A 144179-nucleotide genomic window follows, 5' to 3' on the forward strand; every position below is an offset into this window, starting at 1 on the left:
CTCAGAGTTGTTTAGTCCTCAAATGAACTTTCCCCCCAGCCTCAGTTGGTTCTTGGTCCTGCACATCTCTGCAGCATAAATTTCATCTTACCCTCCTTCTCCTCCCCTAACACCACACCTTTGTCTCTAGCCACATGTAACTCCATGTAATTGATAAACACATCATGCTATTTCTCACCTCTAGCTTTTGACTTATGCTAGTTTCTCTGCTTGCATGCCCTTTTTGTCCTTGCCCCTTCTTCTAAATAACTGATATTTGTTCTGCAGAACTCAGCTTTTAATTCTGCCCTTCCAGAAAGGCTTCTGTTCCTATTCTTTCCATCTTACCATCACATATAATGTGGACTAAGTACCTCCCACCATTTGCTACCTGGGCTTACCACCCAGAGCTTATGCAGAGTATGCTGTCACCACACTGATGTTTTATTTCTTCTAGAGTTCTGGGTTGGGAGCAGGAACTACGTATGACCCATTTCTGATTTCCAAGCCCTAGCACAATACCTAGTACTTAGTATTCATTAAATATTTGTTGAATGAATGGATGTCATAAATTATTTAAAAATGCTTTTGGTATTTTTCCACATTTGCAATGCCTCTGTAAAATTGATGTTAAGTAAAATGTGTCCTTAGACCGATTTGCTGACATAAAACCCAAAACGAACCAAGCTTCACTATAATGCTGAATAAACTCTAAGATGATTTTAGGTAGAACACACAGAGAAAAATAACTTAATATAGAACTTTCTTCTACATTTTAATATCCATGGCAAATTAGTCTAGTGGTTTATAAAATCTTCCTGTTTATTTTTCATGTGTTTTGGCTGTAAATATTACAGGCCAAGTGGGCACTATGCATGAAGGAATTTGTGACTGGGGTTCGAGGAAGACGCCAAAGTTAACGTGAAGGGGTGATCATACATATTTTTATCTATGTGAAGTACATTGAGAAGGCTGGGCTTGTCTCCCTGCAGGAAATTGGCCAATCTGGTGTAACACCCTGGAGGGATGAGGAAGGAGTGTCCGACATGGTGGACCTGATGAATCACGGTATCATTTCACACAACCCCTCAATGTTTCTCCAGAATCTTTTCTCACATCCGTCTTCAACCAGGCATTAACAATTAACCAGAGGCTAGATATATGATAGACAGGATTATCTATGTCAGCTGAAGACATCTATTTTCAGAGTTGAATGTGTATCAGAATCACTGGGAGAGCTTGTTAAACCACAGATTGCTGTTAAATTCCCAGAGTTTTTAACTTTGCAGGTCTGGGGTGGAGCCAAAAATGAGCATTTCTGATAAGTTCCCAGGGGATGTTGATTCTGCTCCTACAAACAACAGGCTTTTACAATTACTACCATAGTTAGTCAAGGTGATTACATTCCATAATTAGAAAAATATAAAAAAAATAAAAGGCAGTCCCTTTTCCCTCAAAGGATGAAGAGTGTCCTTGGGCATCTAAGAGACTGGAATTCTGAAGCTAGGACTAAAAGTAGAAAAGAAAGAAAAAAGACAAAAACACTAATTAATTTGCTTGTCAGGAGCATAGGAGCAACTGGTATTGCCATCTGGATAGGAAACTGTAAACTTCTAGACCATACCATCTCCTCCTCCTCTTTAGCTGCCATTCCTGAAAATTCTGTCAAGGTAGGGTAAGGTATGTTTTGTTTCCTTTAGAGCTAGAACCACAGCAAGTATGCCCCTGGACAAATGAATTCACTCTTAAATATAATTACTTAATGCAAACCACCTTGCTTTAGGATTTCTTGCTCCACTCTCCCAGTACTGCTTCTTTTTTGTGAAAAGTATCTGCTCTCTCTCTCTCTGTCTCTCTTTCTCTGGATTATGTCATTAGGATATTGATGAGCCTTTTGTGGTAAATTCTGAGTATCAGCTTTGGATACCTCTTCACAGTTGTGCCTTCTAATTGACATCTACCTGTTTGAGTTATTTCTGCAAACCCATGATTTTCTTTTCTATTAAGCCCTGAATTGTACGGAGTATAGTCTTCTCTGGTAATGGTACCACATCTATGTGGTCACCTAACCAGGAAACTTTACTCCTCCTTCTCTTTAGCCCTTTCATCTAATCAGATCACAAGATTGAGTAATATTTATGACCCCTCTTCTTTCCTCTAGTTCTACTATAATTATTATAACTCTGACTTTCTTAGTCTTTCTTGGCTGCAGTCTTTTTCTCCAAATCAAAAATTGTGCTGATCAAACCCTCCAGCTTGTTTAAAGCTCTTCAGTAGCTCTTCATTACGCACAGCACTGTTCTTCAAATTCTCTTTTTGAAGGGCCTATAGTTACACGGAGGAGATGACATTTATTCTGGTTCATAATGCGTGAGTTCCTTAAGGCATGGAAGATAAAATATTTTATTCCAAGGCAAGCAAAATTGATGGGGTTGGGTGGGGGAAAATAGTCAAACTTCTAATAAAGTGCTGCTACAGGTGCCCATGTCTTCACTTCAGCCAGACTTGCTTCTTTGATATATTTTATATATTCAGCACTGTATAAGTTTTCCCTTGGAAAATAGGTTTTTAAGAAAAAACCTGAACACCTTTGGGATGTAGGATAAAATCTCTAAATATGTTGGATAGTCAAAGCTCTCAATGATCTAGGCTGCACCTATCTTTCCAGCCTCTTATCTTACTACATTATCTCATGTCCCCTTGAAAATAAATACAGATTCTCCCCCAGTCTTTCCCGTGTCTTTGCCTCTGCACATGGTTTCCTCTGTACTTGGGAAACCATTTTTCATCTCTCTGTACCAGTGAACTCACTCATTATGGCCCATTATGACTCAAAGCAAATCTCAGTTTCTTTCCAGAGTCACAATTACTACCACAATTATCTGTGCTCCCACAGTACTCTGAAAGTACTTTGCAAACACCTCCTTAATTCAGTCACTTTAATTTCCTGGGTGAGGTATCATCTTTGATTGTCCCAAGTCCCACTGCCTTGCCAGACCCAAAGTAGCTACCGCTAAGTACTTGTGTTAAAATGAACGACATAAAGGTAAAATTTTCCCAAACATGTAATAAATAACACTAATTTACATTTATATAATTTGATGTTTGATGCATTAAATTTCTGTGCCATGCAGTGGTACACTACAGAGATAGTACCATACTAACTGAATTTAAATACTGGTTGTACACTTTACTGGCTTCGTGGCTTTAGGCATATTACCTAACCTATTTACGTTGCAGTTTCTTCATGAGTAGCAGATAGACATAAATACATCAAAGGACTGAATTAGTTGACATATGTAAATCACTTAGCATAGCACTCAGCTCATCATTACATTTATTCTGGCTCATAATGCGTGAGTTCCTTAAGGCATGGAAGATAAAATATTTTATTCCAAGGCAAGCAAAATCGATAGGGTTGGGTGAGGGATATATTCAAACTTTTAATGAAGTGGTGCTACAGGTGCCCATGTTTTCACTTCAACCAGACTTACTTCTTTGATATATTTTGTATATTTAGCCCTGTTTAAGTTTTCCCTTAGAAAATAGGTCTTTAAGAAAACCTATTTTCTTAAAGAAAAATACCTATTTTCTCATCATAAGCACATAGTATATGTTAACAACTACTATTCTGTTGTTTCATACATTGACTTATTACTCATTAAGTGTATTTTAGTCCACATTTCAATAACTGAGAATATTCAGGATTTATCCAACATTCTCAGCTTTAAAGTTACATAATTCTATGTTGATCAAGAAAATAGACAATGAAATTAATTAATGTGTAGGCAATATGTAGAACTTTTTAAGCAATGAAGATATTTGCCAAAATAAACCAAGTTTTTAAGGCTTCTTTCGTAGTATATTCTATACTTCAACTCGTAGGACAATTTAAAAAAATCTAGTATGAACAAAAAGGCATTATACCTAATTATTAATTTTATTTTTTGAATAGCCTCAACTAATACAATGCATAAATCTTAAGTGTTCAGTACAATGACTTTTGATAATTTTTTGATCCCCTGTAACTACCATCAAAAGGAAGATATAGAGCATTTCCATTACCGCAAGAAGTTTCCTCCTGCCTCCACCAAGCTGATCTTAACAGCCACTTTTTAGAGCTAATCATTGACTGGCTTATTTCAACAAAGATTACTTTTGACTGTTTTGCATTTGATATAAATTGAATCATGCAGTCACAATTGTTTCTAGCTTCTTCCATACAAGATTGGGCTTTTGAGATGCATCTATATTGTTGCATTCATCTCTCTTTCATTTCTTTTGATGGCTGAGGAGTATTTCATTAGAATACTCAATATTATTACTCATGCTTCTGTTGATGAGCCTGTAGGTGGCTTTCAGTCTGGGGCTATCACAGACAGGACTGTTATGAATAAATAGTCTTTTAGTTGTCATTTGTAGACATTAGTTTTTATGTATTTTTTTTTTATTATACTTTAAGTTTTAGGGTACATGTGCACATTGTGCAGGTTAGTTACATATGTATACATGTGCCATGCTGGTGCGCTGCACCCACTAACTCATCATCTAGCATTAGGTATATCTCCCAATGCTATCCCTCCCCCCTCCCCCCTCCCCACCACAGTCCCCAGAGTGTGATATTCCCCTTCCTGTGTCCATGTGATCTCATTGTTCAATTCCCACCTATGAGTGAGAATATGCGGTGTTTGGTTTTTTGTTCTTGTGATAGTTTACTGAGAATGATGGTTTCCAGTTTCATCCATGTCCCTACAAAGTATTTTCAAATAAATACCTAGAAATGCAATTGGAAGATAACATGGTTTGGATGTATGACCCCTCTAAACCTCATGTTGAAATTTGATCCCTAATGTTGGAGAAGGTGCCTAGTGGGAGGTCTTTGGGTCATGAGGACAGATCCCTCATGAATGGCTTGGTGCCATTCTCATGGTAGTGAGTGAGTTCTTGCTTCATTAGGTCCTATGAGAGATGGTCGTAAAAAAGAGCCTGGCACCTCTCCTCTCTCTCTTGCTTCCTCTTTTGCTATGTGATCTCTGCACACACCAGCTCCTCTTCCCCTTCCCCCACGAGTGGAAGCAACCTGATGTGCTCACCAGATGCAGATGCCCAATCTTGAACTTTTCAGCCATCAGAATTCTGAGATAAATAAACATTTTGTCTTTGTCAATTACCCAGCCTCAGCTATTTCTTTATAGCAATACAAAATGGACTAAGACAGTTGGTTATAGATAAATTATGGTTAACTTCATAAGCAACTGCCAAATTGTTTTCCAAAGCAGGTGTATCATTTTGACACTCCTACTGGCAATGCATATCCTTTTCAAAATTTGGTACAGTCAAATGGTTTTTATTATAGCCAACATATTGAATGTGAAATTTTATCACATTAGGGTTTTGTTTTGCATTTCTCTGATGACTGGTGATATTGAACACCTTGTCAAGTGCTTTTTAGCCATATATTTATATATACATAGACATATACATATACAGACATGAAATACATATATATATATATATATTATTGTTTGCAAATGTTTCATGTACCAGGATATGAAACATTTTTTCAGATATATGTACTAAAAATATTTCATCCCAGTCTATGACTTGTGTCAAAGATAAACAAAGCATGGCATTAGAGTGGTCAGTAACTATGACAGTCGGGAAAAAAGCAGAGCTCCACTTTGATTCGTACAAGGGTGACTGGGCATTTTAAAGGGAGAATGAAAAAGCAGAGAGAAAGAAAATGGGAGATGGGGGTGGATGCTTCTTTATATGTCTCATAATTTTGGTTTAATGCTGTACCTTTTTTTAGGACAGTGGTAACTAAGGCATGCTTTTAGTTGGCCTGGTCTTCAGTGTGGGTGCCTGAGACGTTGGGCTGAGTAGGGTTTTATTGTTGCAATTATTACCTTCAGTGTACTATGGTCTTTAAATTCCTCTAGTGTTACTGTGTATTTAGGCTGAAAACTCATTTTCCAGAAGATTATTTTCTTAATGTCTGGTCCACCTTCAGCTGGAGGTCTTCTCTTTTGCCTGTGTCTCAAAGTAGGCTGCAGGCTTCTCTTTTGACCCTCTCCCAGCAGGAGGTTGCTGTTACTTGTTACATGAAGCTGGCTAGGCTGGTGATAGAGGGTGGAGAGTATTCTCTGGTGTTCCGGTTCAGTCTGAGTTTTAGGCAGGCTCGGTGTCTCCCTTGATCTTACAGTAGGGCATTATTGATCCTGTTCCTTCCACAGCAGTAGACTCTATTTTTCTTGGCCATGAATGTGTTTCTGCCCTTTCCCTAGGTATAGAGGGATTTCTCTGTTCCCTTTACCCAGCTGCAATTTGTCTTCATCTGTGCCTGAGGGTGACAGTGCTTGTTGTCATTCCCCTAGTGAATTAAGGCTTTTGTTCCCTAGGGGGAAGAGGGGAAGATAATTCATATGGAGCATCACACCAGCTATCTCCTCCTCCGTGTCCTGCACTGCAAAGGAGGCCTTTTCATCCTCTCTACTGCCTCCAATTTTTCTCACGAGGAATGTGAGAGGAAAACCTGTAAGTAGATGTGAACTTCCCTTGTTTGTAAGGCTCCAGAGGTTTCTATACTCTCATGCTAGGTCTCCTACGGTAGAAATACAAGTCATAGATATTATATTTTTTTCTAATATACTCATTTAAAGTGATTTAAATTTCTCTCTAAATACAGCTTTAGCTGTATCCCAAAATTTGATATACTTTATTTCATTTCCATTCACTTCAGACTAATTTCTTTTGTATATTTTTTTGACCCAGGTTTGTTTAGAAGTATACTTGTAATTTCCAAATATGCTGGATTTTCTAGATATCTTATTACAATTTTTACTTTAACTCTGTTGTTGTCATACAGTACACTGTATATGATATCAAACCTTCTAACTTATTAATTCAATATCATGTTGGTCATAGATTATATTCTACATAATGTTGATGCTTTGAAATTTATTAAAATTTGTTTTGGGTCTCAGAATATGCTCCATCTTGATGAATGTTGCATGTCTCCACAAGAAGAATACGTATTCTGCTTTTCTGTGGTATACTGTCCTATAATGTAAAGTAGGTAAATTTATGGTTTCACTCTATCCCCACCCCAATCTCATCTTGATTTATAGTTCCCATAATTCCCATGTGTTGTGAATCATGGGGGTCGTTTCCCTCATAATGTTCTCATGGTAGTGAATAAGTCTCATGACATAGGATGTTTTTATAAGGGGTTTCCCCTTTCACTTAGCTCTCATTATCTCTTTGCCTGCTGCCACGTAAGATGTGCCTTTCACCTTCCACCATGATTATGAGCCCTCCCCAGCCATGTGGAACTGTGAGTCCATTAAACCTCTTTTCCTTTATAAATTACCCAGTCTTGGGTATGTCTTTATCAGCAGTGTAAAAATGGACTGATACTGTTGATAATGTTGTTATAGTCTTTTATGATTTCATGGCTCTTATACTTGATGATTTTGTTCTCTATTTGTAATAAATTGCTGAGAGGTAGGTGGTTAAATTTCCAACCATGATTGGAAACTTGTCTATGTCTTTCTTTGTTCCTCATTTTTTTTTGTTTCATGTATTTCGAAACTCTGTTTTTAGTTTAATAATGATTTAATATTGTTATATGTTCTTGATGAATTGATCCTTTTTATATCACTTATACTTGTTCTTCTCTATATTTAGTAATAATTTTTATCTTTAATTTTACTTTTTAATTAATATAGCCATAGAATCTTTATTATGCTTAGGATTTCATAGCATAATCTTTACACCCACTTTCTTGCAACTTATAGTATATTTATATTTAAAGAGCATTTTTGTAATACAATGATCTGTTTCTTTTCTATCAAGTCTGATAATCTGTGCATTTTTATTAGCTTGTTCAGCCAATTTATATTTAATCACATTATTAAAGTCCCTTAAATTATGTCATTTATTGCTATTTGTTTTTTATTTATATAATTTCTTTTGATTTTTCTGTTCCTTTTTTCCTATCTACTTTTGGACAAATCAATTATTTTTTAGTATTTCATTTTAGTTGCTCTGATAATGTTTTAGGTGTCACTCTTTGTGTTCTTTTATTGGTCATTCCATAAGTTTCAATGTATATTTTAATATTATGATAATTTATTTTTAAAAATTACTTTAAGGACAATACAGCAAAATTAAAATAGTACAATTCCATTTATCTCTCCTCCTCACCTTTGTGATTTTGCTGCTTTATATTTTTCTACAGTGCTATGAAATTCACAGGACATTGTTTTTGTTCTTATTTAAATAATTAACAATTAAAATGTATGTCATATTTTTAAAAGGTATTTTATATTTACTGACATATATACGGTTTATATTGCTGCTTCTTCTTACCCCAGAACTAGAATTCCATGTAAAATTATTTTCTTTAACTTGAGAATTATAATTTAGCATTTATTAAGGTGCTGGTCTGCTGAAGACAAATTATCTGAGAATTTGAAATTCTGAAAATATCTTCCCTTTACCTTCAGTTATTAAGCATGTTTTTACTGGAGATAGATTCTAGGTTCATTTCCCCCCATACTTCAAATATAGCTTCCCATATTGGAGGCCTCTGTCCTCCATTATTTACATTGAAAAGGCAACTGTTATTTGTAGCCCTGCTTCCATGTTTATATTGTACCTGTACTCTCTTGCTGTTTTTAACAGTTGCTGTTTGCTGCTCATTTTCAGTCCTCTCTCCTTTAAAGAAAGTTTTGCCCATATCAATAAGGATAAGAAAGGAAAGATAAGATTGAATTAACTGTCATTCTCTAAGTGATAATGAACTACCACAGCAATAAACGATCATACTCTAAACTCTCCCAATTATAGTGGGGACTTTGCACCTATGTAATGACAGGGTCTTTTGGGAGTGATTATTCTTTCCCCTTATACAAGGTCCCTTCTTTATGACACTAAGATGCAGTAACTGAGAGTAATTGTTTTGTCCCCACCCTACCTGGTAGATTTTGCTCCCCCTAACCCTTATACACATGCCTGTTTTCATTCTGGCTACAGAAGAGGTTCCTTTTTGCCTTCTTTAATCAGAGTCCTGCATTAAGAAGGTAAATGTTTAAGCACCAATCTGTAGCATATGCCATCATAGGATTATTCCTATTAGAACACCAAGTACAGATCACACTCAGAAACCACTACAGGAAAAGTTGATACAGTAAAATTTTTAAATGATTTTTGCAAATACCAACTTGATGTATTGGTATTGCACTCTTTCCAACTTAACATTTATTTTGAAACAGCATAGACAATAACTTCACTCCTACAGTAAACTCATGCTTATCTTAGCGCTAAGTCCATGACCTGGTATCCTTCTGGAATAGCTCCAATTAACATCAAGCTCATGGCTACTTTTCAACACTGTTTCAACCACCTTCCGGTTGGTCTCAGGGGGAGCACCCACTCCAGGGTATGTAGAGACCCATGATTGAAATTTCAGAACTAAACTTTCGTTTTGCTTTTCATCTTCCTTTGTGAAAGTTGCAGAGTACCACATGTTGACCTCTGATAAAAAGAAAGTTAAAAATAGAATTTTCTCAGTGAAAGGCATCTGAGGACAAAAAATAACTCCCTAATAACTAGGAATAAAAAATATACAACAGCAGATTAATATCTTGATTCCCAGGGCCAGAGGGCTTACCACATTCTAATGGACATATTCTCAAATTAGATGTCTTTGCTGGATTATGTAACTGCATTAATTCGCCACTTCATCTTAAAATGAGTTCATTTTTGGTGAAAGATTCGTGAAGGGATTAAATGGAAGTGACAATAATAAACTGAATAAAGCTCACAGTGCCAATTGCAAAGCTCAAAACTTGGCCAAAGGGAGAAATATGATGTGGTTAATACCACCTAAAGGCTACCTTAATTGACAAGTTTTTTGAAAAAAAAAAGTAACTTTCTGCACTTGGCTAGATGTTTTTATTTCTCTGTGTCCTTCTAGGAGATTTAGGAGGAATTAGACAAGAATTAGGGTCCTTAGCACATTTTAAATATGTCAGCAGCCATCCCCTACCTATGGTTCAGCCTGGGAAAGAAAGAAACCAATAAATTTAAAAAGAGTTTATGAGAAATCTTTTCATCATCCCTCTTGGAGATTGTCTTCAAATGGGTCTTCTTTAAATCTGTGGTAAGACAAGATGCTTTTTTGTATTTAATGTAGGCATGACTGAAATTAAGAGCAGGAGAAGTACATCCAGTTTCAAGTATACAGGAAGGCAACAGGATCAGGCTTTTAGTACATGCTTAAAAACGTTGTCTTTCTATGAGAGTTTTCATGTAAGTAGAACTTGAAATTGAGTGATAACTTTCTGATCTTCCTTTGTTGTGGAGCTAGTAGAGGCTGTTAAATGGTGTTCTCATATAGCTCTGAAAACAAAACAAAACAAAACAAAAAAGCTCTGAAGGACTGGCAACAGTATCATTTGCTGCCATAAACTTCAGTGTGCATTCCAATGAACAGCAACAAGGCAGTAAATAGTCAAGATATTTTGATTCTTGTCACTCTTATTTGAGATACATGTGACTTAAGGTACCTGCAGTTTTCATCAATGTTTGCAGCCTTTATATCACTGACTGCTAACAGAGTACTATCAGAAACCTATTACAGAGATGAGAATGGTTTTATGTTCAGTTGCAGCATTCTAAAAGATGTAACACCACTTGTACGTTTCATCATCTCAATTCAAAATACTCTAGTGACAAAGTGTCAGTAGTCACACTTCCCATTGAAAAAAATGGCTTGAAACTAGATTTTTGGTAAAAACAGCAGAAATAGAAAAGTGTACTGTACATGTGTAAATTTAAAATTGTCCAGGTGCTGGTGATTATCAATTAATTTTTGCTTAGATATGCAATTATAGTCCTTCCAATTAGAGTTAACATTAAAATATTATAATCCTGCCTTCTATGTATATTATAGAAGCTGGTTTTATAAACCTATATAAATGGGAAATTATTACTAAAACAAAAGTAAATAAAACAAAGATAAAAGAATTTTGGGAAATTCTTTTGAGTTTAGAATTTCAAGTATATAGAAAATGGACAGAAAAAGCTGGAAAAATATTTCAGAAAAAGATAAAGGTAATTTTAGCTGACCTTTATCTTAATTAAATATGATTCATTGCTATAAAGAGATAAGTGAACATTTTTAAGTCTCCTTCAAAGTAGAAATTTGTAAATCAATATTTAGTAAGGTTATTTTAAAAGTTTAAAAATTCTGATCTGTATTATGAACCTCAAATACCTGAGACAGGTCCCAGTCAATTTAGAAAGTTTATTTTGCTGAGGTTAAAGATGCACACCCATGATACAGCCTCAGGAGGTCCTGACAACATGTGCCCAAGGTGGTCGGGCACACCTTGGTTTCATACATTTAGGGAGACATGAAACGTCAATCAATACGTGTAAGATGTACATTGGTTCACTCCAGAAAGGTGAGACAATGCGAAACAGGGAGGGGGCTTCCTAGTAAGACAAAGAGTTGCATTCTTTTGATTTTCTTTCTAAAGGAAACAATCAGATATGCATTTATCTCAGTGAGCAGAAGGATGCCTTTGAATAGAATGGGAGGCAGGTTTGCCCTAAGCAGTTCCCAGCTGGACATTTCCCTTTAGCTTAATGATTTGGGGGTCCCAAAATTTATTTTCCTTTCGTATTTCCCTGTTTTTCCTTTTAAAATCATTCAAAGAAAGCATTTTAGAAGAAAATTAGTCTCTGTTCTCAGGCTTCATCTGATCTCTCATGGCTAGGATAGTTTATTCCTAGACAGGTAGGTCCCACATATTTAGAAAAGCTCATTTTTAGCAGGTTGTGAAGTCTCACATCCTACAAAGCTAAAATAGGGGGAGGAAGAAAGAAAAACAACAACAAACAAAAAAAGAACAATCCTGGAAAATCAATATAGGCCATGTTACCCTGAAGTCCATACATCAGTAGACAGAGATGAAAATGTCTCATGTATGTAAATAGGTTGCTGTTATTTTCTTCTATGGTTTAAGTTGTCTAGCTTCAGTTCATAGAGCTTTAAGAAAGCACAGCTTAGTTTTCAGTGATTTCAAATTAGGAAAAATGAGGGGTGGGGAAAAGGAAAAGAAAGAAGGAAAAAAAATAAGAACATTATTTTGGAGACTTGTAGCCAGGAAAAATTTTAGAATTCATTCCAACTGTAGAAAATAATACAAATTGAAAACATTAAACAAGACTAGACTCTGACAACAGCTGTACTATAGTTTTTGAAACATTTTTCTCTCTCCAGTTTCCTGTTTTTACTAAAGACAAACCTGGGTAAGACCAATTTCCTTTATTATACTTGCCCTGATTATTTGTCTAAAGTGCAGCAAGAATAATTATTTTTTAAGATGGCTTTGATGGAACTTTGTTCCATAGAAGGAATCTCAGATAAGACTTTTGTAAAGCTGAGCTCAGCCATGGCTTTGTACCACCGCATACCTATGAGTTAGGCAAATTCCTCTTCTCTTGAGGTCTCAAGATAACTTGGGGTTCTTGGGCTTGTCAGAAAATGACATTCTTTACTTACCAGAGGCCAGTAATCCTGGACAGGGACTGTGCAGACAACACAGAAGGCCAGTTTTCCCAAGGGGCTTTTATTGGCTCTATAAGTCAATTTTGATTCCTTAAAGGAAAGCACACTATTCCAGTCAAAGCCTTGGTAAAATAACCAGTTTCTCCAATGCTGTCCTGTTGCAAAAAGAAATCATTCTTATTGAACTTATGCAAATAACTATATTGCCATAAGTTAAGTATACTCACAAACAGTTTCCAAATTCTGGAGAAATCATGTAGAGAGAAACAAATATGCTCCAAATTTTGTTCACAAAAGTACACTTTACTCAATTGTTAAAAGCTGCCAATAGCTCAAAAAAAAGTGTTCTTGACTCTGAAAAACTAAACAAAGGATCAGCAATGTTTTAAGCAAAAAAGTCAAAAAGATTACTTCAGTCCTTTATTAGTTCAGTCCATGCAGTTAACTCCTGTTCTGTTTGATATTCATAAACATTCCAGCTCTCCATGAGTACTGAAAGCTTTTCCTCTATTGTAATATCACAGTCTCCAAAGTTATCAGAACCCTACATTCAAGAACACCTACTAGAGTTTCATAGCTTATTATAAAACCACCTTGTAAAGAGGACCAAATTAAGACAATTGTCCATGGATGGCAAAAAGTTTTAGGGCAGCCATAGTCAAAGATACAATTGACAAGGAAATTTGTTACTTCTGTTGCACACAATAATTTAACATAACAATTATAATTATTAATAACATATACTAACTCATATCAGAATTATAGGAGTTTCCCATAATTTTGGAACACATACCAATAACATTTATGTAAATACAGCCTAAAGAAAGCCAAACACCATTTCATATTTGACAATACTTCCAGTATGATTTTTACACAAAATAAGCTGAATATGTCTCTTTTGGGCTTCAGGGGACTAATATCAAAAAATTAATGAGAACCCAATTTAGAATTTGACTTTGGAAAGTTTGTCAAATATGAAAAGTTTAAAAGGCTTGATATCATAAAATAGGATCACAGATCACTGTGAAATAAAGTATTCATTTAACCAAAATGATAATTCAAATTTTTTTTAAATAAAAAAACCTTTATTCTTTGAGAGAGGAGACTTAATTTCCAAAACAATAAGCCTTAATAAAAACAGCATGAGACCAATTAAATTTGTTTTAAAAATTTTATAAGCAATCTATACAATTTTAGTCATTTTGACCTAAGATATACTTTTCATAAGCCTTTTTATAACCTTTATAACCTTTATTAAGGAATGGGTTAATGCTCCAAGAAAACCTTGTTAATCTGACACAGGGGCCTATATACTGGACTTTCATCAGTGTGCCTTTGACATTAATGGTTAATTTATAGAGAAACAGAACGTATTTTATCTCTCAAAATTGGCTCTCACACTCTCACATGCCCACTTCTTTCATGATAGTCCTAGGTCTTGAGGAGTTTTAATTTCTGGCCCTGTGTCTCATAAACACAGTTTATTGTGATTGGTATCTTCTACCAGGTCTGAAAATGAGGCTGTAACTGTGGTCAGTGTTTAAGATTTAGCAGGATTTAGTGTCCTTTTGAGACCCAGGGGTCAAAGCCCTGTAACTTAATGACACAAAAACTTTAAAAGCACATATAGGAAGTTATCCAGATATAATAACCTTAATTTATTTATTTTTAATCTACAGGTTTTTTAAGCAAACCAAACTTACTAATAATAACACAGGAATTTTTTCAATAAATAATAAGATTTGTTTATTAGGTCAATTACTCAAAGGAAAACAAAAGACCTACTGCAGTGCAACCGCTCTTCCCTATGGGGAATATTATGTTGGAAAGAAATATGTCCTTTGGACCTCTAAGATAATTTTTTTTTTATCAGTTAGAACCCAAAGGAAGAAAAAAAAGAAAAGAAAAAAATTTTTACAGGAGCTGAAAATGATCTGAAGGATACAGTTATTTTTTCAGGCCTTTGAAAAAGGGAGAGAAAGCTGAAAACAGCAAGATGCAATAAAAGTTAAACTTTGATTAAAAAATTATAATGTCTTGTAATTTATTAAGAGTAAAGCAATGCCTTAAGAAAATTTTATAGTTCAAACCAATTTTTTAGTGTATAAGTGTTTTTTTAAATTAAAACCCAATCTCTAGAAAGACCTTTATAACTTCCCTTTAATTGTAGACTACTTGATAATATAAAAGTTTTGGATTTTCAAAATAAATTCTCTTATTATGACTTACACAGACCATTCATGAAATGCTTGGACTTTCTGGTTTGTCCTAAACATTGCTTTCTTAAACAACCAGTCATTGTATTCTAGGAAAAAATTTACCAAACAAGATTCTTTCTCATATAAAATTATTTCTCTTTAAGCTTTCTTACCAAACAATAACTCTTTATTTCTATAACTTTCTTTACATCTCTCTTATTTTCTGTTTCCTCTTACCTTGTTTTTTACATAATCTTTAAATAAGCTGTGAATTAGACAAAAAAATTCACCTGTTTTAAAAGGACACACATTTTTTAGAAATGTTTTCCTGTGATATTTATTATTTGGAAATACCCAAATAATGAAATATATGTTATTTAATTTACTATAACTTTAGATTCTAAATTATGACAAGTTTGTCTACAAGTATTTATCCCATCACATTTACCTAATTATTTTATTTTATAGTTTATCTATATTCTTTATGAAAACTGTGATAGTTATCATTTAAAGTTATGAAACCACCTTTGCAAAATTGTAACTGAGAAAGTGAAAAAGATATGACCAATTGACGCCATCTTGCTTCTAACCTCCAAGCTGAGCTTGTTCATTCCTGGGCGTAGGTCTAACTAACTTTGTGAGGAAGTTAGTTTAAAGTTTAGCTTTGAAACTGAGATGACAACAGTCTTTCCCTGAAACAAATCCCATTTTGGCTGGGAGACTAGACTTTTTAAAGCCACAAAATTAGAAGTTATGGTTATTTTACTAAATAGTTTAAGGTTTAGCTATTTTCATTAAACCTTTATTAATGTCTTATTTGTCAAAAATTACACAAGCAAAGATCATTCTGTTTTGGGCTGGGTTTATAGTTTTGTAACACTTATGCAAAATTTTGACACCTAATAATATTTGGCAGGGATAAGTATGAAATCACTTGATCAATAAATTCAAACAAAAATGTATGCTGACAATTCTTAAGACATTTCTAATACTACTTTACCAATAATTTTAAAGCTAGCTTATTTATTAAAGATTTTACTTAAGTCACATAAACTTGAAAAAGCATATGACTAGTCTTTTTTTGATTTAAGCTCTTGTATTTTCTTAAGCCAATTAATTAGAGCTCTATTTAGTAGTGAAACATTGTGTACAGAACACATAGATACATAGATGTATTAGATATGCCTATAGAAGTACATCTTATAGATTTATAAGACCTCTTTTTTTATTTTCAAATTTTAAATTCTTGATAACCTGTTTCATTACCCTTGGCAATTGTTACCTACATCACTTTAAATTTGCATATTGAAGGAAATAACTCGAAGGTGAAAAATCAGATAGTAAAATTTACATCACAAAGTAGAGAGAGAAAAACTCTAGTGTGCTAGAGGGTAATTAAAACTGATTTAATTGAAATTTAAATATAAAAGTATAGAAATCTATCATAAAGGCCTTTTAAATATATATATACCCACACATACACACCCTTACATACAAAGGTCCTATAACTTATGCTTCAGAACCCTAGCCATAAGATAATACAAATTTGGAAAACAAAACAAAAACAAAAACAAAAAACATTTGGATCCAAACAGTGTTTTTATCTCAGTAGAAAAGTAACATTAGCTTTAAAGCAGGCAGAAAATAAAATAAAGGAAAAAGGTAACTTAGGAACTCTATAGTTTGCAGGTTGACCTTAGGGCTCTTTTTGCTTGATGTAAATGTACACAAAGACCATAATATTTCCATTTTACACAAACTCTAGGAAGTAGAGGCACCATAAAACTAGCAGAGTGCCCCAAAGGGGGACATTCTCCTTCTTTTCTCCTCATTCTTAGATTGTTTCCCACTTGTGTTTCTTTCTTGAAAGAATAAACTGAACTGTGGTCTATGGTTTTCGTGGAGTGGGTCCAAGTGTGTGCTGGTTGCAAGCAGGACTTCACAGTGTCACCAGTGAGTTATTACCGCCCTCTTGCATGTCCCAGTTTTTCTCTCCAGAGGTCTAAGCACCTCCAGGAGGGCTCAAAGCACTGAGTGAACAGCTCCTATATGTGCTTCCTGGACAAGCCTTTTTTAAACTAAATGTATTGGGAATTTCCTGTAGTGCCACTGCATGTCATGGGGTGTCCAGAATTGGTGGGTTCTTGGTCTCACTGACTTCAAGAATGAAGCCGCAGACCCCCGTGGTGAGTGTTACAACTCTTAAGGTGGCACGTCTGGAATTTGTTCCTTCTGATGTTCGGATGTGTTCGGAGTTTCTTCCTTCTGGTGGGTTCGTGGTCTCGCTGGCTCAGGAGTGAAGCTGCAGACCTTCGCGGTGAGTGTTACAGCTCTTAAGGCGGTGCGTCTGGAGTTGTTTGTTCCTCCCGGTGGGCTGGTGGTCTCGCTGGCTTCAGGAGTGAAGCTGCAGACTTTTGCAGTGAGTGTTACAGCTCATAAAAGCAGTGTGGACCCAAAGAGTGAGCAGTAGCAAGATTTATTGCAAAGAGCTAAAAAACAAAGCTTCCACAGTGTGGAAGGGGACCAGAGCAGGTTGCCACTGCTGGCTCCCGCAGCCTGCTTTTATTCTCTTATCTGGCCCCACCCACATCCTGCTGATTGGTAGAGCCCAGTGGTCTCTTTTGACAGGGCGCTGATTGGTGCCTTTACAATCCCTGAGCTAGACACAAAGGTTCTCCACATCCCCACCAGATTAGCTAGATACAGAGTTTCAACTCACAGGTTCTCCAAGGCCCCACCAGAGTAGCTAGATACAGAGTGTCGATTGGTGCATTCACAAACGCAGAGCTAGACACAGGGTGCTGATTGGTGTGTTTACAAACCTTGAGCTAGATACAGAGTGCTCATTGGTGTGTTTACAATCCCTGAGCTAGACATAAAGGTTCTCCAAGGCCCCACCAGAGTAGCTAGATACAGAGTGTCGTTTGGTGCATTCACAAACCCTGAGCTAGACACAGGGTGCTGATTGGTGTGGTTACAAATCTTGAGCTAGATACAGAGTGCCGATTGGTATAATTACAATCTCTGAGCTAGTCATAAAGGTTCTCCACATCCCCACCAGACTCAGGAGCCCAGCTGGCTTCACCCAGTGGATCCCGCACGGGGGCTGCAGGTGGAGCTGCCTGCCAGTCCTGCGCCGTGCACCCGCACTCCTCAGCCCTTGGGTGGTCGATGGGACTGGGCGCTGTGGAGCAGGGGGCGGCACTCATCGGGGAGGCTCAGGCCACACAGGAGCCCACAGAGCGGGTGGGAGGCTCAGGCATGGCGGGCTGCAGGTCCCGAGCCCTGCCCCGTGGGAAGGCAGCTAAGGCCCAGTGACAAATCGAGTGCAGCCCCGGTGGGCTGGCACTGCTGGGGGACCCAGTACACCCTCTGCAGCCGCTGGCCCGGGTGCTAAGCCCCTCATTGCCCGGGGCCAGCAGGGCCGCCGGCTGCTCCGAGTGCGGGCCCGCCAAGCCCACGCCCACCTGGAACTCCAGCTGGCCCGCAAGCGCGCGCAGCCCCGGTTACCGCTCACGCCTCTCCCTCCACACCTCCCTGCAAGCTGAGGGAGCCGGCTCTGGCCTTGGCCAGCCCAGAAAGGGGCTCCCACAGTGCAGCAGTGGGCTGAAGGGCTCCTCAAGTGCCGCCAAAGTGGGAGCCCAGGCAGAGGAGGCGCTGAGAGTGAGCCAGGGCTGTGAGGACTGCCAGCATGCTGTCACCTCTCAATGGGAAGGTCAAACCCCTGACACTCTCATGAGGCCCCTGTTCACCAAGAAGCACCATTCGGCTGGGAGGAGCAAAATGCCCTTTCTCTTTGGAGCTGAGGGAACTCAGTCTCTTATTTACGTGTGAAAACAACAGTTCAATTCTTCACACAAATGTTCACAGACAAGCCAAATCGAGATTAATTTGGGGAGAAAAAGCAATGGAGAAGTCCCTTTGGAAAGCATCTCTGAACCAGAAGGAGGATTCTTAAACAATAACTTCCTAAGAAAAAAAAGAAAAAAAAAAAAAAAACAGCCAAGACCACTTCCTGTATTTTGTAGCTCTTGTCTGCCATTACATACACCAAGGTCAAATCCTCTCACAGTACAAGGTAATCTCTAGTACCCCCAAAGCCAAATAGGTCAGGTAATGCAATACAGGAAAGCAGAGCTTTAGACCTAAGAAGAATCTGCTCATGACTCTTGAAACTCCACAAAGAAAACAGAACACCCCCAAAGGGGTGAGTGGTACTTTGTTCTGAGTTCTTTAAGGGATTTGAGTCACTAGAAGCCTTCTCTATATTTTTCTTGGTACTGAAGACAGCAAAGGAGATATAGGGTGGAAGAAAAGTAAACAAAGTAACAATTTTTTTAAGACAAGAAGGAAACACAGAAACCAAGCACATGGTTTTATCTCCCTCTTTTGCAGCTGAGAGGAATTTTAGCTAATTCAGAGAGGCCTTGTTACCCATAATTTGGAATTCTCATTTGGATTTCGTCAAGTCAGGTAGAGTTAGTCAAATCTGACTGGAGAAAGACCAGAAGAAACAACAAAAAATCCCCTACAATATGATCACTGAGCACTTTAATGGTTAGGAGAAATTAAAATCAGCTGGTTGTTAATCTTAACTTTAGCCAAGACATAAATAAACCCCAATTCAGTTACTTACCTAGGGATGGGTCTCAGGCTGAAGACTGCTCTCTACCACACTAGAAGCGGGAGAAAACTTAAACCTGCCTTCCCCGTTGGAAGTGAGCTCAAACTCCAGAAAGGAGTTACCTGCCTTCCATTATCATGAAAGCAGGAAAACTTGCCTTCCTGTTGGAAGCAAGTAAAACTCCAAAAAAAAAAAAGGTGTTGTATAGTAAAATAAACTTTAGATCTCAACTAAATTTGAGGAGATCAGGGATTTTCTGGAGGTGGGGGCTTCCAGGCCTCAGCAAATTGTCCTATTGGTTTGAGCCATAAAGATAGCTAAAACTGGTACCAAACACCAATAAAAGGTTTGTCACAGGTCAGGGGCACCTCCATTCAGAATCCCTCCATGGTTAACAAATGTGAACCCCAAATATCTGAGACAGGTCTCAGTTAATTTAGAAAATTAATTTTGCCAAGGTTAAGGACACAGGCCCATGGCACAGCCTCAGGAGGTCCTGATGATGTGTGCCCAAGGTCGCCAGGGCATAGCTCGGTTTCATACATTTTAGGGAGACATGATATTAACAGTGGAAGGTATCTGAGTTACCAGCAGCAAGTCTATATGGGTCTGCAACAACCTCAATTCTTGCCTCCTCAGAAGAAGGAATTTGCCTGAGGGGCATAAAGCAGAAAAAGAGACCAAGCCAAGATTCAGAGCAAGATTGGAAGTTTTTTTAAAAAAGGCTTTAGAACAGAAAAGAAAGAAAGAAAAGTATGCTTGGAAGAGACCCAAGTAAGCACTGAGGTCAAGTGCAGTGTTTAACCTTGATTCTAGGACTTTATAGGCTGGCCCCTTTCCCATGATTGTTCCCTTAGGGTGGTCTCCCTTCATGCCCAGTGCCCTCTTTACCCTTGGAAGGTGAGCACGTGCAATGTGTTTAGGTAGTTGTATGCATGCCCTTCTGAGACTTTCTTCCCTTCTCCAGTGGTGTGCCCCTGGAAGGTCATACTCTGCTATTTTGTCACTTAATGCACATGCCGGGGAAGTTGTGTCTTGCTGGTGCCTGCATTCAGTTAACTCTTTAGTGCAAGATGTGTGGACCATCAGGAAATGACCTCTCCCTGACACCGGCTGCCAATTACTCACTTTTAGAGAGGCAGTGTGATCATTGTCAAACCATCACCTGGCATTCCTAGTGGCTGGGAGAAGAGACCTCTCCTGCCCCGCCCGTGCATGCCTGTCTGACTACCTGTAACAACTAGATAACAATCAATATATGTAAGATGTACATTGGTTTGGTCTGGAAAGATGGGACAACTCGAAGCAGGGAGGGGGCTTCCAAGTAAGCGACAAAGGGTTGCATTCTTTTGAGTTTCTGATTAGCCCTTCCAAAGGAAACAATCAGATATGCGTTTATCTCAGTGAGCAGAGGGATGACTTTGAATGGAATGGGAGGCAGGTTTTCCCTAAGCAGTTCCCAGCTTGACTTTTCCCTTTAGTTTACTGATTTGAGGAGTCCCGAGATTTATTTTCCTTTCATAGTATTATCCCTCCATGTATGTTGCAAATGCATAAAAATTCCCTAAAAGGGTTTATACCTGAATGGGGAAAAATAGCTTTAACTCCAATTTAAATAAAAAAGCAGGATTAAATACAGAATATTCAATAGGAGCATTTTCTAAATTGAAAACTATAAGTCTTTCTGAAATATAAACCCTAAATTGTAATATTTCTTGGTCTAATTCTTATTCTGTACTATAAATCAAAGCTTTATCCAGGGAACACAAATGCAAATAGAAATGAGTTTATGATTCTGAGATGGTTTAAAGATGAGTAAAATCCAGGATGAGGTTAAAAAATCTGAGTATATATTTAGATTCTAAAATGCTGAAGTCAAGTAGCAGTTTTCTGCGTTAAATTCAAATTTCATTCAGGGGCCCTATCAAGTTGCATCCCTTTCTCCTGTTTCTCACATTCCGGTTACAGTCAACTCCTTGCTTTCTGTCCTGTGAAGCAATTCCTCCAGGTACCTTTCCAGGACAGAACATTCTTTCAGTGTAGGAAGATTTTGTCAGGAAGCATTCTTAGTTAACCCCATTTTGCCCATTCATGTTCTTATTGTGAGTTGACTTAATTTGCTGCTATAGGGGAAGAAAAATATTTTTTCAACCCTCATAAATTCTTATTTGGAATTAACCCCTGTAACAAAAGACACATTAACAAGAGAAAAAAAAATAGTTTACTAATATGAACATTTCATATATGCATGGGAGATATCAGAGGAATGAGTAGTTCTCAAAGAAGTGGCTTTGAGTTCCAGCTTATGTAGAATCTTCAACAAAGAACAGCAAATTTTCAGACAAGTGACAAGACACAGGGAAAGGACTTTGCCTCTCCATGGGTGTCAACTTGTGGAAAGGCAAATAACTGGCAGATAAAGGCTAGTTAGTAAAGCTTCTTCTTTTTTTTTTTTTTTTTTTTTTTTTTTTTTTTTTTTTTGAGATGGAGTCTTGCTCTGTAGCCCAGGCTGGAGTACAGTGGCACAATCTCGGCTCACTGCAAGCTCCGCCTCCTGGGTTCATGTCATTCTCCTGCCTCAGCCTCCTGGGTAGCTGGGACTACAGGTGCCCGCTACCACACCCAGCTCATTTTTTGTATTTTTAGTAGAGATGGGGTTTCACCATGTTAGCCAGGATGGTCTCGATCTCCTGACCTTGTGATCCACCCGCCTCGGCCTCCCAAAGTGCTGGGATTACAGGCTTGAGCCACCGCCCCCCGGCCAGTAAAGCTTCTTAATATAAATTCCTCTGGCACCATCTCCAGGCAAATAAAGGTCTTATGTGTCCTTCAGTGGTTTACCATTGTTCTCTCTAGGGTGTGTGGAGTTGGGAGGGTGAACCTTTTGTCTTTGTAATTCTATGTCTTGCTTTTAGGCAAATGGAGGGTAGAAAGCTCTTCTGCATGGGCTTCTTGTTAATTGCTGTCAGCTCAAAAATCCTTCATATTTGGGGGTGACATATTCTGGTCTCCCACACTCCAAAATGGCTTCCTGTAACACCAATTTATTTGGTGCTGATTATGTGCAATTTTTAAAAATAAGTAGCCTACTGGAACATAAGAAATAATCATCTTTATCCACAATATCCAAATGCGACATTCTCCATAGAGCTTTCTCTGTTCACCTACTTGGAATTACATTCCACATTTTTTCATCTTTATAATTACTTTGCAACTTTTGCTAATTTATATTTATTATGCTATGTGTTGTGGTTACTTGTTTGTATGTGTGAGACATATTTCTGGGTTTATATTTAAATAGAATTAAAATAATAAGAGTAATCTATATTTTGCTTGTTTGCTCTTTTCTTCTACCTGGTAATTCAAATCCCAGACTTCTACAAAGATCTCATTCTCACTTATATCTGAGAAAACCAGTGGAGTAGGTCATGGATGCTTATGAATGAAATCTGTGTTACTATATGATAGTGACCATGTGACTTCTTATTCTCTGAATTTTCTCCCATTAATCACCACTGATGCTGACAAATTAGAGGTTGGTCTAAGATTTCTAAGAGTCCTTAATATTCTTGTGTTCTTGTGTTAATAGCTTTTTCAGTTTCTTCTTGCAGCCTTCTCTAACCTAGAGCTCAGAAATCAGTTTACTGAAATAGGACAGAGAATAAAAATTGAGACAAGCACTCTACTGTTCTCCAGGTTCATTCAAGCATTCACAGGCTTAACATAATTGTGTATATATATTTCTGCCTTTCTGCTCCAACCAGGCCAAAATTTAAACCCAGCCATTTCTAAATTTAGGGAGTGAATGTGGCTGATATGGAAGCCATGGCCTCTGGTATACAACTGTACCCTAAAGAGACTTTGAACTCTGTAGACTCTGAGGATACTGTCTTCTGCATCTGCATGTCCAACAGCAACCAGCACAGTGCTTGGCATATACAGTGTGCTCAATATATCTAGGTTGAATAAATGCGTTATCTTCAATGACTTGTAATGTAAATTCTATGAGTAATAGAGTCTTACTACATTTCTTTAATTTACCCACATATATAGTGCCATAATCTATAAAAAGCTGCCTTTGAGTTAAGAGATTTCAATTTTAAAACAGAAAATTGTAATTGTGTAATAAATGCTAGAGATAGAGTCTTCATACTGATTTTAAAACCCACATTACTCTCATGTGATTATATTTACTCTACTTTTCTTCCTAGTTCAAACTCTTGAAATGTGGCCTATGTTTTTCTTCTTTACATCCTCAAATCCTATCCTCTGCAAAACCTACTGCAATTTGGCTTTTGCTTTACCCGCACACTAAAATTGTGCTTACCAAGGTCACCAAAATCATCCTAATTGCTTAATCCAATAAACAGCCTTCATTCCATGCCTTAGTTGAGCACTTTACACAAGTTGATTAAGTGAACAATAACTCTATCTTTAAAATATTCATTTCTTGGTTTACATGAGACTGTATTACATGATATACTTACACGATACAGAAAGGTGGCTCAAATAATGGCAGAGATTAAATTTCCTGATAGCCAAGATAGGTGTTTGAAGCACCTTTAATATGATTTAGAGAAATTTTAAAATGTAATTTATCATTTCTCCAAAAGGTTAGTATAATTTATACTAAATATATTATACTTTATATATATTACAAGGCCCATAAGCAAGAGAGAGTATGGCATATGTTATATACTTAAAGTAATTCAGAACCTTAGCAGTGTAGTGTAGTCTAATCTAAGAGCTGGCAAATAATTAGGTAGCAAATTATGGAAGAAAGGAGGTGGAAGATTTTCTGAGTGCATCTCAGTCCTAAGAGACATCATGTGAAAGAGTAGTTGGAGAAAAAATATGACATGTCTGAGTAACTTCAAGAAATGTGTTGTTCATGAACTATTTCCAGTAGCATTTTGATAACAAAATTTGAAACATAAAAGAGAGAACTGGGTTGGAGATGTGAAAGGAAAATAAATCTTTGGACCCCGAAATCACTAAGTTAAAGGGAAAAGTCAAGCTAGGAACTGCTTAGGGCAAACCTACCTCCTTCACAATTTGCCTAAAGGAAATTACTTGTGGACAAAGGACAGATAGAACTCAAAGTCATCCCTCTGAGGCTCACCTGAGACAAATATATATCTGATTGCTTCCTCTGCCATATTGTTTATGTAAAAATGCAGATTCATGGAGCTAGACTAAATTGTATATTCAGTAGAAAGCTGATCAAGGATTCAAAAGAATGCATCCTTTTGTCTCTTACCTCCTTCTAACCTGGAAGCTCCCACTTCCAGTTGTCCCACCTTACTGGACTGAACTAATGAACACATTACACATATTGAATGATGTCTTATGTCACTCTAAAATGTATAAAAGCAAGTTGTACCCCAACCACCATGAGCACATGTCATCAGGACTTCCAGAGGCTGTGTCACAGGTGTGTCCTTACTTTGGCAAAATAATATTCCCAAATTAACTGAGACTTGTGTCCAATATTTGGGGTTCACAGAGAGTTGGTATTTATCAGCTTATATTAATAGAAAATATGAGAATATTTACAGAGAATAGAAAAGATCTTAGGACAAATTTATCAATACTTAAAGATGGAGAAAAAGCCGAAGGCTGCAAAATGATAAAGAAAGAGACACTAGAGGAATGAAAAAGAATCAGGAGAATATCCTATCATGTAAGCCAATAAATGAATATTTTAAAGACAGAGTTGTTGTTAACCTCATCAACATCTGTAAAGGGCTCAACCAAGGCATGTAATGAAGACTGTTTATTACATTTAGCAATTAGGATGACTTTGGTGACCTTAGCAAGCACAATTACAATGTGTAGTTAAAGCAAAAGCCAAATTGCAGTAGGTTTTGCAGAGGATAAGATTTAAGGATATAGAGAATAAAAACATAGGACACATTTCAAGAGTTCGAACTAGAAAGGAAAGTAAATACAATCACATGAGAGTGATGTGGGTTTCAAGATTGCTGTATGGAGACCATATCTCCATATTCCCTCTGCTTACATGGGTTTAAAGTAATTCCAGGTTTACATTTTGCTACCAAAAAACGGGGAGGGGACCCTGTTCTTAGTTATAATTGTTGTCCTAGAAATACTTATTATCCAAGTTCATGTAGTCCATTTAACATGGAAATTACCGATGTTTTTGTGCCAAGCATGTGAACAGGGATCTTCTCTTTAGCTCCCAAGGATATGGGACTTGGTATTAATTCTTGACCACCTGCTACTTGATATGGTTTGGCTGTGTCCCCACCCAAATCTCATCTTGAATTGTAGCTTCCATAAACCCCACATGTCCTGGGAGGGACCTGATGGGAGGTAACTGAAATATGGGGTCAGGTCTTTCCTATGCTGTTCTCCTGATAGTGAATAAGTCTCACGAGATCTGATGCTTTTATAAAGGGCAGTTCCCTTGCTCACACTCTCTTGCCTGCCACCATGTAAGAAGTGCCTTTGCTTCTCTTTTGCCTTCCACCATGATTGTGAGGCCTCCCCAGCGATGTGAAACTGTGATTCCATTAAACCTCTTCCCTTTATAAATAACCCAGTCTTGGGTATTTGATTATTAGCAGCATGAGAACAGATTAATACAGTAAATTGGTACCAGGTAGTGGGGCACTGCTGTAAAGATATCCAAAAATGTGGAAGCAACTTTGGAACTGGGTAACAGACAGAATTTGGAACAGTCTGGGGGGGATCAGAACAATACAGGCATATGTGGGAAAGTTTGAAATGTCTTAGAGACTTGAAGGGCTCAGAAGACAGAAAGATGTGGGAAAGTTGGGAACTTCCTAGAGACTTGTTGAATGGCTTTGAGCAAAATGCTGATAGTGATATGGACAATAAAGTCCAGGCTGAGGTGGTCTCAGATGGAGATGAGGAACTTCTTGGGAACTGGGACAAAGGTGATTCTTGTTATGCCTTAGCAAAGAGACTGGTGGTATTTTACCCCTCCCTGCCCTAGAGATCTGTGGGACTTTGAACTTGAGAGAGATGATTTAGGGCATCTGGTGGAAGAAATTTCTAAGGAGCAAAGTGTTCAAGAGGAAGCAGAGCATAAAAGTTTGAAAGATTTGCAATCTGAGGATGTGATAGAAAAGAAAAACCCATTTTCTTGGGAGAAATTCATGCTGGCAGCCGAAATTTGCATAAGTAACCAGGCACCAGATGCTAATCACCAAGACAGTGAGAAAAATATCTCCAGGGCATGTCAGATACCTTTGCATCAACCCTTCCCCTCAGAGGCCTGGAGGCCTAGGAGAGAAAAATTGTTTCCTGGGCTGGGTCCAGGGACCCCCTGCTGTGTGCAGACTCTGGACTTGATGCCCTGCATCACCACCACTCCAGGCTCAAGCCATGGCTAAAAGGGGCCAAGGTACAGCTTGGGCTGTGCCTTCTGAGGATGCAAGCCCAAGGTATTGGCAGCTTTCATGTAGTGTTGAGCCTGTGGGTGCACAGAAATCAAGTATTGATGTTTGGGAGCCTCTGCCTAGATATCATAGAATATATGGAAATGCCTGGATGTCCAGGCAGAGGTGTGATGCAGGGGCAGAGCCCTCATGGAGAACCTCTGCTAGGGTAGTGCAGAGTGGAAATGTGGGGTGGGAGCCCTCACACAGAGTTCCCACTAGGGCACTGCCTAGTGGAGCTGTGAGAAAAGGGCCACCATCCTTCAGACCATAGAATGGTAGATCCACCCGCAGCTTGCACCATGTGCCTGGAAAAGCTGCAGACACTCAATGCAAGCCCATGAAAGCAGCTGGGAGTGGGGCTGTACCCTGCAAAGCCACAGGGGTGGAGCTGCCCAAGACCATGGGAACCCAGCTCTTGCATCAGCGTGACCTGGATGTAAGACATGAAGTCAAAGGAGATTATTTTGGAGCTTTAAGATTTGACTGCCCTGCTGGATTTTGGGCTGGCATGAAGCCAGTAGCCCCTTCATTTTGGCCATTTTTTTCCATTTGGAATGGGTGTATTTACCCATTGCCTGTACCCCCATTGTATCTAGGCAGTAACTAACTTGCTTTTGATTTTACAGGCTCATATGCCTGTAAAAGGAACTTGCCTTGTCTCAGATGAGACTTTGGACTGTGGAGTTTTGAGTTAAGACTTTGGTGGACTGTTGGGAAGGCATAATTGGTTTTGAAATGTGAGGCCATGAGATTTGGGAGGGGGCCAGGGCTGGAATTATATGGTTTGGCTCTGTGTTTCCACCCAAATTGTATCTGTAATTGTAGCTCCCAAATCCCCACATGTCATGGGAAGGACCTGGTAGCAGGTAATTGAATCTTGGGGGCAGGTTTTTCCTGTGCTTTTCTCCTGACAGTGAATACGTCCTATGAGATCTAATGGTTTTATAAGGGGGAGTTCCCCTGTACATGCTCTCTTGCCTGCCACCATGTAAGACATGCCTTTGCTTCTGCTTTGCCTTCCACCAGGATTGTGAGGCCTCTTGAGCCAGTGGAACTATGTGTCCATTAAACCTCTTTTTTTTTTAATAAATTACCCAGGCTCAGGTATGTATTTATTAGCAGTGTGAGAACAGACGAATGCACTATCCCTCCCACTCCATATGCATATATGGTTATACCACTTATTCAGAGGTTCCCTCACCACTTAGGATGCTGTGCTGGAGTTAAACCTAAGTTCCCTAGCATTCTTATGAACCCCAATCTCTAGTTCCACCCAATCTTTCTAGGAAAATCACCATCTCCTCACAATATTCAGACCATTTACCTTTGCTTTATTCAAAGAATTAGCATCCATACGTTTTTATCTTGAAAATATTCACCACAATCTTCTTTAAAGGATTTGACACACAAAGAATCGTAACTTTCCTGCAAACGTGTTACTGGAGATATGAGTATAGATGTAGTGAACTCACTCCTGTATAAACGAACATGGGCCCTTCTCTTCCATGGTTGGAGGAAAGAAGTGCCTTAGTTTTTATTTATTAAGAAACCAAATGCTTACATACTATGGGTAGAAATGTAGATTACCTCAGCCACTGTGGAAAGCAGTTTGTAGATTTCTCAAAGAACTTAGAACTATCATTCCAGCCAGCAATCCTGTTACTGGGTATATATCCAAAGGAATGTAAATTGTTCTACCATAAAGACTCATGCACACATATGTTGATTGCAGCACTATTCACAATAGCAAAGACATGGAATTAACTTAGAAGCCCATCAAGGGTGGACTGGATGAAGACAATGTGGTACATATAGCCATGGAATACTACACAGCTATACAAAATGAGATCATGGCCTTTGCTGCTACATGGATGCAGTCAGAGTCCATTACCCTAAGCAAATTAATGCAGGAACAGAAAGCCAAATATTGGGAGTTTTCACTTATCCATGGGAGCTAAACATTGAGTACTCATGGACATAAAGATGGGAATAATAGACGCTAGGGACTACTGAAGTGGGGAGACAGAGAGAAGAGCAAGGGCTGAAAAACTACCTAACAGGTACTATGCTCACAGCCTGTTCAATTGCCATGCAGAGATTTTTCTCACTTGGCATTTTTCTAGGTCCCAGACTCCATAATCTACCAATTACATGACCTTATCTAACTTGTTTCTTCGAGAGATGAACCCTTCAATGTCTTTCACAGTCTTTCAAAGAATCTGAAGAACTGATATGAATCAAATCAAACCACTAAAAGCCTGGTGCTTAACCATTGCCCTGAGATCTAATCTGGGAGTGGACAAATATTTGTTATATTTCTGATAAGGTACACACTAGCTGTGACTTTTAGCAAAGTCAACTTCAATATTTGATACTCATTTTTCTCCTTCATAAGATAAATATAATAGTATACATTTCAAAGCATTGTTATGATGATTAAATGAGATTATAAATAAAATTGAGCATTTAGCATAAACCTGGTACATAGTAAAGGGCCAATAAAATGTAGCTATATAATTATTTACTAAAACTTTATTTTGACGATATAGTCCATAATTTCCTCTGCAAAATTCTCATAGTTAGAACTCCATGACTAGAACTTTTAAAACAATTCTGTACTGTATCCTCAGAGGAGTGACAGCGAATTCTTCAAAATGTTTTTCCAAAAGCTAGGCTCTCAGAAGGAGGAAGCTCATGTTATTTTTTCCGGCCCAATCGCGAGTTGGTTGCATAAATTATCTTCAATGCAATAATGTCTTTTTACTCTGCGTATTTTTACGTTAAATTAATGCAAATGAACAATAACATGAAAATATAATTAAGCACAGTATCTAAGAAATAAGGAGATGTAGCCAGGCACAGTGGCACATGCCTGTAATCCTAAAGCTTTGGGAGGTCTAGGGAGGAGGATTGCTTTAGGCCAGGAGTTTGAGACTAGCCTGGGCAACATAGACAGCCCCTTTCTCTACAGGAAGAAAAAAAAAATAGCTGGGCATTGTAGCTAGTCCCAACTTCTTGGGAGGCTGAGACAGGAGGATTGCTTCAGCCCGGGAGTGCAAGGCTGCAGTAATTTAGGATTTGTCACTGAACTCCAGCCTGGGTAACAAAGCGACATGTTGTCTCTAAAAAAATAATTAATTAAAAGAAAACAATAAACAAATCCAGTGAGTAATTCCAATTGGACTGGTTTTACAACCTCATGATAGTGAGATTTAGGAGAAAATCATAAATTCCTTTATGAAGAACAAATATTTAGGCCCTACAGTCAATTCTCTCAATTCTATGTTCCAATGTTTGCAAGTATACCCTCACTGTAGCTTATTAGAGTGTGACCATCTGTGATACTTTTGCAGATTCTTAAACAATTGCCACATTTCAAAGGTCATACATGGAAAGTGATTAAGAATTCTTAGACAAGAATCAGCATTGATTTTAATAATATTATTTACAAAGGCTATTTTCGTAGGGTGACTTTTATGAGACAAGTATATTACAGTTGGCCCTCCATAGTTGTATGTTCCACATCTGCAGATTCAAACTGTCACACATGGAAAATATTTTGAAATAAACAATAAAAAGTAGCAATACAACAATAAAGATAGAAAATGTAAAATACATTATACCAACTGTTTATATAGACTTTACATTGTATTAGGTATCAGTAATCTAGGCAGCATGTGCATAGGTGATATACAAATACTATGCCATTTTATATCAGGGACTTGAGCATCCACAGATCTTGGTATCTGAGGGGGTCCTGGAACCAATCCCCTGGGGATATCAAGGGACGACTACAAGTGGTCTTTTATAGACATTACTTTTAATTCTTGTGATAGCTCCATGGTGTATACATAATCACCACCATCTTCAGATGAGGAAGTAGAAGCTCAAAAAGGTTCATAAAGTTACCAAAGTCACATAAGACAGAAGTTACTAAGCTATAACTCAGGTCTGTCACACTGCCATGTTTTTTCTAACAAGCCACACTGCTTCTTCCAGAAATCTCCCTGTTTTGGGACCATGTAGGCCTTATATGATGATGGCTGAAACTGATTCTTCCAATGCAATTAAACCCTTGACGTTTAAAAAATAAGTAAAAATCTAAAAATCAGTAGAAACAAAAGGATTCAAAAATTACATATGTTTATACCAGAATTTTCTTTTTTGTTTTCTTGAGCTATGTATTATTCAACAATGCCACTTCTTTCAGGGTTTCTTATGCATTCTCCTCAGTAATGTTTAAGAGATTTTTAAACAAGAGCCCCATTCAAGTTGTCATCATTGAATTTTAATCCCCTCAAGCAAATGGTCACACTAAAAGGGTGCTGCAGATGATGAAGGGTGCCCTGCAGCAAATTGCTTCAGGGGCCTGACCAAAAGGATTCAGTCAAGCTTCTAATCTTTCTACACATCAACAGCAGAAATCGTCAGGCAATCTTGATAATCAAGTGTTATCTCAATACTTGTTTCAAACATTTAAAGGAGACCTTGATGGGAACTTAAAACATAACCATGGCTTGTGCTTTGATTGTATCTACTCTTTCATTTTAACAAGAACACTTAATAGTTGGGGGAACTAGAGTCCTTACCCCAGGTATTCTCAGCTTCAATGTCAGTCGCTCAGAGGATGTCTCTGAAGTGCAAACCTCTACTTCATTAAAATAGTCTTCTAATCTGAAATCTATTTTTGGTTTCCCTGAGTTTATTTTAATTTTACTTTGCTTTTATGTTGCCTGTTCATTCCCTAGAAAAACACGAACTCCATCAGAACAGTATGTTATTAGTATAATTATTCACTGTATTCCTAGTTCCTAAGGAGTTTTCTGGAACATCATAGGAGCTCAGTAAACAAGCCATGAAGGAGCTGATGGCTGTAGAATTTACAGAGTATGTGCTATACATGGAGAGTAGAAACAAGGCAGGATAATAGGGTCTGGAGGCAGGGAACGTAAGGCCGATTCACACTGACTTCTTAGAACTAAATCTAAAGGAAAACCCCAACTCTCCACACCCAAGTAACAAAAGGGCCAGAGGCTACTCCCTTTGCAACCCCTGCCCCCTATTTTCTGCGTGGCGGATGAAAAACTGAAAGTACTTATGGTTGGTCCCCTCCCATAACCAATCAGGCTGGCCATGGGCCAACAAAGTTATTTGCATAGGAGTATAACTTTGTAACTTCACTTCAGCCTCTGGTTGGTCACTTTCTGCAACCAATGAGACTGATCGTGGGCCGCTACCTCATTTACACAGGGTGTACATCAGGTAACCAACGGGGAACTTCTAGAGCGTATTTAAACCCCAAAAAAATTCTGTAACCAGGCTCTTGAGCCCCTATGCTCAGGCCCATTCCCACCCAGTGGAGTGTACTTTCGTTTTCAGTAAATCTCTGCTTCTGTTGCTTCATGCTTTCCATGATTTGTTTGTGTGTTTTCTCCGATTCTTTGTTCAAGATGCCAAGAACCTGGACACCCTCCACCAGTAACAGAAGAGCCGAGTATAGCATTTCCAGGTTGATCAGTTTTCAAGGTCTTCATTTTGAAAGGGCTTGTTGAAGTAAAACCATCCAAAGTGTTTCCTCTGGAGCCACCTGGAATTGATTTTTCACACATCTAAAGTCTGCTTATGGCCACTGTATTAGCCCGTTTTCACGCTGCTGTTATAGACATACCTGAGACTGGGTAATTTATAAAGAAGAAGAGGTTTAATGGACTCTCAGTTCCATGTGGATGGGGAGGCCTCACAATCATGGTGGAAGGTGAAAGTCATGTCTTACATGGCAGCAGACAGGAGAGAGAATAAGGGCCAAGGGGGAAACCCCTTATAAAACCATTAGATCTCGTGGGATTTATTCACTACCATGAGAACAGTATGGGGGAAGACCTGCCTCCATGATTCAATTACCTCCTACTTGGTCCCTCCCATGACACGTGGGAATTGTAGGAGCTACAATTTAAGATGAGAGTTGGATGGGGACACAGCCAAGCCACATCAGCCACCAAGTGAAGAAAGTTCTCTGTGGCCACCACAGCTGTTGAGGAAGAAGCCATGGAATTTGTACTTTCACTTTTAGAATACAAAAGAAGGCTTGTAGAAGGTGTAAAAGAAACTGTTAGCTAAAAAGGATAAAATTCTGCATTTCTCAAGAGGCATAATACATTAATTAAATTAATATTTATTCAAAAATACTGTTTATCATATGTCAGGCATCACGTTATGAGCATAAGTTTCTAGGTTTGTGTCCGTGGTGAGAAAAACCAGACAATTTTCAAAGTTCTGTTGACCAAAACAATCACTCTGTAAAACATTTGAAGAGATTTATTCTGAGCCCAATATGAGTGACCTTGACCCATGACACAGCCCTCAGGAGGTCCAGAGAACATGTGTCCAAGGTGGTCAGGGTGCAGCTTGGTTTTATACATTTTAGGGAGGCATAAGACATCAATCAAACACAGTTAAGAAATACATTGGTTTCTTTGGGAGGCCAAGGCAGGTGGATCAAAAGGTCAAGAGATGGAGACCATCCTGGCCAACATGGTGAAACCCCATCTCTACTAAAAATACAAAAAATAAGCTGGGTGTGGTGGCGTGCCCCTATAGTCTCAGCTACTTGGGAGATCAAGGCAGGAAGATCACTTGAACCCAGGAGGCAGAGGTTGCAGTGAGCTGAGATGGCACCACTGCACTCCAGCCTGGCGACAGAGCAAGACTCAGTCTCAAAAGAAAAAAGAAAAAGAAAAAGAAAAAAAAATACATTGGTTTGGTCCAGAAAGGCAGAAAAACTTAAAGCCACAGGTGAATCAGGAGATGGGCTTCAATTGGTTGAGTTTGTCTGAAGACCTAGGATCAACAGAAAGGAATGTCTGGGTTAAGATAAGAAGTTGTGGAGATCAAAAGTGTTATCATGCAGATGAAGCTTTTAGCTAGCAGGCTTCAGAGAGAATAGATTATAAAATATTTCCTACCAGACTTAAAGTCTGTGTTGATGTTAGTGTCTGCCAGAGAGGTATAATGAGGCATGTTTGACCCCCACTCCCTATCATGGCCTGAAACTGTCTCTCAGGTTAAATTTTAAAACAGCCCTGGCTAAGGAGGAAGTCCATCCAGATGGTTGGAGGCCCTTAGAATTTTATTTTTGGTTTACAACGGAAAGCTCTCCAATGACTCTCCAAATATACCTCTTATCCTGCCCTTCAAAGCCCTACTATGATCTGTCTTATTTTCTCTCTGACCCGATCTCCTAGGATACATTCTCACTTACACTATTCCGTACACACTGATTTCCTTGTTAATCATTGAGAACACCAGGGTCTATTCTAATCTAAGAAAGTTGTGTTTTTCCCTATGCCTGGAATGTACTTCCCTCACCTTCACTCTCCTCTATGCACATCATTCCATAGCTGACTTCTCAATAATTGAGATCTGGAAAGTGGCATAGTTTAATAACTCAATGTTAAATAGCCAGATGACTATACTCTATCATATTACCTGTTCTATTTATCTGAAAAACACATTGCTATTTAAATTTTTATAGGTTTTTTTTTTATATATTTGCCTGTTTATTTTCATGCCTCCCTACTAGAACATGAGCTTTGTGAGACATGGGATCTTTTCTGTCTGCCAGGGATTCCTTTTGATTTGGTTCCTGCTGCATATACTCTATCTAGAATAGGGTTTGATACATAATAGATTCTCTCTATGTATTTGTTAAATGAAAAATGAATAGACATTTATCAAATAAAACCAATAAATGTATAATTGCAAGAGTGCTGAGTACTGTAAAGAAGTTCATCAAAATCCCTGTAAAGGGATTTTGATGAAGAAAAGTACTGGTAGGATGTAGGGAAGCTACTTTAGGTAAACACATTTACCAACTGCTTTCTATGGGGGTGGTAATTTGAGACCTGATAGAAGAGAAGGAGCTGGCAATGGCAAATGTGATAGAAAGAGTTCTCACTATTTTTTCTTCCACTTATTTTTTACACATTTATTTTAACTTTTTATTTTAAAATAGTTATGGATTCACAGAAAGTTCCTAAGATAGTACAGAGATGTTCTGTGGACCAGTCATCCAACTTTCCTCATGAAAACTATAGTATAATAGCAATTCCAGGAAGTTGACAGTGGTACAATGTTTGTGTATAGTCCTATGCCATTTTATCACATGTGTAGGTTTGTGTAAACACTATCACACTCATACTGCAGAACTACTTCATCATCACAAAACATCACCCTCAGGCTGCTGCTTTATATTTTTCTCAGTCCCTTTGATTTTCTGCAGTTATGGGCTGTGGTGATCTGGGTGAGGTCAGTACAAAATTGTTTCTATTCCATAAAGAAATGTATGCATCCATTCCTTGTTTAACTACTTCCGATAAGACAGGGTTTGTCGGGAGATTTTGAAAGCAAGTTATACATTTGCGTCAAATAGTGCCCTGAGTCATTTACAAGATGTTCAAAATAGCATGTGTTAGAGTAATAATTTTATGGTTCACATTCAATTATTGCTGTCCTAAAATCAGCAGGGTCTTTCTCTACTACAAGGTCAGATGCAAACTGTTTCCCCACTGTGGGAAAAAAAAAAAAAAGATTTTCATAAAACCTAACCTGAAGTGTGCAAAGGGAATTAATTCCATTAGAGTACTAGCTTGTGCCTTCAAACTACCTGGGTATTCTGAAGATCTGTTTTGTAGTATTTTCTCTTTTCTACTCTACTCTCATTTGGAGATTAAAATTTTAAAAATACTTTGGTCAAATCTTACTCTTCTTTCTTGATCTTTTCTCATTACCTCATTATACAGTCGTGTCTCACTAACAATGCTTGAAGTTCTCCTAAGCATTGGGACTGAGACTAGCAAAGAAACATTGTTTTCATGAGATGGTTATTAACCTGACAGTGCTCATAGATTGTCACCCCACACAGCCTTCTTGTCCCTAAAGAAAATTTGAGCAAAGTTCCCCATGCACAATGCTTCTGAAGCTCTGGGCAGCTGCTCTCTTTCAGAGACTCTAAAAACATGATGAAATTATGTCACCAGAAGCAGTTCATTTGCCAGTGGACCAGCTGCCGTTTTGTGTAGACAGATTTATCAGAGGGTTGAATGCTGAGAATAACCTCAAGTATGGGGACATTGTAATTATGAATTCCAAATGGAAGAATTCACAACCAAAGATATCATCACAACATAATGCATCTGAATCTGTGTCCTCTGCTCCCCTAGGATTAAATATCACTATAGCACAAATAGGCAATTTATCTGCAGTGTCAGCCTTTAAAAAATTGTATTGAGCATCCTTGATTTTTCCTAAGTTTAAGTTAAGGGGAACATACACACACACACACACACACACACACATACACACTCACTTTTAGGACTTGAGGACAGATGCAAAATGCATATAGGCAAAAAATTTCTCACCATAAATATTCCAAAATCACTGTATTGATCATTTTATTTAATCTATTACACATTATTAGGAAGTGTCCTAAAATTCTATGTGTTAGTGAGATTACTAGTTGCCATTTGAAAGGCTATATTAAATGGGGATTAGAACACAAATCAGATGAGAGGGAGAAGCAAGGTGGCAAAATAAAAAGCTCCACAAATTATTTTCCCCACAAGGACACCAAGGTACCAACCGTCTACAAGGAAAAAAAAACATCTTCATAAGAATCAAAAATTACATGAGCACTCATAGTACCTGGTTTTAACTTCATATTGCTGAAAGAGGCACGTAAGTGACAGAAAAAACAGTCCTGAACCAATGAGGCCACCCCTCCCCGACCCCCAGCAGCAGCAGTGTGGTGCTGAGACCATTCCTGGACATTGGGGGAGGGAGAACACAGCAATTGTCAAGCATTTAACTCAGTGCTGTCCTGTTAAAGCACAAAGAAAAACTGGACCAAATTCAGCTGACACTCACCAGCGGAGGGAGCATTTAAGCCAGCCCCAGCCAGAGGGGAATCACCAATCCCACTGGTTGGAAACGCCAGTCGGAAATTGAGCACCTGCAAACCTCACCACCAAGGGCTACAACACTCTGTGTCTCCAAGTAAACTTGAAAGGCAGTCTAGGCCATAAGGACTGCAACTCTTAGGTGAGGTCTAGTGTTGAACTAGGCCAAGAGACAGTGGACTGGATGGGCACACGACATACTGAGACACCAGCTGGGGCAGCAAAAGGAGTGCTGGCATCAGCCATCCCCAAATCCCACACGGCACAGCTCACACTTCTGAAAGCGACCCCATCCTTCTACTTGAGGACAGGAGAGGAAAGAGTGGGGAGGATTTGGTCTTGTATCTTAGATACCAGCTCAGTCACAGCAAGATAGGGCACCGGTCAGAGTCATGAGGCCTGAAAGACAAAAAAAAAAAAAAAAAAAAAAAAGTTCCAGCCCTTAGTGTCCAGAGGACATTTCTACACACATTCTGGGCAAGAAAAGAACCTTCTCTCTTGAAGGAAAGGACCCAGTCCTTCCAGCATAAATCACCTGCTAACTAAAGAGCCCTTGGGCACTGAATAACCAGCAACAATACCCAGGTACTGCGTCGAGGGGTTTGGGAGAGCCTCTGAGACTTGCTGGCTTCAAGTGAGACTCAACACATTACCAGCTGGGGTGACTATGGGGTGAAACTCTTTGTGCTTGAGAAAAGCAGAGAGAAAAGTAAAGGGGACTTTATCTTGAGCCTTAGGTACCAGCAAGGCCACAAATGGGCTGTTGAGGTCCCTGTATTTACAAGTTGACACTTAAACAGTGTTTCTGGACCTACCCTGGGCCAGCAGGGAGCCCACTGCGCTGAAGGGTGAGTCTCAGCCCAGGCGGCATTCACCACAAGCTGACTTAAGAGACCTTGGGCTTTAAGGAAACATTGGTGGTTCTCTGGCAATACAGCTCCTGGGCTGCAGTGGTGGTGGCTATGGTGTGAGGCTCCTCTACCTTGGGAGAAGGGAGAGAAGAGTGGGAAGGACTGCATCTTGTGGTTTGAGTGCCAGCTCAGCTGCAACACAATAGAACACTACATAGACTTCTAAGGTTTTTGATTGCAGTCCCTGACTCTTAGACAACACTTTTAGACCAACTAGAGGACTGGGAAACCTTGCCACCCTGAGGCAAAGGACACAGGAATAGCTGGCACTGCCACCTGCTGATTGCAGAGCCCGAGGGCATTGAACAAACATAAGCAGTAGCCAGGGAGTGGTTACAGCAGGCCTTGGGCAAGAGCCAGCACTGTGATGGATTCCGGTATGACCCAGAGCAGTCATAGTGGTGGTGGCCACAGGGGTGTTTCTGTCACTGCATACCCAGTTTTAAGAGGCCTAGAGGAGTGAGAGAAACTCTGTAAGTTTTGGAGAAAATAAGAAAAGAGAACAAGAGTCTATGCCTGGTAATCCAGAGGAATCTCGCGGATCTTGTCTAAGACCATCAAAGTGGTACTTCTATGAGACTGCAAGATCCACAGCATTACTGGGCTTGGGGTGCCCCCAAAGCAGATACAGCTTAGATCACAAGACCCAAGTCCTTTTAAATATCTGGAAAGGCTTCCCAAGTAGAATGGCTGCAGATAAGGCCAGAAAGTAAAGACTACAATAAGTACCTAACTCTTCAATACCTGGACACCAAAGAACATCTACTAGCATTAACACCATCCAGGAAAACTTGACCTCACCAAACGAACTAAATAAGGCATCAGGGACCAATCTTGGAGAAAGAGAGATATGTGACCTTTCAGAAAGACAATTCAAAATAGCTATGTTGAGGAAACTCAAAGAAGTTCAAGATAACACAGAGAAAGGAAATTAGAATTCTATCAGATAAATTTAACAAAGAGATTGAAATAATTAAAATAAATCAAGCAGAAATTCTGAAGCTGAAAAATACAATTGGCATATTGAAGAAGGCATGAGAGTCTCTTAATAGAAGAACGGACCCAGCAGAAGAAAGAATTAGTGAGCATGAAGACAGTCTATTTGAAAATACACAGTCAGAGGAGACAAAAGAAAGAAAAATAAAAAACAAGCAAACACTCCTATAGGATCTAGAAAATAGCCTCAGAGAGAAAAAGTAAAGAGTTATTGGCCTTAAAGAGGAGGTAGAGATATAGTGGTAGAAAGCTTATTCAAATGGATAATAACAGAGAACTTCCCAAACCTAGGAAAAGATATCAATATCCAAATACAAGGCAGTTATAGAACACCAAGCAGATTTAAACCAAAGAAGACTACCTTTAGGTATTTAATAATCAAACTTCAAAAGATGAAAGATAAAGAAAGGATTTTAACAGTAACAAGATAAAAGAATCAAATAACATACAATGGAGTTCCAATATGTTTGGCAACAGACTTTCAGCAGAAACCTCACGGGCCAGGAAAGTATATATAAGGTGCTAAAGGAAAGATACTTGTACCGTAGAATAGTATATCCCTCAAAAATATCCTTCAAACATGAAGGAGAAATAAAGACTTTCCCAGAAAAACAAAAGCTGAGGACTTCATCAACCAGACCTGTTGCACAGGTATTTATATATATAGATGTGTGTGTGTGTATGTGTGTGTGTGTGTGTGTGTATACATATATATATACACACATATATATACACACATATGTATATACATATATACACATATGTATATACGTATATACACATGTATATACGTATATACACATATGTATATACGTATATACACATATGTATATACGTATATACACACATATATACATATATACACATATATACATATATACACACATATATATACATATATATACACATATATATTTATGATCCAAATGGATCTAATGAATATTTACAGAACATTTTATCCAAGAGCTGCAGAATACACATTCTTCTCCTCAGCACACGGATTATTCTCAAGGACAGACTAAATGTTAGGTCACAAAACAAGTCTTAATGCATTCCACAAAATTTTAATAATATCAAGCATCTCCTCTGACCACAATGGAAGAAAACTGAAAATTAATAACAAGAAAATTTTGGAAACTGTACAAATAAATACATGGTAATTCAACAATATGATTTTGAATGAACAGTGGGTCATTAAGAATCTAAGAAGAAAATTGAAAAATTTCTTGAAACAAATGATAATGGAAACACCACGTGCCAAAACCTATGAGATACAGTAAAAGCAGTACTAAGGGTGAAGTTTATAGCTATAAGTGCCTATATCAAAAAAGAGGAAAACCTCAAATGAGCACTCTGATGATGTATCTTAAAGAACTAAAAAAGCAAAAGCAAAGCAAACTCAAAATTAGTAGAAGGAAAGAAACAATAATAATCACAAAAGAAATAAATGAAACCAAAATAAAAAAATACAAAAGATCAATGAAACAAAATGTTGTTTTTTGAAAAGTTAAAGAAAATTGACCAAACTTTAGTAATATTAACTAAGAAAAAAAGAGACAAGATACAAATAAATAAAATCAGATATGAAAAAGGAGACATTACAACTGATGCTGCAGAAATTCAAAGGATCATTAGTAGCAATTATGAACAACTATATGACAATAAATTGGAACATCTAGAAGAAGTGTACCAATTCCTAAATATATGCAACCTACCAAGATTGAACCAGGAAGAAATCCAAAACCTGAACAGACCAACAACAAGTAATGAGTTTGAAGCCATCATAAAAAATCTTCCAGTAATGAAAAACCCAGGACTCGATGGCTTTGGTGATAAATTCTACCAAACATTTAAAGAAGATCTAATTACCAATTCTAGTCAAACTATTCTGAAAAATAGAGGAGGAAGGAATACTTCCAAACTTATTCTGTGAGTCCCGTATCACCCTGATACCAGCATTAGGCAAAGACACATTAAAAAAAACCTACAGGCCAATAACTTTGATGAATATTGATGCAAAACCCTCAACAAAAGACTAGCAAATGGAATTCAACAATTAGGAAGATCATTCATCATGATGAAGTGGAATTTGTCCCTGGGATGCCGGGATGGTTCAACATAAGCAAATCAATCAATATAATACATCATATCAACAGAATGAAGGATAAAAACCATAAGATTATTTCAATTGATGCTGAAGAAGGATTTGATGAAATTCAACATCCCTTCATGATTAAAAAAGAACCCTACAAATACTGGAGATAGAAGGAACATCTCTAAACATAACAAAAGCCATATATGACAAACTCACAGCTAGTATCATAGTGAATGGGGAAAAACTGAAAGCCTTTCCTCTAAGACCTGAAACACAACTAGGATGCTCACTGTCATCATCGTTATTCAACATACTACTGGATGTCCTACTGAGAGCAATCAGACAAGAGAAAGACTTCAAGGGCATCCAAATTGGAAAGGAAGAAGTCAAATTATCCTTCTTTGCAAATGATAGAGTTTAATATTTGGAAAAACCTAAAGACTCCCAGGAAAACTGTTAGAACTAATAAAATTCAGTAAAGTTGCCGGATACAATATTAACACACAAAAACAGTATCATTTCTATATGCCAACAGTGAAAAATGTGAGAAAGATATTTATAAACAATCCCATTTACAATAGCCACACATAAAATTAAATACCTAGAAATTAAACAAAGAAGTGAAATATGTCTACAATGAAAACTATAAAACATTGATGAAAGAAATTAAAGAGGACACCAAAAAAAATTCCGCATTCAATAACTGGAAAAATAAATATTGTTAAATCTCCATACTACCCAAAGTAATCTATAGATTCAATGCAATCCCTATCAAAATACCAATGACATTCTTCACAGAAATAAAAAAATATTCTAAAATTTATACAAAACCACCAAAGACCCAGAATAATCAAAGCTGTCCTAAGCAAAAGAACAAAAATGAAGGAATTACATTACCTGACTTCACATTATACAACAGAGCTATAGTAACCATAACGAAATAGACATGTAGACCAAGGAAACAGAATACGGCACCCAGGAACACATCCACACAAGTACAGTAAACTCATTTTTGATGAAGGTGCCAAGAACATACACTGGGAAATAGACAGTCTCTTTGATAAATGTTGCTGGGAAAACTGGATATTCATATGCAGATAAATGAAAGACCCCTATCTCTAGCTGTTTGCAAAAACCAAATCAAAATGGATTAAATACTTAAATCTAAGAGCTCAAACTATAAAACTACTACAAGAAAACATTGGGTAAAATATCCAAGACATTGATCTGAGCAAAGATTTCTCGAGCAATTTCCCGCAAGCACAGACAACTAAAACAAAAATGGATAAATGGGATCACATCAAGCTAAAAAGCTTCTCAACAGCAAAGGATACAGTCAACAAAGGGAAGAGAAAATCCATAGAATGGGAGAAAATATTTGCCATCTACCCATCTGACAAGGGATTAAAAACCAGAATATAGAAGGAGCGCAAAACAACTCTAGGAAAAAAATCTAATAATCTGATCAAAATTGGGCAAAATATTTGAATAGACGTTTCTCAAAAGAAGACATACAAATGGCAAACAGGCATATGAAAAGGTGATCACATCATTGATCATCAGAGAAATGCAAATCAAAACTACAACGAGACGTCATATCGCCCCAGTTAAAATGGCTTATATCCAAAAGACAGGCAATAACAAATAGTGAGGATGTGGAGAAAAGGAATCTTTGTACACTGTTGGTAGGAATGTACATTAGTACAACCACTATGGAGCACAGTTTGGAAGTTCCTTAAAAACTAATAATAGAGCTACTCTATGATCCAGCAATCCCACTGCTAGTTATATACCCAAAAGAAACAAAATGCATATATTGAAGAGATACCTGCTTTCCCATGTTTGTTGCAGTACTGTCACAATAGCTAAGATTTGGAAGCAACATTAAGTTTCCATCAACGGATGGATAAAGAAAATGTAGTATATATATATGATGAAATACGATTCAGCCATAAAAAAGAATGAAATCCAACCATTTGCAACGACATGGTTGGAACTAGAGATCATTATGTTAAGTGAAATAAGCCAGGCACAGAAAAACAAAGGTCGCATGTTCTCACTTATTGGTGGAATCTAAAAATCAAGACAATTGAACTCCAGGATGATTACCAGAGGCTGAGAAGGGTAGTGGAGAGACTTGAGGAGAAGTGGGGATGGTTAATGGGTACAAAAAAGCAGAAGAATGAATAAGACCTACTATTCGATAGCATAATAGGGTGAGTATAGTCAATAATAATTGTACATTTTTAAATAACTTAAAGTGTGTAATTTGATTGTTTGTAACTCAATATAAATGCTTGAGGGAATGGATACTCCATTCTTCATGATGTGCTTATTTCACATTGCATGCTTGTATCAAAACCTCTCTCATGTACCCTATAAATATATACACCTACTATGTACCCACAAAAATTATAAAAATAAAAAGGCTAGGCATGGTGGCTCACGCCTGTAATCCCAGCACTTTGGAAGGCCGAGGCAGGTGGATCATCTGAGGCCAGGAGTTCGAGACCAACCTGGCCAACGTGGCAAAACCCCGTCTCTACTAAAAATACAAAAATAGGCTGGGCGTGGTGGCGCATGCCTGTAATTCCAATTACTCGAGAGGTTGAGGCATGAGAATTGCTTGAACCCAGGAGGTGGAGGATGCAGTGAGCTGAGATCATGCCACTGCACTCCAGGCTGGGTGACAAAGTGAGACTCTGTCCCCTCTTACCCCCCGAAAATATAATAATGATAAAAAGAAAAAAAAATGTAAAAACAATAAAAAAATCAACAGTGATATGTTATTGAAAGTCCCCTGGAAATGTTCAGTATTCTATGGTATTTTGGGCAGAATTAACAAACTTTATATCTAACATTAAAAATTCAAAATTTTTCACATTTCAATAGGGATAATTTCATCACTTAAGGCTGTCTGCACCATATGACACTGCCTTTTATAGTCATCTTTCTAAGAATAGTAAGAGTTTTTTTATTGAAACACATGATATATATTTCAGCTAAATTTTGCTTTTTTCTCTTTCATAGTTGATAGATTATCTCACAGAGCTCTTTCTTTTCTAGTTTATTTAACACAGATTTCCACCAACATTCCATTAGTAGCTATATTCTCTCTTAGCATCACTGGGCAATTCCATCCATTGCCATGTTTTAAGTACCATATATGTACTGATGATTCTCAAATATTAATCTCTAGCCCAGCATATTCCTCTTAATTCTAGACTGAAACACTCAACTACCAGCTGTACCTTTTACTCATATATCCAGTGATCATAAAATCTATTCTCCAAACCTGAATACACTTCTCCAACACCCTAATTTCTTTTTTTTTTTTTTTTTTTGCCTACTCAGTTTCATAGTACCATGAATAATGTCACTATTGAAGCAGAATGTAAACTTTTCATCCTCCCCTCAATATGTACATGCAGTTAGCAAACAAATCTTTCTGGTTTCTTTTGATCTCCCCCTCTTGTCTTTCTTTAAGGCCATTTCTCAAATTCAGACTCTATTCCTCTTGTGACATATTGCTATAGTCTCCTAACTGGCTTTTCTACTTCCAGTCTCTTTTTTATGCCATCATGTTCACACTGTTCTTTGATTTACCTTACAAAAGCATAGATCTGATGATGCTGCTGATCTGTTCCTTTTGAAAAATGCTTTCTAGTGCACATATTCTAATGTAAAACCTCATATAATATAATCTCAATGTATGTTTTCAGCTTTATTTTTCTGCTAGCCATACTGACCTATTTGCCATGCATGATGGAAGAAGACTCAATTCCTCCGCTTTTGGCTTTAGCTTGAGCTTTTCCCACAGCTGAAAATTCTACACTTGCATATCCATGTTCTGAATTTGTGGTCCTATTTATCTTAGAAGATAAAATTCAAATGCTTCCTCCTCCATAAAATATTTCTGTGTCTCCTAGTAGCACGTAATCTCTCATTCTCTTTCATGGAATGTTTTTATAACTGGGTTAAATAACCTTTTATTATTTTTACAAAATTCACTTATTGAGTTTCTTGAGTTATTATTTGTGAGGTACAAAGGTTGTACTGGTGACCAATATAGACCAGCTCCCTATTATTAGGAGGCTTATATTCTACTGGTGAGATAAACAATAAACCCAGTTCAGAAGGCACAATAGTGTTGCAATGTGCTATGACTGTGGTAAGAGTAGGGAGCATCTTTAGATCAGATCATTATGAAGGGCCTTGTTGAGGAAATGACGTTTGAAATGTAGCCTGAATGATGAGCAGAAGCTGTCCATGTGAAGTTAGAAATAAAAAACATTCCATATAGAATCAACGATAAGTAAAAATTTCTGAAGGGGAGAAAAGGTATTTGAGGACCAGAAAAGAACTGCATACCTGAAATGCAATGAGCTGATATTTGGATATTTACTAAGCATTTACTATGTGCAAGATGGTGAACAAAACAGAGACATTCCTTGATCTCAAGTGGTGTCAGTATAATGAACAAGATGAATATTGACCTGCAATAACACAAACACATACTGATATTGTGATTAGGGCAATGAAGGAAATGTAAGGGCAGGCACTCTTATATGCTTTCCAGGTAGCAAAATGGAGATTTTCAGAAAATTGTCACATCTGCGGAGGTCAGAGAAGAGGTTCGGACTGAAGATGTTAATTAGTTAGTCCTCAACATATAGATGAGTAATTGAAGTCTTGGTTTTAAAACAAGGCTCCAGGCTACAACATTAAGAAACTATTTGAGGATAAGCCTATGAAAGTGCCTAGAAGGAGAAGCCAGAGAACTAAGAGGAAAACCAGAATACCAGAAGCTAAGAGAAATAATAGCCTCAAAAGAGAGGGAGTTAAAACTTTGGCCAATGCTGTTGAGAAATTAATGGGCATGAAATCTGAAAAGCATGTTCTGGATTGTCCAACAAGAAAATCATTGGTAAAGCTGAGAGAAATTAATATTGGTGAAGTGGTGGGGACAGAGAAGGAACTAGAATGAGTTGGGGAGAAATGGGAAGTAATGCAATGGAGACATGATTTATAGACACTTCTTTCCAGGAACTTGGCTATAAGCAGTAGTAGAGAATTTGGCAATTAGAATAACCTCAATTAAAGTGATCCCAACATCATTTGGGTACTACCAAATGATTTAAATCTCTTCATTGATTTAAACTTCTTTTTCCTTCTCTTAATTATGTGTTGTTAGATCACCACCATTATTTTCATTTTCTATTACTGAAGAACAAGTGGGTTAGACTCAATGAATTTTTAAAGGCCATAAGTATCTATTCAAAGGTTACACAGCTTAGAAGTAGCAGAGCTGAAGCCGAAAGCTATGTCTTCTAATTTCAACTTGATCATGCTACGTGCTACCTCCAGTCAAAACCTATATTCTAAGTCATTCTGTCTTTAAACATAAAGAGGTTGAGTTATTCTGAAGGAAATTGTTCACCAACCTCTTAAGGTTAATTTTGGCTTTAGGGGAAATTTCCTTATTCTGTAATGATTTAGAATGTGATCTTCTAAGCAGACATCTAAAGGCAATCGCCTGAAGATGACTGCTCCTAAGCATAGATCCTCACTGATAACCCTACACCTTGGGCTTTTATTATCATTAATTATATAAAAAACATAATTTGTTGGGGATGGGATGTAAATAATTATATTTTTCTCAGGAATTGATGTTGGGACACACATATTTACCTAACAAATATTCACTTTTTAAAAATTATAACAATGATAAGTTGTCCATAATCACATTTGTAATTGTTTCTGGTGCTCCAAATTCATTACAGAGAAACATCTGTGTATCATTTTCAACTCAAAGAATAGAAGAGCTGGAATGGACAACAGAGGTCTTGCTACCCAATACTGTCCTGGTTCCATGATTGAAGGCATATTACTGTAAAATACTTTTAAACATCCTATTTGTTGGAAGAGAAGGCTACTGTGCCTCTTTGCTTTTTATAAATAATATCCAAAAGTTTTCTCTCCATTTCTCAGTTCTTGGACATTATATCACAGAATGCATACCATTGTTTTTACCCTTACTATATTTGCTATTTATGGGAATTCACCCAAGTTATTAATTTTATAATATTTTTCTGGAAGCATTTCCATTTCTAAGTATTTTTAGGGAATCGTAGGAAAAAAACTCTTTAATCACAAAGTTATACTAAAAACCTAAACAGAAACTATGACATAATACAGGTTAACCTTTAAACTTTAGATAGCTTGTATATAGACACCAAGAAATAAAATGGTAATCTTAGTCCAAGGTACCCATTTAATTTGTCACTATCTTTACCATTTTATTCCTTATTTAAGTGTGGGGATGAAGCCACTTCCTGAGACTTTCAAGCCATATTGATCACCTCTTTGTTATGCTCACATTCTGAATATTGCCTGGACTCTCATACATGTGCCAAGCCTTGGCCTTGGCCAAACATGTTCTCTCTCAGCTCAACTTCAGTGAGTCCATCATCCAGCATATTGACCACCACCCGTAAAACTAGCACGGTACTTTTTGTGGCTAGTCAATCAGAAGGGTATACATCAGCTCTCCTGAGTTCTGAAAAAGTAGATTCTGACAAATAAAGAGACAATTCACTGTAAAACAAAATAAAACAAAACAGCAGTGCTAATCGTGAGCATTTTCATTGTGTTGGAAAAGGCATAAGGCAAAGAGCACAGCAGCTCCTTCCCCACTGTCATTTATAGATTTATAGTTTAAGATATACAGTACAAGTATATATACTTGGGAGAATATACTGGAGAGTAACAGAGTAAAACCTGATACCAGTCAAGGGAAAAAGCAAAAGGGCCATATAGTTTCAAATTGAAACAAACAGTGAGCAGAGAGTTATTTTATAAATGAGAAAGAATGCTGCTTTATAAATATAATGCACATTTTACTCCTCTTTTAATCAATAGAGTTTATGTTTTTAAAACAGTTTTAGATTTACAGAAATCTACAATTTCCCCTATTGTTAACATGTTGCATTGGTATGGTACATTTGTTACAATTAATGAATCATAACAACTGATACATTATTACTAACAGAAGTTCACACTTTAGATTAGGATTCATTCTTTGTGTTATATACTTTTATGGGTTTTGATAAAAACATAATGTCATGTATCCACCATCACAATGGGAGGCAATTATTTTGTCATCATAGAAATTTCTTATACTTCACCTATTTATTTTACTCTTTTTAAAATGTATCATGAGTATATTTATTATGGTATCAAGTTCAAATTAGATCAAATATTTAAATCTATTGAATTTGTCAATACAAAGCAAAATTGTAACATATATGCATTTTCTTCTGTATTTTTAAATTTTTATTTAAAAGACTATCAAAATAAGTGTTTTTTTTTTTGTTTTTTTTTTTTTTAGATGTAGTTTTGCTCTTGTTGCCCAGGCTGGAGTGCAATGGTGTGATCTCAGCTCACTGCAACCTCCGTCTCCTGGGTTCTAGTGATTCTCCTGCCTCCACCTCCCAAGTAGCTGGGATTTCAGGCGCCTGCCACCACACCTGGATAATTTTTGCATTTTTGGTACAGATGGGGTTTTACCATGTTGGCCAGGCTGGTCTCGAACTCCTGACCTCAGGTGATCAGCCTGCGTCGGCCTCCTAAAGTGCTGGGATTACAGGCATCAGCCACCATGCCCGGCCCCAAAATGAGTTTTGTTTTGTTTTGGTTTTGGTTTTGGTTTTTTTTGAGACAGAGTATCACTCTGTTGCCCGTCCTGGAGTGCAGTGGTGTGGTCTTGGTTCACTGCAACCTCCGCCTCCCGGGTTCAAGTGATTCTCCTGCCTCAGCCTCCCGAGTAGCTGGGATTACAAGCGTGCACTACCACACCCTGCTAAATTTTTGTATTTTTAGTAGAGACAGGGTTTCACCGTGTTGGCCAGGCTGGTTTTGAACTTCTGACCTCAAGTGATCCACCCGCTTCGGCCCCCCAAAGTGCTAGGATTACAGGCATGAGCCACTGTGCCTGGCCTCCAGATAAGTTTATAGTATCAAAATAATCTCTTACGAATATGTGAGGTCATGGATATGTTAATTAGCTTGATTGTGGTAATGATTTCACAAAGTAAATCAAAACATTACAATGTACACTTTCAATATATACCAGCCTACCCCGAGGTGTAATCTGTTTCACTTTATTGCTCTTTTCAGGTATTGTGTTTTTTACAAATTGAAGGTTTGTGGCAACCCTGCGCACAGCAAGTCTATTGCCACCATTTTTCCAGTATCATGTGCTCACTTTGCGTCTCTGTCGAATTTTGGTAATTCTCACAGTATTCTAAATATTATTATTATTATATCTGTTATGGTAATCTGTGATCAGCTATCTCGGATGTTTTACTATTGTCATTACTTGGGGCCCCCACAAACCACGCCTATGTAAGATGGCAAAGTTAATCTATAAACACTGTGTTCTGACTACTCCACTGACCAGCCATTCCCCTGTCTCTCTCCCTCTTGTTGGGCCTTCCTATTTTCTCGGACACAACAATCTTAAAATTAGGACAACTGATAACCCTACAATGGCCTCTAAGTATTCAAGTGAAATAAAGATCTGCATATCTATCACTTTAAATCAAAAGCTAGAAATGATAAAGCTTAGTGAAGGAGGCATGTTGAAAACTGAGATAGATAGCAAGCTAGACCTCCTGTGCCAAACAGCCAGGCTGTGAATGCAAAGGAAAAGCTTTGGAGAAATTCAAAAAGTACTACTCCAGTGAACACATGAATGATAAGAAAGCAAAACAGCCATATTGCTGATATGGAGAAAGTTTTAGTGCTCTTTATAGAAGATAAAACTATCCACAACATTCCCTTAAGCCAAAGCTTAATCCAGAGCAAAGTTCTAACATTTTTCAATTCTGTGAAGGTCAAGAGAGGTGAGGAAGCTGTAGAAGAAGAGTTGGAAGCTCATAGAGGTTGGTTCGTGAAGTTAAAGGAAGGAAGCCATCTCTTTGGTGAAGAAACAAGTGCTGATGTGAAAGCTGCAGCAAGTTCTCCAGAAGATCTAGCTAAGATAATTGATGAAGGTGGCTATTCTCAAAAATAGATTTTTAATGTAGACAAAACAGCTTTATATTGGAAGAATATGCCATCTAGGACTTTCATAGCTAGAAAGAAGTTAATTCCTGGCTTCAAAGCTTCAAAGCACAGGCTGACTCTCTTGTTAGGGGCTAACGCAGCTGGTGACTTTACATTGAAGCCAATGCTTATTGACTATTCCAAAAATCCTAGTGTTATTAAAAATTATGCTAAATTACTCTTTTTCTTTTCCCTATAAATGGAACAACAAAACTTGGAAGTCAGCACATCTGTTTGCTGCATGGTTTACTGAATATTTTAAGCCCACTGATGGCACCTACTGCTCAGAAAAAACAGATTCCTTTCAAAATAGTACATGTTTACTGAAAATGCACCTGGTCACCTAAGAGCTCAGATGAAGACGTGTAAGGAGATTAATGTTGTTTTCACACCTGCTAACACAATATCCATTCTGCAGCCCATGGATCAAGAAGTAACTTTGAATTTCAAGCTTTATTATTTAAGAAAGACATTCTGGAAGGTGATAGCTGCCATAGATAGTGATTCCTCTGACAGATCTGGGCAAAATCGATTGAAAGCCTCCTTGAAAGTATTTGCCATTCTAGATGCCATTAAGAACATTCATGATTCATGGGAAGAGGTCAAAATATCAACATTAAGAGAGTTTGGAAGAAGTTGATTCCAACCCACATGGATGACTCTGAGGGGTTTAAGACTTCGGTAGAGGAAGTAACAGCAAATGTGGTAAAAAAAAAAAAAAAAAATAGCAAAAGAACCAGAATTAGAAGTGGAGCCTGAAGATGTGAGTGATATGCTGAGTTGTCGTGATGAAACTTCAATGGATGAGAACTTGCTTCTTATAGATGAGCAAAGAAAGTGGTTTGTTGAGATGGGATATATTTCTGGTTAAGATACTGTGAACATTGTTGAAACGACAACAAAGGATTTAGAGTGTTACATAAACTTAGTTAATAAAGAGGTGGTAGGGTTTGAGAGGATTAATTTTAATTCTAACAGAATTTCCACTCTGTGTAAGATGCTATCAAACAGCATAGCATGCTACAGAAAAATCTTTTGTGAAAAGAAGAACCAATGGATGCAACAAACTTCACTCTTATCTTATTGTAAGAAATTGCCACAGCCACCCCAAACTTCAGCAGCCACCACCATAATCAGCCAGCAGCCACCAACATGGAGGCAAGATTCGCCACCAGCAAAAAGATTATGACTCGCTGAAGGCTCAGATGAGTGGTAGCACTTTTTGGTGATAACGTATTTTTAATTAGATATGTACATTTTTTAGACATAATGTTATTGCACACTTAATAGACTACTATGGTATAAACATAGCTTTCATATTCACTGGGGAAAAAAGCATTTTACTCACTTTATTGTGATATTTGTGTTATTATTGTGGTCTGGAACTGAACCCACAATATGTCTCAAAGGTATGCCTTTACAATTTCAATCATACCCCAATAAAGCTAGAAAGAAGAATACATAGAAGACACATAAAAATGAGATAAAATTTGAAATAATAACTAGAAATGTGTAAAACAAATTTATTTTTCTTAGTGGCTCTGTCCAACAACCTTCAGAAACATTTCTTTTTTAAATATTTTCTTCAGATTATCTCTAAGGTCTCTTGACAATATATCTGCTTTATTTTCAAAAGGTAGTAGCATTATCACTGTAGTATCACTCTAGTAAATGATTAATGCATACCACAAATGTGCAATATATTTTAAATTACAGTGTTTACCAACTGTCATTTTTTTTTAGTAGACAGTTTAGGCTCAATTTATTTGTGGATTTTTTCAGCAAGTTCTCTAGCTACATACTCTCTCTTTTCCAGGCTAAAAGATCATAGCAATAGGTTTAACTAAAAGTCCACAAAAAAACAACTTTAGTATTAAATTCATATCAAAAAACTTTGTGTTGTATTAAGCATAATTCAAATCAGAGTAGCATATTTTGCATCTTTGACATGACTGTGGATCTTTGATTTATATGAAATGTGAAGCAGAAATAGCCATTTATTAGCAGCTGTTGATGAAAACTTAGAGGATACATTTCCTTTTCTTCCAATGAGAATATTATTTTGTAGTCATTATTAGAATTTCTCCAGTGGATGAGTCATGGTTAATTCAATAACTGTACTCATCCCCATGCTGTGCATGAAAAAATTGGAGTCAAGAAGAATAAAATGACTCAGAGAATCGTCTTTGTAACCTACCTGTAGGTATTGCCAAATGTATCCTGAGAACAGCTTGATAATATTTTCAATTTGACCAGATACATAGGCAGATCAATTTAAAATATTCAATTTGACCAGTTCAATTGATCATTATGTACTCAATGTAATTCTTATGCCTAGAGAGACAATGGTTAAAAAATGACAATATACAGTTTAAGACTTAAGATTTTCTTATGCTTTTTTTAATGACACTAAGAGATAAATATCAAATTGTAATGTCTTACGAGGGGTAAATTACACATACATTTTGTAGTTTCAAGTTGTTTACTTCTTATGTTCATAAAGTATGAGAACAGGAATTATCATTCATACAAGTAAGAAGATAGATTGTTTTATCCATGGGCAACATCATGCTAAGTTTTCTTAGATATGCAAAATTCTCTCAGAGTTCTGAGGGGGGCAGAGTTTTTGGGTCAATTTTGATTTCAAATTGCTCCTTTTTTTCTAGACTATTAATATTTAAGGAAGGCCTAACTACTACATTGGCAAAGCTAGGAAACACCTCTCTTCATTATTGGAACTCCTGCTGGTGCCACAAAGGAAGCAACAGTTTATTAATCAATTCAACAAATCTTTATCAAATACCTACAATGAACAAAACAAAGAGAGAGGTAGTTATGTCAACATAGATCATAGAGGACTTGAAAGCAGAGGGACAAACAGAAAATAAAAAATAATAATGTATATCCAACACAACACAACAATAAGCATATTACGTTCTAATGGAATACTCCCATAAATTTAAAGACAGAGATTTTCAGAATTATTCAAATAGTAGAAAGCACCTGTAATCTGTCTACAAGGGACATACTTTAAATAGAAAGTTATGGGAAAGTTGAAAAATTGGATGTAAAAATATATGCCATACAAATAGCAACCCAATTAAGGTCGTAATGGCTATGTTAGTATCAGACAGATTTCAAGGAAAAAAGTATTTCCGGGACAAAAAGAAGCAACAAGCCATAATGACACCAACTTAACCATCATATGTTCCTGTCTAGACAGAACTAGCATTTCCCAAGGTATATTCTGAGGAACACTAGCCCAATGAAACAATCAGCAGAAAAAGGTTTGTTGTCCAACAAATATTTGAGACGCAGTTCTTTTTTTAACTCTACTTCAATACTTCTTGGACATTCATGATAAGACTTGAAGGGATAGTGGTTTAAAGACCTTAGGGTATTCTGTACACAAGAAAATTAATTGCCTCTGTTTAACCTGCCTTTTTCCAAGTCCATGTAACCATGAAGCCTCTTTTTATTTTATTTGTTTTCACATAACACTTTTAATGTCCTATAGAATACAATGTTTGGTCAAAATTAAGTTTATTGAGAGAGCTCCATCCCAAGCATTAGGAAAGTGCCTGAAATATTATGGACTATTAGTCAATGTTTGGTGAACAAATGTACTGATATAAACAGAGACAGAGGCAGTATATTAGAATTGTGGTGACAATTGCATCCAAAAGTTAAAAGGCCTTGTGAGTGTCCTTATAGTTTTATAATGTATACAACTCATTAACAAGATTGATGGAAAAGAGCACTGCTATATTAAATTCCCCTCCTGGCTAGGGGCAGTGGCTCACTCTTATAATCCTAGCACTTTGGGAGGCCAAGGTGGGTGGATTGCTTGAGTTCAGGAGTTCAAGACCAGTCTGAGCAATGTGGTGAAACCCCATCTCTAAAAAAAATACGAAAATTAGCTAGGCATGGTGGTGTGCTCATGTAGTCCCAGTTACTCAGGAGGCTGAGGTGGGAGGATTGCTTGAGCCTGGGAGGCCGAGGTTGCAATGAGCCAAGATTGCCCCACTGCATTCCAGCCTGGGTGACAGAGTGAGACCCTGCCTCAAAAAAAAAAAAAAAAAAAAAATTCCCCTCCATGCTAAGAAGTACTGGTCATTCTAGCTTGCAAGGCCAAGATAAAACTTGTGATTAGAGCATTTTCTCTCATCGACATATCCTAGAAAGTCAAGCTAGATTATAAACCAAAGAAATTGAAAAAGTAGAAGCCTATTTTACCAATTGCTATGATAATTTGGGCCAGAAGGAGACTACTAAATATGGGTCCGGGTGAAAGTGTCAAATGATAAGCAAGAGAAATTTGACCAAATGATTCATAAGAGCAAATGTTGCAAAAAAAAAAAAAAAAAAAAGAGCAATAGAGTCCAGTTGTTACGGGATTCTTGCGGTATCACTTCTCTGGCCTGAAACCTCTGACTGGTGGCACCTTTGCCCGAGTTTTGCTTGGGCCCCTGGGTTTGTTCTGTCCACTTGGCCTGGCAGGTCGCACTCAGCTCACACTACTGGCCTGGATCTCACTCCTGCCAAGGGCAAGTCAGGCCTGGAGTGGAGAGGGGTTGGTGAGCGAGTGTGGGGTCTGGCCACTGCTCAGACATGTCAGCTTCTGCAGTGGGTGGGCAGCTCCAGGTTTCAACATGGGTGCCAGGTCTCTGCAAGGCTGTGGCTGTACCGGGTGCACCACAAGCAGCTTCCCCGGCTGGCACCAGGGAACACAGTAGTGCCCTCAAGCTTGGAGACACCAGTCACTGCAGGACCCCAAAGAGGAAGTCACAGATCTGGCTTGGGGAGCTCTCAGGTCTGTACTCCCTGAGGGGCTGCAGCTATCCTCTCCTTCTCTTTGCCCACAGGGTGGTAAGCAAGGGACATGTTTCAGCCCATGTGTTACAGCTCTTTTAGCTCCACCATTCAGCAGGTCCCAAGTTCTTGTCCTGTGACCACGAATAATGAGGTACACAGAAAAGTGGAGGGTTAGCAAGATGAAGAGGAGCTTTACTGAGCAATAGAACAGCTCACACAACCTGCAGTGTGTAGCTCCTTTCCACATTCAGGTTGTCTCAACAAGTGTTCAGCTCCTAGCAGAGAGGAGACCCTGGAGTAGGAAGCTCCTCTCCTCAAGCAGATCCTCGCATTATCTTCCCAGCTCTCAGCAGAGAGGAGGCCCTGGAGTGATTTGATCCTCTCTGCAGCTGGTAGTCCTGACATCTCTGCAGGCCTCTGAAGCTCTCAGCAGAGAGGAGGCCCTAGAGTGTGTAGCTCCTCTCTGCTGCTGGTCATCCTGACATCTGCTGCTCTCAGCAGAGAAGACAGGTTCCCTTTGCAGCTGGCAGGTCCTGTCATCTGCTCAGATGTGGCTGAGCCTAGGAGTTTTATGGGCCTCAGAGGGGAGGAAGTACGTGCAGGATGGTCCATGGGTGGCCATGGGAAGCCCAGAAAAGCCACCACAAGTTCCCACTCCAGTCTGTGGGACTGGCAGCCTGGCCCCCAGCCATCAGGACCTCCCTGGCCTGAAGATGGTACCTCACTGGGGACTTGCCCCCTTCTGCCCAGAAATCTCTCTGCCACCCACTGCCATTCGTGGCACTGGGGCTCAGCCCTGACTTTGCTTCAAGGTTGAAGTGGGTGCCAACAGCAGGCAGATGCCAGGCAGTGGGAGCAGGCATTTCTGAGCCTGCAAGGGCAGGGGGACATTCCCAGGTCCCCAAGAGTGCAGAGATGCTTGAGTCTTCTGCAGCAGTGGTTCGGGCTGCTGCCCCTGAGCCACAGGGTAGGGCTCCTGCCTGCTCCATGGAGTGAGGGGCCCCGGGTCTGAAGCCATGGTTTGGGCAGCTGCAGCTGTGACCGGGAGGTCAGGGCTCCTGCCTATTCCCAGCCCCCAAAGAGCACAGGGAGGCTCGGATCTGCAGCCACAACTTGGGCAGCTGCCAGCCTGCCAAGGAGGGTGGGGCTCCTGCCTTCTCTGTGGAGCAGGAGGCCTGGGTCTGCAGCTGTGGCTTCAATGACTGCAGCGCTCCCAGGGAGCTCCTTCCCCAACTCATAAGGGATGGGGCTCCCACTTGTCCCATTTCCACTGGCTCCATGGAGGATGCAGCCTCAGCCATACCTCCCTGCTGCTGTCAGCGTGATGGCAGTGGCAGGCCATCTGGAGCGCCCACTGCCATCACTGTGAGATTGATTAGTCAGAAAAGAGAGCAAGAGAAGTAGAACGAGGATTGAAAGTGGAACTGAGCAAATTCCAGCAGCTCAGGATCAAAGCCTGTTTATGTCTGAATTCCATTGCCTGCATGTGGGCACACATAAGATGAGTCATTTAAATGCACCAGCGTGGAATGTGGGATAATCACAAGGCATCTTACACAATAACAAATTAGGTTATAATCATATATTTTGAAGAAAGTTTTCAACAACAAAGAATGCATGGAACCTCAGTTCCAAAGCTTACATATATACTGGAGAAAATTGGCAGCATGAAATCAAAGGACATCTAAAAAAATACTACTAGATTATGCCTAACGGAGGAACTTCTATCAGAGAGGGTTGTGTGCTTTAATTGTCTTTTTAAGATGGCATCTCAACTACAAAGAAAATAAATCTCTGGTTAGGAATTATGGACCTTGTTTCCTATTATCTTAGTGTTTAAAGGAAGGAATTATAGACTAAAAGTTATACTTAATAAACTTGTCTTTTCTGGTCACAGTAGAGATGGTTAATAATAGGCTGAGGACATCAACAACTAAATTACTGTCAGTGATATAAAAAAAGTTTCATCATTAAAAAATGTAGCAAGGGCAAAGAATAGAACTGGGTTTCTAGCTTACGAGAGAGAGAATGAAAGAGAGAGAGAGAATTTAAATGCAATTAGGTCTGGGATTGGGTAGAAGATGCAGTGATTGGCAGTGAATGATCTTGTCAAGCCACTGTGTAAGTGAATAATAGGATTGTTAGGCAAGGGAGGAAGAATCTCTTGTCAATTTTTGCTGTATGTCAAAGAGAAACAACTTTCTAGCACAAGTTTAACAGTGCCTCAGAGCATAAGTGAAGATGAAGGAATTTTTTTTTGTATTCCTCTTACTTCCTTGAAATCAGCTATGCAATAACGAATTGATTTGTTCAAGACTGTCCTTACTGCGCTTTACAACCAAGAAATAATTATAAGTATTTACTGAGCACCTACTATGTGACTGATACTATTTGGAAGTAGACCCACAGCATTATTTTATAAAATTCCCTACTGTTCTGCAAGAGCTATACATGGTAATTGTTTCCCTTCAAGAGAATGGGCAGATAAATCTCTGAACAAGACAGCTCATGACACGGTTTATTGGAGCCTTCCTCAAAACCCATCCAAGGTAAGTAACCGTGGATACATCAAATTATCCACAATGTGAGTATTCACTTTTGTTATAATTATGTTCAAAGCAAGGCAGTGCAGGTATTACAAGATCTTTACTTTTGGTATTAGAAATCAACTCTTAAAATAACAACAACAACAAAATCAATATGCAGCCAGTATGTTTTATTTTAATTGTTTGCTGAGGTAGTAAAAATGTGTTTGCTAACAGCTAAATCCTAACTAATGTAATCAATAAAAGTTTTAGAAGAGACTAATAGTGAGTTTAGGAGGAAACAAAATTCTGTTAACCTTTAATTAATGACGGAATTACTTTACACAGAACTCCCCATTCAGACAAAAACTATAGCTTAATGAAGTTCCATGACCTCTAACGAATAAAGATAAGATAGCAGACACTCTAGTATGGACATATACAAGGCATTGCAATGCTGATATAAATTTTAGTTTGCCTCAGGAAAGAATGAGAAAGATATTTTTGGAAGACTATTTTGGAGCTGTGTGGATGAATCACACATACGTCACATCTACCAGAAAAAGTCAAGCTGCAGAAGAACTCATACAATTGGATACTGTTTATATGATGTTTAAAAACATACAAAACAATATATTTATTACAAATACCCAAATATGTAGTAAGTGTATAAAAAGTAACAAGAGAATAATAAACACCAAAATTAGTATAATAGTCACTTCTATAAAAGGTGGAGGTAATTGGTGCAAGGAACTTAATTGAATTAAGTTTTTTTTTTCCCCCTGAACTGGTTTTGGATACACAGGTATTTGTTGTGTTCATAGCTATATTTCATTAAACGTACTATTATAATTTTTTTCAAATATACACACAAGTAGTGGTTTTAGTAAAATAAACTCTCCTATACTCATCTTTTGTATTCAACAATTATTAAAATGTTATATTTACTTCATCTATCTTTGTTCTTCTTTATATTTCTAAAGCATATTTTTTAATCCGAAACAATGTGTTATCTTATTTCTACATACATACATTCTACATTCTTTATATATTTACTACATATTTATGTATTTTAATCAATATATTGTTTTTCATGTTTTTAAACTTCATATAAACAGTATGCAATTGTATGTGTTTGTATTAGCCCATTCTTACACTGCTATAGAGAACTACTTGAGACTAGGTAATTTATAAAGAAAATAGGTTTAATTGGCTCATGATTCTGCAGACAGTACAGGTAGCATGGCTAGTGAGGCCTCAGGAAACTTTCCATCATGGCAACTTTCCATCATGGTGGAAGGTGAAGGGTAAGCAGGCACTCCTTACGTGGCCAGAGTAGGAAGAAGAGAGAGAAGGGGGAGGTGCTATACACTTTTAAACAACCACATCTCCTGAGAACTCGCTTACTATACAGTACCAAGGGGGGATGGTGCTAAACTATTAACAACCGCCCCAAGATCCAATCACTTCCAACTCGGCCCCACTTCCAGCATTGAGGATTACGATGCAACATGAGCTTTGTGTAGGAACACAAATCCAAACCATATCAGTGTTCTTCTGCAGGTTAACTTTTTCTGGTCAATGTGACATATGTATGATTCATCCATATAGTTCCGCAACTGTTTTACAATATGGGTTTTTAAAAAACATAACAGCAATCCATCATCACTATTAACTAAGAAAATAGTAATTCCTTAGTATCATGTATACCAGAAGCCTATAAAAACAAAATCTTCCTCTAATTGTCTCAAAAATCCCTTTTATTCAGTTGATTTGTTCAAATCCGGTCCACACTTGATATTTAGTTGTTAGATCTCTAGCCCCTTTTAATCTAGGGTGTTCCTCCCTCCCATTTATCTTTTCATGCTATTGGCTTACTTCAGTAACTGGGTCAGTTCCCATAGGCTGTTTATTCATTCTTTTTGTATGTCTTGAATATTGCATATGTTTTAAAATATTTAAGATGCTATTATGTTGAAAAGGTTATGTATGACATTCACACAGTTGTTGGCCTTTTGAAGCATGATGAGATGATAGAAATGGAGAAAAGTCAATTGTCTGGCACTACGAACTGTATCTTTTTCAGAAGATGTGCCCGGATAATTTTTGACCAAGAAAAGCACTGTGTTATGAGTGGGCATGTATTTAGACATTAGTAGATAATAAATGTCTTACCCAAGAAGCACCAAGAAATGGCACTTTGTGAATTGCAGATCCTCTACCTATCCTTTTTCTAATGATAAATAATCTTTATTCCAGATAAGATTTATTTAATTTAAATTCAGCAAACATTATTTAACACCTAGTATATGCAAGTCATTGTTATATACTGCACCTAGGGTTGGAAACCAAGAGGAAGATTATTATTTATTAATAATAATAACTGATATTTATATAAAAATAAATATATGTCATTAATATCCCCCAAACCATTCCATAAGGTACCATTGCATTGGCTATTATACAAATGATGCTCAGAGAAATTAAGCAAACTGCTCGGGGTCTCATAGCCAGTATAAACTGTTACAAAATAACTATAGCTGAAATTTGTTTTGTTTGAACTTGATTTGTCTGACTCCAAGACAGAGACTTGTAACACTATCCTACAGTATACTGCCTCAAAGATAAGTGTAACTAACACGTTGATCACAACAGCTAGGACATTCCACTTCACAGCAATCTGCTTAATTTGGCCCAAACTTCAATTTAATGCCCAGTACGAGTAAGAAGCCCATTCCCTCCTTCCTATAATTTCAAGTGGCTTATTTTCACACGCCTTCCTCCCTGCAGGATAGCTTTATTTTCGTCACTAAACTATGAATACAACTCATGTTTTCATCAGTTTCCCCATGAAATCTACCAACACCCAGCATGTTTTTGTTTGCTTGTTTATTTGCCTGAGGATGTGAGGTTACAGTCACATGGAGCATTTCCTGGTGGTGGAGCTGGGTCCTACTGCCTGTCTCACAACACCATCCTTACATTATATTTATACCCAGGTCTTTGGATATCTGGGCTCCTGCCATTAAGTAGCATGAATTTTTTTCCCCCAATGAGTACATGTACTATCCTAAGAAGAATTTTGCTGGCAGCTGTTAGAATAAATATATTTTTCCACCATAAGAGAAGCCTTTCCCAGGTTTCTAATCTATGGGAGTGACATATGCTTTGCTGAGTGACTCCACCACACAGCAGACAGTATTAGACAAGGACAATATTAGACAGATTCCCTGAAGTCTGTTTTTTCACAGACCTTCACAACAGCCTTGGTGGGAATTCTAATTTTCCTACTTTATTTATAAGGAAATTAAGTAAAATTAGGAGAGCCTAATCACTCTAATCAAACCTCCAGAAACTCTTCATCCACCTGTCTCAATTGGATCCCCTGAGGCTCACTTCTTGTTCATGTCAGTTGGCAGCAGTAAATCAGTACCATTGCTTACTCCTTTGATGGGGAACAGAGATTTCTGCTTTAAGAGAGCTAGAAATAGAATTATGTAAATACCGTTAGCTTACAGCACTTCTCATTAGCCTCCAGACTAGGATTGGCGTACATCTCAAATTCTACATTAATTTCCCCCCACAATTTATCTATATATCTATATTTCCTTGAAAAGTTTTTGCAAACATAGGAGATATATCTATATATGTACATATATGTGTGTATATATATGTGTGTGTGTATATATATGAATCAGAAACATTTAGAAAATGTCAAATTAGAAAATAATATGCTAAAGGAGAGCTTTAGTTGTGGCATTTACAAGGCTTTTCTTTTAAATCAATATTAGTACCTCAATCATAGGCAATAGAAGGTGCTATTATTTTTATCTTAAATTGCCCATAAACAAAGGACTTTCAAATCTTAGAACAGTATTACACGAATGTGTTTTTTCTTTATTAATTTTATTGGGGGTGTAATTGGAATAAAATGCAGTACAAACATTTTGAGTGTGCATTACGATAAAACTTGTCAATACAAATGTGTAACCACCATCACAATCGTGACATAGAACATTTCCATCAGCCTAAAAAAAGTTCTCTCTTGAGTCTTTGCTTTCTGTCACAATGGAATGATTTTGGTTTTTTTAGGATTTCATACAAATGCAGTCATGCAATATGTCATACTCTGTGACTAGCTTTTTTCCCTCAGTGTAAAGTTTTGAGATTCATTCACGTTATTGTGTATCAATAGTTTATTTATTTCTACTACTGTATTCCATATTTGTGTTGTTTGAATATTTAACAGGTTTTTTTTCTACTCATCTGTTGGTACTACTTTGGTCGTTTCCAGTTGTCAAATATTACAAAGAAAGCTGACATTAACATTTATGTACAATGCTCTGTATAGACTTAAATTTCTTGTCTCTTGGATAAATACTTAGGAGTGAAATTGCTGGTTCATGGGGAAGCATGTGTAATCTTTTTTTTTTTGTTATCTTTTTTTTTCTTTTTTGTATTATACTTTAAGTTTTAGGGTACATGTGCACAACGTGCAGGTTAGTTACATATGTATACATGTGCCATGTTGGTGTGCTGCACCCATTAACTCATCATTTAGCATTAGGTATATCTCCTAATGCTATCCCTCCCCCCTCCCCCCACCCCACAACAGGCCCCGGTGTGTGATGTTCCCCTTCCTGTGTCCATGTGTTCTCATTGTTCAATTCCCACCTATGAGTGAGAACATGTGGTGTTTGGTTTTTTGTCCTTACGATAGTTCTTTTAAGAAGATGATAGATCTTTTAAAATTGGTTATACCATTTTATGCTACCCCAACAGGGTATGAGAATTCTCATCACTGTACGTCTTCATCAATATCTAGTTCTGTTAGTGTTTTAATTTTAGTGAGCGTGTACTGGTAGCCCACGGTGGCATTTAATTGCATTTTCTTAATTACAAATGAAGTTGTTCCGGCAACAGTTATTGAAAAGCCTAGCATTTTCCATTGGTACTTTAGTTGAATTTATCTATTGAACACATATGTGTAGGATTATTTTTAAAATTTCTATTCCGTTCATTTAAACTACTTATTTATCCTTACATCACTAATACACCATCTTGGTGCCCATGATAATGCTTGAAATCAGGCAGAGTAGCCCTTCAATTTGCCCTCCCTTTAAAATTTTATTTAGGCTACTCTAGACCCTTCACATTTTCATATGAATTTAAGAATCAGCTTGTATATTTCTACAAAAATATTCTGTTCTGGACATTGTAAAATCTATGTAAAGTAACGAATAAGCCTCCAGCCTCTTCTGGAATGACAGAGGCTGCTGAGTACTTTTCTAAGTTAGCATAGATTAAAGCTATTTTAAGTGTTTCTAAGTATTTTGCAAGCACTTTGCAATGATAAATGGGAGACTGGGTATGAAAGTGACTTTTGAACATCCAAGAATTGTGTAGGATTGTGTATACGTGCGTATGTATGTATATAGTGTATGTGTGTTTGTGTATCTACACATATACAGATACAGATAAGAAGAGACAGAGAGACAGAGAGAGATGAGAAAGAGAGAATATTTATTATTTTGAAAGAGTACATTTGAATATATTATTGAAAGACCAGTCTTGTGTCTTGTAGAATTTGCACCACTTCACAAAAGGCCCATAGAAAATCCATTGAAATGTTGGACATTCGAGATTAGTAACACTTGACAGTAAAGGAAACTGTTATGCCTTTGGGCCAAATTTGTATTTCTAGGTGTGACATCGAGTTAATTTTTTTTGTGCTTCATCCTTCAGGAAAACCAACCTTAGCTTGCTTATTAATTCTTGAAGGAACATTACAATAAAAATAAATCCTATAATATTAACTTAATACATTGTTTTTCATGTTCTAATTTTGTTAAATTTGCATAAGTTGTGGATCACTAGTATTTCTCAATATTTAGGTTCAAATATGCATGGTCGTGTGTCTTTATTCTCTCTTCAACATGCCCCTCCAGTGACAAATTAGCCAAGAAAAGTGCAATTTGTATTTTGCATAGTTCAAGTTCTCTCAGGATGTGTCATAATATCCTATTAGATAGTAGTAGTGCAGTGACAGGGAAGACAAAGAGGTTCTGGTCTGTGCTTTGAATGCTGAACTTATTTTTATTAAGAATGTGACAGTTGGATGGACTTCTGAAACCTGTGAAGCTGCTTCTAAAATCTCTCATTGACCTAATCTCTACAGTACAGGATATGTGTACAGTGTTGTTGCTCTAAGCAAAAGGATGTAACACTATATTACAGAGTAAAGTTAAATTCCCATAACCATCGCCCTTTTGAAATGTATTCATGTGCAACTTTAAGTGAGGCTTCTAAGACCCTACCGATATCGGAGGAACCCACCCCTGATAATTCAATGTGGGTTCTTTTCTATTTCCCCAAGTGTCAGCTGGTCTGAGAAATAAAGGGAAACAGTACAAAAGAGAGAAATTTTAAAGCTGGGTGTCCGGGGGGAGACATCACATGTCGGCAGGTTCTGTGATGCCCCCGAGCCGTAAAGCCAGCAAGTTTTTATTAGCAATTTTCAGAGGTGAGGGAGTGTATGAATAGGGTGTGGATCACAGAGATCACATGCTTCAAGGGTGACAAAAAATCACAAGGCAGAAGGTCAGGGCGAAACTAGAATCACTATTGAACTTCCATGTCCCTCTGTGCACGCATTGTCGGGGTTCAAGAGCAGAGAACCAGTCTGACTAGAATTCGCCAGGCTGGAATTTCCTAATCCTGGCAAGCCTGGGGGTGCTGCAGGAGACTAGGGCCTGTTTCATCCCTATCTACATCTGCATAAGGCAGACATTCCCAGGGTGGCCATTTTAGAGGCCCTGCCCTGAGAATGCATTCTTTTCCCAGGGCTGTTAATTATTAATATTCCTTATTGGGGAAAGAATTCAGCGATATTTCTCTTACCCATTTTAGGTAATAAGAGAAATATGGCTCTGTCCTGCTTGGCCCACAGGCAGCCAGACTTTAAGGTTATCTCCCTTGTTCCCTGAAAATCACTGTTATCCTGCTCTTAAGGTGCCCAGATTTCATATTGTTCAAACACACATGCTCTACAAACAATTTGTGCAGTTAACGCAATCATCACAAGGTCCTGAGGCGACATACATCCTCAGTTTATGAAGATGACAGGATTAAGAGATTAAAGCAAAGACAGACATAGGAAATCACAAGAGTACTGATTGCGGAAGTGATAAATGTCCATGAAATCTTCACAATTGATGTTCTTCTGCCGTGGCTTCAGCTGGTCCCTCCGTTCAGGGTCCCTGACTTCTTTCAACACCTATCCTGTCATTCTTTAGAGAGCTTGTTCCTGAAGCATGGTGCTAAGTCCATTTGCAGCAGATGGAGCTCATGAGAAAAGAGTTGCTCTTGTGAAGACCAAAGCTTGGTAAGTGACCGCTTTGTTATTTGAATTTGGTCATTCACAAATTAGAGTTTACACAGAGGCCATCAAAATGCTCAAAGCCTGTGTACTGTTAGGTGAAGACCTGTAAAAGTAACTGAGGACGATCAACATGAAGACTTGTAGATGACATGACGATGCTCTTTAGAAATGTTATGTTTCCATCTGGATGAATATTTTGTAAATAAAAGGTGTTAATTTTCAGATAAAATTAGAAACTTAAAAAAATAATAATTAGCCTTATCTCATGAAGTTGTGAGTTAAAATGTCAGAATGCTGAGCTTTTTTTCCTTTTTTAATTAGACAAAATATGGGATTTGAAGTCAGGTAGAAAGCTGCTATTACATCTGGGCCCCATCACTTACTAACTTTGTGAATTTAGACAAGTTGTTTAGAATTTCTGTTTCCCAGTTTCCTTATCTGTAAAATAACCTAACTCCTAGAGTCATACTGTGAAACTATGTGACATAGTGTGTGCAGCACCTAGCACAGTGCTCAGCTCATAGGACGTTATTTTGTCTCTGTCAATGAAGTATTTCCAGCTGAGCTGAATGCTTATGTGTGGGACTGAGGTAAGAAGGCTGTATTAGTCTGTTTTCATACTGCTATCAGGAACTGCCCGAGACTGGGTAATTTTTAAAAGAAAGGGGCTTAATTGACTGACAGTTCAGCATGGCTGGGGAGGCCTCAGGAAACTTACAATCATGGTGGAAGGTGAAGGGGAAGCAAGGCAACGTTTTCACAAAGCATCAGGAAGGAGAAGTGCTGAGTGAAGGGGGAAGAGACCCTTATAAAACCATCCGATCTTGTGAGAACTCACTCAGTATCACTAGAACAGCATGGTGGAAACCACTCCCTTGATTCTATTACCTCCATCTGGTCTCTCCTTTGACACGTGGGGATTATGGGGATTATGGGAATTACAATTCAATATGAGATTTGGGTGGGGACACAAAGCCTAACCATATCAAAGGCTTTCCCAGTTTTAGTAAAAAAAAAAAAAAAAAAAGAACTCAATTATCTTTAAAGTCTCTTCCAACTCTGCAATTCTGTGTATTATCTTCTAACTTGTAATTATTTTTGTTTCAAATCAGACAGTGTGACATAATACAATAAACATTTTTTGTGCAAAAATACTCAACTACTCAAATACTTAATACTCATTAAATGAGTAAGTATAGAAAATCCTTACAATCTACTCCGAAGCGCAGATGATTATAAACAGTAAAATCTGATCACATTTCCTCTGTATATCTATTTTAATAACTTATGCTTGACCTATGAGTTTATAGTGAATGTCAGATTCTATCTATTCAGCACTGCTGCCAATTTTCAGCTTCAGGAAGTCAGAAAGTATAAGGCATGAAGTGTTAGTTCTGCTCAATTGTCCAGCTGACTCTTCTGACAGCATGAAAAGATTTTGTCTGTGAAGAAGTTGCCAGTTGTCCTTATAAGGTTAGGAGCTGAGTTTGAATCTCTTTATTTAGCTATTTTACATCTTACATGAGTGAAATGATGTAAATCTTTGCAAAACATTTTTTTACATTTTTAGCTTGTGAAAATTCTTTACTCCCGACACCTCCAGTGCAAAATAGCACTTTCCTTTTTTATCTACAAAATGGCTCCCTTTCAGAATATCCCTGGTGCTAATATTAGATTAATATGTGGATTTTCATGAAAAAGATGTCTCCAACTTTTTTTTTATTTAAATTGTCATTCCTTTATAGATTTCTCTTTGACTTTTCAGACTGAGGACCCTAAACCATTTCCAGTCACCCTATGCTTTCTGTATCTTCACACTATATGTACTGTGGAGATTGTCTATGATTTTTACAACATTTAATTTCTCTGCTTTTGTATGCCTCTTTGGATTTCCTGGCACTATTCAGAACTTTTCTGGCTTCTTTGGCTTCTCTCATTTCTAATCACTTAGTGAACATCTCTGCTGGGTTGTTCTATATAAACCTCAAATATCAAATTCAGCATATACAAACTGTGCTCATCCCTCCAATCTGCCCAAACTTGCTCCTTTCCCCATATTCCCTTTCTGGCATCCTCATAAAAGAATCCTGGAAGTCATCTTAGACTACTTTCCATACATACCCACATATTTATCACTTGTGGCACTCTTCATTTCCTTCTGTGTATTCATGTTACCATCCAGTGCCATTTGATAGTTCGCATCAATCAGTGTTATAACAATAAACTGATTTTTTTCTTCTGCCACCTCAATTCGGCTGTTGAGACGATATATATAGTGGATTTTTCATTTCTGTCATTTTACCTTTCAAATCCACAATTTGTATCTGGTTCTTTTCTTAATACTTACCAGTATTTATTGTATTTATATATTTTATATATATATATGTGTATGTGTATATATATACGTACATATATATAATATATACATATATATATATATATAAAATATATATTTTCTCGTAGTTAAAGCAGGCATATGGGAGTACTTGAAACCACCTCTCAGAGAGGTGACTTTCTGAAACTGTCTCAAAAGCCAGAAAGTCTCTTTCCCAGAACTGTCTTGCAAAATGTTTTCACCTCTCATTGGCTCTAATCATCATAGGCCAACCCCCCTGAATGCAATCATTGGTAAGGGGATGAGATTACCATGATAAGCTTTAATTAAACAGTACTCATTCTTAGAGATGAAGACAATTCCCCAAACTAAATAGCTGCTGATTAATGCTGTATTTGTGTGTGTTTGTGTGTGTGTGCTGGGAGAAATAGATTGAATTCTGGTAATTCTAATATAATGTTCAATAATGTATTTTTGAAGAAAATAATTGTGGGTGCTGATCCAGTTTTTGAAATAGTGGCTAGTTTATAGACATTTCTACTTCTTCCTGAGTTAATTTTGGTGGTTTAGACATCTTTAGAAAAATATTCATTTTTTTCTGATTTTTTCAAATGTGTTTACAATTTGCCATTCATTAACATCTTTGTTTCCTTCCTTCCCCTTTTGGGGAGGCTATTCTCTTGTTCCTGATTTGAATGTTAACTTCTATTTTTAAGATGTTATTTAAAAATGAATTAATATTTTTGTACCCATTAACCATCCCCACCTCTCCACTAACCCCCACTACCCTGCCCAGCCTCTGGTAGCCATCCTTCTACTCTCTATGCCCATGAGTTCAAGTGTTCTGATTTTTAGATTTCACAAATATATGAGAACATGTGATGTTTTGTCTTTCTGTGCCTGGCTTATTTCACTTAACATAATAATCTGCAGTTCCATTCATGTGGTTGCAAATGACTGGATTTCATTCTTTTTTTACGGCTGACTAGTACTCCATTGTGTATATGTACCACATTTTCTTTATCCATTCATCTGTTGATGAGCACTTACATTGTTTTCAAATCTTGGCTATTGTGAACAGTGTTGCAACAAGCATGGGAGTGCAGATATTTCTTTGATATACTGATTTTGTTTCTTGTGGGTATATACCTAGCAGTGGGATTGCTGGATCATATTGTAGCTCTATGTTTTGTTTTTAAGGAGCCTCCATACTGTTCTCCATAGTGATTTTACTAATTTACATTCCCACCGACAGCCTACGACGATTCCCATTTTTTCCCACATCCTCACCAACATTTGTTATTGTCTTTCTTTCGGATATAAAGTATTTTAATTGGGGTGACATGATATCTTGTAGTTTTTATTTGCATTTATTTGATTATTAACGATACTGAGCACCTTTTAACTGAGCACCATTTGGCAAATGGCAAAAATGCCTGTTTGCCATTGTATGTCTTCATTGGAGAAATGTCTATTCAGATCTTTTGCCTATTTTAAATATGAGATTATTAGATTTTTTTCTACAGAATTGTTTGAGTTCCTTATAAATTCTGGTTATTAATTCCTTGTCAGATGGGTAGTTTTTGAATCTATGGGAGGGCAAAGGAAGGAGTACTTCATTTGAAGAAAATCAGGGGAAATGAAGGAGAAGTGAAAAACGTGTCTCCTTGGAACCATGTATAAAGGTTTTTCCAAGACTAAAAGAATTCCATTAGAATTTCAGGCAGAAGACAAAGACTGAGCAAAAGCTTATGGAAAATGACAGTATGTCTAACACCAAGGACTGTAGCCCTGGCTCATGGAATTGTTGCTTGTTTGTATTTGCTGGGCATTCCATACTTGCATTGAATTTGGTGCCTGAAAGATGCCCATCCTCCTGAGTCATTGGATCTGAACACTGCCTTGGATCATGATTCCATCATTTCTATGTTTAATGCCCAGACCTGAACCTATTTCCTTTATGTAAATCTTTCCATCCATCCATCTATCCATCCATTCATCTGCCCATCCATCTTCTACCTAGCTACAATTTAGTTAATGCTTACTAATGCAATCATATACAGAGGAACTCAGTCAGGTGAAGACACAAATATATAGAAAGCTATTACCTAGGTCTTCCCCAAATAAATGAGGCATAGAATTGCTTAACAAAATAGATGCAATTCTTACATTTAAGGAACTCACAGCTAATGGAGAAAGCAGGCAAATAAGCAATTACAGTTCAGTGTGGCAAGTACTGATATAAGTAAACTTAGCATGCTATGAGAACCTGGAGACTGGTCACTTCACCCTGCCTGGAGTTACAGCAAAGGCTTTTCAGAAAAAGGATAGCTATAAGTTTGAAGTTAGCCAGGGTGAGGATAAATATTTCAAGAAGTAGAAGAAATTTATGAAGACCTAGAGTTAAGAGAGAATGACATATTTAGGAAATAAAAGTAATCCACTGGAAAGAATGCTGACACCTCCTTTGTTATGGGTTAGGAATTTGTCAAAAAACCAAAAGCATGGGCAAAAGAATAAGAATTTAAAAGGCTAACTAGACAGGTACTGTGAGTGAACTTCTACTTCAATGACTTGGAAGCCACTTCCTGTGCTCAATTATTCAGCTTTGTTTCAGAAGTTTCATATGTACTATTTTTAAATGAGTTTATATTTTGGGTTTATTAAACATCTGAGGTCATGCTAACATTCTGTCCTTAGGTCAAGGTAAAAAGTAGGTAGAGAGGAACTCACCATTTAAATTTGAAGTTGATAAATAATAAAAGAAACCCAATCCATATTTATCATATGTTTATTCCTAGTCAGAATGTTGTTTAATAAAAACTGTCTAATGTTTCCAGAAGATTTATTAGCTGCTGCTAAGCTCTTTAGGGAAATGTCACTGATTTTGTGAGGTCATGCAAAATTGAATCAGGTATTTGGAGTTTTGTTCCTGATTCTACCACTGACTCACTTCGGGCCTACCTTTAAGGCCTTTTTATGTGAGGCCAAAACATTTTTTCTTACAAGGAGAACAAACTTTGGAGCTTCTTGAAGGGACTGCTTTGTTTATACAGGTATAAATTATTTATTAGGAAGGTTGAACTTTCAGATTCTTTCATGAATAGCAGAAGTTCCTCATAGGGTAAGAGCTAAGCCCTTACCTGGGAAATCGAGCCAGCAACAAAAGGAGTTTCCAAAAAATAAACTAGGCCTAGGAAACACATATATCAAAATCTGACAAACAGATAAATATTTAGATAGTAGTTGGCACTGGAATTTCCAATTGTTTGGGAATTTTGACATTCAGGGGATTAAGCCATGGTCAAAAGTTGACAGGTACTAAGTTGGGCACAGGACAAGGGCCATTCTCGGAATCACAACAAAGGAGTTAAGACCAAACAAAATTCCATCATAAGGAATGACACGAAATTGGAAATGGGAAAACGGTTGGTGAGACCAGTGAAGAATAGTTATTTGGTAACAATGGGCATTCACTAATGGTCTCTATGGAAATCAGATCCAAGGTTTACTTATCAAGTGAGGAAGATCTGGAGAAAAAATCAGAAATTACTCATTACAACTGGGCAACTAGTTCCCAGGTCTGCTGGTCTGCTCATTTCTGAGTCTGTGGCAGTGTATTTGTCAGGAGTTCTCTAGAAAATCAGAACCAACAGTATACACACACACACACACACACACACACACACACACACACACACCCATGAGAGAGAGAGAGACAGAGACAGAGAGAGAGAGATTGTTTCATTTTAAGAAATTCGTTTTCATTATTGTGGAGGCTTGGGAAGTCCAAAATCTGCAGGGTGGGTCAGGAGGCTGGAGACCCAGTGAAGATTTATAGTCTTAAGTCCTTCTTCTTCCAGAAAGATCAGTCTTTTTTTTATCAAGGCCTTCAGCTGATTGAATGAGCCTTTATCCACATTATGGAGGGCAGTCTGCCCTACCCAGGGTATACTAACTTAAATGTTAATTTCATCCAAAAACCACCATCACAGAAATATTCAAAATAATGTTTGATCAAATATCTGGGTACCATAGCCCAGCCGAGTTGACATACAATATTTGCCGTCATAGCCAGTGACTTAGACTTTAAGACCATGGTAAATAAATAGTTAACTGGGACCAGGATTAACACTAGAATCCCTAAACACTGAAAGGATTATGATGCTTTCACCATACCTAATTGAAAAAACATAACATTAAATTATCCTTTTTTTGAAATAATATCTTACATGAATGCCGACTTTCCTAGTTATGTGTGTGTATGTTTGTGTGTATTCTCTATTTTTCTGGTTCCCTAAGCATACTTTTAGTCTATTATATAATACAAGATCTCTCACCTTATTTGCTTCAAAAATTGAGGAAGTTTCCGAGGCTACAAGACACAGACATTAATGGACACGGTTTTCATGAGCTGGGGCCAAGACAATCTGAGAAATGCATGAAGCAAAGGAGATGCACGCACGCACGTGTGTGTGTATGTGTGCGCGCGGGCATGTGTACTCACTCGTGATTTGAAAAATTGGTGAAAGAGTCTGAAATCAGAGATACCCAATTGGTATTGAGAAATATGAGGGCCTGACGTAGGATACTGATATTCGGTGGCTCAGAAAAGAGTGGTAATTTTCTATCCCATTATCTGTTCTATCAGTTTTCTTTTTAGTAATAAACCACCTCATTTTTAACTAGACTAATGGCTGCCCATAATAAGGCCATGTTTCTCAGTCATTCTTGCTTTGTGATGACTCAGTTTTTGCCAGTGAGATTAAGGCAGAAGTGCTATGCAGCAGTTTCTTGGCAAACAAATTAGAAGATTGCTCATACGTTCATTTGCCCCTGTATTTCCTGTGTTTTTCTTTTTCCTTCTGGCTTCGATGTAGACATGATAGTTTCATATTGATGTAGCTATCCTGGATCCCAGCCACCTTTTTTCTCCATGATTTGATGGACCTATGATAATAGCTGTTGCCTGAGATCTCAGGATTCTATTTAAGAATAAAATCAATTTCTGTTTTTAAAAATTATTTTTGTTATTTTTATTGTTATATAAAATCTCATTCAACTGAAACAGATGATGCTGTCATTTTACACTATAAAGAACCAAAGTGTAACATGTTTGGGGAGCCAGATGTTACATTGTGTTTTATAATTCTGAATCTAGTATGTGTGCTGGCCTAATATTACCAATAATGTTACTATTTCAGTTACTACTAAGCTACTATACAAATGTAACGATGGTGATTATACCAAAACACAGTGAAATAGCCTCAGAAATAAGTGATAGCTTTTGGCTTCTCATGAGAGATGGCAATTATGTTATTTCTTTGTCAAAAATGTAATTGTATAATTTCCTGAATCAACCTAGTACCATTTGTTGATAAATTTATCCTAGTAGTTTATAGTTCCTAATTGTAATCTTTATCTAATTGTCCGCAACCTCAATTTTATAACTTTCCATTTTATATTTATTTATTTTAGATTCAAGAGATACATGTGCAGGTGTGTTACATGGATATATTTTGCAATGATGAAGTTTGGGCTTCTATTGACTCCATTACCCAAAATAGTGAGCGTAGTGCCCAATAGGTAGTTTTCAACCCTTGGTCCCTCCATCCCTCCTCCTTCTGAAGTCCCCAATGTCTATTGTTCTCAACTTTATGTCCATGTGTACACGTTATTTACCTCCTACTTATAAGTGAGAATATGGGGTGTTTGATTTTCTGTTTCTGAGTTATTTCACTTAGGATAATGCCTCTAGCTCCATTCATATTGCTGCGAAGGACATAATTTTATTCTTTTTTATGGCTGTGTAGTATTCCATGATGTATACGCAGCACATTTTCTTTATCCAATCCAACATTGAGGTGTACTTAGGTTGATTCTATGAATTTGCTATTGTGAGTAGAGCTGTGATAAACATACAAATGTATGTGTCTTTTTGCTGGAACATTTTCTTTTCCTTTGGATGAATACCCAACATTGGGATTGCTGGGTCAAATGATAGTTCTACTTTTAGTTCTTTGAGAAATCTCCAGAGTGTTTTCCACAGAGGCTGTACTAATTTACATTCCCACCAACAGTCTATAAGTGTTCCCTCTTCACCACATCCTTGCCAACATCTGATAATTTTTGACTTTTTAGTAATAGCCAGTCGACTGGTGTGAGATCGTATCTCACTGTGGTTTCAATTCGCATTTCTCAGATGATTTGTGATATTGAGCATTTTTTCATATTGTTTATTTTTTGCTTGTGTATTCTGTCTTGAGAATTCTTTGTTCATATTCTTTGTCTACTTTTTGATTGTGTTATTTGCTTTTATCTTGTTGTTTTGCCCAAATTTCTTACAGATTCTGGATATTAGTCCTTTGATGGATGCATAGTTTGCAAATATTTTCTCGCATTCTGTAGGTCGTCTGTTTACCCTGTACACTATTGTTATTTTTTCCTGGGGAGAAACTCTTTGGTTTAATTAAGTCTCAATTGTCAGTTTTTGTTTTTATTGCATTTACTTTTGAGCTCTTAGTAATAAATTCTTTGCCTAAACCAATGTCCAGAAGAGTTTTTCCTAGTTTTTCTTCTAGAGTTTTGATAGTTTGAGGTCTTATATTTAAGTTTTCAATCCATTTTGAGTGAATTTTTGTATATGGTGAGAGGTAGAGGTCCAGTTTCATTGTTTTTCACATGGCTAGTTATTTTTCCCAGCACCATTCGTTGAATAGGATGCCCTTTCCTCACTGTTTTTTGTGTGGCCATATTGCCCAAAGCAATCTACAGATTCAATGCAATTCCTATCAAAATATCAACATCATTTTTCACAGAATTAGAATAAAAGCAAATCTAAAATTCATATGGAACCAAAAAAAAATGCTGAATATCCAAGGTAATCCTAAGCAAAAATAACAGAGCTGGAGGCATACATTATCTGACTTCAAACTATACTACCCGCTATGGCATTCAAAACAGCATGGTACTGGTACAAAAAGAGACACGTAGACTCATGGAGCAGAATAGATAGCTGTCAAGCGACCTTCAGCTGTCAATTTTGAAAATCAAGCTAGTTCTACTTGTTGATAAATTTAGTTCCATGATTTATATTATACTAAAAATATAGATTTGCATTTATAAGGATGCCATTGAGTCTCTTGATAGTATACCAAGGTGTCTTGTATATTGCATATTCTTTCATTTTAGAAGGTAAACAGAACAGAAGTTGCCTCAAACCAGGCAAGGTAGTGGGATCTGGAGTAATAAAAAAAATGAGCCTTTACTTCTCAGTTTCACACATCTGAGACTTAGCCTCAGCAACAGGCATATGCGGGCAGGATGCAAAATGCTGAAGTCTTATTTCTTTTGGGAAGAAAGCCATCTGGCTGGGAGTTTGGGAGAAAAGTTTTGGCCTATAGAATTTTGGAATGGAATTTCTATCTTGATGATTTGAGAGGAGAGAGGGAAGAAGCAGTTTTGGTTTAAATATCACATATTCTCACATTTCTTACCCAATTTTTATATATTTTCTTGAATAGGTATTTCTTCATTTGCAGTTTTCTCCTAGGACCATTTCCAGTGGCTTTAAATTATTGTTTTGGAAAATGTTTTTCATGATTTCACTGGTCAGCGGAGTCCCTCAATTTCTTATGCTGGAAATTAATTTGTGTGTGTGTGTGTGTGTGTGTGTGTGTGTGTGTGTGCATGCATGTTTTTTCTTGAGATTTACTACTCACTCAATGATCAGTTCACTGATTGGAATTTCACCTGCTTCTATTGTGCTTGTTTTAGTAAAGGTTTTTCTCAGGTGTATTTTGTATTGTGTAAGTTGAGCTTGATTCCTCTCCCATATGCTGTTGATTGTCTTCACATATTTGGTAATTCTTCATTATTTGACATATTTTTTGGTGGGGGAGGGTCTCTGCTATATCTGCTTTTGCAGTCTTCTTGTGAGAGGTTTGTGGAATACTTTAGGAAATGGTACTCGGAAAGAACAGCAAAAGGCCAGGATAGACTTCTTGGATTTGTGTAGACTATTGGGATGGGTGTTACATAGCTAAGCATCCCCTAATGTATTGTTTTCAAGTAATCACCTTGTCATTTTCCTGTGGGCCTCTTGCATTACCTGTTTCTCCCGTCTTAGAGCAGATGTTCAATTTTTGCAGCAGCCGTCTCTTGTGATTTTGTGTGCCATTTCTTTCATTAATATGATCTTAGTTCTTTTCTGACTTTTAAAGATTTATTATATTTAATGCTTTTCCTAGAGCTACCATTCTTGTTTCTCAGCATGATAATAGATTTATATCCCAAATATATTTTCTGACATTTCTAGATATTTGTGTTGGGAATTTAAGCCTCCAAAGTGTACTCAGCCCATATGAACCAGAATAAAATGTTCCTTTTAAATAGAATTTCTGTCTAGGGTATACTTGATTCTGGGCTCTGATAATACTTTACTTACCAAAAAAATGCAATGGTAGTATATGGTAGGAAATATGCAGAATTTGGAGTCAAACATACCTGGGTTTTGATCCTAACTCTAGTGCTTATAAATCATGTTACTTTAAAGCTATTTAATATCTCTGAATGTTAATTTATGCTTTTGTAAAAATAAAGCCTGGCATAAAGGTTGGCTGTGACAGTAAAAACAAGTAGCAAATTTAAAGTGCCTAGAATTTATTCAATGATCAATAGATAAAAGTTATTGTTTTCATATAGATTAAAACCTTGCCATTTATGCATTAATTTTCTTTAAATGTCTGTAACTTACACATCAATAAAAATCATGTTAAAATACTAGATGTTTAAATCTAAATTTATGATGAAATATGAACAAATATTTAAAGTATTCAATTATGATATATATTGCTATGTAATTCTAGATGCCTGCTTTCTCATTTATAAATAGGAATAAAGCCCTCCTGAGTGTTATTTTCATTCATCTACCCTCTCATTTCTAGAAAATGTTTGAAAAGGACAATGAAGAGAAAGGAAGGAATAATACAGATTTATAAATTAGTAGAAATGGCCAAATTTTAACTAAGAAATTAATTTCAATTTATCTTTCTTAATTTCTAGCTATTCTGTTGTAAACTGGTTAATTCCATTTTTTTAATTGATTCATACCTTCCTGTAACCTGTAAGCATCACTTAACCTGAAAACTGGGTTATAAACAAATATAGCTTTTAAAATACTAGAGAAGAAAATTGCAACATGTTTTACTCAAATTGAATCAAGAGAAAAGCCCGCTGGTAAAATAAGTTAGACAAAATATTAGAAAGAAATCACCAGATTTTAAATCATAAAGCGTGGAGGGTAATTGCTACTGGAGTTTTCTTAAAGATTCTTAAATTACATGCATAATTATCTAGCTTTGTTTCAAATTATTTGTGAATTGCCTTAAACCCCACATTAACATTTGGGATGGGTCATCTTAAACAATGGAAATCAAATAGGAAAATTTTTGTACAATAAGATAACATGGAACAAGTAGAATCTTTACTAGAGGGTATTTGCCATCCTATTTGTTCTTTTTAACTTTTTCATTAGTAAGACATTTGTGAATTCAGAAATTGCTCTGCACTTTTATCTTTGTTGATTACAAAAACTTTATGACACTAATCATCACCAAGTAGGTTTCAATTTCTTAAGGAATTTTAAATAAAATGATTAAATGGGTTTATATTTCTTTTTTTTTTTTTTTTTTTTTTGAGACGGAGTCTCGCTCTGTCACCCAGGCTGGAGTGCAGTGGCACCATCTCGGCTCACTGCAGGCTCTGCCTCTCTGGTTCACGCCATCCTCCTGCCTCAGCCTCCTGAGTAGCTGGGACTACAGGTGCCTGCCACCACGCCTGGCTAATTTTTTGTATTTTTAGTAGAGATGGGGTTTCACCATGTTCGCCAGGATGGTCTCAATCTCCTGACCTCATGATGCGCCCGCCTCGGCCTCCCAAAGTGCTGGGATTACAGGCGTGAGCCACCGCACCCGGCCAAATGGGTTTATATTTCTAAAGGAAGCTCTCAGTAAAATTCCTTCCAGATATTTATGAAAAAAATAATGAAGTATCTTTCCTGAATAAGCCAAGTTGCCTGAGCTGATAACTTCAGATGATCAAGCCCTGCTTTATATTCGACCATTACATCCCCACTGGAGATGTCTGTTTTTATCTTTGAACCACTCTATGGACCTTGGTATTCCATATTAATATGCCTTCCAATTAAAGACATAGAAGGAAAACAACAAAAAAGAGCCCTCTGTTTTATATTTATCCAAATTGTTATGCAAAATTTCTAGACCCCAACCATCCTGGCACCCTGATCTTGAACTCAGTCTCCAGAATTGTGAGAAAGAAGGTCCTGTTGTTTATAAGCTACCTAGTTTATGACATCTTGTTATAGCAGCCCAAATTAATTAAGATAAAAATTGGTACCGAGGAGTGGGTGTACTGCTGCAATAAATACCTAAAATGTGGAAGTGGCATTGGAACTGGGTGACAGATAGAGGCTTGGGAGTGTTTCGAGGTGCATGCTAGAAAAAGCCTACATTTCTCAATAGGTCATTAAAGGTGATTCTGGTGAGTACTCAGAAGAGGAGAGATGTATAGAAAGCCTCAATCTTCTTAAAGAATATCTAAGTGGTTTTGAACCGAATGTTGGTAAAAATATCGATGGTAAATGCTATTACGATGAGATCTCCTATAGGAATAAGGGACGTATAATGGAGGAAACGTAATGCTTATTATTAAGTGGCGAAGAATTTGGCTGACTTATGTTTATGTCCTAGTGTTTTGTGGAAGTTACAACTTATGAGTGATGAAACAGGATGGTTAGCTAAAGAAATGTCTAAGCAAAGTGCTGAAGGTGTACCATGGCTTCTCTTGGTTGCTTATAGTGAACTGCAGAAGACAGAAATGATTTACATAAGCTATTTTTAATCAAAAGGGAAACAAAGCTTCAAGCATTCACAACATCAAATTTTCATAAGGTTTTGGAGCACAAGGAACTCTCACTCTTTGCTGGTGGTAGTGCAAAATGGTAGAGACAGTTTAGCAGTCTCTTTCAAAACTAAATATACTCTTATCATATGATCCAGCAATCACATTTCTTGTTTTTAACTCAGATAAATCGAAAACGTATGCACACAAAAACCTGCCTACAGATGTTGAAAGTAGCTTAATGGATAAATAACCTGGGGTATACTCAGTCAGTGGGGTACTATTCAGTGCCAAAAATAAATAGCTATAAAGTCATGAAAGGACATAGAGGAACCTGAAATGAATATTACTAAGTGAAAGAAACCAATTAGAAAAGGCTATCTATTGTGTAAGTCCAATGATATGATATTCTGGAAAAGGCAAAACTAGGGAAACAGTTAAAACAGTAATTGCCAGCATTTGTGGAAGAAGGAGGGATAAATAGGCAGAAAATAGGATTTTTAGGGGAGTGAAACTATTCTGTGTAATAATACAATTGTAGATACAGGTCATTATACATTTTTCAAACCTATCACGTATGTAACACTAAGAATGAACCTTAATGTGATCTATGGCCTTGGGGTGATAATGATGTATTGATGTAGGTTCGTCGGTTATAAGAAATATAGTATAATTATAACCACTGTGGTGTGAGATGTTAAGAGTGGAGCATTTGAGGACAGCAGGGTATATAGAAATTCTTTGTACTCTCCACTCAATTTTGCTGTGAAACTAAAACTACTCTAAAATAAAGTTGATTAATTAAAATATGTATAACTAATGGATGGAAACTTTTCAAATTGGGTGGAATACTATATATTATAGAAGATCAGTAAACCTCAAATACAGTAAATACAATGAAAGCTATAACTAAATACATCAGAGCCCAGCTGTTGAAAACCATAGTAAATGAGAAACTATTGAAAGCATCCACAGAAAAATAAGACTTTAAAAGATTAAATGGTCCTGTACTTACCAAAGATTAAGGATAACTAGAAGGTAGTGGAAACTTCTTTAAAGTGCTGGGATGGGAGGAGGAGAAAATATATCAATCCATCATTCTATATCAAGTGTAAATATCCTTCAATGATAAAGGTGTAATAAAATATTTTCAGATAAAGGAAAACAAAAAGAATTGTTTTCTTAAAGATCTGCACTATAAGAAGTGCTAAAGAAAGTTCTTCAGAGTAAAGGAAAATGATCCCAAAGAAAAAAATAAGCAATATCAAGAATAGAAAATGTTTGAGTAAATATAAAATATTTTCTCTTAATTGTTTAAATCTATAGAACTCTTTAAACCATGATTATAACATTATTTCGTTGAGTTTTAAATTGATGTAGAAGTAAAACATATAACAATTTTAACAGGAGGGATGGTAAGGGAATGTATAAAAGCTACCTATACAGTTGCTATTTTTCTTCATTTGCTGTGAAGTGGTAGAATAGTATCTCCAAATAGACTGTAAAAGATTAAGGATGTGCATTGCTATCCTTACAATAACCACTGAGTATCTCATATAAAGAGATAGAAAAAAAAGAACTTATTTTTAAGATAAAATCCCAAATAGTTTGAAAATAAATGGATGGGAAATTATATACTATGAAAACAGTAAGCATAGGAAGAATAACACAGACATCACAAAAACTAGCCATCAAGACAAACAGAATTTTAAAAGATAAATAAGGTCATTTTATTATGATAAAGGGACCAATTTTTCAGGAAGACATCAATATTATAAATGTTCGTGTGACTGATATCAGGGCTGTAAAACCCATGACCGAAAAAAAATCTTTTAGAATTTTGGAAGTCAGAAGTCTAGAGTCAGTTTGGCTGTGCCAAATATCTATATATCTATATATCTATATATCTATATATCTATATATCTATATCTATCTATCTATCTATCTATCTATCTATCTATCTATCTATCTATATCATGCCTCCTTTCTGGTGGCTCTAAGGGAGAATTCTTTTCCTTGCCTTTTCCCGCTTCCAAGGAATACACAGCAGAGGCCACGCATATTCCTTGGTTTGTAACCCCATTGCTGGACCTTTAAAGTTTATCACTCCAATCTCTACTTCATTTGTCACATGTCTTTCTCATTGAAACTGACTCCTCCTACATCCCTCTTATAAGAATCTTTGTTACTGCCTTAGGCCTACCTCAACAATCAAGGATAAATTTACCATCTCAAGATCTTTATCTTGCTTTTCTCTACAAAGCTCCATTTGCCCATAAGATAACATTCACAGGTTCTGAGGATCAGAACATGGACATCTATTGGGGAGGGGCGTTATTTAGTCTACTATAGCATAGTAGGGATTACAATTTTGAATTCATTATGAAAACCTTTTCTACAGTTTCTGGAATTCCAAAATTCCAAAGGGTATGTCTTTTTCTGCTAAACTATATCAAATATTCAAGAAGGAAAAAACCCCATCAACCTTACACAAACTTTTTAGAGAAAATAGAGGAAAGGAATCTCTGCTCAACAAATTTTATGAGACCAGCATAATCCCATTGTCAAAGCCTGATAAAGGCATAAAAAATAATATTACAGACCAATATCACTAATTAATACAGGTATATATTTATATTTACACAGGTATATATTTATATACATGTATATGTACAGGTATATATTTATATACTGTATATGTACATGTATATTATTTTAGACATGTATATGCAAGTATATATTCTATACATATATTGTATATATTATATGCATATTTTAATATAAATTTATTTATATTTATAAATATGCATTTATGTAAATATGTATTTATATTAAAATATCAACAATATTTTTGTTTAAATATACTATATTTATGGTATACTGATTTAAATATTTAAATATAATAAATATACACTTGTTTATATTTTGTATTATGTATATACACGCACATATATTTTTTTTAATTTCAGCCATTCTAGAACATAGGTAGTGGTATCGTATTGTTATTTTAATTTCCAATTGCCTCATGAAAAATGATGTTGAGCATATTTTTAAATGTTTGTTTGCAACATGTCTGTCTTCTGTGTTTAGGTGTCTGTTCAGATCTTTTGTCCATTGTTTAATTGTGTTGCTCATTTGCTTATTGAGTTTTAGGAGTTCATTTTGAAACCATCATTGCAAAAGTGTAACAGAGTGAAAGAGATTTTACCTAGCCAACTCCATCCTGCTTCTAACCTCCAAGCTGTCCTTGTTCATTCCTGGGCGTAGGCTGAACTTAACTTTGGGAAGAACTTAGTTTTTAGTTTCAAACAAAGACAATAACAGCCCTTTCCCAAAGCAGACCTCCTTCTTGCCTGAGGACGAGGTTGCCTTTGTAGGGCTAACATTAGCCACAAGATTAGAAATTATGGTTTAGGAGTCATGCAGCTGGAGGCTACAAGATTCTGACCCTCCCTAAACTGCTTCTAAGATCAGTGCTTAAGATATTTTACAGACTCTGCACTTGATGGATCAGCTGACACCATCCAGATGGATAAACTGGCTCATATGATCTTGTGGCCACCACCCAGGAACTGACTCAGCACAAGAGGACAGCTTCAATTCCCTATGATTCCGTCTCCAACCCAACTAATCAGTACTCTCAACTCACAGAATTGCCCCACCCACCAAATTATCCTTAAAAACTCTGATTTTCAAATGAGACTGATTTGAGTAATAATAAAACTCTGGTCTCCTGCACAGCTGGCTCTGTGTGAATTACTCTTTCTCTATTGCAATTCCCCTCTCTTGATAAATAGGCTCTGTCTAGGCAACGGGCAAGGTGAGCCCATTGGGTAGTTACAATTTTATATTTTGGATGTGTCTAAAATATGTGTTTTGTAAATATTTCATCCCAGTCTGTGGCTCATGATTTTTTTTTCTTAAGAAGTCTTTCACAGTGTAGAAGTATTTAATTATAATAAAGTCTAATTATTACTTTTTTCTTTCTCAAATAATGCTTTTGGTTTTATGTGTATAGAAACTCATCATCAAAGACAAGGTCACCTATATTTCCTGATATTTTATTTTAGAAGATTTGTAGTTTTGCATTTTACATTTATGCATATGACTCACTTTTTGAGCCAAAATACACATAACATAAAATCTCATAACAGTGCCATTTAGTGCATTCAAAATGTTGTGCAAACTTTGCCACTCTCTACTTCTAGAACGTTGCCATCACCCGCAAAACAAACGCAATATTCATTCAGCATTTGATCCCCATTCCTCCTGCCCTCCCTACCCCTCAGTATCTGAAAATCACTATGCCTTTATGGATTTACCTATTATGGATATAAGATTTTTATAGGAATTACATTGAATCTGTAGATCTCAGCGGGGAGTACTGCCATCTTAAAAATATTAACCCTTCCAAGCTATGAACATGAGATGACTTTATATTTATTGTTGTCTTTCTAAAATGTTTTCAGCCATGTTATGTGTTATTAGTATACACATTTTTTTTCTTACTCCCTCAGTTAAAGTTATTGCTAAGCAATATATTCCTTTGGATGCTGTAGTAAATTGAATTATCTTGATTTCCTATTTGTATTTTCATTGCAAATCTGTAGAAAATACTACAGATTTTGAGTGTTGAGTTTGGAATCTTCAACTTTGTTGATTTTGTTTATTAACTCTTAGATAAGAAGAATTTAGTGCTAAAATTTATGACTTTAAATAAATTTTTGGTAACTACTTAAGACTATATTTAGAACCATGTCATCTGTGAATAGAGATAGTTTTACTTCCTCTTTTCTAATTTTAATGTCCTTTGTTTATTTGTGTGCTGAATTGGTCTAAAACTTTCAGGACAATGTTAAAATTAGTGGCAAAAGCAGGCATTCTTTCCTTGATCCTAACCTTAGGGAAAAGATTATGCCTTTCACCTTTGAATATAATGTTAGTGGTAGATTTTTTAAAAATGGACTTTGCATGTTGAGGAAGTACCTTTCTATTTCTGGTTTGTGGAGTGTTTTCATTATGGGAGAGTGTTAGATTTTGTCAGTTTCTTTCAGTGTCAATTTAAATGAGCTTGTACTTTCTTTTTTATTCTATTAATGTTGTTCACTACATTGATTTATTGTCGTATGTTGAGCAACTCTTACATTCCTTCAACAAATCCAATTTGTTTATTACGTAGTCCATTTAATATGCTATTGGATTTCATTTGCTAGTAATTGGCTGAAGATTATTTCATATTTTTTTAATTTTTATTTTTTGTGGGTACATAGTAAGTGTATATATTTATGGAGTACATGAGATATTTTGATACAGGCATACAATGCATGATTTATCACATCAGCATGAACAGGATATGCAACACCTCATGAATTTATACTTTATTTGTGTTTCAAACTATCCAATTATACTCTTTTAGTTATTTAAAAATGTACAACAAATTATTGACTACAGTTATCCTGTTCTGCTATCAAATAGTAGATCCTATACATTCCAGTTAACTATATTTTAAAATTTCCCTTCTTTAAGAATTCTTAATTTTTATGTGTATATAGTAAGTATATATATTTATGGATTACGTGAGATATTTTGATATGGGCATGCAATGCATAATAATCACATCGGGGTAAATGAGATATCCATCACCTCCTGCATTTATTCTTTGTGTTACAAACAATCAAATTAAACCTTTTTAGTTATTTTACAATGTACAGTTAATATAGTCACCCTCTTGTGCTAGTAAATACTAAGTGTTATTTATTCTTCCTAACTATTTTTTTGTACCAATTGACCATCCCCACTTGCCCTCCAACACCCTGTCCAATACCCTTCACATTCTCTTATAAGCCACCCTGTCCAATACCCTTCAAATCCATTTGTAAGCATCCTACTCTCTATGTCCATGAATTCAATTATTTTAATTTTTAGCTCCTACAAATAAATCAGAATACATGAAGTTTGTCTTTCTGTGCCTGGTTATTTCATTTAACATAATGACCTCCATTTCCATATTTCCATCCATGTTGTTGGAAATGACAGGATCCCATTTTTTTGTGGCTGAATAGTACTCCATCGTGTGTACGTACCACATTTTCCTTATTCTTTCATTTGTTGATTAACATTTAGGTTGCTTCCAAATCTTGGCTGTTGTGAATAGTGCTGCAACAAACATGGGAGTGCAGGTATCTCTTCAATATACTGATTTCCCTAGTTTTGTGTATATGTCCAGCAGTGGGATTCGTAGATCACATGGAGACTCTATTTTTAGATTCTTGAGGAACCTCCAAAGTGTTCTCCATAATGGTTGTACTAACTTACAGTCCTGTCAACAGTGTACAAGGGTTCCCTTTTCTCCACTTCCTCACCAGCATTGGTTATTGCTTGTTCTTTTGATATAAGCCATGTTAACTGAGGTAAAATGATATGTCATTGTAGCTTTGATTTTCGTTTCTCTGATGGTCAATGATGTTGAGCACTTTTTCATATACTGGTTTGTCATTTGTATGTCTTTTGAGAAATGCCTTTTCAGGTCTTTTCCTCATGTTTTAGTTAGATTATTAGATATTTCCTATAGAGTCATTTGAACTCCTTACATATTGTGGTTATTAATCCCTTTTCCGATGGGCAGTTTGCAAATATGTTCTTCTGTTCTGTGGGCTGTCACTTCACCTTTTTTATTGTTTCCTTTGCTGTGCAGAAGCTTTTTCACTTGATGTGATCCCATGTGTCCATTTTTACTTTGGTTGCTTATACTTGTGAGAGATCTCTCAAGAAATCTTTGCCCACTCCAATGTCCTGGAGAGTTTCCACAAAGTTTTCCTTTATTAGTTTCATAGTTTGAGGACTTAGATTTAAGTCTTTAATTCATTTAGATTTGATTTTTCTATATGGTGAGAGATATGGGTAAGTTTCATTCTTCTGCATATGGATATTCAGTTTTCCCAGCACCATTTATTGAAGAGACTGTCCTTTCTCCAGTTTATGCCCTTAGCACCTTTATTGAAACTGACTTCACCGTAGAAATGTAAAGTTGTTTCTGGGTTTTCTATTCTTTTTCATTGGTTTGTGTGTCTGTTTTTATGCCAATACCATGCTGTTTTTGTTACTATACCTCTGTAGTATAATTTGAAGTCAGGTAATGTGATTCTTCCAGTTTTGTTCCTTTTCTTAGGATACCTTTGGCTATTCTGGGTCTTTTGTAGATCAATATAAATTTTAGGATGTTTTTTCTATTTCCGTGAAAAATGTCATTGGTATTTTGATAGAGATAGCATTTTGTCTGTAGATTGCTTTTGGTAGTATGGACATTTCAGCAATATTGTTTCTTCCAATCCATGAATGTGGAATTTCTTTCGTTTTTTTTTTTTTTTTTTTGGTGTCCTCTTCAAATTCTTTCATCAGTGGTTTATAATTTTCATTGTAGAAATATTTCACTTCTTTGGTTAATTCCTAGGTGTTTCATTTCATTTGTGCCTATTCTAAATGGAATTATATTTTTATTTCTTTTTCACATCGTTCACTGTTGGCATATAGAAATGCTACTGGTTTTTGTGTGTTGGTTTTGTATCTGCGAATTTACTGAACTTGTTTACAAGTTCTAATAACTTTTGGTAGAGTCTGAGGTTTTTTTTACGTATGAGATTATATTATCTGCAAACAAAGATACTTTGACTTTTTCCTTTCCAGTATGGATGCCCTTAATTTCTTTCTCTTGTGTGCTTTGTCTTCCTAGGATTTCTAATACTATGTTGAATAACAGTGGTAAAAGTGGCCATTCTTGCTGAGTTCCTCATCTTAGAGGAGAGGCTTTTATTTTCTCTCCTTTCAGTATGATATTAGCTATGGATCTTTTATATATGGATTTCATTGTGTTGAGGTATGCTCCTTCTATATCTAGGTTTCTGAAGTTTTTTTTTTTTTATCATGAAAGGATTTTTGTTGTTGTTGTATGTTTTTTCTTTATTTTGCTTTTTTTTTTTTTTTTTTGAGGCAGGATCTGTTTATGTCTCCTGGCTGGAGTGTAGCAGCATGATCAAAACTCACTGCAACTTTCGCCTCCCAGGCTCAAGCGATCATCCCACGTAAGCCTCCTGAGTAGCTGGGACTACAGGTGCTCACCATAATGCCTGGCTAATTTTTTGTATTTTTTTGTAGAGATGGGGTTTTGCCATGTTGCCCAGGCTGGTCTTGAACTCTTGGGCTCAAGTTATCTGCCTAACTTGGCCTCTCAAAGTGATGGGATTATAGGCATGAGCCACTGTACCCAGTCAGGATGCTGAATTCTATTAAATGCTTTTTCAGCATCAATTGAAATGATCATATGGTGTTTGTCCTTCATTCTGTTATTATCATGTATCACATTAATTGATTGATTTGTGTATTTGAGTTATTGAACCATCCTTGCATCCTTGAAATAAATTCCACTTGATCATGATGAGTGATCTTTTTAATGTATTTTTGAATTTGGTATGCCATTATTTTGTTAAGTATTTCTACATCAATATTCATCAGAGAAATTGGCATGTAATTTTTTTTTTGATGTGTCTTTGTCTGGTTTTGGTATTAGGGTAATACCGGCTTTATAGAATGAGTTTGGATGTATTCCCTCCTTCTCTGTTTTTCAGAATAGATTGAGTAGGATTGGTATTAGTTCTTCAAATGTTTGGTACAATTCAGCATTGAAGCCATCAGGTCATGGGCTTTTCCTTTCTGGGACACATTTTCTTACTACTCTAATCTCATTACTTGTTTGGTTCTGTTTGGGTTTTGAATTTCTTCATAGTTTGATCTTGGTAAAGTGTGTGTATGTAAAAATTTATTCATTTATTCTAGGTTTTCCAATTAATTTGCATGGAAATAGTCATAGTTCCCTCTAATTATCCTTTGCATGTCTGCAGTAACAGTTGTAATGTCTCCTTTCTCATTATGTTATGTTATTTATTTGAGTCTTGTCTCCTTTTTTCTTAGTCTGGCTAAAGGTTTTTTGGTTTTGTTTATCTTTTAAATCAACCAAATTTTTGCTTCATTGATTCTATTTTTAATTTTTATTTATTTATTTCTGCTCTGATTTTTATTATTTTCTTCTACTTATTTTGGCAGTGGTTTACTCTTACTTTTCTATTTCTTTAACATGCTTCATAAAGTTGTTTGTTTGAAATGTTTTTTACAATTTTGATGTAGGAGCTTATTTCTATAAAATTTACTCTTTGTACTGCTTTCACTGTCTCCCATAGGTATTGGTATGTTGTGTTTCTCTTTTCGTTGGTTATGAAATAATTTTTAATTTTTTTCTTAATTTAGTATTTATTATTCTTTTAATTGATGCTCTGTTCCTTAAGGAGTATATTGTTTAATTTCCATGTTAGTCCCACAGTTCCTCTTATTATTGATTTCTAGTTTTATTCCATTGAGGTCAGAAAAGATGCTTGATTCAATTTTAATTTTTTAAGACTTGTTTTGTCACCTAATATATGGTCTATCCTTGAGTATGATTCACATGCTGAGGAGAAAAATGTGTATTCTGTAGCCATTGGATGAATTGTTCTGTAAATATCTATTAGGTCCATGTGGTCTATATTGAAGATTAAATCTGATGTTTCTCTGTTGACTTTCTGTCTGGAAGATCTCCCCAATGCTAAGAGTGAGGTGTTGAAGTCTCCAGCTGTTATTTTATTGGATTCTGTTTCTCTCTGTAGCTCTAATAATGTTTGCTTTACATACCTGGTTGCTCCAGTGTTAGGTGTATATATCTATACAATCATTATATTATCTTGCTGAATTGACCTTTTTATTATCATATAATGAATTTCTTTATCCCTTCTTATAGTTTTTGTCTTACAACCTATTTTGTCTGATGTAAGTATAGCTAATCCTGTTTTTTTTTTTGGTTTTCATTTGCATATAATAGCTTTCTTTATTTATTTATATTTATTTTTAGTCTGTGTGTGTCCTTATAGGTAAAATGTATTTCTTGTAGGCAGTAGATCATTGGGTCTTAATTATTTTTTAAATTCATTTGGCCACTCTATGTATTCTCTATGTATTTTGATTGGAGAGTTTAGTCCATTGTCATTCAATATTATTATTATTGATAAGTAAAGACTTACTCTTGCTATCTATTTTGCTTGTTTTCTGGTTTATTTGTGGACTTCCTTCTTTCCTTCCTTCCTTCCTTCCTTCCTTCCTTCCTTCCTCCCTCCCTCCCTCCCTTCCTTCCTTCCTTCCTCCTGTCTTCCTTTTTGTGATGGTAATTTTCTCAGGCAGTAAGTTTTAATTTCTCACTTTTTATATTTTATATATCTTTTGTATCTTTTTTGATTTGAGGTTACCATGAGGTTTGCAAGTACTATCATATAATACTTCATTTTAAACTTATGACAACTTAACGCTGATTGCATAAACAACCATATAAACTACCAAAGAAGCTGAAAGAAGCAAAAAGAAGACTAATAAAAACTGTACACTTTAACTTCATCCCACTATTTTTTTGACTTTTCGTGCTTCCTATGTATATCTTTTTGTACTATGTCTTGAAAAGTTGTTCTAGTTATTATTTTTGATCAGTTCATATTTTAATCTTTCTACTGAAGATATGAGTGGTTTACACAATACAATTACTGTGTTGTAATATTCTGTGCTTTTCTGTGTACTTAACTAGTACCAGTAAGTTTTGTACCTTCAGATTATTTATTTTTGCTCAATAATGTCCTTTCCTTTCACACTGAAAAAATCTCCTTAGCATTTCTTCTAGGCCAGGTCTGGTGTGGATAAAATCCTTAAACTTTTGTTTGTCTGGTAAAGTCTTTATTTCTTCTTCACCTTTGAAGGATATTTTCAATGGATATATTTCACTGAATATATTATTTCACTGGGTAATTTTTTTTTCAGCACTTTAAGTATGTCATGCTACTCTCTCTTGACCTGTAAAGTTTCCACTAAGAAGTTTTCTGACATACGTATTGTAGCTCCATTGCATGTTATTTGTTTATTTTCTCTTGCTGCTTTTAGAAACATTGCTTCATCCTTGACCTTTGAGAGTTGGATTATTAAGTGTCTTTAGGTGGTCTTTTTTTTGGGTTCAACCTGCTTTGTGTTCTGTAACTTTTCTTCACTTGAATATGAATATCTTTCTCTATCTTTGGTAAGGTCTCTGTTATTATCCCTTAAACTTACTATCCCGATTTACCACTCTACCTCCTCTTTAAGGGCAATGACTTGTAGATTTGCCCTTTTGTGGCTACTTTCTAGATTTCGTAGCAATGCTTCTTCTTTTTTTTTTTTTTTTTACTTTTTATTCTCTTTTCTCCTCTGACTGTATATTTTCAAATAGCCTGTCTTCAAGCTTCATCCTTTCTGCTGTTAAGAGACTCTGATGCATTCTGCAGTATGTCAATTAAATATTTAAACTCTAGAATTTCTGCTCAATTATTTTTCATTTAATCCCTTTGCTAAATTTATCTGATAGGATTCTGAATTCATTTTCCATACTATGTTAGATTTTTGTTTAGGTTCCTCAAAACAGTTATTTTGAATTCTGTGTCTGAAAGTTTACATATCTCAAATATCTCTGTCTGATATGGTTTACCTGTGTCCCCACCCAAATCTCATCTTGAATTGTAGTTCCCATAATTCCCACGTCTTGTGGGAGGGACATCATGGGATGTAATTGAATTATGGGGGTAGTTACCCTCATGTTGTTCTCATGATAGTGAGTGAGTTCTCATGAGATATGATGGTTTTATAAGGGACTTTTTCCCCTTTTGCTCGGTACATATCCTTCCTGCCATCATGTGAAGAAGGACACGTTTGGTTCCCCTCCTTCCATGATTGTAAGTTTCCTGAGGACTTCCCAGCCATACAGAACTGTGAGTCAATTACAACTCTTTTCTTTATAAATTAACCAATCTTGGACAGTTCTTTATAGTAGCATGAGAACAGACTAATACACTACACTGTCTTTCCAGGACTGGTAACTGGCACATTATTTAGTTCTTTTGGTGAGGTAATGTTTTCCTAAATAGTCTTGATGCTTGTAGATGTTTGTTGGTGTTTGGGCATTGAAGATTTATATGTTTATTGTATTCTTTGCCAGGTGAGGTGTCAGATCCCCGGCGATGGAAAGCAGTCAACTCATGGGTAGTAAAAAGAATGTATTGACAACACTATAGGTTTGAAAAGGAAAGTTTTATTAGATAGAAAGAACACTGCAGAAGACCGCAGCAGAGGACTTCAGCAAGAGAGAACTAAGTGTATCATGGTGGATTTTTCCTAAGGGGTATGTATTAATTTTAAAGTAGGAGCTTAATGAAAATTTGAACTATATTAGCCATATAGATTATGATAAATGACTACATTTGTAGGCATTTTGGTGCCTTAATATCAGCAAGAGCTACACAATGAGTTTTGACATGCACGCATCCTAAAGATGTATACAAATTCCAGTTATTTATAAATGTTTTGGGAAAGAAGCCTGGAACCAGATGCTTGCTTTAGATAATAAGGAAGTCTAGTTACATTCAAATTTTTTTAGATAAGAAGTTTTGCCTCTGGATGGCCTGCTAGATGGTCACAAAGTGATTTTTGCTCTCCTCATTTTCCCCCTGAAAAATATTTTGTTTAAAGTTTCTACCCTTTATATTCCCCCATGCTCATGTCTACCTGCTGCCTACTAGGGTCTCAAGAAAGGGAAAACAGCACAGTGAAGAGGGGCATTGTATTAGTTCATTTTATGCTACTGATAAAGACATACCCAAAACTGGGAACAAAAAGAGGTTTAGCTGGACTTACAGTTCAATATGGCTGAGAAGGCCTCAGAAACATGGGGGGAGGTGAAAGGCACTTCTTACATGATAGCGGCAAGAGAAAAAAATGAGGAAGAAGCAAAAAAAGCAGAAACCCCTGAAAAAACCATCAGATCTTGTGAAACTTATTCACTATCATGAAAATAGCATGGGAAAGACTGGTCCCATGATTGAATTATTTTCCCCTGGGTCCCTCCCACAACATGTGGGAATTCTGGGAGATACAATTCAAGTTGAGATTTGGGTGGGGACACAGTCAAACTGTATCATTCAATCCCTGGCCCCTCCAAATCTCATGTCCTCACATTTCCAAACCAACCATGCCTTCCAAACAGTGCCCCAAATTCTTAACTCATTTCAGCATTAACCCAAAAGTCCACAGTTCTAAGTCTCTTCTGAGACAAGCCAAGTCCCTTCTATCTACGAGCCTGCCAAATCAAAAGCAAGCAAGTTACTTCCTAGATACAATGAGGGTACTGGTATGGGGTAAATACAGCCATTCCAAATGGGAGAAATTGGCCAAAACAAAGGGATTACAGAGCCCATGCAAGTCTGAAATCCAGTAGGGCAGTCAACTTTTAAAGCTCCAAAATGATGTCCTTTGACTCCAGGTCACACTGATGCAAAAGGTGGGTTTCCATGGTCTTGGGCAGCTCCAATCTTGTGGCTTTGCAGGGTACAGCCTCCTTCCTGGCTGCTTTCATGGGCTGGCATTGTCTGTGACTTTTCCAGGTGCATGGTGCAAGCTGCTGGTGGATCTACCATTCTGCATTCTGGAGGATAATAGCCCTCTTCTCACAGTTCCACTAGGCAGTGCCCCCATAGGGACTGTGTGTGGGTGCTCTGACCCCACATTTCCCTTCTGCACTGCCCTAGCAGGGGTTCTTCATGAAGGCCACGCCCCTGCAGCAAACTTTTGCCTGGGTATCCAGGCATTTCCATACATCTTCTGAAATCTAGGCACAGGTTCCCAAACCTCAATTCTTGACTTCTGTGCACCTGCAGGCTCAACACCATGTGGAAACTGCCAAGGCTTGTGGCTTCCACCCTCTGAAGGCACAGCCTGAGCTCTATTTTGGCTCCTTTCAGACAGAGCTGGAGTGGCTGAGACACAGGACACCAAGTCCCTAGGCTGCATACAGCACGGGAACCCTGGGCTTGGCCCATGAAACCACTTTTTCCTCCTGGGTCTCCAGGCCTGTGATGTGAGGGGCTGCTGTGATGGTCTCTGACATGATCTGGATACATTTTCCCCATGGTCTTGGGGATTAACATTAGGCTCCTTGCTACTCAGACAAATTTCTGCAGCCAGCTTGAATTTCTCCTCAAAAAATAGGTTTTTCTTTTCTACTGCATCATCAGGCTGTAAATTTTCTGAACTTTTATGCTCTGTTTCCCTTTTAAAATGGAATGCTTTTAACAGCACCCATGTCATCATTTGAATGCCTTGCTACTTAGAAATTTCTTCCACCAGATACCCTAAATCATCTCTCTCAAGTTCAAAGTTCCACAAATCTCTAGGGCAGGGGCAAAATGCCACCAGTCTCTTTGCTAAAACATAACAAGAGTCACCTTTGTTCCAATTCCCAACAAGTTCCTCATCTCCATCTGAGACCACCTCAGCCTGGACCTTTTTGTTCATATCATTATCAGCAATTTTCTTCAAAGCCATTCAACAAGTCTCTAGGAGTTTCCAAACTTTCCCACGTTTTCCCGTCTTCTTCTGAGCCCTTCAAACTGTTTCAACCTCTGCCTGATACCCAGATCCAAAGTCATTTCCACATTTTTGGGTATCTTTTCAGCAATGCCCCACTGTACTGGTACCAATTTACTGTATTAGTTTTTATGCTGCTGATAAAGACCTACCCGAAACTTGGAACAAAAACAGTTTTAATTGGATTTAGAGTTCCACATAGCTGAGGGGGCCTCAGAATCATGGTGGGAGGCAAAAGGCACTTCTTACTTGACAGCGGCAAGAGAAAGATGAGACAGAAGCAAAAGCGGAAACTCCTGCTAAACCCATCTGATCTCATAAGACTTATTCACTATCACGAGAATAGCATGGGAAAGACCAGAGCCCGTGATTCAATTACCTCCCCCTGGCTCCCTCCCACAACATGTGGGGATTCTGGGCAGTACAATTCAAGTTGAGTTTTGGATGAGGACATAGCCAAACCATATTAGGCATCAAGTCTGGCTATTTTTTGCTGAATGTGGGTGTGGAGGGGATAAGTTGCATTTTTCCCCTTCTTACTCTGTCATGAAGGCAATGGAAGGTCATGAAAAACTTGCTCATGAGAGTAAGACCGGATTCCATCAAGAGGCCTCATATAAATGGAAGTTGCTGTTGCAGGCTGGTATTGTGATTGCATAATCACTTGTGGTAGAATTGTTGTAATCTGAAAGATATAAAGTTAATGAGAGCATTAAAAATGCAGGGACCAAACATTAAAAGAAGAATGAAGAGGAATAAAGGTCCAGGGAATGGGAGAAGCCAAGTGATTTTTAGAAACCAATCAATAAAGGCTTTGGTCCAGTCTTGGTTACTTTGAGAAAGTGTGTGTAGCTATTTGGCTTGTTTGAAAATTTCTCAGACATTGGTTTCTACTTCTTCAGACACATTAACATAGACACATTAACAGCACAGACTCCTTGTTCAGCTAGGAGATAATTTAGTGCTCATCTATAATCAAAAACTATTCCTGCAAGTGAGTCTAAAGATTTCTTTAGCTTTGATACACTTGAGCCAGTTTTTGCTAAGGTTATTTCAAGGGAGGTGGTAAGTTCTCATAGTGTGATTTCATGGTATGTAAAGGGTTTAGATAAAGAGCTACAAGATCCCTGAGGCATTTTGGACCTCTCTTTTCCCTTTGGCTCACTCTATTTGGGGGGACTCCACCACAGATAGAGGGTCTGCCTTTGCCTGGATGACCATTCCAGGAATGCCCTTGCTCAAGGGGTCAATTCAAACCTAATGTAAAGGAGAACTCACTTGTAACTTGGGATGTGGTGTTTGTGACAAAGTTGAATCCAAAAATTGGGGTCGCAACCAGTAGAGTGTGTCTGTGCACACAGGTTTATTGAGTGTTAAAGTGAAAGTAGACTTGCCACCCTGACGGGCAATAATGAATTAACCCTTTTGTCTTAGGCTTCGGGTAACACCAAGAAACGGTCCTTGACAGAAACTGTCAATTGCCAAAGAGGACTTAAATTGGTTCACTGGCAGTACAAAAAATAGAAAGGAATCCTGGCCATTCCCTCACCCCTAAGGGAAATGACAGACAGCTATCTCTTCTCTAGGGCTTCAGAATCCCACTGAAGAGCTGCTTCAGCCAGGGACCTTGAGTTCCCAGGGGTAAGGAAGCAGAGCATCGAGGGAAGCAGGGAGAAAAAGGAAGGGAGAAATTCCAGTAAAGTACCCATGCAAGCCACCAAGATTCCGGGCGAGGTGTCAGAGCCCTAGTAATGAAAAGTGGTTGACTTACGGGTAGTGAGAATTTACTGACAACAGCATTGGTTTGAAAAGGAAAGTTTTGTTAGAAAGAACGCTGCAGAAGAGTGCAGTGGGGCACCTCAGCAAGGGAGGACTGAATGCACCATGGTCAGTTTTTCCTTAGGGGCATTTATGAATCTTAAGAGCTTAAGGATAGTTTGGACCATATTAGCCATGTAGGTCATGATAAATGATTACATTTGTAGACATTTTTGTGCCTTAATGTCCCTGTTCTAGAAATGGTCAGTTACAAAGCACAACATAAGACTGGAACATTGGAGTTAAGTAGCAGAGATCAAAAGTAAGTACTAGTACAATTCATGTAATCCAGCATTGCTTTGATTTATACATTATTTTTCCTTCTACAATTCCTCTTTTTAAAAAAAATCTTGCTCTCATTACATTTCCTCAGCCAGACACAAGATTCTTATGCTATTCTATCATTTCTTGTAAGCAACCAATACATATTAATTTTCTTCTTTTGTTGCTTAAATATTTATTAAGCATTCTGCATGCCATATTTAGTGTACTAGATGCTGTTGGTATAAATAGCAGTTGCAATATATTCATTACATTACTTCCAACGTAGGCTTAACCATTTTTCCTCTCCCCACTGCATCATCAATTTTTCTCTTCACTCGAACATTTTCACCAGCACACAAATATGATGTAAAATCGTCAATCTAAAAAAAAAAAAATCTAGAAATCACATATCCCCCTAGCCGTCCTTCTTTTTTTTTTTTTTGTTCCTTTTAGATAAAAGCTCTTTAAAATTGTTAACTATACTTGTTGTCTCCATTTCTCTCCTTTTGTCACCGTTGGCCCATTTCCAATCAAGTTTTCCCTATGAAGATTTCACTGCACACTTCAGTAATAAGGACCAGTTTTTTTGTTTTGTTTGTTTGTTTGTTTGTTTTGAGACGGAGTCTTTCTCCATCGTCAGGCTAGAGTGCAGTGGCGTGATCTCGGCTCACTGCAACCTCCCCCTCCGGGGTTCAAGCGATTCTGTCGCCTCAGCCTCCTGAGTAGCTGGGATTACAGATGCCTGCCACTACGCAATAAGGACCAGTTTTTAAAATTCATCTTATAAACACGGTCACTCTGTTTTTGAAAGTTTTACGTCATTTGGCTTTCAGGAGTCCACATCCTGGCTTGCCTTCTGTCTCATTAGTCACTCCTCAGTCTCCTGTGTGGAATTGTTTGAAACCATTTTCCTAGGTGATCATATTTAGTTTTATGTTTATGTTTGCTGGTTTTTTTTTTTTTTTCTTTTTTTGAGACGGAGTCTCACTCTGTCACCATGGTGGAGTGCAGTGGTGCGATCTCGGCTCACTGCAACCTGTGCCTCCCGGGTTCAAGTAATTCTCCTGCCTCAGCTTCCCGAGTAGGGGGACTACAGGCATGTGCCACCAGGCCCAGCTAATTTTTGTATTTTTAGTAGAGATGGTATTTCATCATGTTGGCCAGGAGGGTCTCAATCTCCTGACCTCGTGATCCACTCTCCTCGGCCTCGCAAAGTGCTGGGATTACAGGCGTGAGCCACCGCGCCCAGCCACTGGTTTTTATTTTTTTAGTTTTTGTATCGGTTGTGGTATGGTATAATTTTCATACAATAAAATACATAGACTGTAAGAGCACAGTTTGATGAACTTTGAGAAATATAGAAATAACTGTAACCACTACCCCAATAAAGTTACAGAATATTCCCATCACCACAAAAGTTCTTTCATGCCACTTCACAGTCTAATACACTTATCCTTCTGAAACAATCTCATGTGACTTCTACCATACCTTAGTTCTGAACATTCTGAAAATTCATATAAAGTGAACGACGTACATGAACTTTTTTTTTGCTTGTCTTGCCTCTCTAAAGATAACAGTTCTGTTTGTATGCTTCAGCAGTTCATTCCTTTGGTTAAATACGTAGGATGGGAATTGTTGCACCATATGGTAAGTGCATGTTTAAAGTGTATAAGAAACTGTCTTTTTCCCCCAAAGTCACAAACCATTTTACATTACCACCAGCAAAGCAGGAGAGTTCCACTTGTTCCACATTCTCTCCAACACTTGGTATTGTTGTTGTTGTTGTTTTTAATCTTAGGCATTCTACTGGGTTTGAGGTTATCACATTGCAGTTTTTATTTTCATTTTGCTAATGATTAATAACACTGAACATATTTTCATGTTTTATTTGCTATTTTTATATACACTTTCATGAGGAGTGTGCTCAGATTATTTGACCTTTTTTTAAGTTAGTTATTTTTCTTCTTATGTCTATATTTCAGTAACTATCTATCTGCGTGTATGTATGTATACATATAAGTATACATACTATATATTGATATTATATATGGGTTTATATTATATTATATCAATTATAATATAATTGATATTATATATGGGTTACCCTTACATATATATATACACACACACATACACACTAACATATATTATTATATAATTAGTGTTACACTTATATATACACTAATACTTATGGCATATACTTATATATTTTTGTGTACTATATGTATGTTACTACATGTAGTGGGTTTGTAATATACATACATATATATGTGTGTGTTTATATATGTGTGTGTATATATATGATGGGACCAATGATCAGAAAATATGTGCACTCTCTTGTCCTCTCATTTCTATTTCTGTCTACAAGTCTGTTGAATATGTCTTTATCTTTACTTCTTTGTCATTATAGTAGGCTGAATATGGCTATGCTTTAGCTCTTAACATTAAAGTATACTTTTTTTTCCCCAAATTGTTACCTATTAACCAAAAAACATTTATTGACTGACTAATCTTCCTTTCCCTATTTGAAGTGCAAACAATATCAACTCCTATATTGTAATGTTTGCCTGGCTAAATATATGGACCCTCTATTCCAATCTGCTTATTTGTTGATAATGCTATACTACCTCATTGCTTTAATTTCTGTAGTGCTAATAATATGTAGCAGATAAATATCTCTCAATTATTTTAATTTTAATATGTAGCAGATAAATATCCTCTCAATTATTTTATTTTAAAGGTATATTCTGGATAGTCTTACAAACTTGTTTTTTTTTTAATTAGTTTCAGAATTATTTTATCAAACACTCCTAGTGCGAACACTCTAAAATGAACAGACATGAAAGAAAGAAGCAAGTTTGTATTGTGATTGAGTATGATCTACAAAATAATCGAGGGAGAATTCAAATCTTTACAATATTGAGTGTATCAAAGAACAATCTATGATTGACAAAAATGTGTGTAGTGCTCTTTAAACCCTCCAAATTCTGCATTTAAAACACAAGAAGGTATGGACAAATAGATTACAGCCAAAATTACACAAATTTCTGTCCTCTGCTAAAAAAAAAAACCCAAAAAACAAAACAAAATAAAAACACTCATAAACCTACTTAATGTACGATTAGTAGGTAACAGCTAGCTGTTCTCCTTCATCCCGGGGTTAACAACTGCTTTTCTCCACTCCTTCATTCACTGCTACTATTCTTCATAACCAACCAACATCACTTCTTGTTGTATCACATCCCAGCTCACTTTCCTGGTATTTTAAATTAGAAAGTGGAAAACACCATATAGGTAATTTTTTACTCAAGAGAACACCATGGCCATTTTATTATAGAGTGCATTATTAAGTGTATAGCTTGAAGGAATGGTCATGGGAATCCACCTTTCATATTCACAATACTCCCAAACAAAAAAGAATATTTTACCAGGGAAATATTAGTTAATTCTAGAATTGCTCCCATTGCGGGAGGAGATTGCAGATGGAGGTGTTGTATGTGACTGTTTTACATGGATTCTTCGCTCTGGTAGCAGATGTTGAAGAAGCTCTATGAATGTCCTGTCTCTATGTCCCAGGTGGATCTTCAGTTTCTTCCATCTCTCTGTCAACTAAATGCAGTTTGCTCAATCTTACAGTCTTTAGTTACTGCTCCATTGCTTCCTATTGTCTTCTTTACTTCATCGTTTGAATTAGCTGGCCCTCCATGCCTGCTTTGCCATAGCATGTTGTCCTTCAGATTTTTTTAGCTTCATGTTAATAGTGTCAAGCCTCTGATAATGGTAGTAAGTGCAAGTAACATTTATTAAGCTCTTAGCTTATATAATTGAATTCTGATTTTGCCATCCCGTGGTAGGTGCTACCATGACCTCATTTTCACAAAAAGAAATAGAGGTTTACATAGATTAAAGCACTGCTCCATTTTGACAGATCATCAGTTGACAGAGTGGGAGTTTGTAAACAGGTCTATTTGACTTGAGACCTTCATTATCTTAACCACAACTGATTGACATCCAATATAGACTTATCCCATTCTCTTACCTGCTCTTGCTTTTAGCTCTGAAAGCTTCAGCCCAGTTTGCAGTTCTGTGCCTTTCACTATTCCCTATTTCCACTTATTTAAGATGGGCATTCAAAATAGTACTTTTCAAAACAATTTGACAATGAGACAAAGAAGGGAATATGGTGGTGGCTGGAGGAGGAAGTGGAGTTTAGATTAATTTTCTTTAAATGTTGGAGATTTGAATATGTTTCCAAGTTGCGGAAAAGATGCCAGGATTGAGCAAGAGAGATTGAACATACCAGAAAAATGCTCTTCTGACTTTGTTTTCCTGTTTATGTTGACAGTCAAAAGTGAGAAAACAGAGGGAAAAAAAGGCAATTAACAAAGATACAAGAAAGTATTTCATACAGCCAAAGGATATAAGTTTCTACATTGAAAAGGGAGGGCTATCAAATGCATAGCAAAAGGAAGGGTCATGACTGACACTATGAGACATCATCAAAAGATTTTAGGATACTAAGGATAAAGAGAAAATCTTAAAAGCTTTCTTTAGCAGTCAGGATGCTTCAGGCTGAAAACAAAAAAAAAAAAAGCAAAGAAAATTCTCACTCAAACTTGCTTAAATAATAATCAAATTTATTACCTTACTAAGTAAACAACATTATAGAAGTAGGTTAGGTTCCAGTAATTGAATGATTAGTAGCTCAGTTGAGGTCATCAAGGACCCTGATTCTATCTGCCCCTTACTTCTTCCTGTGAATCTCCCTAAGTCTGCTTTCCTTAATGTTCACAAGATAGCTGATGGTGACAATGAGGACTACAATATTTATAGTTCACATACAGAAGAAGATTGAGAGCCCCCTCCTTCACCAATATGCACGTGTACTTTCCTTCAGTATGAGAGGGTAATTTATGCCACACACTCTCTTATGCTGTTTGGCTTAAACTAATCAGGATACCCCTATAAAATGTGGATGGAATAAATATTCAAACAAATTTGGGATGAGTGACTGTTGGATAGGTAATAAAAATGTCTCACAATTTCAGGTGATAAAAACCAGATCATCTGAAAAAAAAAAATAGGATCTGAAGGGTGTTGTATTTCTTAACAGCAGCAGTGGAAGATAAAACAGACTGGAATAAAACTTTCAAAATGCTTAAGAAAAATAATGTCTCATGTAAAATTCTATCCTTATTCTATTCTGATATATTAAACATGAGATAACATTAAATTCTCAATATTTGAAGTCTCAAAAAGTTACCTTCTAAGTATAATTTTTATAAATTTATCTGAGAATATGCTCCACCAAAGTCACTGATACACCAAGAACAAAGGAGAAATGAGATCCAAGACACAGTGAATCCACTTTGAACTAACAGAAAATAAAAATGAAAATCCAGGATAACCGCTGTACAATAGGTCTAGAGGGTAACCAGTCCAAATTGGAAGAGGAGACTATAAGGCTCTGGAAAGGAGGGCTCTATAAAAATGAAAAGGACAAAAATTTGCTACATGAAGTTTATCTTTTTGAAGATAAATCAAGAGATTTTTAAATTATATAAAAGACTAGTTAATTTAGCACATGGATGACTAAAAAAATGAAGACATAAATTACTTTAGGAAAAATGGAAAGTTGTATAGAAGAGAAAATATGGTCATAGTCTAGTACCTGGTTCTTCAGTGAATAAATTTTATGGAATGATAATAACTAAGTAAAAAATATATTGGGGTCTCCGAAGGGTCCAATAAAGAGCTCCTTTTTTCTACCCGGAATTTTGACAAATTGAGAAATAAAGAATATTGGATTGGAAGGCAGATACCACTGTTTTTACTTGCAAAAGCAGGGGACATAGACTAGGGCAAGAGGAAGAGCAAAATGGACCTCTAACCAAATGACAGGCAGGCTCCCTCACCCAGTCTAACAACATTGGATAAGGAAGTCCTCCCCCTATAGGAGAGCAAAACAAACCCTGAAGGAGCACTGGGGAGCAATTCTTCCTGTGGAAGTCTCATTCTGAAGTAAGGCAGAGATGAGTAAAACGTGCTGCTTTATTTATTTTTCTGAATTTATCTTCCAAATGTCATGTACCTCTCCTAGTGTGGTGTGAGTAAAGCAGCAGGATAAAAGGCCAAGAGTAATCGTAATAGGGCTCCGTTCACTTAGAAGCAACAGGGATGAGAAAAAGGCGGTCTATAAGCTATCTAATCAGAAATTTGGACTCGTCTTGGGAGGATGGCAGGGTGTGGATGACAAATGAGAGTGAAGAGTATTAAGGGAGCTAAATTTTGTCTTTCATAATGATAAAACAATAGAAAATGTGCAAACGTATTGTTAAGAGCTGTAGTGAGTTGAATACCAGATAAAATAGCAAAATGGGTTGAATGTAGAAATGTGTGAGATTGTACAGTGGGAAGTGATGGGATAGAGAGCTAGTAATTTTTGTTATGCACCTTCCAGTAGTGTGTATTTATTTTGGATAATTCAAAACATATGTATGTATTATGTTAATAAAACATTAAAGATATTTTAAAAGACTTGTCAAAAACATGACCTTGATATAATGAAAATATTGCCCAAGTATAGCTCTACTTTAAAATCTGAGAGGTAAAATTCAAATATTGTTCTGAAAAAGTAAGAGCATCATTACTTCTGGACAAGCAAGAGAAGTCCAAGCTTAATTCAAACCTATGGTTATTGTTACCTAGACTTGCAACCTGCTATGCTTTGTTTGGATTTCACCTAAATATAAAACTGTGGAATTAACATATGCTCTCATTTCTTCATAAACGTTTGTTTACCTTTATATCCAACATGACCAATATATTTTATTTTTAAATTCTTTATTATGAAACTTAACAGATATATAAAAGTATTTGGTTAGTTCATTAAATTAGTTTGTTAGTTTATTAAACTAGTTTAATAAAATCCCATGAACTCTTCTTGCATCTTCTTGACCAATTTTATGTCATGTGTGCCCCCTCACTGGCTTAGTTAAAGCAAATACATGCTTAATTCATCCTTAAATTAAAACCTTAATGTTTTCTGTCCATGGTGTCCAAAGAGAGTAGCCAATTTTTAAAATATGATTATTGCTATATAGGTAGAATTGTATCTTATAGCATTGTAATTAAAATTTGTTTATGAAATGATTTTACACTGTGACAAACTAAATTTAGTACTTCATTGATCTATTTGGTTGATTTGTTTAAATGAAAAATGCCAATATCAGTGACCAAGACATTAATTAGGTATTTTTCTTTTTGATATAACTGTATATAAATATAATTTAAGGTTTTTATATTTTTATTTTTATTTTAGTTTGTCAGTTTCAAATACTCATGTATCTGATTGTCAATGCTGGAGAGCTGGGGCCAGGGCAGTAGTTGATGGATATCACCTGACTGTCTCCTGCAGCAAAAGCATTCCCAGAAGCACGGAGAAGTGAGGAGAAAAGGCAATGCACCTGGAGCTGGAGACCAAGACCCCGTTCTTACTGATGGCCCTTGGAGCAGATATTTGAATTGGAGAGATAAAACCGTGGTTTTTGGGGTGTTAATTTTGGTGGCTGATGCATTCTGTGATTGATTTGGCTATTACAACTGGTATTGATTTTAAACACATTAATTGCAAAATCTCAATTGTGATTTGATTTCTGTATTTACAATACTAAAAACGAGGCTTTCGCCAGGAGAAGACAATTGGCAGTACTCAGTTGGAAGTGCTTAATTGTTAATATATATCAGCCGTGGTTCTTCAGCGTCGTCAGTGTTGCTCAGTCTTGCTCTTTGTGGCGACTACTGAATGCTTGAAAAATTCTCTCCTATACTCCCACTCTGCGCTGTAGAAGAGAAAGAGAGGAGAGTGGAAGAAAAAAGAGAGGGAGAGGAGAAAGAAAGAAAGGAGAGAGAAACATGGGCATGGATGATACATAAGGTAGTTGTAAACTGTGATCAGCTTTGATAATAATTAGATAAATTCTTTTAATACAAAAATATATAAGGCATTTTGCCTTTTTTTCAAATTTCAAATAAATGGATTTGTATAGAATGTAGTCTGTTGCCCAGAATTTTCATTTAGCATAATGCATTTGAGATTTATCCATGTTGCTGTATATTCTTTTTATTGCTGAGTAGTATTCCATTGTGTGGATATACCAGTTTGTTTATCCATTAACCTTTGATGGATATTTGGGTTTTTTTTCAATATGAGGCTCTTATAAATAAACCTTCTGTAATCAGGTCTTTGTGTAGTCACACAGTTTGTTTGTTTTTTTTTAAAAAAAGATGTTAGTATTGTAATTGTGTTTAATAAGAAACTGTTCAGTATTTCTGCATGTCTACCAAAAATACATGAAATGTTAGTTGCTTCTTTTAAAATACTTGGTATGTTTTTGCTTTTTTATTTTAGCAACTTAATATGTGTGTATTATAACCTCATTGTGGTTTTAAATTACATTTTCCTCAGTAACTAATAATGCTGAGCATCTTTTAATGTATTTAATGGTCATTCATATATCTCCTCATGAAATGTCTGTTAAAATTGTATGCTCATTTAGAAAAATCAGGATAATTGTCTTGTTGAGCTTTGAAAGCTGTTTGCATATTATGAATACAAGTTCTTTATTAGACATACATTTTACAAACATTTTTTCCAGTCTTTTTCATTAACTTAGCTTTTGGAGAGCAAAAAAATTTTAATGTGATGAAGTATAACTTATTTCTTGTTTGATAGCTTATAAGTTTCAGTTTTAGGGGTTTTCTTTAAATACATGCCATTCATTTATTCTGAATCTTATATTGATAGATAATTCCAGAAGATTTCAGCATAGCAGATAAAATACAGCAAATCCTAACCAGCACAGGTTTGAGTGACAAACGGGCCGGTTCCATGGGCACAGATGACTTCATCAGGTAATTACATTTTTGTTTTCATAAGTGTTTACATGTCTTTACTGTGACACCTTCAGATTAGAGATTTTAAAGGCTTTTAAGCGGTATAAGGTGCTTCCTGGGAGAGTTATTGCATAGCACTTCCATGGCATGGAATAGTATTTGGTGTAGAAGATGAAGGCTAGTTAGCTGCAGCAGAATGAACATTTCTTTAAGAACAGTAGTAAAGAACAGTCCAAGCCAGAATATTGCCTCTGTGTTAATGTGGTGTGCATGTTCCTCCCTTCCTGCTCCCTCCCCAACTCTCCTTCACAGTCTTAGTATTAATAGCGTATCCCTCCAAAATAGTCCGTAAGGTAGAAAAATCATAATACATGTAGCTGGATCTGATTTTTAAAATTTGCTTACTGGGAATAGCTGTTGTTAAATCGATCTTAAGCATAGAATAATGTCAGTTAGAACCCTACCTGGCTATCCATTTCGTAATGATATAGTTAGTTTTGTAACCCGAGGCAAGTTCTACACTTCTCAAGTAAAAAGATGTCATAATTATCTAGGTAATTTAGACCAAAATTTGTTTTGCTTGAATGGAGCAAGTAAGTCTTATGAAAATAGAATAAGACTTCAATTAATTACCCAGGTAATTATAACCTCTAGTTACTGTTTTTAATCATTAACATGTTAACTTTCAGAAGTTCTTGCCTATTTAGCCGATTCACTCTTAAAGCTTCCATGTTCTAGAGGCTGAATAAAATATGAGGGTAGATTGTTATAAAAGTCATTGGTTTGACCTTTTGTATGCTGGAAACACAGTTGTATATGGAGTTATATTTTATTGACTGGCTAGCAGTACTACTGAGTCTTTTTAGATGTTAATCCTAGACTTTGAATACTATTCATAAGTACCTACTTTGCTTTCTCAGACAATTTATCTGGATCTGTTTCTATGGGCCAGTCTAAAAATAACCTCAGGTCTAAATAGAAATATTTTATCTTTTCGTTCATTTTCACTAAATTTCCTCAAAGTTATTGAGCATGTGCAGTTTATTAACTAGAATCTAATAAGTACATAGGTATCTACAGAGAGGAATGATGTGTATTTAATTTGAATATAAATAACAGCTCAAGAGAGGAAGAATGGGCATGTAAGATTGGTCATTCATCTGACTTCTGCCAATTCCAAACAACTTCCTGTTCAGTTGCCATGCTGCAATGAAACAAGTGCCAATGAGTTTTAGGTTTTCAATTGAGTCTGTATAATCCATGTCAAATTAATTTTGAACATGGTATGAGGTAAGAATTTCAATCAGGTTATTTGCATTTCCATATACATTTTAGAAATAGTTTATTAATATCTAAATTAAACTCAAGGTGAAGCAAGATGGCAGAATAGAACGCTCCATCAATCATCCCCATGCCCACAAGGAAACCAAGTTAACAACTATCTACACAGGAGAGAAAACAAAAAACAAAAAAAACACCTTCATTAGAACCAAAAATCTGATGAACACTCATAGTATCTGGTTTTAACTTTATATCACTGAAGAGATAGAAAAAGCAGTCCAGAATCCCAGATGTCACCTCTCCCCAACATGCAGGAGTGGCGGAATGGTGCAAAGAGTGTCTCTGGGTACTGGGGAAGGGAAAACACAGCAATTGTGAGGCATTGAACTTAGTGCTGTTCTGTTAGAGCAGAAAGAAAAACCGAACCAAACAGCTGATCCACCCACAGAGGAAGTATTTAAACCAGCTCTAGTCAGAGAGGAATCACCTACCCTGAGGATCTGAACCTGAGTGCTTACAAGCCTCACCACAGAAAGCTACAGCGCTCTGTGTCTCCAAGTAAATTTGAAAGTCGGTCTAGGCCATGAAGGCTGCAACACTTAGGAAAGTAATAGTGCTGAACTAGGCCCAGAGAGAGTGAACTGGGAGGGTACAAGACATACTAAGACACAAGCAGGGACACCAAAGGTAGTGCTGCCATTACCCCTCCCCTAACTGCAGGCTGCACAATGTTTCTACAAAACATCTATACACTTGCATAACAAGTAAATATACAAGGATGTTTCTTGCTGTTACGGGAAGTCAGGGACTCCAAATGGAGGGACCGGCTGGAGCCGCGGCAGAGGAAACATAAATTGTGAAGATTTCATGGATGCTTATCATTTCCCTAATAATACTCTTATAATTTCTTATGCCTGTCTTAATCTCTTAATCCTGTTATCTTCGTAAGCTGAGGATGTACATCACCTCAGGTCCACTGTGATGATTGCGTTAACTGTACAAATTGATTATAAAATGTGTGTTTGAACAATATGAAATCAGTGCACCTTGAAAAAGAACAGAATAACAGTGATTTTAGGGAACAAGGGAAGACAACCATGAGGTCTGACTGCCTGTGGGGTTGGGCAAAAAGAGCCATGTTTTTCTTGTTGCAGAGAGCCTATAAACAGACGTGCAAGTAGGAGAGATATCGCTAAATTTTTTTCCTAGCAAGGAATATAATATTAAGACCCTAGGAAAAGAATTGCATTCCTGGGGGTAGGTCGATAAATGGCCGCTCTGGAAGTGTCTGTCTTCTGTGGTTGAGATAAGGACTGAAATACTCCCTGGTCTCCTGCAGTACCCTCAGGCTTATTAGGGTGGGGAAAAAACTGCTCCCCGGTAAATTTGAGGTCAGACCGGTTCTCTGCTCTCTAACCCTGTTTTCTGTTGTTTAAGATGTTTATCAAGACAATACGCGCGCAGCTGAACATAGACCCTTATCAGGAGTTTTTGATTTTGCCCTTTGCCTTGTGATCTTTGCTTTGCCCTTTGTCTTGTGATCTTTGCTTTGCCCTTTGCCTTGTGATCTTTATTGGCCTCAGAAGCATGTGGTCTTTGTTCTCTTTTTTGCCCTTTGAAGCATGTGATCTTTGTGACCTACTCCCTGTTCATACTTCATACACCCCCTCCCCTTTTGAAATCCTTAATAAAACTTGCTGGTTTTGCGGCTCAGGTGAGCATCACGGACCTACCCATATGTGATGTCACCCCCAGCGGCACAGCTGTAAAATTCCTCTCTTTGTACTCTTTCTCTTTATTTCTCAGACTGGCTGACACTTAGGGGAAATAGAACCTATGTTGAAATATTGGGGGTGGGTTCCCCTGATACCTTGCAGCATTGTTTATGATAATATTGGAAACAACCCAAATAGCCAGCAACTAGTGACTAACATGTTATATCCATAGAATGCAAGAATATATAGTACCTACAACATTTATTGTGTCAAGAAAATATTTGCCTTTCGTTCCAGCTTATTCAATTGTGACAGTTTATTTTATAATAAATTGTCAATATTTTAGGCAAAATTTTAAGATTTGTTGACAGTGCTATGTGAATGTCAGATTTGTTGACATTGCTACATGAATTATTTCAATCAATGAGAGGGTAAAGAAAACAGGCAGGAGTATTTAAAACTTCTTTGAGCATCTTTATAAACTTCTGTTCCTATCTTGAAAAATTTCAGTTTGTCCAACTCAAGTAAGCCCTCCTTTTAAAAGGTCCCTAGATGCAAAAAAAGATAAAAGTGTTAAATCTTTAAGAAAACTGATTTGTTTGAATAAGTAAATTTAACTTGAATTCTCAATACTCCAAAGCTTCTACTGTTGGAATTTTCTTTTGTGACACCAGAAATTCTCTCATATAATGCTGCCTGCTAAAGTCAGAAGAGGTTTATTTTAAATGTCCTTGTAGTATTAGAAATGTGTGCTATTAATCATGAAAGTCAAGAAAAACATCAGAAAAAATATGAAAGTATTTGAGAAACTGGAAAGACTCGAAGTTTAAGTCCTGTGGTAGGTTACTGGTGTCTGAAAATTAAAGTACCCAATCCTTAGTAAGGTAAATTATTTTTTGGTACACATAAAAGTCTATAGTCAAAATTCAATTTCTTTATGCTAAGTTAATTTTTTGATAGAAGAATATGTTGATCAGAAGGAGCTAGTATGATAGAAAAAAATCAATGAACTTGGGATCAGAAGACTTACAACTAAGTGTCAACTATACCTCTTACTCTGTGACCTTGTACAATTTAATCTCTCTGAGCCTTATTTTTGTCATTTACAAAGCAAAGATACTTCTACCTCCTAAGTTTGACAGCATATAGTACAGGAACTCATGTATTATTGTACCTAAGTATAATCCAAGGAGGAATTAAAAAACAACATTAAAAATAGGTCTACTGGGAATTTCTCAGTTCAACCTCAACAGAAAGCATTCAGTCATTTTTCTTAGAGTTATTTCTTAATTATAACTGTAGAATTAGATGGAATAAAGTTTGGCTAGTGTTACTCTGGATGTAATGGTGCTGAGGTGGCTCTGAAATGCTTAAAACAGTGTGTTTCTCAGAAAGCACACAACAGTTTGTGTTTTAGTTTTTCCCCAAACCTGAACAATATATGGATCACACTGAAAGAAAAATATTTCCAGGTGTTGACTTATTTTTATTTTAATGACTAGTTAAGTACTCACAATCATAAAGCTAAGAATAAACTCATCCTCATAGCTCTTACACACCTATAAAATTGAAACATTTTTAGAAATAAAAACATTTATGTAAGCAATAAAATTCAAATTCACAATATTAATTTCATATGAAAGATGTTTTTCAACAAATATCTCCTCACAATACGAGCATGGTAATGACTATTGCTATTGTGCAAATTCTTTCAAGAATTCAACCTACCTATACCACCTTGTGTCTTGGGGTAACTCAATTTAAGAGATACTGCTTTAAATTGTTGCTACATTTTTGGAACCCAACTGTTGTGTTACACACTACCACAGGTGACTGGTTCCCTGGAATCATCCATGATCTTTTCTAGGAAATTTTCTAAATGGACAGATGTAATAGGGATGCTTTCAAGAATTCCTCACCACACTGATATTCCTGAAGCATCTATAAGCTACGGCTTCCTGTGCACAAAAGCCTGTGATTTGGGGCCTTGCATGCAGTATGTTAGACATATCATATATAATCAGTGTTTCCTCTAATCCATCCTGTTAAAGCGAACTGAATATATCCTGAGGAAGACTCTGTATTTCTATATTTGAGTCCTTGAGGACGAACTACAACCTAACTTAATAGGTAGACGAAATTGAAAAGCTAACGTAGGAGTATGCACCTGTAACAATAGCTAAGTTTTGGCCAATCCCAGCGGCCATAATTCAAATATTCATACCTTGCTGAGTGTTCAAATTGTGTTCAAATAAGGCAAATGCTGAGCTGTAACCAATCCATCCGTTCTGTACCTCACTACGGATTTCTGTAGGTCATTTGCCTTCTTTTCCTGTATAAATCTTCTTCCACCACATGGCTGCACTGGAGTTTCTGTGAATCTGCTGTGATTCTGGGGGCTGCCTGATTGGAGAATCATTCATTGCTTAAACTCCTTTGAATTTAATTCAGCTGAAGTTTTTTCTTTTATCAATCCTCACGTTCTGCTGGGTAACTCCTCCTTTAGACCATATCTGATTCATGTTTATGCCTTAAACACAAACTAGAAAAACTTACTAGCTATTCTTTAATAAATCCCATGACATTCTGATTTTCCAGGTTTGCTTACTCTTCTCTATCTGAAACACTTATCATACCACATCATCTTCCAAGACTTCATTTGAGTCTTATGACATGCCTTGTCATCATGTTCCACACCACAGATATTTCCTGAAATGCTGATTATATAATAATTATGAATCTATCACACTCTTAATACTTCTCTTCCCCTACTCCTTCACTTCATCTCTATCTGTCAATAACTTGAAGAAAAACAATACAAATACTCATCTTTCAACCCTGTATTGCTCCAGTTAATAAAGTAATTACTCAAATTAAGCAACTTTTCATATTTATACATAAAAAGACTTTGTTTTAGAATGATTTAACATTCTTTAAATAAAATGAACTTTTCCTTAAGAATTTAAACTGAGATAAATATAAAGCAGGCAAGTTGCTCTATAAGACACTTGGAAATGTGTTGTGTTGTACTACACTGGAAAAAGAGTTGTGATTCTCAAGCCAAATTTGTCAAGGATGAGGAAAGGTCTCCCTACATAGGTACAATATAAAATCTCTTTCTTCCAGTAGAGGCTGTAGATCAGTGGTTTATTTTATTTTATTTTTTTCTGTTTTCTGTTGGCCATCACAAAAAAGAAATAGTTTTGCTTGCTGCCTAATGACACTGCAATTTTATAGATATGTGGGCAACCGAAGTCTACACAGTAGGATACAAAATTGTGAGAATCAAGCTGATAAATTGTGAAGATCAAAAGCCAGAAAAATCAAGTGGGATCTACAAGAGAGATCTGATGGGTCTCAGATGATGTAGTTATGAAACATTATCTGTTTCTTTTTAAAAACAAAGAGTGAATACACAGTTTGACATTTATACTTCAAAACATTTTTGTTCTTTGTGTTTCCATTTTACTATTTTAACTCTGTTGGTTGTAATGAGGAAGAGAAATGTCACTGAGGGAATATTGTTTTCTTAACACATTTTAGTCTAAATGCTTCTGTTCTGAAGCTAGATATTTGTGATAAAATATCGCCAGAATATTTCTTAAAGAGTCATCCAAGCATAGAAATTATGGATGACACTATTGTTAGCTTTGCATTCAGAATTTCTTTTCAGAACAGAGTCTCAGAAATGTGGATATACTAAAATTCCCTCCTAAAAGGGTAAATACTATTTCTTTTATTGACTAATTATCTTGATGGCAAACAATTTGTCTAATTGAAACATAAATAAAATAGGTTTCAAGTGCCCAAAGCTGAAAAAAAAGTCTTTAAAAAACTGTATATGATTATTCAATCATAATATCTAACTTAGTGAGCAATGAATTTTTGGAATTTAGGGGATCAGTGGGCACTATATATAAAAAGTATTGCTACTGTAAATGCTTATTAGTACTAGCTTAAGTGAAAGCCTGTGTCTGAGGTACAGGACCCTTTATAAAATAGTAGAGACTTAGTTTGAGTCTCTGATGAGAAATATAAATATTCTTGTACCATCGAAGTCATTTTATGTTGTAAATAATAGAAGCTTGTTGGCACTGACTTAGTTGAAGGAGACTGAATATGAGGATATTGGCTGAATCATGAATCTCAAGGTGCAATAATACAGCTAAGCTTCAAGTCCTAGAAAGAGAAATTGAAATGCCCACTAAACTTTCCACGTTGTCCTCCTACTCTTATTTCTATGCTTGGTTCATATATTATTTTAATTCTAGCTGTATACAGATCATTTCTGCTTTTTAAGACACAACATAAAATATGGTCACAAGCTACCCCCAAATATACAGGTGACTGGTCCATCTACCTAAAATGAGACTACAATTTAGACTGAATTCCAAATTCACAAAAATCTGTTTAGCTACCTACTTATTCTTGGCCAGGGGGACAGCTCATGTTGTGTGGATCTACTTGTAGCTCACCCCTTGGAAAGACAATGAGAAAAGGCTTCAAACAGAGGGAAGTTGTTGAGAGTTGTAAAGAAATGTAATAGTTGCTGAAGATAATATGCCACTTTGGTGAAAATTCTGGTTGCTGAGAGAGGTGGAATGAGTACTGTGCTATGGCATATAACAGCTTCACCATCCCGGAGGAAGCAACTAAGCATGCCATTGTACAAATCCATAAAACTGTGTGCAGTGTTGGGAATTACCATTCATTGAACTCCTTATAGCTTCATTGTACTCTTACAGCAGTGCTATGAAGTCAGTATTAGTAAGTTTATAAGTAAAGAAAATAAAGTTCAAAATTTTGAGTTCTTTACCACTGCTAGTAAGTAAAAATAAAAAAAGAATGTACCCCTTTGTGTCTGATGCCAATACCTGTTCTTTATACTCTGCTGCTTAGCAGATATCAAGGTCAGATAGGGTTCAGTGAAGTGCTGGTACGGAAGGTCGATCCAGAAAGTCACAGTGGTGGGAGAGTCCGTAAAAAATGGTTGAGAAAGAGGAAGGAACCGAATTTTTTTTCTGTGTTTCCAGATCTGTATATTCTTGTATACCATTTAGCTAATGCTTATGAATAGAGAAAATGGAATCCAGACTCATGGACTAGACAGAATGTCAATCATAATCACAATGCTAATTAAAGGCAGAATCTGCCATTTGGTAAGCATCATTACTGGCCATTATATATGTCAAGTACCTGTTATAAATCAAGCCAGGGACTTCTCCTAGAGTGAGATTGTAGAATAAGGTAGGATACCTACAGAGTCTTGATTACTTAGTTTGATTTACAAGGATCTACACAGACCAGTTCCAACAATATTTCTCACTGCATCTATCCATATTCTTCAAATAAACCATACTTGTATTTCAACCACAACAGATATCTCACCATTTTCTGAAGGTATCATGTCCTTTTAATGGTTTAAACACAACCACGTCTTTAAGTATCCCTCCCCACATCCACACTCAGAGCACCGTCCTATCCATTTCTGCTTTGAAAGCGTTTACTATCCTTTAAGATTCACGCCACTTCCTCTGTCAGGAGTTATCTGAAATTGCTTTCCCACCATTAGAGGTGAGTGTGACTCACAATACAATGTAATAATGTGTCCCTCTAAACTGTGAGCTCCTTGAGGAAAGGAAGAAAGCATTTACTTTTTCTCTATCCACTGGCAAGATCCAAATATTTATAAATTACCTAGCCAACACCATCAGAAACTTCTCTCTCACTCCTTAGTGTCCCGTCTATGAATTAAGCTATTTCAATGTGGTCATTTTGAAAGCCAGCATGACCTACAACAGTTCTTCATAATTTCAGTGTTTGATCTACACCCAATCACATGTAGTTTGCCTTTCTCTGAAAAACTTATATCTGACTTATATCTGAAAATACGGTTAGTTTGAGTCATAGTATTCATGGGACTGAAAAACATTTTTCTTAGTATTACTGACCAGTTACTGTTATTTGTTTCATGTCTGTGTTAACTCCTACTTTTATTGTATTAAGTATTTTGCTTACAACTAGATCAACCAATGATTCTGGATTTAAGGTACTTGTGTCTGTTTCCTGTAACACATTGTTTTCCAATTTATCCAATGGAGACTCAGTTCACTTGAAAATAGATGCAAGAAAGACTGGAATCACAATTTCAATGGAAATTAACAATTTTTGTTTTCTGACATCTCCAAAACACTGTAGCAGCTTCTTCCGAAGGTGACAGTATCGCTGCCTTGGTAGATCTTGCAGCATACATATTGTTGATCTTATCTTCACCAAGCACTTTTAACTGTGGTACGTTGGGCTTTTCTGAATCAAATGGAACTTGTTCTAATAGCATGAGGGCGGCATTCAAAACAATATTAGAAAATCGATATACATAAACATATATTAATTTTATTTAAAGAAAGAACAAAATAAACATCATTTATGTTTAATATATTCGTTGACACTGGTCTGAATTGACATGCAAATATCTTCATTTCATCTATTTATAATGGTCAAAGTATCCTTGATACCATAAATGTCTTGGCATAAAAATATTAAAGGAAATAGCCCACAAATTGTAGTAATAGTAATAATGAAGCACAAATAAGAACAAAATGTCAGAACTGACACTTCTCCTCCCTATCAGAACCATCTTTAGATTTATCTGAGTCTGCAAAGAAATGGGGACCTGTTAATATTTTAATAATTAGTAAAAAGTGAAGGCTTTTTGACAGAATTATGCTATTGAGAGAATATTCCAAAGGTGGATGTTTGAAATGTTTTCATCACCATATGCTTATCTTTTTGCCAAAACAATGTAAATGTGTTGCTTATAAAACTTCTGTTATTTGTGCACATTAAAAACAAATTTTTCTAGACATTTTTCATATTCCAAGCAAATGGTTTTAATGGTTTTAAAATATATTTGATAAACATAAAAATATGACTTCTAATTAGTATTATTTCCATTTGAGAATATAATCAGCTATTTGTTGATTGTCAATAACAATACAATTGACATAATTGGTATTTGGGATTGAAAAATGTATACCATGATATGCTTCCTCTATATGGATTCATGTATCTCTATGAGATTTTCTTCAGATATATCAGCATTAAAACAAACCTTTAACATCCTATTCAATAAATGGTACTGAAAAAATTAGCCATATGCAAAAGAATGAAACTGGATCCCTGCCTCTCACCATATACAAAAATGAACTCAAGACGGATTAGAGACTTAGATTTTTGAGGAACCTCCAAACTCTTCTCTGTAGACCTCAAACTATAAAGATCCTAGAAGAAAACCCAGGAAAAACTTTTCTGGACATTGGCCTAGGTAAAGAATTTATGACTAAGACCTCAAAAGCAAACTCAGTAAAAACAAAAACAGACAAGCGGGACTTCGTTAAATTACAAAGCTTTTGCACAGCAAAAGAAATAACAGAGTAAACAGACAACCTACAGAATGGAAGGAAATATTTACCAGCTATGCATCTCACAAAGGACTAATATCCAGAATCTACAAACGGCTCAAAGAACTCAACAAGAAAAGAAGAAATAACCCCATTAAAAGGTAGACGAAGGACATGAACAGACATTTCTCAAAAGGAGACATACAGGCAGCCAACAAACATATGAAAACATGTTCAATATCACTAATCTTTCTCAAAAGGAGACATACAGGCAGCCAACAAACATATGAAAACATGTTCAATATCACTAATCATCAGCAAAATGCAAATTAAAACCACAATGAGATATCATCTCACCCCAGTCAGAATGCCTATTATTAAAAAGACAAGAAACAACGGATGTTGGCGAGGATGTGGAGAAAAGGGAATGCTTATGCACTGTTGGCAGGAATGTAAATTAGTATAACCTCTATGGCAAACAGCATGGAGATTTCTCAAATAACTAAAAATAGAACCACCATTTAACACAGCAATCCCATTACTGGCTATCTACTCAAAAGAAAAAAAAAACGCACGTGCACTCGTATGTTTATCATAACAGTGTTCACAATAGCAAAGTCATGAAATCAACATAGATGCCCATCAGTGGTAGACTGGATAAAGAAAATGTGATGTGTATGCACTATGGAATACTATGCAGCCATTAAAATGAATGAAGTAATGTTTTTTGCAGCAACATGAACAAAGTTGAATGCCATTATGCTAAGTAAAATAACTCAGAAACAGAAAATCAAACACCACGTGTTGTTCACTTATAAGTTAGAGGTAAACATTGGGTGCACATGGACATACAGAAGGGGACAATAGACACTGAGGACTACAAAAGGGCAGAGGTTAGTTTTGAAAAATTACCTATCTGGTACAATGTTCACTTTTCGGGTGATGGCTACTGTAGGAGCCCACACATCACCACCCAAGCAATATATCCACGTATCAAACTTGCATATTACCCCCTCAGTCTATAAAAATAATGAATGAATGAATACAAATCTTTAGATTTGAGCTTTATACTAATCTTTTGAATTGCTGTATTATAGATAATTAAACAATGATTCAAAAAGTAATAATGAAGTCTATTTATTTTCTCAATAATTTGTCTCATTAAGAAAATACAATTTCGATCTACTAATGATTTTTAAAGTGGTTTATTTCCTCTTTAGCTCACAAAGTATATTTTTCCATGTTTAATAAGACTGCAACTTATTTGCTGTTAATGTATGCACTTTATCCGTAACTATACACACGTTGGTATTGTGAGTGTATGCAAAATTGTTTTAATTTTTAAGTGTATGTGAGCAAAAGAAAAGAATAAACATGGATACAACTGATATAAAGGCTTCAAATTTGTTCTTGTTGTTGTTGTTATTGTTTTTTCTGAGACAGAGTCTCACTCTCTCACTCAGGCTGGAGTGCAGTGGTGTGATCTTGGCTCACTATTAGTAAGGTGCTTAATCTCTCCATTCTTGAACCACTGCATGCCTGTTTAGTTACCCCTCCTTTTCCACCCCTCCAAGCATTCTATGTCCCTTGCATTATCCCACGCTCCCATGCCCACCCAATTCTCTGCTTCAATATTTCTGCATAACATAATTCCATTTGTTTTTGCTGTTCTCTTTATGTTCATTTTCCTTATTATATCAGAATCACACTCAGCCTTCCAAAGCTAGCTCACTGCATCTCATAATGTCTTGTTAGGCATCCATAGAGATGTTTTTATGCATCTATTATAGCTCTGATCATACTTATAGTTATTCTTGTAAGCTTCCATAAATGGCTCTCTTCTCTTATGAGTTCCTCAAAGGCAAGGATCACATCTTACTCATCGGTTTTCCCAGTGTCTAGCATAGTGGCTGTCATGGTATAAGCATCAATAAATGGGTCGTAGTGTCTTTCCTCACAGGAAAAGGGAAATTAAATAAATGATTACACTGTGGTTAGAAGAATGGACTAGTTTGAAATGCCACAAGTAGTTGCCTCCAGCTATCACTGTAATAATGTTTTGCTTACATACCACTTTTAATCTTTAGATTCTACACATATAAGTAAACTTTTACACGGGTTCTGGGAATTTATGTGATGGCAATTGGAAATATTCCAAGGATTTTATTGAAATAAGAGGCAGCACAATAAAGTGACCAGATGTTACACACTATGAACATGTACCGTTGGCATCTCATTTTAGTCTTAGCAAAAAAAAAAAAAAAAAAAAGGAAATAATTTTTCAAAATTGCATATGGGGTTCACATCCACAAAGCCCATTATTTTCCCACAGGTATCTGAAATAATAAGAATAGGGACAGCGTTTCTTCTACATTCCTAACATACATCTGAAAAGGAATGAGACCACAGGGACACATGAGAAGTGCTCAATAGCTTTGTAGTTGGTTGTAATTTTTTCCTCAACAAATAATCTCATTGCCAGCATTAAAATGCCTGCAACATATGAAGTGAGGGTTGAGCGTCAGCAATGAGGTTCAAATCTGAAACTTAGTTATATCTGTTGTCTGTTTTTAAATTTAATAAATATGGGATTTAATAAGATATGATATAGTAATTATATTTACTTAAAAAAGAGTACATTAGGAGACACTGGCTTAATGACAACTTATCCTGTTGTGAAAGATCACTGGGCTTGGGAGGAGCCAGACGTGGTTTAGAATGCTATATCAGTGCTTAATAGCTGTTGCTGTAGAATTTTGGGAAAAGTACATAACCAAATCGCCCATAACACGTCTTTTTAATTTATTTTCTTCTTTAAGGGTAGTAATAAGTTCTCCAAAAGGTTATTGTGTTGATTGAGGTAATGGATACATTATTGAGCACATAGAAGATGTTTAAAATTATAAACACAGTATTAAATATGATACTTTAGCTTGTAAATTATGAAGATAAACTTATCTAATAAAAATAAATTTTAATGATTCAAAATAAATGTCTACATTCTAATAAAAATAAGGCTCATGGTAGATTATATTCCCATCCCCAATTCTTCATTCCTCACTTATCCATTTCCTTAACTATTTGTGAAATTTTGCAATATGCTTTCATAATGGGTGGGACTCTTTTCCCATCTCTTGACTCTAACCATGGCCATGTGACTTTTCTAAGCCAATAGAATAAAGTGAAACTGATGAGATGATGATATGGCTGTTCGGAACCCAGGCTTTATGCACATTTTTATGAACCCTCACACCATGGCAATCACCGTGAGAAAGATATGTCTAGGCTCACGTTTTAGTCTCAGGAGCATAATGAGACATACTTCAAGGAAATTCACCTGTAGCTGAGCTCAGCCTAGACCAAGTGATTTCTTGCCAAACCACAAACTGATAAGATACAATAATGATAGTTGCATAGACACTGAATTTTGGTAGTTTAAATGGCTAAACTGACAAAGTCACAATAGTTGAGAAAGGGCAACCTATGTGGTATTTCCAGAGAAGCTTGATAGAAGATTGCATGTAGTCCCACTCTAATAAAACATAGACTTGTCTCTGAAATCCTCACAACTGTAGCTAATTACTTAATTATTATGCATTCTGGACCTTCCTTGCTATAATTTAATTTTGTCACATCGTTAATGTGAATATATTTATCATAATTTATAATAAGTTAACATTTATTAGGGTTAGGAGTCAGGAACATGGAAAGGCAACAACTCTAACTGAACAGGCGGAGTATATAGACTTAGGGAGTTCAAAAGACAAAAAATAACTGCCAAAAACAGATTTTCCATTTTTCCAAGTTATTATATCAGAATTCTGTCAATGAAAAACACATTTTTATTGATATCTTTCTTTTACTGACCACGAGGGTAATTCCTTCTTATTGCAGAACAACTTGGAAAACACATAAAAGGTATGAATAGCAGTAATGAAGTAATACCATAATACAGGTGACATAATGTGGATAAAATGTTTGATAAAATTTAGATGTGGGTCTTGCCACACATTTATCTGTATTTATACTTAGGTTTTAGGATGGGGTCAACAATTTTGTGCCATTTTCTTATAAATGATTTCAAATAATGCATCATGAATGTTTTATAAAAACATTAGCCAAATAATTGTGAAACATGGTTTTATGTGCTGTTTCATTCTATCATACAATATTTTTCTGATTGATTTCTGACTTTTTTAGCATTTTAAATATTTTAAATGTTTTCTAAGTGTTTTCTACTTTCAGATTTACTAAAATATTCCATTTTAAATAGTGTTTTCTTTTTCTTAGATTTTGTTCCATAATTTTTTCATTAAGAACATACATGTATTATCACATTTAATCTACTCACAACCCTCAGAAGGCAGTATTTATTTTTATCATGAATTTATAGATAAAGAATGAAGCTTAGAGAAGTTAAATAAGTTGTTTAATGCTATGAACCAAGTCCATAGTCTGATCCTAGGGTTATACTGTAACACGAAAGGATACTTACACCGCAAGACTAAAGAGGATCAAACCTGATACTCAACCTATGGCTGCATTCCATCCTGAATCACAGTGCCTGAAAACAGTGATTACAGTTTTCTATGATTCAGTGAGTTCACTGGGAGTTTCTTCTGCTTCGGCTCACCTGGGCTCAAACATGGAACTACAGACAGCTACTCTGGGGTAGTCTATGATGCTCCCTCACAAGGATGCAGTTCCAACTGGAATGGCAGGAACAGCTAGCATGGCTGGGCCTCTCCCTCCAGCTGGTCTTTCATTCTGGAATTGTTCTCAGCATGGGGAGCTCAAGACTCCAAAAGGGCAAAGACAGAAACTGTGAAGCATCTTAGGACTCAGCCTAGGAAAGTGAGTAATGTCACATCAGAAACATTTCACTGATCAAAATAACCAAGCCAGCATCACCGCATAGGGAAATGAATTCAAACCCTGAAAGGAGAGAGACAAAAAGTCTCATTGCCAAAAGGTGTTTTCGCAGGAACACCTGACTCATTGGGAGTCATTGTTACCAAAGCGCACACAAAATCTACACAGTATTTTCATTCTAGTTTACGGGATATGTCTTTGTTGTTATTTGTAAAGTGAAACTTCACAGGGTTACATTGATAAAAGGTGGGGGCTCTCTGACAAATACCAAGAATTATTAAGAATTTTTGTACTTGTGTTAGCCTGGATGGAGCACCTTTAACATCGCTGGCACAAGTGATATGTTTCACTTCTTTAAGCGCATTTTTTGCTTAGAGTGGAAGGAGCCCAGGTGGTTTGCTGACCCAATAGTGCTAGATTCCTGAGATACTTCAGAGCTGACTGCTTGGGAACATGGAATTGTTCATTTATGTGTACCCATTCTGGGTCAAGAGACTGCTGATTGCTTGGGAACACTGAGAGATTCCTTTATGTGTGCCCACTCTGGGTCAAGAGAGACCACTTGTCCTGTGAACCATCTGGTCCAATCTCTCCCTGTTCTCTGTGACCTTCATGGGTAGAGAGGAACAATGCAACTAAGGCTCCTGTCATTAACCACAGTTGTCAGGTTTCCTTTTATTGACAAATTTGGAGTTGGAATGGTTTTGAGGAGAAGAGACTGAGCTACCTGACTCAAACCTTGCAGCAACTTCCTGGCTCCTCTGAGACATCTCCTCCCTGCAGCCTGCATCAGAGGGTAGGTTTGAGAACAGAGACTTAAGGGAATGGGAAGGAAAAGAACAAAAAGACAATCAGGAATGAGTAGTAAGAATAATCGGCTGCCATGCTGATCATAGGACTTAGGAGAACACAGGACGTGAAGGGTATCACACATGCCTTCGTCCCCCACCCCAGCCTACACCACTGCCAGCCTTGCCCCTGCTCTGTCCCCCTCAGCAGGATGCCAAGAGACAGAGGGTGGCAAAAATCCAATGCGTTATTCTTTTCCGACCCCCTCCCCACTCTCACCAGATGCCTCCAAAAATCAACTGGACGGTGGGAGGGATCAAGAATGACTGCCGTCACCATGGAAACTCCTTGATGGCGAGATTGCTTTGAGAACCAGGAGGGGATGAGATAAGCACCAGAGGAACACTGGGCAGTCAGGGCCCAGCATCCACCAACCCTTTCTTCCAGATAACTCCTTTGTTCTCTGGGCTGGTCTCCCTCTTGCTCCTATAGGGGCCCTTTCTGACTCTTCACCTGTTTTGATTCTTCCAGTGGTGCCCTTCCCGGGTCTGGGAGGGAAGGGCCCGAGGCCCACTCAGGGCTGCCCCAGGATGGCCACTTCTCACTGCAGCCCAGACACCCTGGTCTAAAGGACACACTATCCTTGCCACTGAGAAGGAAGGGACGTCAACACTTTTGAGCCAAGCCCTGTGTTCCCTGCATCCTGCAAGGAAGAAGAAAAATAAAGACCTGACTATTTTTCACAGGTGCAACAGGTGACTAAAGATAGAAAGAGAGTGGTGTGGTTTTCACTTCATCTTGTTGAGAAGCCAGGGCCTGAAGTCCAGAGATCCCCATTCACATGCACCCTCTTGGGTGGGAAGGGGAGGAACTCTTACCTCCCTCCCTGCCATGTTCTTCTCTCGTTGCCCATTTGTGTACTATCCTCCCTGTCCCCTACCTGACTGCATGTGCCTTGAATGCAAAGGTCTTACTGCTCATCAGCTTTACATCTGCATCACAGTCACAATTCTTGCACCTTACATGCCTGGATCAAATTCTTGTGAATGAGCAAAAGGACCTATAAAGGTCACCAATGCCCTGCTTGTCTCAATCCTAGCTGGACACTAGGCTATAATGCTCCTTATAAATGTGAAAGAAGCTGTGTGGGCTTTTTGCAGTGTATAAACAGACTGGCCTATTATCCATGGCTTTTCCTAAGAAAGATCTTCAATAGTTACACGAAAAATGCAAATAAAGCCTGTGGGGATTATCAAGCCCTCCAAATATCTGGATTGTCTCTGGAGGAAACTGTTCCTGTAGGCCCAAAGTGAAGGGCTTATGTATTATGCATGGCCCTTCAGAGAAACAGAAATGAAAGAAAGAGAAATATTTATTATAAGGAATTAAATCTCATCATTATGGAGGCTGAGAAGTCTCAATATCTGCAGTTTATCAGCTGGACAGACAGGAAAGCCTATTTGTAGTTCCAGCTGGAGTATGAAGGCCTGCAAACAAGGAGAGCCCATGGTGCATGTTCCAGCCCAAAAGGTGGAAGGCAGGAGACCCAAGAAGAACTGATGCTTCAATTGATGTCCAAAGGCCAGAAAAGACTAGTGTCTCAGCTCACAGCAGTCAGGCAGGAAGAGTTCCCATTTTTCAGCCTTTGTGTTCTATTCAGGCCTTCAATTGATTGAGTGAGGCCCACACACATTAGGGAAGGAAATTTGCTTTACTCAGTCCACCTATTCGAATTTTAATCTCATCCAGAAATACCCTCACAGGCATGCCCAACGAATAAGTGTTTTTCCACCCTGTGGCCCAGTTGGCACATAAAATTAACCATCAAATATTGTTAGATATGTTTAGCTTTATTCTGGGAAACTGCCACACAGTCTTTCAAAGCGAATATACTGACTCTTTGCCTCTATTTTCAAAGTATCTGGGTTTCAGTAGCATCACATCCCTATTGTGACTGGTCATTTCAACATTTTCAATTTTACCCACTCTCACTTGTGAGATTGTATCTCTTGAATTAAATGTGTATTTATAACACACAAATGATCTTGACACTATTTCATAGTATGATTGGCTGTTTAGGTGTCCATTTTAGGGAATTTCTATTCAAACTTTAATTTTTTTTTTTTTTTTTGGAGATGAAATCTTGCTCTGTTGCCTAGGCTAGAGTGCAGTGGCATTACCTCAGCTCACTGCAACCTTCACCTCCTAGGTTCAAATGGTTCTCGTGCCTCCTTCACCCGAGTTGCTGGGATTACAGGTGTGCACCCGCATGCCCAGCTAATTTTTTTGTATTCTCAGTGGAGACGGGGTTTCACCATGTTGGCCAGTCTGGCTTTCAACTCCTGGCCTCAAGCAGTCCACCCGCCTCGGCCTCCCAAAGTGCTGGGAGGACAGGTGTGAGCCACCACACCTGGCCTTTAATCTTAAGTGGATGGACTGTATTGATCTTTTTTGGTAATATTTCTGTGTATATTCATTATATAAATATTTTTAGGATTCATTAATTATAAATGACTGTGTCCATTTGTGGCATGGCTTTTCATTCTCCATGATATCTTTGTTAAATATTCTCATTTAAAAAATCAAGCTGCTATTTCATATTTGGTTTGTCTGTATTCCAAAGTCATTAAGTATTCTATAAGTTTTATCCTATAAAATGTATTGTTTTACCTTTCAAGTATTAATCTATTATATATATGAGATTGATTTTTTGTGTATTATGTAGGGTTCAGATATATTCTTAAAATACAGATATCCATGTGCTACAGCATCATTTATTAAAAATATCTGTATTTCATAAAAAATGCCAACAACAAACATTTTCAGGCTAGATGGATTCACAGCCAAATTTGGTCAGACATTCAAAGAGGAACTGGTACCAACCCTACTGAAACTATTTCAAAAGATTGAGAAAAAGAGAATCGTTACTAATTCATTCTGTGAAGCCAGTATCACCTTGATACTGAAACAATGAAAGGACATAACAAAAAAAGGAAAAATAAAGACCGATATCCCCAATGAACAAAGATGCAAACATTCTCAACAAAATACTAGCAAATCAAATCCATCAACACATCCATCAAAAATATAATTCACCATGGTTGAATGGGTTTTATTCCAGGGATGCCAGGATGGTTCAACATATGCAAATCAATAAATGTGACTCATCACATAATTACAAAAAAACATACGATCATCTCAATAGATGCTGCCTGATTCATGAATCATTGTTTGTGCAAATAAACTCTGCTTAATTTAAAATAATGAAGGATGACAAGATCTTCATTTTAAAATTGTTTGCTAGTAATAGAAATGAAATTGATTTTTATATATTGCACTTACATGCACATATTATCTTTTATAAATTCATGTATTCATTCTAGTTTTATTCTGATTCTTTTGAGTTTTAATTGCAAACAATTATGTGTTCTGTGAATTAAGACCATCTTCTTTGTTTTCAATAACTCTCTTTTATTTATTTCTCTTACCTTATTTAATGGCTAGTACCCTGAGTAAAATATTGTATGCCAGTTGCAATGAATGGAAATCTTGTCTTCTACCTGGATTCTGAAAGTGTTTAGTATTTTGCCTTAGAGAATTCATGTGGCTGCAGATGTGTTTTTGTAGATATCTGTTATAGGTATAAATAGGTTCCTTTTTATTTCTTGTTTAATGTCAACTTTTCCACGAAAGGGTTTTGAATGTTATTAAATGTTTTCATTCTTAAAGGGCATCTTGTATGCTTCATAGATTTTCTCTTATGACATTTGTATACACATTTTTGTGTGAAAATAACTTTCCAAAACACTTGTATAAATATCTAATATTAGCATTGTTAATTTGTTTGGTAAGTATATGGTTAATTTTGTAAAAAACAAACAAAAAAACTACCAAACTGTTTTACGAAAAGCTGTACAATTTTGTTTTCTCTTCTGCAATATGTGAAAGTTCTAGTTGTTTCTTTTGCATGTTCAGTAGCACTTGGAATTCTCCAATCTCGATGAAAAGTATAAATTCAGAGATCTAAGAAGCTCAACCAGACTCTAAGCACAAGAATCAGAAAGAAATAGGCTGTCTTCAAACTACACCAAGATACATCTTACTCATATTGCCCCAAATCAGTATTAGCAAATTTTAAAGCAGTAGTGGGGTAAGTGGAACACATGTTATGTATGAAGGAACAGAGGAAAGTATGACAAAACTTTTCCCTCCATAAAAATGCCAGTGGGAAGACATTTAATTAATATCAGGAAAGAATTAAAAGGAAAAAAAAATCCTGTCAACCTAGAGTTCAATACTTAGCAAAAACCATATTTCAAGAGTGAAGACATATTCTTTTTTAGTTATACACATTCTGATACAGTTCATTACCAGAAGGTCCACAATGTAAGAAATGTCAAAGGGACAGTAATTACATGAGCAAGAAATATAGATCTACGTGGAGTAAAAATGTGCTTCAAAAATGAAAACATTAGTAAATATAATATTTGTTGTCATTTAAACATTTAAAGATAATTTGCTGTTTGAAGAAAAATAATAATGTATTGGGAGACTTTAGCATAAGTAAAATTAGGTGTGTAATAAAAGTATCATGCAGGCCAAAAGAGAAACTTAGAAATGTATTTTATTTTTTGAAAGATATTGTAAGTTTCTTATAGATGAAATGCTGTAATATCACTTGAAAATAAAAGATAGGTTAAAGAGGTATACTATAAATACTAAAGCAATAAAAAATAACAAAATGAAGATTTATAACTGGAAAACCATCAAAGGAGATACAATGGAAAATTCAAAAATATTTGATGAATCTAATAGGTATTAGAAAGAGAAGAAAAAGAAAGATACCCAAAGGACTATTTAGACAAATTGAAAACAACAAGATGAAAGTCTTAAACTAAGCCTTATCAAATAATCACAAATTAAATGTAAATTACAATTTACCCCAATTAAAAGAAGAAATTGTCAGATTTTCCCAATTATATGGCATCACAGAAAACATGTTTAAATATGAAGTCAAAATATGCTGAAGTGAAAGGATCAAAAATGGTACATTAACACTAAGTTATGCTGAAGTAGTCATATCCAATATTATACTAAGTGAATTTCAGAGCAAGGAATATTACTAGAGATAAAGAATATTAAGTCATAATGATAAAGAGTCTATTCTTCAAGATGACATAATCCTAAATGTTTAAGCACTTATAAAGAAAACATCAAAATATTTGAAGCATTTTGTTGCAAATTTTCTTCTGCACACTGCTTTAGCTCTATCTCATGGATTTGTATAGGCTGTATGTTTATTTTTACTCAGAACAAATATTTAGAAATGTATTTGACTTACAGGTATTTGGAGATTTTTGAGATATTTGATTATTTATTGCTAGTTTAATTCTACTATGCAACAAGAAAGATTATTTGAAATTTATATTATTTTGAATTTCTTAAGGATTTTTATGGCCCAGAATATCATGTCACTTAGTGAATGCTCTATGAGAACCTGAAAAAAATGTATATTCCATTCTTTCTTTTCCCTGTCTCTTTTTAGGGGCACAGAGTTGGTTGATGAATGGAGGGCTGGAGCTTGAGGCTGGATGTGTACCCCAGAAGGGTCTCTAAGATTCAAAACCTTTTCATACCAATGTCCCTAATTCCTCCATGTTATTGGCATTGGACTTGATCTCTCTTCATACATATTTTTGTATACATAAGGTGTGCAAGGGTGTGTGTGCATGTGTGTGTGTGTGTGTGTGAGGGATAGGGTCTCAGAGTGAATGTATTTGTTTTTTTCTACTTTGACCTTGTACACAGTGACCTTTCTAAATTTTTATTTTAATTGTTTTTCAATTGTTTATGTAGACAATCATGCTGTCTGAGTAGAGATATTCACATCTTCCTTTAAAGCATTTATTCATTTTATTTACATCTTCCTTTAAAACATTTATTCATTTTATTTATTTCCCTTGCCTTATTGTGCCAGCTAGAATCTGCAGTAAAATTTGGAATTGCACGTGGTGATAATGGACACCCTTGTTTTATCCTTGAGCTCAGGGAGATATGATTCAATATTTTACCAGGAGCATAACGTCAGCTATGGTTGTTTTGTAGCTATTCATCATTAGCATGAAATGTTTCTTTGTATTTCTTGCTTACTAAAAATTTTTATCATGAAAAGATAGGGAATTTAGTAAAATGATTTTCTCTGCATTAATGTTGATTATTATATATATTATATATATATTTATAATTGTATTAATAGGATACCATCAGTTGTTTAAGATGTTGAATGTACCTTATATTTCTGCTATAAGCACTAATTAGTGGTGAACTTAATTCATCTGTTAATGTCTTGTTTAAGATTTCTGTATGTATTTTCATAAGCCCTATTTATTTGCTAAAATTTATTTATCTGATCTTGTTTTCAAAATTATGTTAGTCTCACATGCTAGCTGGGATATGTTCCCTTTCCTTTCTTTAAATAGTAGAGTGTGAATAAATTTGGCAATATATTTTCCTTCTTAAAAGTTTTGTGGAATCACTCTTAAAGGTATCTAAGTGTGGAATTGTCTTTATAGGAATATTTTAAACTATGGCTTCAAATTGTACATAATGGACCTGGGTCATTTAGAATTTGTGTGTTATGGTATCAGTTTTAGTTAGCTGTATAAATTTGAATATTTTATATAATTTGTTAAATGTAATGCAGTATAGTTGTCCAAATAATCCTTCTATCATTTTGATATTCTTAAGTTCTGCAGTAATGTCTCCCATTTTGTTCGTGATACTGGAATTGTGTATGTTTTTTCTTGACCAGTATTACATGTAATTATCACATCTCTTAACCTGCAAAATAAAACATTTTACTTGACAAGAAGCATTTTAAACAAAAACACAGTTTGAATGTCAACAATAGAAAAAGTTATATCATGCAACTTATGCATACAAATTTGGAGTGACTGTAATATTAAAGTAGACTCCTAGACAAGGAGTGTTGCTAGAGCTAAAGGACGTTTTCTGTGTATAAACCTATTTCTTTTTTTAATGTTTGTTTTAAGTTTGGGTGTACATGTGAGGGTTTGTTACATAGATAAACATGTGTCAGAGGGGGTTGTTGTACATATTATTACATAAACCAGGCATTAAGCTCAGTAGCCAATAGTTATCTTTTCTGTTCCTCCTCATGTCCCAACCCTCTCCCCTGAAGTAGATCCCAGTGCTTCTTGTTTTCTTCTTTGTTTTCATAAGTTCTTGTCATTCAGCTCCAATTTATAAGTGAGAATAGTTTCTTTTGCTGTGCAGAAGTGCTTTAGTTTAATTAGATCCCATTTGTCAATTTTTGCTTTTGTTGCCATTGCTTTTGGTTTCTTTGTCATGAAATCTTTGCCCATTCCTATGTCCAGGATGGTATTGCCTAGGTTGTCTTTCAGGGTTTTTATAGTTTTGGGTTTTACATCTAAGTCTTTAATTGGTCTTGAGTTTATCTTTGTATGTGGTATAAGAAAGGAGTCCAGTTTTAATTTTCTGCATATGGCTAGCTAGTTATTCCAGCATCATTTATTGAATAGGATGTCTTTTCCCTACTGCTTGTTTTTGTCAGCTTTGTCAAAGATCAGATGGTCATAGATAAGAAGCCTTATTTCTGGGCTCTCTATTCTGTTCCATTGGTCTATGTGCCTATTTTTGTACCAGCACCATGCTGTTTTGGTCACTTTAGCCTTATAGTATAGTTTGAAGTAGGGTAATGTGACTCTTCCAGCTTTCTTCTTTTTGCTAAGGATAGCGTTGACTATTCCGGCTCTTTTTAGGTTCCAAATAAAATTATTATTTTTTCTAGTTCTGTGAAGAATGTCATTGGTAGTGTGATAGGAATAGTATTGAATCTGTAAATGGCTTTGAGCAGTGTAACCATTTTAATGTTATGGATTCTTTCTATTCATGAGCATGACATGATTTTTTCCATTTCTTTGTGTCTTCTCTGATTTATTTGAGCAGTGTTTTGTATTCTCATTGTAGAGCTCTTTCACCTCCTTTGTTAGCTGTATTCCTAGGTATTTTATTCTCTTTGTGGCAATTGTGAATGGGATTACCTTTCTGATTTGGCTCTCTGTTTTGTTGGTGGTGATGTATAGGAATGCTAGCAATTTTTGTACATTAATTTTGTACCCTGAAACCGTGCTGAAGTTGTTTATCAGCTGTAAGCAGCTTTGGGGCCGAGACTATGGTGTTTTGTAGACATAGAACCATGTCATCTGCAAACAGAGGTAGTTTGACTTCCTCTCTCCCTGTTTGGATGCCTTTATTTCTCTATCTTGCCTGATTCCTCTGGCTAGGACTTCTAATACCATGTTGAATGGAAGTGGTGAGAGTGGGCATCCTTGTCTTGTGCTGGTTTTCAAGGGGAATGCTTCCAGCTTTTTTTCATTCAGTGTGATGTTGGCTATGGGTTCGTCATAAATGGCTCTTATTATTTTGAGGTATGTTCCTTCAATATCTAGCTTGTTGAGAGTGTTTAATATGAAGAGATGTTAAATTTTATCAAAAGCCTTTTCTACGTTTATTGAGATAATCATGTAGTTTTCATCTTTAATTCTGTTTATGTGATGAATCACATTTATTGATTTGTGTATGTAGAGCCAACTTTGCATCCCATGAATGAAGGCTGTTTGATTGTGGTGGATTAGCTTTTTGATGTGCTGCCAGATTCAGTTTTCCAGTATTTTGTTGAGAATTTTTGCACCAATGTCCATCAAGGATATTGGCCTGAAGTTTTCTTCTTTTGTTGTATCTCTGTCAGGTTTTGATATGAGGATGATGCTGGCCTCAGAATGAGTTAGGGAGGAGTCCCTTCTTTTCAATGTTTTGAAATAGTTTCAGTAGAAATGGTACCTGTTCTTCTTTGCACCTCTTGTAGAATTCAGCTGTGAATCCTTCTGGCCCTGGCTTTTTTCTTTCTTTTTTTTTTTTAGGCTATTTATTATGACCTCAATTTCAGAGCTGGTTAGTCTGTGCAGAGTTTCCATTGCTCCCTGGTTCAGTCTTGGGAGGATGTATGTGTCCAGAAATTTATACATGTCTTTTAGATTTTGTTAGTTTATGTGCGTAGAGGTGTTTATAATATTCTCTGATAATTGTTTGTATTACTGTGAGGTCAGCGGTAATATCCCCCTTATTATTTCTGATTGTGCTTATTTAAACCTTCTCTCTTTTCTTTTTTATTAGTCTAGCTTGTGGTCTCTCTATTTTATTAGCTTTTTGAAAAACCAACTCCTGGATTCATTGATCTTTTGAATGTTTTTTTGGATCTCTCTCTCCTTCAGGTCAGCTCTGATTTTTGTAATTTTTTGGTCTTCTGCCAGCTTTGGGATTTGTTTGCCTTGGTTCTCTAGTTCTTTTAGTTGTGATGTTAGGTTGTTAACTTGACATCTTTCAGGCTTTTTGATGTGGGCATTTAGTGCTATAAATTTCCCTCTTAACACTGCCTTAGGTATATCTCAGAGATTCTGGTATGTTGTATCATTGTTCTCATTAGTTTTAAATAACCTCTTGATTTCTGCCTTAGTTTTATTATAAACCCACAAGTCATTCAGTCATTATTCAATTTCCATGTAATCGTATGTTTTTGAGTGAATTTCTTAGTCTTAAGTTCTAATTTGATTGTGCTGGGGTCCAAGAGACTGTTAGGATTTCAGTTCTTTTGCATTTTCTGAGTAGTGTTTTACTTCTGATTATGTGAGCAATTTTAGAGTAAAAGTGCCACGTGGTGATGAAAAGAATGTATATTCTGATGTTTTGGGGTGGAGAGTTCTGTAGATATCTATCAGGACCATTTAATTTAGAGCTGAGTTCAGGTCCTGAATATCTTTGTTAATTTTCTGTCTCAGTGATCTGTCTAATATTGTCAGTGGGGTGCTAAAGTCTCCCACTATTATTGTTTGGGGGTCTCAGTCACTTTGAAAGTCTCTAGAAACTTTCTTTATGAATCCGGGTGCTCCTGTGTTTGGTGCATATATATTTAGGATAGTTAGCTCTTCTTGTTGAATTGATCCCTTTACCATTATGTACTGTCCTCCTTTGTCTTTTTTTTTCCTTGTTGGTTTAAAGTCTGTTTTGTGACAAACTAGGATTGCAATCCCTGCTTTCTTCTGTTTTCCATTTGCTTGGTACATTTTCCTCCATCCCTTTATTTTGAGCCTATGTATGTCATTGCATGTGAGATGGGTCTCATGCAGAGTGTACCAGTGTGTCTTGGTTCTTTATCCAGCTTGTCACTCTGTGTGTCTTTTAATTGGCGCATTCAGCCCAGTTACATTTAAAGTTAGTATTGATATGTGTGGATTTGATCCTGTCGTCATGATGCTAGCTGGTTATTTTTTTGACTTGTTTATGGGATTGCTTCATAGTGTCACTGCTCTGTGTAATAAAATGTCTTTCTGTGGTGGCTGGTAGTATTTTTTTTTCTTTCAATATTTAGTGCTTACTTCAGGAGCTCTTGTAAGGCAAGTCTAGAGGTAACAACTTTTCTCAGCATTTGCTTGTCTGAAAAAGATCTTATTTCTCCTTCCCTTATGAAGCTTAGTTTGGCCAGATATGAAACTCTGGGTTGGAATTGCTTTTTTTTTTTAAAGAATGTTAAATATTAGTCCCCAATCTCTTCTGGCTTGCAGGATTTCTGCTGAGAGGTCTGTTGTTAGTCTGATGCCCTTTGTAGGTTACCTAGCCTTTCTTTATGGCCACCCTTAACATTTTTTCTTTCGTTTCAACCTTGGAGAATCTGTTGATTACGTGTCTTGTGGATGATCTTCTCACAGAGTATCTTATGGGGTTCTCTGCATTTGCTGAATTTGAATGTTGACCTGTCTAACAAGGTTGGGAAGTTCTCATGGATTATCAATTTTTAAGTCATACACTTATACAACATTGTTAATTGCATTGTATTAATTAAAATAACTATAAACACTTATTTAATAACTGTGTATCTTTAAAAATTTAGTCGTTGCCTTAAGCTTTGCAATGTGCATCTCTAATTGATCACCATCTACCTTCAAATAATACAGCATCACTTCATGTAATGTGTAAAAGCTTCATTATCATTTCAATTTCTATCTCTTCTCTTTTACTATTGTTGTCATACATTTTGCTCAGATATATGTTATAAACCTACAACATAATTGATACTACTTTTTGCTTTAGAAAGTCAATTTTCTTTTAGAGTCATTATAAATTAGAAGTTAAAAAACCAAAATCTTCTATATCTACTTTTATTTTGGCCATTTTTGGATGTCTTCAATTTTTTGTGTGGATTCATGTTTCTGAATAGTATTATATTTTTTCAGCCTGAAACACTTTTTAAAAGGGGTATTCTGGTTCAGCTCTGCTGGCAATGATACCTTTAGCTTTAGTTTGTCAGAAATCATGCGACCACATGTTTGAAAATTATTGTCACTGAATATAGACTTTTGGATTGGCCGTTTATTTTTGTTCAGTACATTAAAGGTATTGCTGCATTGTCTTCTAGCTTACATAATTTCTGAGAAAACTTTGCTGTCATTCTTGTCTCTTTTTTCTTTTGGTACAGTAGAATTATTTTGTGCTTAAACAAGAGGGCTGTCTTAATGTTCTTACTTCATCCTCAGGTTTCAGTGTTCCCTCTACATCTGCACCATGGAGGAGGTCTCTTTCCATTGTCTTACCCCTTACCCAGCAGTAAACTGTTGTTTCTTGTAATTTTGTGCTTGTAAGTTAGGTAGTGAAGTCCGGGAGAATCTCTTTTAGATGGCAAAGCCCCATTCTTTCACAGGCATTTATCATTCTCTGTGGTCTTTCTCTTCCACTGTCTTTCCACCTCAAACTCTACCTTTTATCTTTGGTGACTCTTGTAGATCCAAGGGCTTCTTGCCCCATCACTGCAGCAGAACATACTTGTCTAGGCTCATGATTGATTTCTGGTAGTCTTCTAGGGACAGAGAGATTTTTTTAAATCTTTTTTTTTAACCTTTCCCAGCTACAGTGATTCTTCGCTCCTGCCCTTGGAAGAATTAGACTTACTGCCCCTACCAAGGATATTTACAGATGATATGTTTTTCTGTAGGGCATAAGGATTAGAGAGGAGCTTCATACTTTTTACACAACAATGGCATCTATATTCTTTCAGGCTTGTACCACCAAGAAAAGCTTTCTTCAATCTCCTGCTTTTTTCCCCAATCTTTAACAACCAGGTGGAAGTTGGTGGAGAAGATCCTGTCTGTGGTAGCAGCCCTTTTGTGTCCGAGGCTCACAGGAGTTCTGTACCTGCACACTAGCCTACACTCTTCTTTTAGCAATGTGTTACAATCTTTAACTGACTTCTTCTTTCCTACTTGTATACACTTGAGGTTTCTTTATTCTGCCAGTGGGTGAGCCAGTGTTCATGTCCTATCTCTGATTTCTTTTGTCATTGCTTCATCTTTGATGTATTCAATAAATGTTATAATTTCATAGCTTTGTTGTTGTAAGAATTTTGTTTTGTTTTGTTTTGCTTTGCTTGTTATAGTGATTTTCTTTGGGAGAAGTGACACTTTCTTTTCTTTTTAGATTCATGAATTATTAGGAAAGGAGAGGACCTCTAATTACACTTTGAGAAGATGCTTCTATCCCTCATTACGCTTTGAAATTGAAGAATTTAGATATATTTAAGTCTATTTCACTCTTTTTAACTGATATATGAATAAACTGTTCTCTTTATCAATGATCCCTCTTGGAGACCATTTGGTATTTCTGCTTTTTGGTTATTAATAACAATGCTTCAATAAATGCCTTTGCACATGTCTCCTTGTAAACATATGTAAGGATTTCCCTGATGCAGCTAAAACCTAGAAGTAGTTTTATTGGGGAGAAAGGTTTTACATTTATATTATCAACATTTTAAGGTACTACCCATTTGCTATTCAGACTGGTTTGATTGGTTTACACTTCTGCCTATAATAAATGTTTATTATTTATTATTTATGATTACTGTTTATCCATCTACTGGCTGGCATGTGATGTCATCACACTTACAATTTTTGCAAACATAATGGATGTGAAATTGTATCTGAGTTGCTTAATTTGTGTTTTCCTGACTACTAGTAATGTTGAGCATCTTTTACGTTTTTTATGTACTTTATTTTTTACATTAAATAAATTTGACAAAGAATTTGTGTCCGAATGCTAAGTGTTAGAAAATGAATTAAGTATTGGGAATAAAAAAAATCAAGAAAATGGATAATATCCCTGTCCTTACAGAGATTACATTGGCCATATATTTTCTTCTTATGGATCTTATCTGCATATTTATGGCCCATTTTTCTACCACATTGTTTATCTTTATAAAAAATGAGCTATAATAATTTTATATCATGGATATTACTTTTGTGCATTATATCTATTATAAATATCTTCTTCCCCCATAACTACTATTTTATTTTAAAATATTTTTTTATCCTGGAAATTATTTATTTAAATGCTTTTAATTTTATCAATATTGTCATTCAAGTTTCGTGTCTCTTTCATCTAATTTAAGAAATTATTTACTATTTCATTGTAATAAACATATTCTTCTATTTTTTAATTATAAAGCTTTACATAAAACTGTGATTTACACGTGTGTATGGTATGAGGGAGGTATTTTATTTTGTTACTCTCTATATACATTTTTTTCATTCACTTAGAAAATATTCAACCAGGATTTCTCTCTTCTCTCAGAAATACTTAGGAGAAAAATTATCTACCTTAATTTAGCTTATGGTCTGGAGTAGGAGACAGCCAATAAAAATAATATGTAATAAGATGTAGATAAGTGGTAAGTTCTATGAAAGTGATGCAAGGTAAGGAAGGTATAAAGTGAAGGTGAGTGGGCCCTACTTTATATAGAAGAACTGTCTTTGAAATGATGACTTTTGAGCAATGACACAATAGACCTGAGGGAGTGATCCATGCAGATACTTGGGGAAATGCCTTGCAGGTTGAGATAGCAAAGAGTGCAAAATTCCCAAGGCAGGAGTTCCTAGGAGAATGAAGAATCCACAGTACCAGAATCAGAGTTAACTTGGGGAAGAGAATTCGAAATGTGATAAGAATGGGGGACTATATTGTGCAGGGATTTGTAAGCGATCATATGTTTGGCTTTTACTCTATAGCGTATAAAAAGGCATTAGGAGGGGATTGAACAGAAAACTGAAAGGACTTAACATTTTAACAGGATTGTAGGCAATAGGCTTCAGACTGTAAAAAAAGACAAAGGTAAAATCAGAGAGATCAGTTAAAATGTAGTTCTCTAGGGAGTAATCTAGAGGAGGGAGAATTATGGTTTGGATCAAGATAGTATCAATAAGAATGAAGAGAATAATTCAGATTGGGTAAAGTCAGCAGTAAGGATAGTGAGAAGTGCCCAGATGCTGGATATATTGTGAAAATAGCACTTAGATAATTTGCTGTTGGATTAGATGTGAGATGAGAGTTAAGAGTCAAGGATGATTCCAAGGTGTTTTCATCTGAGCAATTGGGTGAATGACAGTGCCATATAATGAAATGGGGAAGACTGCAGAGGAGTGAGTATGGTAAGGGAAAAGATCAGGAAATACTTATTAGACATTCCAATGGTGATGACAAGTAAACAGCTATATATATATATATATAATCTAGAATTCAGGAAGGAGGCACAGGCCACAGAAAAATGGGAGTGTATGTTGCTTTCATTTTTATTTGTTTTTTTATATTATTGTGCTTTTTCACAATTTGATTTTGTTGGTCTTTTTCAATTAAATCTTATTCATTTTGGAAGCACAATTCAAATATTCTTCATTCTGTAAATCCTTCCTTGAGTTCCCTTAGCTGAGCTGATTATTATCCTCTGTTTCTCTATCCTTTTATATATTTCTTTATCCTAGTGCTATTATTTTTTTCTATCTCTCCTTTTCTGTCTCACAAGCCAGATAATGCTCTCATTGAAGGCAGGCAGTTTGCCTGATTTGTATTAGTAGCTTCAACAACTCACACACTCTCTCTCTCTCTCTCTCTCTCTCTCTCTCCCTCTCTCTCTCCCTATCTCTCTCTCTGGATTGACACATAGTAGGTACTTAGTAAATATTTGTTGAAAGAGCTGTATATGCTGTCAGAGGATCAGAAAGAGGAGCCTACTTCTTATCTCTTCTTTGTCCTTTTAGTAACTTTCTTCATGTTTTGTACATGACAGAAACATTCCACTGGCTAGTTGGAAGAACATAATTGTGTTTGTTCTATTTTAATTAAATCTTGTTACAAAATATATGTAACATAAATGGAGTTATCTCTTTTGCAAATGGGTGATATAATGGGTTTGCATCCCATTAAGCTTTATAAAATGTTGTTACGTCATACAGTGTGACAAGCAAGAACAGCTCATAGCTTAAAAACTGGAATCATTTGAATTGCCTTTATTCAGGATTATGGAATTTTTATCATAAGATCACAGTAGACTAAGTGCTTTACCTTAGGGTAACTGAAATGTGATCCCCACTGTGGGAATTTGTGCCTCAAAGAATGGCATCTTTCCATTTGTGTACAACTGTGAATGACGATTTTTGTGTCTCTCTCTTTCAAAATACAGTTTTATGCTAAAATTTAAATGCTGCTTTTCAAGATAAATTTGTATAAACTTTCTGCTGGGATTCAGAATTTCTGGTGCTAGTCTCAGTATGGTTTGTGTAACTAAATGTAAACTACTCTTCAATGTGCTAATTTTGAAAAAGGACCATATTCTTAACAACATATCCTGCCTCAATCTCAGATTTAAAGTATCACTAATTTTTTACTCATTAAAGAGTTGAAGAGGAAATTCAACAACCTGGAAAAGTTATTCTGGGCACAAATGGATGTCAAAATATTAATATTCCTACATGACACTGTAACAGTTCACATAAGATACTTGATTGTTGATTTTAGTTTAAACAGAAAGATCAATATTGATTTGAATACAATAGAACTTTCTCAATCGTGATTGAAATAATCGAAAGATCCTCTGTGCTATATTGCCACTTTCTTACCTGTTTTCTGTACCCACTTAAATTTGGCCTTTTTCCATTATTTCAGATGTGCCGCTTGTCTACCACCAACTCATACATTATCTCTAATAAGCAACTCTATCTCAAAGAATACGAACATTCTGAAAAACATTCTTAGTTATAATTCTCATGGTCCAGATATTTGTATGTGTTGTTGCATCCAAAAAAAAACTCATCTAAAAAGAATCTTCACCAAAATATGGCCTAGCAGTGAGGCTGGCACTTTTGGATATTCTAGTTCAATGCCACAGTTTTTCCCTGTAGACAAGTTACACCAACATATGCAAACTGTGTACAGTGGGCATTAAGAAAATGGATAAAGCTAGAAATAAGACTTGGGTGGTTAGTTAACTACACTGTATCTTTTTTTTTTTTTTTTTTGAGATGGAGTCTCGCTCTGTCGCCCAGGCTGCAGTGCATTGGCGCTACCTCTGCTCACTGCAAGCTCCGCCTCCTGGGTTCATGCCATTCTCCTGCCTCAGCCTCCCGAGTAGCTGGGACTACAGACGCCCGCCACCACGCCCTGCTAACTTTTTGTATCTTTAGTAGTGATGGGGTTTCACTGTGTTAGCCAGGATGGTCTCGATCTCCTGATTTCCTGATCTCATGATCCGCCCACCTCGGCCTCCCAAAGTGCTGGGATTACAGGCGTGAGCCACCGTGCCCGGCCAATCCTTTTAAAGATAAAATGTAGCAACAACTAGATAATTTCTCTGATGATGCAATATTGGCAGTGCCATAGACAATAGAAATTATGACCAAAATTAAGTTCTCTAAAGCTTTCTGACATGCAAAACAAACCACAGTAATTTCATAATTTCCCCCCTTGGCAAACCACAAGGTAATAATTCTCAACTTTTTCCCTAAGAATTACTTGTACAATTTAGTAAAATGCAGATTCCATGGCCTTTCATGGCCCTGAAAAATTTTCATTTTTAACAAACTACTGGTGTATGCACATAAATTGAGAAAAATAATGACTTTCCTTAGAAGTCAACTGAAGAAAAATCACAACTGAAGTTAAATTGCCCTCAAAACCTGGTAGTTATTTGTATTTCTTGCTTTGCATACCTCATAACTTACCTCATAATTAGGTATGAAAGAGGCACACAGAAAACCAATTGAGAATGTTGATGGAATAGTAATGAAGAGTCTGATAAAGGCTAATCTTCCACAGATTAAGCCAAACCATTGCAAAATGTATTTCGTAGTTCACAAGAAAGGGTTCTGTGGGCAAACACCTTTGCAAAACACTGCTTCCCTTTCTTCCTATGAGGAATTTCCAATCACACAAAAAACTCTTAGTAGTTCTTCAGTAAAGAGAACTGTTTAGTTTTGGCCCAGCATCCCACATGATTATTTTGTCACAGAACTATTTTTTTCTCCCACAGAAACCTACAAAGATACAACTGAACAAATGTTTCTTGTGTATATGTTAAACTAAATCACTAATTATATTTCACATAGGAACACATAATCAAATATTTGAACCATGGATACACAAAAAATAAAAAGCAAGAAATTAAATCATACCACCACGGAAAATCACCTTTACTAAAAGGAAAACAAGAAGGAAGGAAAGAAGGAAGAGAAGAACACAAAACAAACAAAAAACAAATAACAAAATGACAGAGGTAAGTATTTACTTGTCAGTTAACAACATTGATTGAAAATGAACTAAAGTCTCCAATCAAAAGACATATAGTGACTGAATGGTTAAAAAACAAACAAAAGAAGATGCAATGTTCTGTTTACTACAGGATACACATTTCACCTATGAGGACAAACATGGTCTAAAAATAAAGGAATGGAAAAAAGATATTCCATGGCAAAAGAAACCCAAAAAGAGCAGGAGTAGCTATACTTATATCAGACAAAATAGACTTCAAGACAAAAACTGTAAGAGACAAAGAAGGTCATTATGTAATGAAAAAGGGGTCAACTCTGCAAGAGGATGTAACAATTTTAAATATATATGCACTCAACACTGGAGCACTCTGATATATAAATAAAAGTAGAGCTAAAGAGATAGGCCCCGATACGATAATAGCTGGAGACTCCAAACCCCACTTTCATCATTGAATAGATCTTCCGGGCAGAAAATCAACAAAGAAACATCAAACCTAATGTGCTCTATAAACCAAATGGACCTAATAGATATTTACAGAACACTTCATTCAAGAACTGCAGAATACACATTATTTTCCTTAGCACATAGATTATTCTCAAGGATAAACCACAGGTTAAGTCACAAAACAAGACTTCAAACTTTCAAAAAGTTGAAATAATATTAACTATCTTCTCGACAAAAGAGAATAAAACTAGAAATCAATAAAAAGAGGGATTTGGGAAACTATTTAAACATATGGAAATTAAATATACTCCTGAAGGACCAGGCGGTGAATGAAAAAAGCAAATTGAAAAAAATTCTTAACATATAATGTAAGCACAACATACCAGAACATATGGGATACAGTGAAAACAGTACTAAAAGTGAAATATGTAGCTATAAGGGCCTACATCAATAGATGAAAAAAAAACTTTAAATAATCGAATTAGGCATATTGAAGAACAGGAAAAGGAAGAGCAAACCAAACCCAAAATTAGTAGAAGAAAAGAAATATTAAAGATGGCAGTAGAACAGAAAAACAAAACAAAAGATGGATGAAACAAAAAGTTGTTTTTTAAAAAAGATAAACAAAATTAATAAAATTGTAGGCAGACTAAGAAAAGACCAAAATACAAAAGAGATAAAAAGGTCACATTACAGCTGATACTGCAGAAATTCAAAGGATCATTAGTGGCTACTATGAGCACCTATCTGTCAGTGAATTGGAAAATCTATAAGAAATGGGTAAAGTTCTAGACACATACAACCTACCATGATTAAATCATGCAGAAATTCCAAATCTGAACAGACCATTTACAAGTAAGAAGATTGAAGTCATAACAAAAAGCCACTCAGTAAAGAAAAGCCTAGGACCCAAAAGTACAAGTGACAAAACAATTAATTGGACTTTATCAAAATTAAATACTTTTGTACTATAAAAGACACCATCAATAAAGTGAAACTTACAGGATGGAAGAAAATATTCAGAAATCATACACCTTATTGTTTTAGATTAGATAAATAATACAACACAATCATATTGTATATAAATAAATGGGCAAAGTATGTGAATAAACATTTCTTCAAAGAAAACATACAAATGGCCAAGCACATGAAAAAGATGCTGAAATTCATTAGCTATCAAGGAAATACAAATGAAAGCCACAATGAGATACCTACCACTTCACAACTACTAGGATGGCTATATTAAAACAGACATAATAATAAGTATTAGCACATTTGTGTTTGCTGGTGGTCACCTAAAATGGTGCAGCCACTTTGGAAAACAATTCCACGAAAAAAGTTAACCATAAAGTTATACAACTCAGGAATTCCATTCCTAGGCATATACTCAGAATAACTTAGAACATAGGTCCACACAAAAAAACCTGTATGCAAATGTTCATAGCAGTATTGCTCATGGTAACCAGAAGACAGGACAACCCAATTGTCCATCAACAAATAAATACATAAACAACATGCGATATAGCCACACGATGAAATATTATCAAAATAAAAAGAAAGTAAATATTGCCATGCACTACAACATAAACAAACATCAAAAACCTTATGTCCAATCAAGGAAGTCAGGTTCAAAAGGCTGCATATTGTATAATTTAATTTATCTGAAATGCCTATAATTTATATGAAATGTTCATAAAGACAAAAAGTAGATTAATAGTTGCCTGACTTGGGTATGGAAATGAAAGTTGTCTGCAAATAGGCATAAGGGATCTTATTGGGATGGTGAGAATTTTCTAAAAATTGAGATGATAGTTGAACAACTCAGCAAATTTACTAAAATTTACTGAAATACACTTAAAATGACTTCTACAAGATTTATGATTTCCTTTATAATGCTGTTCATACTGTCAAACGTTCATTCAATTATTTAGTAGGGTTTTTTGGTCTATCTCCTTCTAATAGACTGCAAGCTACATAAAGAATCATGTCTGTCTTATTCACCACGGTATTGTCAACACTTTGCACAGTACCTAGCAAATAGTAGGTACTCAGCTAATATTTAGTGAATAAATTTTTTCCCTGTGGAATTCTTTGTTATCATAAAAATTGGAAGTGACTTAAGTGGCTGACTATATGAAAAGACTAAAGAATTTATGGTAAGTGTCTAATATTAAATATTATGACATGATTTCAAAATAATGTAGAGCTACATGTACTGCCATTGAAAAAAGCTAAGATTAAAGTTAAGTAAAAAACTGCATCACAAAATAGCATACTTAGTGTCAAGATTAAGATCATGAATTTGAATCCTGACTTTGCCATTTAGTATCTTATGATCTTGGACAAGTTACGTACCTGATTAGCACCCCAAAACAATATGCTGAAATGTAGGCTGCTAACCAAATATTTATTCCTCCTATTTTTATTAATGGTCACTTAATTCTGCTTGAAATATCTTTCTTCTCATCTACTTTCCTTGGTTACATACATTTGCTCTTTTGTATCCAGATTAGGGTTCACTTTTTCTAGGAAGCCTTTTGGCCCATTCATATCCAGAATAGGTGAGGTATGCATCTACTATACCCTTGTAATACCCACTGTTGAATTATAACACAGGATTTATTTGAATGAATTAGGGTGGTGTCTTTATTTGTAAATTTTCTGCCCTTAATTATCAGCTCCTTGTGGGAACGAGACTATTTCTAATTCACTTCTATATCAAGAGTGCCTATTAAAATGCCTGGTACAATGTGATTCACTTAATTTTGGTGGATGTAATTCATTCATTCATTTGTCTATACATTAGTCACTTTTTCAAGAGAACATGTCTGGACAGTAAGTGGTAGTGTTTGGACCCAAACACATATCTTTTTATTTTATGTTTAAGGTTTTTTCCATTGTAACATTCTATAATATCTTCCATTTCTCTAGGATACCAAATCTCAAAAAGCACTTCTAAATATGGAATTATCTTATTTAATTATCACAAATGCTCTGGTAAATTATCAGTAGTGTTCTCATTTACAGATGTGGTACATAGAGGTAAAATACTTTGCCCAAAGTAACAAAGTTAGAGTGGCAGTAGTGACAGAACTAAACCATGTTTCTCACACTGCCTATTGATTTTCTTTCCACTCAATCATACTGTATGGATGAATTGATTAAGTTTTTTATTGGCTTAGAGATGAATAGCAATAACTTTACACTGATCCTATTTATTTATAGAGAGCTTCTAAGATGTCAATACAAACAACTTTAGGATTGTGGCAACTTTTTCTTCACTCCCATTATGTAAGCAGAGAAATGAGGCATCCCCTTTGAAAGATAAACTTGTCAAAACCCACTATTTTGTTACATTTTGTTAGTATTGTCATTTCTTTAATGACTATTGAAGTGGTGCAGTTTTTATGTACTTATTGAACATTTTAAAATTTTATTCTTTTGTGACTCACATATATTTTTTCTTTCCAACTTTTATTGTAGGTTCAAGGGGTACATGTGCAGGTTTGGTACATAGGTAAATTTTATCTTGCGGAGGTATAGTGTACAGATAATTTTGTCACCCTGCTAATCGGCATGATACCCGATAAGCAGTTTTTCCTCCTTCCACCCTCCACCCTTGACAACCAAATACTGCATGTTCTCACTTCTAGTGAGAGCTAAACACTGAGGATCTGTGGACTCAAAGAAGGAAAAAATAGATACTGAGGCCATTTAAGTGGCTTTCAAGTAACCCTCTTTTGTCATTGAACTTCAAGTTGACAGTGAGATGTCATGTGAAAGTTATGATGAAATTATGCACTTCAATGATGGAGTGTGTAATTTAAAAAATTTATTTAGGAATCTTTAGTAGTTAACTTGCTGTTCGACCAACATTTTACAAATCAGGAATATTTTATCAAATATTACAGTCAAAGGTTTGAGTCCTACATTCCTCTTTATTTTGTCTTCTCCTCAAACATTTGCTAAGGAACAGATTTACTTTGACATGAAAATGTTTAATCTCAGCTAGTTAGTTTGAACGGTGATTTAATGACAGCTAGCCGGGTAAATAGGCTAGTTATGTATTATGAACATGAAGTCCTGTACTCTACATAATCATCTGGATACATCTTTAAATCATATAAATTGTAGATGATCATAGAAATACTGAGATTATCTGTGCCTGCTGCTTTTCAGAGACAGAGGCTTTAGGTCAACGAAGATACTCAGATATATGAATAAACTTGGTTGAACACCACTGCCATTAGAAATACCCTAGTACTTGAGGAGACAATCTCCATTTCTCTATAATTGTTTCTGGCCTAATTATTTTTTCTTGCTTAATATAAGAAGACTGTTAGATATAGTAGACTGGACATCAACTTAAGCTCAATTTCGAAAGGGCAGTTTTTCATTTTTAAGGCATAATTATCTATGGATAATTAGCTGCAGGTGGCAAAATAATAGACACAGTTCACTACACATGAAATTAGCCAACTGTTGGCTTTCTGGGCTAGTTTACAGAGAAATTGACCACTTGAAAGTTATTTAGTGAGTTCAAGTAGCAAATTACACATAATTATTTGATGATCTAATTATTCCACATGCAGTTAATTTTGAACTGACAATTGTGTGTGATTAATAGAATGGCTGTGTAAGCTCATTTATTATAAAGGTATCTTGTAAGCTTGCCTAGAACACTGAGGGGATAATGTAAGATCATGCAGATGTTACAGATCTTTCCAGACAGCCAGGAAGGTTTGGGAAATTAAAGAATCGGGGAACACATATTAAGCACCTACTCTGTGCCAGGCACCATTCTTGGCACTGGGAATACAAAGAGAAACAAGATATAATCTTTGTTCTTTAGCCACTTTTACACAGATCTGTATAAAATATGTCAACCATTATGTTGTAATAGTTATGAAATTAAGTGCTATAGTAATTCTGATAAAAGTGACAACTTATTTTAAATCTGTCTACATACTCCATTTCTACTTTTAGTCTAAGTTACTGTAATTACATGTCTAAATTTTTGCATGGCCAGCCACTCCTTAGTCATTTGGCTCTCTGCTCATATATTTTCAGAGATACCCTACTCATCACTCATTTAAAAGACGTCACCATTCTAATCCTTGGTCATTTGTTCTATTGTTTTATAGCTCACATTATTACCTGACATTATTTTATGTATTTATATTTGTATTAACTATCTCCACAGAAGTCATTTGCAACAAATTGAATGGAACTGGAGATGGTTATATTAAGTAAAATAAGCCAGGCACCGAAAGACAAACATTGCATGGTTTCACTTATTTGTGGGATCTAAGAATCAAAACAATTGCACTCATAGACATAGAGAGTAGAAGGATGGTTACCATAGTCTGGGAAGTGTAGTGTGATGCTGGGGATGGGGAATGGTTAATGTGTACAAAAAAAATAGAAAGAATGAATAAAACCTACTATGATAGCACAACAGCATGACTATAATCAATAATAAGTTAAAGAGTGTAATTGGATTGTTTGTAACTCAAAGGGTAAGTGCTTGAGAAGGATACTCCATTTTTCCATGATGTGCTTATTTCACATTGCATACATGTATCAAAACATCTCATGTACCCCATAAACATATACACCTACTGTATACCTACAACAATAAAAATGTTTAAATAATTGAAAAAAATTATTCCAACTGAAGAAGCATATTACAGCTGACTGAATGCAGAAATAGGAAAATGTAGTGTTTTCTATTTAGGCAGGCACCTAAGACTAGAAGTCCTCACTTCTAACTATTTTGAAATGTACAATACATTGTTTTTAAGTATAGTCAACCTACTCTACTCTCGAACATTAGAGCTTATTTCTTTTATCTACCTGTATGTTTCTAGCCATTAACCAGTCAGTCTCTCTTTATCTCCCTCCACACACTCACATTCTCCCCTGCCTCTGGTAATTATCTTTCTAAAGTTTATAAGATAAACTTTCTCCTATTTTTTCTTATTAATGGCTTCACAAGGAACATATTTCAATTAAAACTTTTATTTCCTATTTGTGTAATTTCTTAACAGAAAGGGGCCATATCATGCCTCACTATTATGAATATACAAGATGAAATATGTAAAATTGCATAATGCACAGATGTAGCAGTTAAAGAAGGCCACAGATCTCAGGGAGAATTCCATGATCTGTATCCCTGTATTCCATCCTGTATCAAACAAGATGATGGGCTGGTATTTCATGTAATGATTTTCAGTTTTAATCTTCTTAAGAGTTAAATATTGCTTCTTTCTACTTTACATTTTTTCTACTGTCATCTAATTTTTCTACTGAGTTTTAGCAAATTGAATGTGGGTAGTCCCAGATACTTGGTAGGCTGAGGTGGGAGGATCACTTGAGCCTGGGAGGTCAAGGCTGCACTGGGCCGTCATCACGACACTGCACTCCAGCCTGGGCAACAGAGTGAGACCCTGTCTCAAAAAAAAAAAGCCAGCAAACTACAACTTTTATTTTAGACATGGGGGTACATAGGGGTACCCAGGTTTGTCACATGTGTATATGGTACCCAGGTAGTGAGCACAGTACCCAGTAGCTACTTTTTCAACCCAGGATTCCTGCCCCCTCCCCCTCTAGTAGTCCACAGTGTTTATTATTCCCATGTTTATGTCCATGTGTG

General features: G+C 36.3%; 1 long non-coding RNA gene across 3 annotated transcripts; it reads left to right on the forward strand.

The window, feature by feature from the left end:
* Positions 1-6360: 6360 nt before the first annotated feature.
* LOC107971219 (uncharacterized) lies at positions 6361-115131 on the forward strand. 3 transcript variants are annotated; one of them, XR_010154908.1, is made up of 6 exons: positions 6361-6516; positions 64513-64601; positions 89942-90124; positions 94381-94444; positions 101768-102382; positions 103253-115131. It is a non-coding gene; the product is annotated as an uncharacterized LOC107971219 (long non-coding RNA). The 3 variants fall into 3 exon arrangements; XR_001714193.4 differs by having other exon boundaries at positions 6362-6516; positions 101864-102382; XR_001714194.3 differs by lacking the exon at positions 94381-94444 and having other exon boundaries at positions 6363-6516.
* Positions 115132-144179: the final 29048 nt, after the last annotated feature.

This window comes from Pan troglodytes, chromosome X (genome assembly GCF_028858775.2).
Source record: "Pan troglodytes isolate AG18354 chromosome X, NHGRI_mPanTro3-v2.0_pri, whole genome shotgun sequence".
NCBI lineage: Eukaryota > Metazoa > Chordata > Mammalia > Primates > Hominidae > Pan > Pan troglodytes.